The sequence below is a fragment of the Phasianus colchicus genome, chromosome 1 (assembly GCF_987193195.1).
Source record: "Phasianus colchicus chromosome 1, bPhaCol1.hap1.1, whole genome shotgun sequence".
NCBI classification, from domain to species: Eukaryota; Metazoa; Chordata; class Aves; order Galliformes; family Phasianidae; genus Phasianus; species Phasianus colchicus.
The window spans coordinates 52093699-52215594 of record NC_143436.1 but is presented as its reverse complement, the minus strand read 5'-3'; the positions used below and the strand labels follow the sequence as shown (position 1 = coordinate 52215594).

General features: G+C 46.6%; 9 protein-coding genes across 22 annotated transcripts; 2 read left to right on the top strand and 7 right to left on the bottom strand.

Annotated features, from left to right (window-relative positions):
* Positions 1-4280: 4280 nt before the first annotated feature.
* CIMIP4 (ciliary microtubule inner protein 4) lies at positions 4281-9343 on the bottom strand. Its single transcript, XM_031600109.2, has 6 exons — positions 9191-9343; positions 7616-7691; positions 6443-7062; positions 5793-5934; positions 4655-4765; positions 4281-4450 (listed from the first exon to the last, which is right to left on the bottom strand). Exons 1-6 carry the CDS (start codon positions 9197-9199, stop codon positions 4365-4367), a joined length of 1044 nt encoding a protein of 347 aa, XP_031455969.1. The 5' UTR covers positions 9200-9343; the 3' UTR covers positions 4281-4364.
* Positions 9344-9926: 583 nt separating this feature from the next.
* On the bottom strand, positions 9927-17084 carry TST (thiosulfate sulfurtransferase). The gene is made up of 2 exons (XM_031600110.2): positions 16450-17084; positions 9927-10398 (listed from the first exon to the last, which is right to left on the bottom strand). The coding sequence occupies exons 1-2, from the start codon at positions 17033-17035 to the stop codon at positions 10100-10102; spliced, it is 885 nt and encodes a 294-aa protein (XP_031455970.1). The 5' UTR covers positions 17036-17084; the 3' UTR covers positions 9927-10099.
* A 44-nt stretch (positions 17085-17128) lies between these two features.
* Positions 17129-20050, top strand: MPST (mercaptopyruvate sulfurtransferase). Of its 2 annotated transcripts, none has more exons than XM_090142741.1 (3): positions 17129-17273; positions 17860-18493; positions 19050-20050. In XM_090142741.1, exons 2-3 carry the CDS (start codon positions 17899-17901, stop codon positions 19346-19348), a joined length of 894 nt encoding a protein of 297 aa, XP_089998867.1. In that variant the 5' UTR covers positions 17129-17273; positions 17860-17898; the 3' UTR covers positions 19349-20050. The 2 variants fall into 2 exon arrangements, with proteins under 2 accessions (XP_089998867.1, XP_089998870.1); XM_090142744.1 differs by lacking the exon at positions 17129-17273 and adding an exon at positions 17280-17662.
* Positions 20051-27600: 7550 nt separating this feature from the next.
* Positions 27601-35739, top strand: KCTD17 (potassium channel tetramerization domain containing 17). 6 transcript variants are annotated; one of them, XM_090142716.1, is made up of 7 exons: positions 27601-28073; positions 28632-28740; positions 30457-30548; positions 31559-31654; positions 31982-32107; positions 33306-33346; positions 34386-35739. In XM_090142716.1, the coding sequence occupies exons 1-7, from the start codon at positions 27852-27854 to the stop codon at positions 34405-34407; spliced, it is 708 nt and encodes a 235-aa protein (XP_089998842.1). In that variant the 5' UTR covers positions 27601-27851; the 3' UTR covers positions 34408-35739. The 6 variants fall into 6 exon arrangements, with proteins under 6 accessions (XP_089998842.1, XP_089998833.1, XP_089998823.1 ...); XM_090142697.1 differs by lacking the exon at positions 33306-33346 and adding an exon at positions 32732-32940 and having other exon boundaries at positions 27602-28073; XM_090142707.1 differs by lacking the exon at positions 34386-35739 and having other exon boundaries at positions 33306-34157.
* A 162-nt stretch (positions 35740-35901) lies between these two features.
* TMPRSS6 (transmembrane serine protease 6) lies at positions 35902-55939 on the bottom strand. Of its 3 annotated transcripts, none has more exons than XM_090142733.1 (18): positions 55346-55939; positions 53889-54045; positions 53565-53707; positions 53308-53375; positions 51892-52076; positions 48584-48625; positions 47645-47849; positions 47146-47282; positions 46144-46256; positions 45390-45499; positions 43763-43908; positions 42794-42892; positions 40401-40514; positions 40173-40289; positions 39709-39877; positions 38777-39048; positions 37508-37644; positions 35902-36802 (listed from the first exon to the last, which is right to left on the bottom strand). In XM_090142733.1, the coding sequence occupies exons 2-18, from the start codon at positions 54034-54036 to the stop codon at positions 36644-36646; spliced, it is 2364 nt and encodes a 787-aa protein (XP_089998859.1). In that variant the 5' UTR covers positions 54037-54045; positions 55346-55939; the 3' UTR covers positions 35902-36643. The 3 variants fall into 3 exon arrangements, with proteins under 3 accessions (XP_089998859.1, XP_089998853.1, XP_089998865.1); XM_090142727.1 differs by lacking the exon at positions 55346-55939 and adding an exon at positions 55247-55338; XM_090142739.1 differs by lacking the exon at positions 53889-54045.
* Positions 55940-58496: 2557 nt separating this feature from the next.
* IL2RB (interleukin 2 receptor subunit beta) lies at positions 58497-71768 on the bottom strand. 3 transcript variants are annotated; one of them, XM_090142679.1, is made up of 11 exons: positions 71598-71768; positions 71365-71438; positions 70119-70216; positions 69691-69817; positions 67945-68047; positions 66667-66775; positions 65580-65728; positions 64741-64912; positions 62910-63006; positions 61521-61605; positions 58497-60092 (listed from the first exon to the last, which is right to left on the bottom strand). In XM_090142679.1, exons 3-11 carry the CDS (start codon positions 70198-70200, stop codon positions 59289-59291), a joined length of 1728 nt encoding a protein of 575 aa, XP_089998805.1. In that variant the 5' UTR covers positions 70201-70216; positions 71365-71438; positions 71598-71768; the 3' UTR covers positions 58497-59288. The 3 variants fall into 3 exon arrangements, with proteins under 3 accessions (XP_089998805.1, XP_031455972.2, XP_089998809.1); XM_031600112.2 differs by having other exon boundaries at positions 71365-71768; XM_090142683.1 differs by lacking the exons at positions 71365-71438; positions 71598-71768 and adding an exon at positions 70347-71356.
* An 11204-nt stretch (positions 71769-82972) lies between these two features.
* Positions 82973-92613, bottom strand: C1QTNF6 (C1q and TNF related 6). 3 transcript variants are annotated; one of them, XM_090142670.1, is made up of 4 exons: positions 91042-92613; positions 87951-88148; positions 87002-87239; positions 82973-86030 (listed from the first exon to the last, which is right to left on the bottom strand). In XM_090142670.1, the coding sequence occupies exons 3-4, from the start codon at positions 87231-87233 to the stop codon at positions 85483-85485; spliced, it is 780 nt and encodes a 259-aa protein (XP_089998796.1). In that variant the 5' UTR covers positions 87234-87239; positions 87951-88148; positions 91042-92613; the 3' UTR covers positions 82973-85482. The 3 variants fall into 3 exon arrangements, with proteins under 3 accessions (XP_089998796.1, XP_031455973.2, XP_089998788.1); XM_031600113.2 differs by lacking the exon at positions 87951-88148 and having other exon boundaries at positions 91042-91120; XM_090142662.1 differs by lacking the exons at positions 87951-88148; positions 91042-92613 and adding an exon at positions 88290-89259.
* Positions 92614-96304: 3691 nt separating this feature from the next.
* On the bottom strand, positions 96305-105638 carry SSTR3 (somatostatin receptor 3). The gene is made up of 2 exons (XM_090142647.1): positions 102477-105638; positions 96305-99579 (listed from the first exon to the last, which is right to left on the bottom strand). The coding sequence occupies exon 2, from the start codon at positions 99523-99525 to the stop codon at positions 98317-98319; it is 1209 nt and encodes a 402-aa protein (XP_089998773.1). The 5' UTR covers positions 99526-99579; positions 102477-105638; the 3' UTR covers positions 96305-98316.
* Positions 105639-105787: 149 nt separating this feature from the next.
* On the bottom strand, positions 105788-114922 carry RAC2 (Rac family small GTPase 2). Of its 2 annotated transcripts, XM_031600118.2 has the most exons (7): positions 114714-114912; positions 112140-112211; positions 110472-110589; positions 109046-109108; positions 108130-108289; positions 106833-106967; positions 105788-106033 (listed from the first exon to the last, which is right to left on the bottom strand). In XM_031600118.2, the coding sequence occupies exons 1-6, from the start codon at positions 114746-114748 to the stop codon at positions 106837-106839; spliced, it is 579 nt and encodes a 192-aa protein (XP_031455978.1). In that variant the 5' UTR covers positions 114749-114912; the 3' UTR covers positions 105788-106033; positions 106833-106836. The 2 variants fall into 2 exon arrangements, with proteins under 2 accessions (XP_031455978.1, XP_031455979.1); XM_031600119.2 differs by lacking the exon at positions 105788-106033 and having other exon boundaries at positions 108126-108289; positions 114714-114922.
* Between the last annotated feature and the right edge of the window lie 6974 nt (positions 114923-121896).

Sequence of the window (121896 nt, the reverse complement as noted above, 5' to 3'; positions counted from 1 at the left end):
TTAAAGCCTCACTTTTGTCAGCTATACTTGCCTACTCATAGAATCAGAGCGCAATACAGTGCTGCCTATTGGACAGGCTTCCATGCATGAATGCTGCTGATGCAAGTATGGCTTCACAGACAGCAATCTCTTGCTTGGCTTCCAGTGCACTTGTACAGCCCAGTGGTGTCTTCCCAGCCTGGAAGTGGACCCAGCAGGAAACAAGGAGAAATTGCTGTCCATTCAGCCTACTCCTTTCTTCAGTATATGTATTTGGTAAAAAGGGGCAGGCCATAATTCTCATATACCTGCATTTATATAAGCTTGCTTCACATGCCACTGATAGATATGATTGGCAGGGGAAAAAGCCTGATTTAGCTAGGGCTTCTTTCTAAAAATAGGTAATCAATTTCAGCTCAAGCATCTCAGGTTATAGGAAAAGAAAATGATTTTGCTTGGGCACATAATAAGCTTGGATAATCAGTTTTCCTGCATAAAAGCAATGAATCCAAGTGTTTAAAAGAAAAGGAATCTTATTAAAAGGGGTAAAAATGGAAACTCAAAATGAACAGTGGAAGGTCCATTTACGGAAATCACCAACAGAAACTGAAAGCATCTTGGTAAAGTAACCCACTCCCACATTTTGCTGGGAGTTAAGAGAGTCCCTTGTTCCTGTGTAAGGAAATGTTGTTCCTAAACCTCTCCTTGTTGTTCTCAAATGCAGCGATTCTGTCTTTGATGCTGGGCCACTGCTTTAGCCCAAGAACCTTGGTTCACAGTCCTCAAACTTCCTCCTCAATATTTCAGATCCTCGGGGAAGGAGTCATTGGAAGCAAAATCCAAAGATAACCCTCAGAAAATAAAAGAAAAAAATTTACATTTCTTCCTCCATAGCTCCTTTGTTCTACAGGTATCGGCTACACAGGTAATTCCTGATGCTCAAACATTATTCTCTCCTAGTGAGTAATGGTGTTTTAAATATCTTCCAACAGAAGACACAATTGCATTTCAGTCCTAGTGTTCAAGACTGAAATCCACTGAAGTCAATTCACTTGGATTCTCTTTGTTGGGATTTCCAGCCACTTTGGGATTTTTCTTTTATCCCATTATAGGCAGGATGAGCAGTAAGTACTCCATTCCTTTAGGAATACCGGGTTTATCTCAGGAGAGATGTAGCTCTGAATTTAAGCTTTATTTCAGTGCAAGCTTTACAGTATAGTGAACTTATAGCAGGGTGAAGACTTTGATAAGAGCCCTTGCACTGACTTCTTACAATTGTTACCATTTATTTAGTGAGCCATTCTAAATCATTTGCAGTGGAGATATCGGAGATTGGAATCATTCAGCATAGGACAGGATAGGTAGAGTGCTGAATGAAAAAATGTTGGCTGGAGAACAGAAAATCTTTCTTATCAGTGATTTCCCCCAGAACTACTTGTTTCTCAATTACAGGGATGCATAAACCTAAACTAGGAAATACCATTTACTTCAGGAAAAACTAGAAAGGTAGGAGAATTATAGAATCATAGATGAATTGGAAGGAACCTTTAAAAGGTCGTCTGCTCTAACTCCCCTGCAATGAATAGAAACACCTACAGGTAGATCAGGGTGCACAGCCTCTCCAGCCTGACCTCGAATGTCTCCAGGAATGGGGCATCTTCTACCTCTCTGGGCTGCCTGTCCCAGTGCCTTACTACTCTTATTGTAAAAAACAAAACAAAACAAAACTTTTTCCTTATATCCAGTCTAAATCTCTTCTTTTTTAGTTTAAGACCATTTCCCCTTGTCCTATATAGAACCTTGGATGTAATTGGTCTCTTTAATTTCAAATTGCTATAGTATGGTTATCTGTGTTTCAAGCGTATTAACTGTTTATAGATGTCTGAAACAGCACTTAAATAGCTATTTTGGTAAGCAGTTTAAGAAAGCTAGAGAATAATCCATTTTTTTTTTGTAAGCTCTTGCCTGCAGATAAAACATTGGCTCACAGCTGCCACCCCATGATAAGACCTGGTAAAATCACTGAAATGCATTGCAAAGTGCTTAGTGAGACTGTACAGCAGAGACCAACTAATTTCTCACTGTATAAAAAGGGCAATGGAAAGCCATTTCCCTTTCCACTTCTTTTCCACTCCTCTTCCCCAACATCTGCATAGCCCACTACTCATTGCCTTACCTGTAATGAGGTCTTTTCCTTAAGAAATTTGTTTTGTTAACTTGTTAATTTTGCTTTTCTTTCCCTTCTGTATTGATCTTCTACTGATCGAGTGGAATTGGTTCAAAGTATTGGCAGGTAAGCAAGCAAGAATGAATGGCTGAGAGGATATGAATGGGTAGAAGGGAGAACTTCAGCTGTGATAAGAGCTTATTTCAGACCAATTCTTGCCTACTTGCATCTGACATTCTATTTGGAGATACCAAAACTGGCTTAAAATATGCATGTTTGGGTGCCCAAAGCAATCCAGTCATCATGGAGTGCCACATAGTAGTGTTCCTAGCCAAGATTCTGGCTAAATTATTCTGTTCATCACTCAGAAACTTCAAGTACTCATTGATTCCAGGAGCTGAGCTGTCTCCTTGAAAGCCATCTCAGTTATCTCGGCAGCTTTTGATGTGTCACCCACTGCAAAGTGTTTGCCCCTGTCTCTGCTGTCATTTGGTGAAGCATGGAGATGAAGGGGAATTGACACGTGTGTGTTTAGTTGGCATCAAACAGCTGCCACCCATTCAAGTTCACTATACAATGTCAACTATTTTGTATCATTTAACTGCTTATAAATACAATATTTTATTTTATAGGAAGCATGCAAAATGACTTTGCTGCTCTTTGCTGTGGAAGGCAAACAACTTGATTTGTGACAGCATGTAATGATACAGCAAGACCTTCCAGTCTGTTTTCCTTCTGATCAAGTCTCTTCATTAGCCTTTCATGGGTAGCAAAGTGCATTTTCTCCAAGCTGTCCAGTAATTCTGCAGTCTGTCTGCTCAGACGTTAGGAAGAGAACTGTAAAGTCTGTATGCTGATTCAGCCCACATGTTATGTCTTGTGTGTGTATTAGCTAACCATATCCTGAACTGCCTACTTTCAGCATGCCAAACAATATTGGTATATTTCTGTTTATGTTTACTGGATTAGGACTTGTCCCATGCATTGTTTCAGAAGATGGTATTTATTATGGATACGCATTGGTCATTAGTGACAGATGAACCCAGAACAGGGTGTTCCTACAGAGCAGTGCAATGTATAATGCTATGAGGCCTCCCTTCAGCCCCCTCTGGTCTGGGCTGAACAAACCAAGAGACCTCAGCTACCCCTCATGCATCTTGCCTTCCAGACCATCTTTGTAGACCTTCCTTTGGGCACTCTCTAATAGTTTTATATGCTTTTTATATTGGTGCCAAAAACTGCATGCAGTATTTGAGATAAGGCTGCACCGGTGCAGAGCAGTTCATCCTTCACTGCTTTTATGCAGTCAGTGTATTGTTACCTAATCCCCAACCAATGAAGGGCAGAGTAAAAATCTTAATTCTGCCCCCAAACAGGATGTATCACTTAATGGAGTAGCAGTCTCTTAAAACTGTGAAAGTTTGGAACCAGAGGGGAAGAATCAGGACATCGCTATTTCCAGACATGAATTGCTGGACTGAACTGGTACAGCTTATGGAGCTGGAAGGACCAATCCTGCAGTAAGGAGCAACAGGAATCCCCAAACACTCTACATGTCTGGCAGCATTCAAGCATCTTGGTGATCCTAGGTTATTGTTCAGATACACTTTCTGAACTTCAGATTATGCAGACTGTGTGGTAGATGCATACATGTCTGGTGATGATGCTTCTCTGGGAGATTGGGAAAGGGCTAGGATAGAGGAGCACAGTTTATGAGAGTTTTAGTAGGGGTCCATTTACACTGTGGATTCAGGGAGGGTGACATTCAAAAGCTCTGCTCACTTCCACCTGCACTTCATTCTCCCTGTTGTCCTCTCATACCACTCAGTGGGATTCCTGGCCCTGCATCATTGGTCCTACTCCATCTTATGAGCTTATATGGCCTTGTCTCACTACCACATCCATCTACTCTCTAAAAAGGAATCTACTTCACACCTAAGTCAGGCCCACTTTACCAGTGACCATCAAAGGTGTGTGTGTGTGTGTATATGCATTCCTTTGATGTATATATACCATTCCTTTGTGTGTATATATATATATTTGCATTCAGATTTATCTTGCATTGCTCTCTCAAAGACACTCTACCCGACAGTGAAGGAGAGCAACAGAAACAAATCTGTAGCAGACTATTAAGCAATGGGTTGGTGCTCTACGTGGAGGTTTATTAGGTGGTTGAGGAAGAAGATCATGTAGTGAATGCAGTTCAGTACTTCATCTTCTAGGGCTTGACTTTTTTCTTCCCATATTTATCCTCCAATGCTTTCTGCAGGTTAAGATTTAAGGCATTTTTCTGATGCCACCTCCCTGTAAAGAAGAAAATAATGGTTCAGTTACAGCCTCCCTTCTAATGCTGTTATTCCTCAGGGATTTTTCTAGTTGCAGGAAATCCTCTCTTGTGTAAATGCCAATTTGTAGTCCCCATCTTTGCCCGGATTCATCCATTACCCCTGACAGAGGCAGCACCCTTCTCAGGAATTCAGCAATTACTTTTCCTGGCAGATTCCATACCTAGGTCATCAATCCTCCTTCCATGCCAGTTCCTGGGATCCCTGGTTGCCTTCTGAAGTACATCAGGGGTGTAGGAATCTTTCATTAAGCTTCTGCTTTCCAGTGGGCCGCCTACAAGGAACAGCAAATGAGGAAATGTATGCAGATATCACCCTAATGCAGTCCTGGAATTGAAGCAGAGGAGCAACACCAGCAATTTCAAGGGCACAGGAAAAGTCATGTGTTGACTGCAATACCCTTGATCAGATTTGTGGCTCGGTGCTGAATAATAGTTTCATCATCACCCAGGAGGGAGCTTATGTTTGCCAGTGTATCTGCTTTTCATTCTTAAGGATGAAACATGTTTAGAGGGTACAGCAAGGGTATTGCCTTTATTTGTATCCCAGTGCACTTTCTTTACTCAAGTGCACACCTGATCTCCCTTTGAATCTCCTCAACCAAGTGAGTAGCTTCCTATTCAACATTACAGCTCCACAAAAAGCACTATAGCACCACTCCAGCACCACTGCCTTCCTGACTCTGCCATAATACTTAAAATTAACTCCTAACTGTGACTTCTCTGTTGACCGCCTCTTGACTTCTGGCCATTTGGGGAGCATTATTTTTATTCTCTCCTTCTCAGTTTCCTTTTTATTGTACCCTCTCCTTAATAATAATAATTTTGAGCTTCCTGGGAGAAGATGTTCCTCCTTTCTATGTGACAAAACCCAGGACAATGTAATCTCCAATACCTAACAGAGGTTTGAGAAGACATTTCAAAGGCCCACATCTCTAAATAATATCTCTAAATATCTTGAAGATAAGTAATGTTAGTATTGAAAATTGAGGTAATTTGAGACAAGAGATGACAGGGCACATTGAATTCCAAATGGTGTTCATTTAGCACTGAACAGGGAGAACTGGGGTCATAATACAGCTTCAATTTTCATGCCTTGGAAATTAAAGGGGAGAGAAGAAGAGAGGAAAGAAGTATGTAGAAAGGGAGGCTCTAGCTTTCATTTCTTGAGGAAGGAGTGACTGTGCTTATCAAAGAAGTAAGAGGTCAGACCTCTGTCCAAATCAATGCAGCTGCTCTGAGCCCAGGCACAACACAGACAGAACCAGCTTGAAGGTCAGGTATAGTACAAGCATCCCTTACCTTGGAAGATATTTGACCTCAGGTTGAAACCCAGCTCATTGAAATCACCGAATGACTCCAACTTTTTTTTTACCACCTCAGAGCGGTCACTGAGTCTTTTCTGTCCTATGACGAGTGCTGTCATGCACAGAGACCGCCGCTCCTGAAAACACAAACAGCAAGGAACAATCATCTTTCAACACTCCTTACATGCAAGAGACTCCTGGCATTTCCATCCCTGCATAAGCTTTTCAGCTACAACAAATCCCTTGGACTTGACTCTGCCCTTGAGTCTCCTTCAGCAGTTTCTGTATGCACTGTAATTGCATGGGACATTTGGAAATGGTAAAATAGGTGCAAATCAGAAAGGAAGAAGGGTGTTGGGCTCTGGATTGGGTCCAGGTGCCACCCTGTTTCACCTTGCTGAGCTATTACTCTGCCTCCCTATGGGAACTTTATAATGAAGGGGTGATGGAAAAACAAAATGGAAAAAAAAAAAAAAAAAAAAAAAGATGTGAAAGGCTGTCTGTGGAACATGTCACTTTCCCTTACTGTGAAGCCCCCAAACTATCCCTCTCTCTGTCTTCTAGAAACTGCTAATATGTCATGCTGTACCATAAAACATCCTTCAGTATGCCATAAAGGAGACGTAAAACATCTTTCCTCAATACCTCTTCATTGCTGTTAAGTTCATCTGCACAGGCAAATTTATTTTTGCTGTTGTCACAGGTCAAACTGTTTTTCTTCTCCAGAGGCATCTTCCACTCTGCTTTTGTATCTGGCGCTGTTGATGACAGGGACTCATTGGTCTCCTTGTCTTTTTCACAGCTGGTTTTGATGGTCTTCCACAGAGATCCAGGCATTTTAGAACCCGGGGTTTGCTGCTGGCCTGCTACTAACTCTTTGCCATTGTGCATGGATTTGTTGTTCTCTGCTTCTGTCTGCCTGGATGCTGCAGACAGATGGGAAATGCTGTTCCTGCTTCTTGGCTCAAGCCTTGCCCTTGGGTCTTTGGTGGCAGAAGTATCTTCTCCTTCCTCTTCAAGTCTTCTTGAATGATGATTCTGCATGTGGGGAGTTTTAGCTTGGAGATTCTGTTTACTCTGTCTTTTATTCTGAATACCCTTTGCAGAAGGAGATGCCTTGGATTTGATATACGTGGAGTTCTTCATTGTTCCCTGAGCTGCTTGGTTCTTGCAGGAGACTGCGCTGGAAGTCTTTTGGGATGTTCTCTGTCTGCTGGGACTTACGCCTGCTCGAAGATGCTCCTTTTTCCCTTCCTCAGGTTCCACTTAAAGACAAAAGGCATAGCTCAGTGAACTTGATAGCGTCTGGATGATTGATAGGGGGTAACTTAAATGGAGCTGGAAAAAACCCAGCATGTCACTCTGTCATTGGCAGATAACAAAAGAATTAAAGTCTCAAAGAGAGAAAGAAAGCAGAAACGAACAACAGTAGACTTGTGTCAAATTTCATGCTGAACCAGAAGGTGCCTGAGGAGTCTTAAATGTTTTTGATACATGAACAGGCACAGAAATATGCAAGTGAAAGTCTTGTGGTCAGACATGCACGCACGTGTAGGTAGCTTTTCCAACTCATGATCATTGCCACACTCATGAAGATCCATTTAGTGTCTGTCACTCACTGGTATTTGTTGATGAGTTTACTGAATAAGCAGCAGCATACTGCATAGGGAGATAGGGAGACAAGTTGGGGAAAACACAATGAGGGATTTTAACCCACCAGCCTCCTCAGGAAGGAGAGAGGGAATGACACACTGCATCACAAGCTGTACTGCAAAGCAAGCTCTGGAGGAGGGACAGCTTCACTGCCATCTTGCTTACCTGATGCATTGCTGGTAGGCACATAGTCACTTTGGGCCACATCAAGTCTGGGGGATGTTGGGACCTCTGTCGTTGCCTTAGAAGAAAAACAAATGCTGTGTCAGGTGCAGAGAAGGGAATTAAGGGAATGGCCTTGCTCATCTGCTCATCTTTTGGTGACATACTTTATTCTTAAGCAAATGGAGTGTAGCTAATTTCACTCAAGTGAACTCTGTGAGAGGTTAGAGCTGAAGCCATGCTCTATGATGGTGAACAAGTTTTTTGTGAGTCTGTCAGCAATACAAGACTGATCAAGCAGGGATACACATCTGCATTTGTCAAATGAGCTCAGGGTATGTCATATATGCTTAGCTTCTGCTCTCTTTTTTGGAATACAGACACCAGCTGAGGGGGTAGGAAGCTGCTTTGAAGTTAGCTCATGGGAACAAACAGGGCTGATCTGAGCCAGCAACTTCTTCCACACCTCACCAGTACTTTGCAGCAGCATGGCTGGTACAACATTGGGATCATGAAACTGGACCCACTGTGTAAGTCAGACTCCAAGTGTAAATGCTGCGTGCTGTGCAAATGTGGCAAGAGAAATAACTTCTTCCACAAAGAGAAAAATGCCTTGATACACAAAGAGAGTAGCCCTGACTCATGTGGTGGCATTAGCTTCTTTTTTGTATTGCTTTTAAAGAAGAGCTAAACATTCAAACATGTGTAGGAATCTGTGTTTCTAAATAAACTGTATTAACTCCCACCTCTTACTTAAAACAAAATTGTGTCTGTTATTATTACTATATTCAGTGGAAAGAACATTCCAGTTCACTGTGTAGAAATTCCTCCTTTGTCCATTTCAACGTTCCTCTCTCAATGAAGCAGAATTTCTGAGTACAAAGGCAATGTTCTAATTTCTCAAGCCCCATTAACTGATAACCTTCATTTTCCCAGTTCATGCTGGACAAAATGATGCTGAAGTCCTGCAATTGCCCTTACTTTTCTTACTTGTAATTGGATTTGACTTTATTGCTATTGTTTATTGTTCATTTTATTTTTGAGCCAGAAGGTCCAAAGTCAAAATACCATTCTGAGACTCCTAAATCTTAATATGAAGAAGGACTCTAAGATGATTTTGCTATCCTCCTGAGTAACAGACACCACAGAACTATGTCTACTTATTCCTTTGCTAAACCAATTATGTGAGGGACAATACATGACATACCAGAAAAGACATTTATTGATCAAACAGATAAAAATGATTAAACCTGATACCTCCTTCTGAAATACGAAAGAAGAGTGTTTCTATAGTCCTTGACTTCCTTTACATTGAGCCATGGAAGAAATACAGATAAAATCAACAGGCCATTCTCACCCAGTCAATAGATGTGATTAATCATGGTCTTATATGCCTTCTGCATCTGGCTGGGCCTTCAAAATATGAGGATACTTAATTGACTTTCCAGACCTGAGAAGTTCCATAGGTGTTACAATGTAGTGGGATCATTTCTATCCTTTTTTTTTTTTTTTCCCCCAATATAGAAAAGATTGAAGATTTAACTAGGGGCAAAGCCCCTTCCATAATTACTCTCCCACCTGGTCCATGGTTCCTGATGTGGTGCCACAGTGATTCTTAGAAGCAGGCAGGTCCTGATGGGTATGGAGGTGGTCTGAAGGTTGAAAGGCGGGAACAGTTGCTAGGGAACAACCCTCCCTCTATCTATGAGCTGTAGTCACCATGGGAACCAGAAGAAACATGGCAGAGATGAGCTGCATCCGTGCTAATCAAAAAACGAAACCAAAAACAAGCAAACAAAAACAGAAAAAAAAATACAAAACCAAAAACAACATAGGAAAGAGAGTAAAAGACTCATGTCTGTGTCCAAAAGTCTTCATCATATGCATAGGATTTCTTGGAGACTTTCATGAGGCAATCCTATCAACAAGACTATTTCAACAGAACTGGATCTTATCCCAAATGGTTAATGTGAGCTCACTGATCCCCATCAGAGAGGCAGGGAAAGGTGCTCTCATTTTCCACATTGGAAAAGGGAGTCTGTTGGCTGGCAAACAGCATCACATCCAGTCAGTAACAGAACCAAAGCCTGGCTCTCCTGTATTCAGCATGCAGAGCTATAACTTAGTCCCAGAGTTTTCATGTATTGCATTACACCATGGACTTGCATTCTCATAAGGCCACAAGAATTTCTGGAAGCATCATGGGAAGAGTGCAAATCTCCCTCATGTTGCAAAGCTGCTCTTCCCATCCAGCACAAAGAAGTCAGGGGCAACAGAAAATAATTAGACACGTTTGTAAGTGCATTATTTTAGAAACAGATTTTATTTCATTGCGAGAAACTGCTAGCTGTGATAGAAAACTTCTGATCATTCTGTGAAAAATCAACAAAATACAAATCACCATGATTTTTTTTTTCTCCTTTTTCTACCTCTTCCCTTTCTTTTCTGCACCCTGGGCTACAGACAGCCTAAGGAACAACTCTCCCTCTAGCCCTTGCTGCGCTTCACTTCAGTGACCTTGTACTGAGGTGGGGCACGGTGGAACCATTCGGACCAGGAGCCATCATAAACTGCCACATCAGGCTTGCCACAGAGGTAGGCTGCCAAGGCAATGTGACATGCAGTGACACCTTTGCGGCATGTGGCAGTCAGTGGCTTTGAGAGATCCACTTTCTTCTCACGGAACATCTGCTGAATCTCCTCAATACTCTTCTCATGGCCGCTTTCTGTTAGGAATGTTGAGAAGGGCATGTTCACAGCACCAGGGATGTGACCAGATTCCAGCCCTGCAAGAGCAAACAAGAAGAAAAAATATGAACAAGGAGTCATTAATGTAGGTGATGAAGGATGCCTACAAAAGAGACACTGAACAGACATCGCTGCAGATACTCCCCAAGATGCTCAGTTGTTTCAGGTGCAAAGCAGTATGCAACTAAAAAAAGAGCAAACATTATTTAACTTGGCTAAAGTTATTTAGAAAATTGTTTCCCCCTGAAAGCAATAGGAGGTAGAAATATGAAAGCCTTGGCAGCCCTAAATATGAAAAGAATCAAAGAGCCATGACAGGAAAGATCCTAGCAAAGGTATTATGCACACCTGCATAAAGAGAAACACAGCAGTATATTTCTGACCTTCCCTAAGTATGCCAGCATAATGTAGGGACACAGCATTCAGAACATGATATGTGGCTTATATGTGAAATTTGTGAAGGTAATTCTCTGTTTAAAGTTTATTCCTGTGTCACATTAAAATCATCCTTCAAAAAAATAAAGCAACCTTAAAGTGATAGACATTACTGATAGGACAGATATACCACAGCAATAGAGCCAAAGGAGTAAGAATTTAGAGTTTCTATCATTTCTTATCTACCTCATGGATGAAATCAGTGTGAGTTCTGTTTCTCTACTGGTATAACTAACCAGTTAAGCTGAAACTTACATCTCAAGAACATGTTCTCTAGAGAGATGCAGGTACAAAAATACAACGGATGAGATTTTCATCACATCCTTAAAACTCTCACCACTTAATTGAAGTCTATTACATTCAACTCAAGTTTTTCCAAAGACTTTGAGAAGCTTTAGATCAAGCCTTGTCAAAGCAGGAAACATTAAGTATTACCTTGAATGGCTCCTTGCTAGGTTTGAATTTCTAACAAGATAGCCTTGGGAAAGTTGCAAAAATGGTAATCTTTCACTTCCCTAAGGCATTAGAGTAGCTGATCTCAGGAGATGGGAAGAGATTGAAGCAGGGAATCTTTGTTGTAGCCAAAAGATTAAAGTAACATTTGGTCAGAGACTGGTATCACCATAATGATGCTGCAGTTTCATCGCTCGTGCAAAATTATGTCATGACATGGCAGGATATCCCACAAGGAAACAGGATTATAAGGTGCTGTTAAAAAGGGGATTTTTGCTCAGCTGGGCAAAAGTAGGAGCTTATAGACAGCCAAAGCTACCTCTAGACAGCAAAAGCTCTCAGTGTTCAAGATGGACCCTCTTGATTCATCCTGAGTGTCGTACAAATCTGACACTGCTGCACCAACACAGATGAGTCTGTGAACCACATAACTGCAGCCTCATATCATCCTAGGGCACTGGGGAAGTATTCTAAGGTCAAGAAGTCCTGGGGGCTGAACAAGAGAGGCCAGCCCTTGCTCAAAGACGCTTGCTGGGTCACTGATTCAGTTCGTAGCTGTTCCAGGTCTAATGATCATGACTGTCCACAGTATGTATATTTGCATCCTCTTATTGGAGACCGCAGTCTTATATTCACTACCTTTAAACAACTATTTAGTTAGGAGAAGGGCAGATCATAAAAGTCTCATTTTAGAGTATTTTGGCTTTCATCTGTAGCAAGATTCAAAAGTTTGTCAGAGTCAGAAAGACCAGTGCTCAGGCTCTGCAAGTGAAAGCTGGGGAAATCTGTAGAAACAGCACTTACTCCTGTGTGTGGGCGCTCAGCTGAACAAACTAGCTGACACTGCACAATCACAGCTCCTTGAACTGCTGAAGAACTGCTCTTGAGTGGCTGAGGAAGTTTTATCAGCTCCCTCTCTTCTAGCTCCCTCCCTTGGGCATCAAACAGTACTTGTGTTATTTGCCCTCTTCTCACATTGAGATAATAATGGTCCCCTTAACCTTATGTCCAAAGTATCAGTGAGACTCAAATGGATCAAATCTGCTTTGAAGCTGCTTCCAATAGCTGGAAGAAAAGATCAAACATTACATCCATGCATGGGTGGATTTTCTCTTACTTTGCAAATCAATTCTGTTGTCAAATAAATTGAGCCCTTAGTTGAAGTGCAAATTTACCAAGGTATTTTATTCAATTCCGCCTTCACTTCAAATATGTTTTCTTGAAAAGTTTTTTGAAACCATTACAGTTTATTGATGTTACATTTTTAGAGCAACAGCTACGCAGGCCATTCTGTACCTCCGATCCTAAGTAAAAATACAAGCTTTGCTAGTGTTTCTCTCCTGTAAAACCATGTTCTGATGTGATTTTATTAAATGTCTCATTTCATTAAGTTGCAACATCACATGACTGATTTTTTACTTCTGTTTGGGACAGAAATTATCTGCCTTGCAGATTTGAGCACATGGATATATGGTTATATATATTTGGTTATATACTCCATTTAAAAATGATCACTTCTGCCCCTCTCCCCTTCCTGTGCTACCCCGCACACTACTCTATAATAGACAATATCCTCAGAGATAAAAAATCAAAAACGACAACAGAAAACACTATATCAAAATACTCTGCATGTACAAGAAAACCCAAACATCCAGAAAACCAAAGAATCCAGCAGCACAGCCTCAGTATAATTCTGAAGTGGTACACAGTCTTTCGCCCAGAACCCCTGCTAACTGCATAGCAACCTTATTTACTCCCTCTCTCCTTGTTCTCTTTTTATTCACTTTGCTCCAGCAGTTTTTGTTGTTTTAATTTCCTTTGCCAAGTCTCTCTCACTCAGCTTGGCTTCTGGCAATTCTTCCTCACACTTTGTAACCTGCAATATGTTATCTTCTTCACTGTTTAATCCCTTTTTCCACATCTGTTAGGTTCTGTGCTTAAACCTCTCTCCTTTATTGGCTATTTATCTAGCTAAGAGTACAGTTCCTTCTCTTCAGACTTTCCCTTTGTGACAAAAGCTCCAAATGGAATTTCCTCTGGGCAAAAAGATAAAAGATGTGCCTTGTCCACATTTAACTCCCTGTGCTCCCTGTGGAGCTAGCAGAGTACAAAAAGCCATTCCCTTCAAAATCCCCCTCTGTTGCCCGCTTTTTTTCTCTCTCTTCCATTCAGACTGTATGTTTTCAAATAGACCATTCTATTCTATATTCTATTAATGATTACATCTGACCTAATGTGAACTCACTGGAAGGAAAAGTTCAGTCCTGGTCTGATACATCCTTGTAGCCAGATCAATAAGTCTTTGACATTAGTCTCAAAACACTGTGCCATGTACATGGCCAGAAGAGTTGACTTGAAGAACTGGCATGATACTCACAGTGGCATCTGATGTTTGTCAGTCCAGTCAAAGGATGGACACCTTTGACTGTAAGCTTTTTTAGAATGAAACAGACTTTGGGAGTCTCACTCTCCACGTTGTGCCTCAAGTACTACTTCATGGACAAAGCAGAGTCAGTGTGCACTATGCTACAGACTCCTCTTGGAGAAGAGTGGGATATAGTAGTAACATCTCAGTCTCCCTCCCACTGCCACTGAATACTCAAGCTGAGCAAGAGCTTTGTTTGGAAGATCTGAGAGCTTGGAAAATGAGCAGAACCCAAAGAGTAGTGTATGTCCACGGGAGACAGGAACACAGGTACGTCCAGGAACACAGCACCATGTAGGGACACTTAACCACTCTGATCAGCTGTAGATGCACACCATGTACAAACACCAGAGCTTCTTTTTCATCCAAAGCAATACTTGTACTTAAAACCTATGACATCCAGCTTAAAGATACATCATTTATCTTTCTCCACCCCGGCAACTGGTGTAAACTTCTTCCAGCAACTAAAAATGAAGCATGTATCATGGCTTAATTCAAACATTACAAAGACCTAAGTCCTAGCAAGGTAACGGTTATATAAGAATAAAACAGGGGCAGCTGATTCCTACCACAAGGAGCTGAAAAAATTAAACAGACAAAAGAGTCAGCTGAAATTAGCCTCTTTTGGAGATGGAGTTCATGGAACTGGAGAGATTAATGGACTTAATTAGGAAGTCAAGAGCTGAGGCAATAATTAAACTGAAATCACCTGAGAACACATTAAGTTCCTTAACCTCAAGACCATTCTTCTTTTCTAAATTGCAGGCTATGTTTCTTCTCCCTGATTGAATGACCCCTGTAATTAATCAGCATTGATTTCAAATTGCTCTTTTAGGTGTAAGCACTACCTTTTACCTACCACTGGTTGTAACACAGCTATTGGCTAGGTTGGCTCAGAAAGCTGACGAGCTCCTGCAGAATGAGCAGCTGCAGATGGAGTGCTTACCCTGCTGGATCTGCTGTGAGAAGCAGAACTGGACTACCACAAATAAACTGTTTCATGCTGACTCACTTCAAAGGAAAAATCTGTTTCCAAGATGCTGTCAGGGGCTGCAGTATTTGTCATCCGGTGACAACTCCCACTTTGGGAAAGAGAATATGAAATCCATCACCTCCATCAGCAAAGAATGCTTTATTCATGTTTTGAGGTTAAAATTATATCTTCACTTTTATAGACTGTAGTAGGCAAGGAAACAGAATGAGCAATAAGCCTAACTACCTTCTCTCTCTGCAACAGCCTCCTCTGTTACTCCTGTTAACTCTCCTACCTTCCACAGAGCCTAGCAGAGGTGAAGCATGTTTTGGGCTCACCACACACACTTAGGCATTTAGTATCTAAAGAGGAGCTAAAAGAAAGAAGTGGTCAGACTCCTTAGCAGGGTCTCTTGCAATATGACAGAGATTTGACTGGATACAAGGAAGAAGTTTTCTACAGTAAGGGTAGTGAAGCACTGGAACAGCTTGCCCAGAGAGATGGTGGATGCACCATCCCTGGTGACATCCAAGGTCAGGCCGGGTTGGGCTCTGAGCACCCTGATTGAGCTGTAGGCATCCCTGTTCATTGTAGTTGGACCAAATGGCCTTTAAGGGTCCCTTCCAACTCAAATGATTCTGATTTTGTGTGTATGTAGCCATTACAGCCAAATAGTTTCGAGGTTTGGTTGTGGGAATTTATTTCAGGATGAGACCCTCTGAGCTTAGGACACAATGTCCCACTCAAGGGCTGTAAAGCAGCATTTACAATGAAACTCAGTCTGAAAGCCCACATGCAATGCAGAAGCACAGCACAGCCATTGGACCTTGCAAGCCTGTTACACATCCACTCCTGTGGAGCATATTATACTGTAACTCAAACTACTGCTGCTGAGTTTTTGTTTTTTAGCTCCCACTTTTAAAACCATTTTAGTGATTCTGATTTTAGGAGAAGTTATTTTGCAGTATACCAAGGTTTATGTTACACAGTACAGGTCTCCTTTAGGAACCAACTCAAATTTCATTCCAGGCACACTGCTGCACCAGCTGTCCCCACTGCACAGTATTTCTTCCACCTCTATTAGCTTGCGTGTCCAGTGATTGAGGTAACAAAATCAGTTTTAGTTCCTGTTATTTGCATCTAAAAAGAGACAGGGTGATAACACAAACACGGAGTATCCCAAGTAGGAAGGCACCCACAAGGATCATCGAATCCAACTTCTGCCTCTATGTCTGGGATGTGTTTGGGGCTTTCCTTTCTTGTTAGATTTATGGCAGAGAGCAGAAGCACAATGATTACGACCAGAAGTTCTCTGTCTGTTGGGAATCAGAGCAATAAGGAAAACGTCTCTTGAGTTACAGCATTGCCTGAAACAAACTGGGCTTTCACTAGTGCATTCATTAATGTGAGAAGTGCCTGGATTAATACTGTTAGTCTGTGAACATCTGTTAGTACTAGATTAAGCTCTAAAGAAACTGATGGAAGCCCTCATCTCCCATTCTGCATTGTCCCACGTGCATTCCGTCTGACTATCTTCTGCAGGGTGTGGGAAGGAGGATTCTCGAGCCAACTGACTGCAGACTTCTGGGTGTTTTCCATTCCCTTTTCTGCTATTTTCTCCTGCAGCTTTACAACGAATTACAAGAAAAAGCATCCCGTGAGAGTGCTGGGATCCGAGTGCACAAACGCGGATCCCTTAAGGTAAATCCATGAGTTGGGTTGAGGCACGCCTGCTGGCTGGGAGCTGTTCCACCACCGACGCTCATCCTGCAACAACGCAGGGAGCAGTTCCCTCTACTTTACCTTGGTCCAGCTCAGTGCCCTGAAACCGGCCCGCAGGGCGGGAATCCACCACCTGGAACTTCTTGGAGCCCACATTCTCCATCATCTCCTCGAAGGTCTTTAGCAGGCTCTTATCCAGCTTGGCCTTAAAGACCGCCGGCGCGGGCTGGCTGAGCTCCGCCGTCACGGGATGGCCCTCCTTCACCCAGTTCTTGAAGCCACCGTTCAGTACGGAGACCTCGCGGTGCCCAAAGACCCGGAACATCCACCAGGCACGGGGGGCATAGAAGGTGCCCAGCTCGTCGCCGTCATACACCACCACGTGGGTGTCGTTGCCGACCCCCAGGCGCCCCACGTAGTCGGCGAAGCGGGCCTCGCTCGGCAGCATGAAATCGTACGGGGAGGACTCATCCCGGCACTCCTCGATGTCGAAGAAGGACGCGCCGGGAATGTGCCTCTCCCTGAACTCCTGCCGGGCGTTGCGCTCTTGCGGGGGATACCAGGAGGCATCCAGCACCCGCAGCCCGGCCCCGACCCTGCCGGCCCGCACGGCCTCGGACAGCCACTTGGCGCTGACCAGCGCGCGGCCCAACGCCTGCGCCGCCATCTCGGAGCACCGAGGCCGAGGACCGCAAGCGGCGGCCGCGATGGGCCGGGCCGCGGGCGGGGAGCGGCCAATCAGCACGCGCGGGCGGGGCGGGGCCCATCCCTCAGCACATACACGCGCAAAATGGCGGCACGGGGGCGGGCGGCACCGCCCCGCTGGGAGGGTCCCGGCTCCCGCCCCCCGAAGCGGTATAGGCCACGGCTGTCGGGGAGCTGCTCGGCAGAGGCCCGGCGCAGAGGTACAGGGCCTTGTGCGTTCGCCCTCTGTGCGCGGGGCGCTCGGGGAGGTTGGCAGCAGGGCAAGAGGTGCTGCGGGCTGAGCCTCCCTCGGCACAGGGCCCAGCTCCTCAGGGTCCTGGGGCTGCCTTGCTCCCTTGGTGCTGCTATCAGTGCTGGCTGTGAAGGGCCCTGGGCATAGCTACCCTGCTTGGTGCAAGGCTTGGGTTGAGCTTTTTGAGACTCTTTATCCCCAGGGCTGGAGCATTGTGCCAGGAGAGGTTCGGGTTGGATATTAAGAAAGATTTCTTCTCTGAAAGAGCGGTGCTGCAGTGGCACAGGCTGCCCAGGGAGGTGGTGCAGTCACCTTGGAAGTGTTCCAGAACCGTGTGGATGTGGCACTGAGGACATGGTCAGTGGGCATGGTGGGGATGGGCTGACGGTTGGACTGGGTGATCTTAGAGGTCTTTTCCAGCCTTAATGATTCTTTGATTGCAAATTTATCGCTATAGGCTTAGCTGGTATCTCAGTGCATACACAGGGCTTTGGTACCTAAATATGTCTTTTTGTGAGGCTGGCCTCTAACTTGTAGCTTTCTTGTTTCTGCAGGCAGGTGTCTCAGGTAGTCTCAGCCAGGATTTGGGAGCGATGTCGCAACAACTCCTGTACCGCGCTCTGGTCTCTGCAAAATGGCTTTCAGAAGCCATCAAGTCCAAGCAAACTGGACAGGCTTTGAAGGTTGTGGATGCATCCTGGTATTTGCCAAAGATGAAGCGTGACCCGAAACAGGAGTTTGAGGAGCGCCATATCCCCGGTGCAGTTTTCTTTGACATTGACCAGTGCAGTGATCGTACTTCACCTTACGATCACATGATGCCCAAGGCTGATGAGTTTGCTGAGTATGTGGGGAAGCTGGGTGTGGGGAATGATTCCCATGTTGTGGTGTATGATGGCAGCGACCAAGGACTCTTCTCAGCACCACGGGTGTGGTGGATGTTCCGCGTCTTTGGACATGAAGCAGTTTCCCTTCTAGATGGTGGCCTGAAGAACTGGCTGCGAGAGGGATTTCCACTGAGCTCTGGGAAAACCCAGGTAGCTCCAGCTGATTTCCATGCCACTTTAGACAAGTGCATGGTGAAAACTTATGAGGACATCTTAGATAACTTGGATTCCCATCGTTTCCAAGTCGTGGATGCGCGTGTTGAAGGACGGTTCCGGGGAATAGAGCCAGAACCCCGAGATGGTAATGTGCCTGCACAGATACTGGCATAGTAAGCCAGGGTAGTAGGGGGACTTAATGTATTCTAAGTTTGACTCCTGTAGAGGTAGGGATGGGAAATATTGTTTTTCTTTATGGGTAGTACTTGAAACAATGTATTCACTTTTTCTCTTTGCCCTTTGGCTGCTGTTTGGAAACTCTGGAGTGGAGAAGCTATGGGTTTTGTTTGTTGGTTGGTTTTGGCTTTGTTTTTCTTGAAGGGCTGGGGTGAGCTAAGCAGTTCTCATAGACCTCAAAGATGTGTATTGATCTCTCCATGTACTGGTGCTCCTCTTCCATCAGAAGAGCCTGTGGAAGTGCTACTACAGTCTGCAGTATGGGTTGCTCTGATGGAGAGAAGATGTGGAGGGAGTTGAGAGGAAGAACAGAACTTCAACAAAAATTAATGTTATATTTTTTGTTTAAACAAAGTAAATTAAACAGTAGATACCCCTTGTGAAATACAGAAATACAGAATTCTTGCAGTAGAATCCTCCCAAACAGTAGAAGTTAATTCCTATGTGTACTGTTTTTCTTTCAGGAATTGAGCCTGGTCATATCCCTGGCTCCCTGAACATTCCCTTCACAAGTTTCCTCACGGAGTCTGGATTAGAGAAGACCCCAGAGCAGATCAGAAGTCTGTTCCAAGAGAAGAAAGTGGACCTCTCGAAGCCTCTGGTGGCTACATGTGGCTCTGGAGTCACTGCCTGCCATGTGGCTCTGGGGGCATACCTCTGTGGCAAGCCAGATGTTGCTGTGTACGATGGGGCCTGGGTGGAATGGTACATGAGGGCACAGCCTGAAAATATTATTTCTGAGGGAAAGGGGAAGACTGTGTAATGAGCCACACTGTCTTTTAGTCATACAGATACTCTGCCTTGAAACTGGATTTGGGAAAAGATGAGTTTGTATGTTCCTGGTTAAGTGTCATAAGGTGAAGGTGTTGGGGAACACGTATTGGCACATGGTGCTTCGCACTTTTGCCTTCTCTGACCCTTTAGGAGCATAAAGACGACCTGACCAGCCTGCTCTGGGTGACCATGCATGAGCAGGTGGGTTGTCCAAGATGATCTCCAGAGCTCTCTTCCAACCTCAACCATTCTGTGAATCTGTGACTTCTTTGCAGTTTCACATGGAGAGAGCACTGATGGCAGTGTGGGAATGCTACTGTGTCAAGCCAAGCTTATGACTCAAGACATTCACCATGTTTAGTCACAGGATGGTCATATTTGTATAGCTGTGCCTCATGGTCTTACTCTCTGCCTCTGTCCTAGAAGCCAGCCAGAACTGTTTTGAGAGCCCAGGGGAAAAAAAAGAAAAAGGTTTTAAAGGAGAAAGTATGGCTTCCAAGTTGGCACTCAATGAGGTTAGAGATTTAGTTTGCATTTCTTCTTGTATTTGAAGTCTTAAATGCAATGTGTATATTTAGCCAACTTTGTACTCCCATTGCTCAAAATTCCCCCCTTAAAAAAAAAAAAAAAAGATTCTGGAATTTTAAAAAGAGTAAATAAACATTTGTTTCAAGGTCTTTCTGCTGAATGACACTTATCTTTGTGTTGCTTGGATGAAGTCTTTCCAGGAAATTGTATAGATTATTCACATGGGGTGTTTTCTTCTTTACTTTCCTTAGCCTCAAGGAGCTCTTTGGACCTGGAAGGATAATGGTGTGCTTATCTCTTGGGTCTTTTTGCCATCTCCCTCCCTACAGTCCTTGCTTGTTTGTTTTTTGTTTTTAAACTCCATGTTAGTCAGTCCCAGTTCTGTTCCTCAAAGACTGAATGTCAGTTCTTATCATGAAAAATGGACTGTATACCTGTCACATCCTGTCAGTGGAACATGAAGGGGAGGGAGAGTGGCCAGATTTATTCTTTTCAATACGTGTTCCATTGTTTCCACGAGACTTACCATGTAACCTTATAAAACAGTGCAACTCTAACCTTCAGCAGAGTAGCACAAAATGGCAAGATTCTTTTTTTCCAGATGACCATTTTCTTATATTTGAAAGCTGAAATCCCCCTAGGTATCTCTGCCCATGTTCAACAGTTTGTTTACAGACAGTTTAGGAATTTCTCCCATCTTTAAAAAAAGAAAGCCCCTTTTGTGGCTCACTGGTAACTTGGTTAATGAGGTTCTGTTCTGGGGCATGCAGCAGCTTGCTCCTTAGGGTCTTGGGGCTGACACTGCAGCAAGCATTGAGTATACAGAGTGCATGGGAGACTGAAACAAATGACCTTTAAGGAGGCAGAGCAAGACACAGAGTAGAATAAAATAATAAAGCTTTATCTTTGTCAGCTTCTATTTAACTTGTTGGGTTTAAACTTCCTGAAAGAGCTTTTTGCAAGTTGCATCACATCTTTAAAATTGTGAAGGCTTACCATTCTGGATCAGCTCCTGATCTAATTGGCTGTTTAATTTTATTCTTCCTGCTAGGGAAAGATTTTCTACTCCCATGCTTTATGGATTTCCCCACCCATCTAATTGCTGCGTTTGCAAAGGCTGGTAGCAACATTTTGCTTTAATCCAAGTGGGGTAATTTTCTAGCAACTGTTTCCTGCAGTAGAAAGGGAGGAACTGGTCCACGTGTCATGTAGGACATCTGATGCTTTTTCTAACTGATGGCACTTGTAAAAGGCTTCTTAAACTGAAGTATGGTATTGGGATAAAAATGGAAGGATAAGCACTGGTGTGAATCAGCTGGTAGGTTCTAAATTCTCTGTGGATGGGCCTCCTGATGTGAACAAGAACCCTGCTTTTTAAGACACCTTAAATATATTTGTACAGACAGCACTGTCTAATACGTGATCCTGTAAGGATATGGCCTCTGACATCTTTTCAGGATTTTTAACTTTTCACTCCACCAGTCAAATTTACTTGTGGTAAGTCATTAAGGTTTAACTTTCTGGGTGTGGTGGGGAGGTGTGGCAGATTTTGTCAATATGTACAAATGGGCAATCAGGAGTACTGTGCCTGCCCTGCTTCTCCATGAAAATTAATTTGTTAGTGAAAATGAATGCATTCTTTCAGTGTTCATCGTTTACAGTAGATGCAGGGGGCTAGTTTTGTCTTTTATCTTTCAGAGTATCCAGCACACTGCTGTACTGCCCTTGTTTCTTTTTGGGACAAAGCAGTCCTTTGTGTTAGTGGGAATCTCTCTGCTCTGCTTCCTCTTGATCCTGAGTTTCTTTCCTTTACCATGCGTGTCAGGCAAAGGTGTCTGGTGCAGCCCAGGAAGTCACCTGGAGATGACAAAATGAAAGATTTCCTCCTCCCCATGCTCTGTGTTTTGACAGTGTGACTCTGTGGCATCCAGCAGGGTCCTTCCCCTCTCTGGTGAGTGTGCCAGGACTTGTAGAACTCAACTGCTCTTTTCCCTGCTGCCCTTAGAATTACAAAATCTTCTCAGCAGTTTTTCCACTTCCCAGCTTTCAGCAAATCTTTTACCAAGCACTTAGCTTTGCTTTGATTTCCCCTCTCAGGAGAAATGGAGAACTTCCTCCCCACACCAAGATATTTTGTGTTTTTGGTGTATGCCCTGTTACATCATATAGCAAAAATCTGTCCCAGACAGTTTTCTGATGTTTTCCCTCCCTATAGCTGAGATCTGTTCTCACACTGTGAAGAACTAGGAACACTGTGGGATCTGAGACAAAGTTTTCAAAGCCTGGAAACTGCAAAAGCCTATTTTGAGCCATAACAGATGCTGCTGGACATATGGAACAGCTGAGGGGACTTGCACCAAGACTAAAAATGTTCTGCAGATTGTTATGTCTCTGTCTCAGTGGATGGGTTCCCTATGGAACTGGAAACAGAGAAGGGGAGAAGGGGATGAGTGCATATCACTAATGTTTATAACCCTGCTCTGGAAAATTTGCTATTGGGAAAGAGGAATAGTGTTCCTGGTGGAAGAGAAGTAGCCTGAAAATCAACTCTGATGTGGAAATAGGGTCATATTGACTTGTGGCTAACTTCAGGCTTAAGCTTTTCCAGCTCTGTATAAATTTGAGAATTTGAGGTCAATATGTAAACTTTTAATTGGCGTATTTTATTATCTGTAATGCTTTTACAGACAGTAAAAGCAGTCTGGGACTTGTGAACAAACAGTCTGGTCAATGAATAACCTCGTGCCTCTTTCAGGGCACAGCTCAGCTTTGAGCCCTATAGGGATGACCATGGTGGCAATGGCTTGGATCTGCTCTGCACCTAGCAATGTAGCAGTGTGTGCATTATGTGAAGCAGTAGCAATGGAGAGGGAGAGGAAGCACTGCAGCTGCCTCATAGGTCCACACATGGATCTGAATTCAGTGGGAAAGGAAAATCATAGAACCACAGAATCATTAAGTTTGGAAAAGACCACTAACATTATCTAGTCCAACTGCCATCCCTTCCCCACCATGCCCACTAGTCATGTCCCTCAGTGCCACATCCACAAGTTTTGGAAGACCTCCAGGGACAGTGACTCTACTACCTCCCTGGGCAGCCTGTGCCAGTACAGCACCACTTTTTCAGAGAAGAAATTTTTCTTAATATCCAACCTTAACCTCTCCTGTCACAGCTTTAAGACCATTCCCTCTCATCCTATTACTCTTACCTTGGAGAAGAGGCCAACCTCCACCTTGCTATAACTTCCTTTCAGATCATGAGAGTGATAAGCTGATTCTCCTCTTCTCCAGACTGAATAATGCCAGCTCCCTCAGCTACTCTCCATCAGACTTGTGCTCCAATCCTCTCACAGCTCCATTGCCCTTCTCTGGACACGCTCCAGGGCCTCAATGTGTTTCTTGTATGGAACGGCTCTAAACTGAACACAGTACTTGAGGTACAGTTTCACCAGTGCCAAATACAGAGGGACAGTCACCTCCCTGCTCCTGCTGACTGCACTATTTCTGATACAAGCTGCGATGCCATTGGTCTTCTATGCCATCTGGGCACACTGCTAGCTCACATTCAGATGGCTGTTGACTAGTAACCTCAGATCCTTTATCTCCAATCAGCTTTGTACTCACTCTGCTCCAGTCCTGTAATGTTGCATGATGTTGTTGTGATCAAAGTGCAGGACCTGGCACTTAGTCTTGCTGAATTTCATACAATTGGCCTCTGTCCATTGATCCAGCCTATCCAGTTCTCTGTAGGGCCATCTGCAAACTCACTGAGGGTGCACTCAGTTGCCTTGCCCAGATAGACAATAAAGCTCTTCAACAGGGCCAGCCCCAATACTTACCACAGGGCAATACCACTCATGGCTGGTTATCATCTGCATTTAACTTCAAAATGCCAAAGAATGGATATTGCTCTCCTCCTACAATTCCACATCATTGTGTTTAGCTCATGTTTTGACCACAGGTGTGGCCATATAATATACCCTGCTGTCCCTGTAGTTCCCTCTCAATCCCTTTTCCCCAGTTCTAGTGCCAGTCATTCTGTCACATATAGAGTTTCTTCTCACCTTCCAGGAACATGACTGTGTCCCTCACATGTACCTCCTGCTCATTTCATCACACATTTGCAACACAGCTCCACCTTTTATAGGGATTAAGCACGAACAGTTCTCTAACAACAATCCTACATTCTCACGTTCCTCACCTATCTTCTTTCTCCCCTGCCACCTTCTTCCTTCCCTGCTTCTGTGAAATCCTGCTGTATTATTTCACACTTAACTTCCCTGTGGGCCATTTGTTCCCCCACAGACTTTCCCAAATCTCAAAGCAGCACCACTGTCTCTTCCCACATCACTGTTTCTTCCCACTAACGACCACTGCATGAGCAATAGTAATCACTGTTACCTGTAGAGGTTTGTCTTGGCCTTCCCATCTCTTCTGGTCCTAGCACGCAACTAGGTGTTATTTACTCACTATTCTGTACACAGGTACATTGCTCACAGGAACTGGAAAAAGATCAGCTCACCTGCATGCTATGGAATCTTTCTCTTCCTGGTCCAACATGCCTGGCTCAGCTGGCAGTCAAACTGATCTCTGCTGGTTACAAGTGAACTGTCTTCCTCTCATCAGCATGTCCCATGTAGGGATTTTACTTTGCCCAATTTGCTGTGGGCTTAATGGCAAATATCAGTGTTACTTGCCCTCTACCACAGAGAAGAGAAAAGATGGTTTCTTCTCCAGTGCCTCATGCCACAGCGTGTTCATTAACTAAATGATCGTGCAGGTTGAAACCCAGATGTATTTGCAGTCTGCCTGAGTGGTGACACTGCCTATGCTGACACACAGTGATTCCTTCTCCCACCGATGCTCCAAAACTCAACAGCTCCTAAGAGCAACTCCACAGATTCAGTGATGCATTGCATGCAATGTACCCAGCTGGACTCTTCAGGCTGTGATGTATGTGTACTGAATGCTGCAGTGTCGGCAGCTTTCTGCAGCTTTTAACAGCAGGTATGCTGGCTGCTGAGCAAAGAATCTCTCAGTTTACCCTTTCCCCTTTTTACCTTTGTGCTTGTTCAGGTCCACTACCTATCTATACAGTTGCTGCCCAGCTTTCCCTGCTCCTGGTCTGTCTGGGCAATTGGACCTGTCCCTGTGATCAGCTTTGTGTTCAGTGGGGCTGTATGGCATTGCATACTCATGTTGCTCTCTATAAGCTCTTGCTTGCTGTTGTCTCTGACTCTGTGCAAATGTCTTGTATGTAGTTAACATCAAAGCAGGAAGAACAGGCATTTATTATTTGAATTTATTTCTCCTCTGTTCTATTGCTTAATTTTAATGGACCTTAAGAAGGGCAGCTTGGAACTATATCCAGTGATGATGTGCAAATCAGGCTCTTATGTAGCCCACCCCAACTACTCATTATAGCATTTCAGCTGGTAACTCACCCTGGACTGTCTTCTTCCTAAAAGAGATTTTCACTTACAACAAGAAACTCCCTGGCCTGAGGGAGTTACAGTAAAGCTCATACTGTGTATGGAAGAAAACAAGGGATGGGGTTGTTGTATCTTGACCTCTTTTCATACTTACATGTTACTACTTCAGATTGAGCTACTTGCCTTTCACCCCATTGCCCTGGGGTGAGCAAGTGTTGGCTACAAATGGCAACTAGCATTGGTGGAAGAAGGTGTGCTCTGAATACAGGCCATCCCTGACCCATGAGCAGCATTGGCATGGGAGAGGTTGGAGAGGAAGGCAGCAAAAACAAGGGATTGGATCTAAAATGGAGAGAGAGAGACTGAGGGACTGTGAAACAGGCTTGGAGGAAAGGGAGGCAAGCTGAACCCTTAATAGAAAAAGGAACAAAATAAAGGCAGGGCAGATTTCTGGGAGGGGAAGATAAGGGGCAGTAGGCTGCCACCTTCTACTGCTGCATTCATATCAGGGAGCCACGGTCCTCCTTCTCTGTCTCTGTTGCAGCTGTGGCCAGAGCTGACAGGATCTCATGTTCCTAACACACCAGAATATAATGCAGAGCTCTTAGATATGCCATGGCTCGACTCAGAGCCAGAGGTAGGAAGGAAACAGTCTCACAGCCCAGGGTTGTGTTGTACTGTCTGTACTTGTGTTGTACTGGTGCTTCAGCTCAGGTTGGTGACAGTCTGAGCATCCTTGATGTCTTCTGCTGCTCAGTGGAGAGTGGCCCAGGGGCTGGGGACTAATTTATTAATGGACCTGCTCAACGCAAAAAGAAAATAAAATAAAATTAACCTCTCTCTATTAATGGTCACTACAGAGCTGACAAGATCTTGATATAAATTAAAGGAGATCCAAAGTTATTTGATTTTACACCCTGCAGCAGCTGATTTGTTCCTGTGCTTAGATTAGTTGGAGGTCAGCAATTTCAAAACCTTTTCCTTGTTACCCTCTCTTTCCCCCCTCCCCTTTGCATTCCTCCACAGAAGGAGCAAAGTACAGTTATACCATCTTTGTCAAGAGAATTCTGGGTAATTTGGGGAAGGGTGACACTACACTCATGTTCTGTGATGATAAAAGGGAGTGATTTTTAAGCAAAAGAAAAGAGAGAATGAAGAAAAGACAAGAAATGTGTGTAATGAGTAAAACATGATCTTTTTATTTTTCCACTCTTTCCCCCCCCCCCAGTAACCCCCACCTCAGAAGACCCAAGATGTAGGTGAAAGAAGAAAGTGTCTGCAGGGCACAGTGGTGTTCCTGCAGTGCTGCATTGCCCTGGCAAGAAGGAGCCACAGAGTTGCTTCAGGTGAAGGAAAACTTTGGGCCACATTCAGGTGAAACATCAGCCTTTTCTTTCCATCCCCAGTGTGCCTGAGCTGCTGGCAAGCACTATTGTGTTTAAGAGGGAGAGGGAAAAGCGGAGCTGCTGAAGAAAGAACTCATTCAGGTCATGTCCATGCCATGGAGTGCATTTTAACAGTCCCGTGGGTATGAACTGCCAAGCTGCATGCTTGACTTGGCAAGAGGAGTGGCAGAGGCAGGGCTGTGCTCAGCAAGGAGCAATTGGCACATCGGTATCTGCATGTGGTATGCCTGGGGCAGAGGTAAAGATCCATGCAGAGCAGGGTTAAAATCTGAACTCTCTGCAGCCAAGACAGCATCAGAGCTGGGAAATAGTCAGTGGTCTGTGGAATGGTTTGTGACAGTAGGACCATATCAAGGGGGAGGAGGAAGGGGAGCATTAGCTGAATCAGCGACTCTTCTAAGTCAGAAGAAAAATTATTCCTGCCCTCCTGCCAGCACTTCATGCAGATCCAAGATACTGTTCCCAGAAGAGTCCCTACATATGTTAGCAGGAAGACAACTGTCTGCACACTTTGCAGCAAGAACAGCGTGGCAACTGATGCAGCACAGTGCTGTGAGCCTGGGGTAATGTATCTCCTGAAGGGAAAGCTGTGGAGGGCAGTGCTGATGGGCTTAATCTGCTGACTGCCAGAAATCAGAGATCTTCTTTCTGACTCCAGGGATGCCTGCCTGCAAGATCCATGACTCAAAGCAAGCAAATGACTAGCTGTAGTGTTACGTATTACAGCATCCCCTTTTGTGGAGACGGCAGGCTGGAAAAACTACAGTTCCCAGCACCCTTTTATGCATGTCTCTGAAACTACAGTTCCCAGAACCTTTTCATGAGCCGGGGAGGGTGTACATGGAAGTAATTGCTGAGGAATTTTGCATCACACCCCATACTTTCAGTGCTGGCCAGCTCTTGGTTAGTGAAAACTGAAACGGAGGAAAAGCCAGGGAGCATTGAGACTGTGGTTTTCCCACCCCTAATAACTGCAGCACAGGGCATCTTTCTCCCCCTGGGGTCTCCCTGGGCAGACGCAGGGAGGATCCTTGCCCTTAAGGGAAACACGGCTGCTACGGAAGGAGAGCAGACAAACTACAGATCCCAGCATTCCCTAGCAGGCAGCACCTGCGGCAGTCCCTGCATGCCAGGGGGGATGAGGATGTGGATGGAGGGCGGGGAAGAGATGAAGGGTGCTGTGGGGCTGCGCTGCAGCTGGGACCCACCCCCCATTGATGCCCAGGCCAAGTGGGTGAGGCTCAATGTGGGGGGTACCGTCTTCCTTACCACCAGGCAGACCCTGTGCCGGGAGCAGAAATCTTTCCTGTGTCGCTTGTGCCAGGGCGAGGAGCTGCAGTCGGACCGGGTAAGGCAGCTGCATTGCCTCCTGCACCATGCCCCTCTGAGCACGGGGAGGGCTGCAGGGCTATAGGGCTGGAGCCAGACCCCAACAGCTGTAGGAGTAACCCAGAGAATAATACCTTCACCTTCTCCGCTATCCCAGAAAGAATTTTATCTTCCCTGTTACTGCCTGGCTGTGTTGTAGCCCAGCATCTAATTTCCCCACATGGGGAAAAGCAAGGCCATGTCCCCTCCACCCCTGCTGCTCCATCACCCCAGATGCCCTGGGGGTACCTCCCAGATGTAGCTGCCTGCCTCAACCTTTTTCCCTGTGAGGGGTCTCTGCTCCCTCACACTGGGCCTGTACACATAGTTGCAGGAGCCTCAGGTCAGGTTTTTTTGGCTTTCTTAGCTGGATTGGTCCATGCTGAGATGGACATTCTGAGCATAATAATGCAGGAGTTAAAATCTGAGTGAAGTTATCTTATAGAGATATAGCATATCTCAGGAGTGTGAATTGCAGATGGGTGCAGGCCAAGATGCCCCACATTTTTTCACCTCATGGTCTACCTCTTGTTGCTAGGATGAGACTGGTGCATACCTTATAGACCGGGACCCTACTTACTTTGGACCCATCCTGAATTTCCTCCGTCATGGGAAGCTGGTCCTGGATAAAGATATGGCTGAAGAGGGTGAGTCTTGGAGCTCAGAAGCTTCCCATTTAACCACTGCTGGAGCAGAACAGTAGGATTTGTAGTTGACTTCCTTGTCATGAAGATTGGTGTGGGAGATTTGAGAAGGTCATCCTTGCAGCTCTTGGAAAGCATGTTTCCTTCACTAAGTGGGAATGGAGCAGGTGGAGAAGGCATCCTGCATGTATTGAGTTCTTATGGCTGTTAGTTGAGCAGAAGTGTCACTGAGATGGAAGCAGACAAGTCTCCCATCCTCGATAAACTGTTTTATTACCTGTTCCTGATACACTTTTAACCAGGCTTTGTGACTGAGGTTTGTGTTAATGACAGTGTTTCTAATTAGGAGTGAAAACCCAGAAGACCAAACAGACTAACTGACTATAATAAACCCCATAATTAATCAGTGACATGTAATGTATGCTAATAGCGCTCTGATGGGCTGTGGACTGCAGCAATTCCAGTGGAACAAGCCAAACAAACCAATTCCTCATTTGATGTTGACAGAGTCCAATAGGATAACTCAGTAACATCATCATGGTGTTACAAGCCAGCAATCCCCAATGCCTCATTATTTTTTGGATGTTAGAGACTAACAAGCAGCCAATTTCAAAGACAGGCTGTGCTGTCCAGCCCTTGCCAAGCACAGTTGCTGCAGGTTCATTAGCCTTCTTGCCTCTCTTACATATTTTTACCAAGGAGTGTTTTATTCAGAATCATTTTATGAGTTACAATGCAAAAAAAAAAAATATCTAAGAAATAGTAGAGTTGTAATAAACATGATTCAGAGATGTTCCTTACTTATCACTGATTGTTACCCTCCGGTCAGACAGAGTTCAGCCAAGGCTTTTAACACCAGATCTGAAACATAAACAGGAGTCTTGTTCTGTTCACAGCTGATCTGTTGCCTTTTGCTCCTGACACAGACAGGCTAGCATGAAACCAACCCGTTAGAAGGTTCGTGGCTGAATGGGAGACTCTGAGTGGATCTGAGTTCTCAGGTAGAGAAGGATCAAAACCCCACCAGCATTGTCTGTACGCTGATCTGGGTACACATGAATGTTGGTTCCTGGCCTCCTTCCCCTCAATGACCCACTGAGAACCCACCTCCCTTTCCCTGATGGCTTGTTAGCAAGCAGGAGGATCTCAGGAGAGGTGAAGGATGCAGACACAATGCAGAAAAATCAAAACAGTTCTCTATCTGCCTGCTCTGTGATGAACAAAATATTGAAGTCATATGGAGATGCAACTCTAACAGGTCCAGGGGGAAGGATGGAATTTTTTTTCTCTGGACAAACCAGAACAAATTGTGGTTCTCTACCTTCCAAAGAGGGCTTGAACAAAGTGATAACTAGCGGTCACTGAGAGCATGGATCTCCTTGGCCTGTAATCTAAAAGTCGGTTTTGGACTCTCAGGGAAATCCTCCACTTCCTTGAGAATATATTAGCAGACCTTGGCACCAGCCTTCACTGTTTCTGTAATGGTAGATAGCATAAAGAAATTGGGATGAGCAGTAGAACACAACACAAGAGGGCCAGTGTTCAATTCTCTGCAGTAAAGGTTTCAAGCAACAGGAACTTGTTAAAATTCTGCATAAAGCTTAGGTATCATTTCATCCAAGGGACATAACCTTGGGAAATGTACATAGAATTGGTTCTTTTTGGCTTGCAAAACAATATGGCTGTTAACTTCGTGGTTTTTGTGTCATTCTTTCTTAGGGGTCCTGGAAGAAGCAGAGTTCTATAACATTGGCCCTTTAATCCGGATAATTAAGGATCGACTGGAGGAGAAGGACTACACAGTGACGCAGGTATGGTGGGAAATGGCAAACAAAGATAGTGAGGAAGGAGGAAATGCTAAAAGGGAGAATGAAATCTAAAGGGAGAGCAGATGTGGGAGAGGCAGCAGGGAGTGGAAAGAAGCAACTAATTAGAGTTTATGTGCTAATCTGTGTTTAGCAAAATCTTGCTTGGGGACAGGCTAACACCAATTTAGTCACAATAAACAAGTTCCACATTTGTTTTGCAGCTCCAGAAGTAGTGCTGGATGTAGCCTCTGAAACAAAATTGGCTTCTAGAAGAAGCCTGCTAGTTGCTGTGGTTGGCAACCCTGCACACAGCAGGGGGGTTGAAACTAGATGTTCAATATGGTCCCTTTCAACCCAGGCCATTCTATGATTCAGTGATTCTATGATTCTGTGTTTGTGGTGATGTGGGAAGAAGTACTCTGGTATGGAGAGTCCTGAGAGTGTAGTCACAGTGAAGAATGTAGGGATACTTCTAGAGAAACCTGAAGGGAACAAGTGAAGAAATGTCTGTAGAAGAGAAATGCAGAAAATGAAGCACAAGAAATCAATCTCATGGCACAATCACACCTTGTCTTGGCTAATAACCTTTTCAAAACTGCCTTCTGGGAATCTTGACTGATATCTCACTTTTCATCATGTCTGCCTTAGGACGTAAGCCTCCAGCAATGCAATCACTTTGTGCTTGCAAAACCCCATCAATATTTGTGGCATTTGCATAAATGACTTTGTAATGACAAATGCAAACTCCCTGTAGGAAAGAGTCCACTGTCTTCTGAGGACATTGCATAAAGCCCTCAGCTCAGTTCCTTTTCTTCAAAAGTGATAGCACCATTTTTGCTCCCCAAAGCAGCACAGTACAAGGCTTGGTTGTACTTTCCACCCCATCTTGAATCTTGGATATGGTGAGGATAGTTCTGTAAAGAAGGGGTGCTACCTCTTCCTTCTGCAGATGGGCAGTGGTCTTTAGTATTTGACCTCTGTCAACATCCCTGTCTGCAATTTTTTTCTGTCAGGTGCCTCCTAAACATGTCTACCGTGTGCTACAGTGCCAGGAAGAGGAGCTCACTCAAATGGTTTCCACTATGTCTGATGGATGGCGCTTTGAGCAGGTATGGGGAGGATAGAGGAGGAGGGTGAGGAGTTGTCTTTTGGAACACAGATGGATGGCTGTATGGAATACCACACAGCCCCCAGGCAAGGTATCTTCCCTATCTGAGAAGATTGGGTCAGTTGTTGATGGTGCTGTCACACCTACCGTCTCTCACCTCTTCTCTTGAAGCTTAGAGGACATTCCCTGTTTTCTGCACTTGCTCGGCTTAGTTATAAGGCCTGGGGGCAGGGGCTGGAGTCCTGCTGTGTGGCAGGATCCTTTACTCCCTAGGTGAAGTGGAAGTTTGCAGTAACATGTTTGTTATCATTGTTTTTGTCTTCTCCAGCTTGTGAACATTGGCTCGTGTTACAACTACGGGAATGAGGATCAGACAGAGTTCCTGTGTGTGGTCTCCAAGGAACTGTGCAACTCTCCCAGTGGTCTGAGCTCTGAGTCCAGCCACAAAGCCAAGGTGAGACCAACTTCACTATGGCCTTTCTCTTATTGCTTATGAAACAGTTTGCTCTAGTTCACCCCCTCTTCCTTTCTTCTCTCCACTGTGACCGTGGAGAACTCAGCAGTGAAATAGGTGGTGATATACAGGGGCTTTATGACATCACACCACGACATTATACCAATGGCCCAAAACAAGGAATGTGTGTGTTCAAGTGGTGATGCCTGGCTGTGTGTGCCAAATAGCTTTATCAAGTGATCCTGGCACTTCTCATGCTTCTCTAAAATCCTCCTCATACCTCCTCATGACCATGCTGTGTGATTTTGCCAAGGTTTCTGCAGCATTCTCATTCTTTGTTGAGTCACATCTACGTGACAGGAGGTCACTTTCTCCCCTTTGAAGGGAAGGACAGGAAAATGTGGTGTTGCATGACATCATGTAGACACCTAGATACAAGAAGGAGCACTAGAAACTGATGGAAACTGTTGGGCAGAGGGATCACAACACTTGTAAGAACAACCCTTATATGTTTCTGTATAAGAAAAGTCTCTTTGCCTCCTGACCCAGAACTGTCTTGGCTGTGGGGAAAGGTCCCTTTCTATTTCAGCATCATGACCATTGCTTTATGCACTTGTGTATCAGCAAGAACTTCCATGGCTCATCTGGCAAGTGTCTCCACTCTTTCTTCCCTTTGTCCTGCATGCTGGCCTGCAGAGCGCAGAGGAGAACGTGGAGGAAGAAGAGCAGGAGATGGAGGAGGAGGCAGAGGCAGAAGCAGAAGAGAAAGGTGCAGCAAATCCTTGAGGAAAAAAATAGACTAACCCCCAGGCATAGATTCATCCACCTTTCTGGTGAGAACTCACAGCTAGCAGCAGGAAAGAACTAGGTGTGGGGTGGAGGGGACGTCCTCCCAGGGAGCAGGAGTCTATCTGGAGATAAAGCTCATAGGGAGGTGTTGTTACCTTGGCTGCTGCTTTGTGTTTTTAACTGTTTGGTTTATTTATATTTTTATTTGCAGACTGTCCACGTACTGGACACTCCTTCCTCCTCCCCTCCATCTCCATCTCTGCACTGTCACCTGCCTGGGACACCCTACCCCATTCCCCAGCCTCCAGCATTCTCCCCTCTGCTCTCTTTGCCCCTCGCAGCCTTCTTCCAGCAGACCTGGTTCCCGTCTCCCCTTCCAAACCCAAGATTCTGTTTGTTCCCTCCTCAGGGCCCCATCTCTCTCTGCTCCTCACTTTTCCTACTCTGCAGGTATGTTACCTATATGCACTCTCAGATCCTGCCAGTTTGAGCTCTGCATGAGTGACTCACATCCTTCCCTCTTGTGGATAAAGTCCTGGTTTGTAGAACTTGGGGACGGGGAAAAGCAGGGGGAGGTTGAGTCATTTCTAAGGTGGCTTTTCTGATTCTCATCATACATGTGCCTTCACAGAGCCAAGCTGTTCTTACAGCTCTGGACTGGAGGCTCTGGAAGCAGCAGGGAAAGTGCAATCAGGAGTAAGGAGGAGGGCAGGGAAGAATGGGGAAGAATGCAAAGCAGGCAAGGATGGCACAGGGGAATGCCTGCCGGGTGGCTGCCTGCCATGCATGCCACATCACTTCTGATTGCCATCCATTCTTGCAGCTCCTTTGCCCTGCCCTGCTCATGCTTCCCTTGACATTCCAGTGCCAGAGGGTGGTGAAGGTGTACTGGAAGCTGTCGGTCCCTGCTCCAGATGTTTCTACAGCTGTGCTTGAAAGGGGCCTCTGCTCTGCCTCCTACTGAGACAGGCTGCCCATCTGCGGCTGAACAAAGAAAGCTTTCACAGGAGGACCCCTCTCTCTAGCTGGAAAACAGATTTCTTGTTGAACTGGTGGTGCTCAGTGCCACTTTCCATCCTAATGGGGGGCACTTGTTAGCTGGATGGCATTTCTCACTTCCCGTGTTCAAGAGCCTCCTTGTTCGTGGCTATGGGACCTGAGTGTTATTCTCTCAAAAGGCAGTGTGTGTTAATCACAGACTTTTCTCTTTTCACCCCACCCTCAATCCTCTTCCCTTCCTTTTCCCTTTTTCCCTTTTTCCCTTTTTCCCTTTTTCCCTTTTTCCCTTTTTCCCTTCCCCCTTCCCTTCCCTTCCCTTCCCTTCCCTTCCCTTCCCTTCCCTTCCCTTCCCTTCCCTTCCCTTCCCTTCCCTTCCCTTCCCTTCCCTTCCCTTCCCTTCCCATCTTGTTTCCTCTGTCATGTGCTCTTTCCCTTTTTCTGTTTCTTGCCCTCTTTGATTTGGTTTCTCTCTCTCTCTCTCCTTCTCTAGCAGTTACAAGCCAGAGGCCTGAGGATGTGATTCTGACTCTGCACTCCAGCCTTTTCATTTCTGCTTGATATCTTTATTTTTGTACGGTAGCATATGGCAGACCCTTGTGCTGCAGTGACACCCGCAGCCCCCTTCACTCTCCACACTCAGCTGTTGACTTTTACAAACTCATCTCTGCCCGGAGGAGGGCAGATGCTCCAAAGAGAGCTGCAGGGGCTGGAGCCCTATCCTTTGCCTAGAAGAATGGCTTTCTTTAATGTCACAGTGGCCCCTGCTGGGGACATCAGTAATCAACCACTGCAGAACTTTGCTTCCTTCCTGAGCACCGGTGCCCATATGTACTAGCCCAGATGTATTAGCATTTGCAGTAGGACCACTCCTTGTCCATTCACAGTTGCAGGCAACTGGTCTGGGCGTTTGCCCAGAGGGCAAATGCAGGGACGCTGCTTGTTTTTTTTCTTCTTTTCTTTTTTTTTCTTTCTGGGCCACCTACACTGCTGGTGGAATGTCCCTGTGCTGGGTGTCACCTTGCTGGTGTCTCACTCCCTGTCCCCCTAAATATCTCTACATTGGATGGGTGAGTGGAGGCAGATGTGTGCTACCTGAGTACCTGTTGGGGATGTGCTGGCATCAGACAGAAGGTCTGGTAGGACGGGAGCATCCCTGCCTCAGAGAGCCAGGGGTTCACTTCACCGCTGCATCTGAAGATGCCAGGTTGTAGCTCCTAAATAAATCTCACACTTTCTTCCTCCTTGCTGCCTCTCATTTCGAGTAGTAGCCATTTGGTGTTGGGAGGCTGGACAAAAGGATTGATCACCTGGAGCCATCAGAAGTTGAGCCTGCCTACTGGGCAGGGATATCTCGTGCTGCATTTGTGCTGCATCCCCATGCAGGTGGAGCTACAGAGCAGGTTTGCTAATCGCTATCCACCCTCTTAAGCTGTAACAATGAAGACTGCCTATCTTGAAGACATGTTGACCCTGCTGTGTCTGGGACATAGCTGGGAGGGAGGGCAGGAAACTTGCACTAGTTTGCCAGTGCCAGGACTGAAGTTTGGCCAAAAAGATTCAAACCCCAAACGAATTTGTAACAGAATAATCATAGAATCATACAAGTTGAAAAAGAGGACTAAGATTATCTAGTCCAGCCACCAGCCCATCCCCACCATGCCCACTGACCACATCCCTCAGTGCCACATCCACACGGTTCTGGAGCACCTCCAGGGACGGTGACTGCACCACCTCCCTGGGCAGCCTGTGCCACTGCAGCACCACTCTTTCTGGGAAGAAATTTTTCCAAATATCCAACCTGAACCTCCCTAGTGCAACTTCAGTCCATCAGCTCTCATCCTAAATAGTAGACAATAATAAATCAAATTAAAGCAAAAAAAAAAAAAAAAAAAAAAAAAAAAAATCAAATTATTTTTATTTCTATTTCCAGCGTGGCCATGTTATATATATATACATATAACTACTTATGCATATATATATATATATATATATGTATGTATGTGTGTTTGTGTATCTTCAGTAAAAAACAGCCAAACCCATAGCAGTCGCTTTCTAAAGCACTGTGCCCCTAAGCTTTCTCCTTCACCTCTTGGATTATCTGAGTTAGGATTCTGAAGCAGCTGAGAATCCCTCATGTTGAAGGTGTTCAGAAGGGCCGAAGGGAGAGAATAGGAGGGATGCTCTAATAGTTCTACCGCAGGCCTGGGATCTTCTGAGGGGCTCCAAGAGCAGCAGCTGGGTGTTGTTCCAACAGGGAGGCAGGGCATAATGCTGAACTCGTGTATGAGAGTCAGTGAGACGTGAAGAGTTGCCTGGCGGAGCTAAACAGCACACACCAGCTAAGAAAATAAGCAATTAGGAAGATGGAAGAGGAGGAGTGATGGGAGGGGAAGGGGGAAGAAGAACGAGCAGCAGGAAGGAAGAGGGAGGGAGATTGATTTCACAGTTACTGGAATCTCTAACTACATCAGTCACATTTTCTTTCAGCAGACGTTCCAGAGTAAGACTGTGGCTGAATCACATGGTTCATGGAAAGTTCAGCTCTTCTTGTACACAGCTATGTCTGCTTTCCTCCGCAGTCCCCAGTGCAAGCTTTTTTTTTTTTTCCACCCTGCTCAAAAGAGCATCCTGGGGCTGACAACATCCCATACAGAAACTCTCTTTCTTTAAGAGGCAAATGAGCAAGGTCAGGAATGAGTGCCATTGTGAGCGTAGATCTGATAAGGAGAAAGTAGAGGTGCATGTTTCTCAGCTCATGGTTTGGTTTATCCAGCCCAGAACTTGAGTGATCCTGGTGTACACTCCATAGTAATTTGGAAGCCCGCACCCCATTCCCCAGCTGACCAAACCAGCCAGAAACCATCTGCCACTGGGCTCCTCACAGGCCAGTGGACCTCCAGAATCACCCTAGAGAAAGGGAGAGAAAAATGGTGTGACAGTGACCCACCAACTTCTACTATGTGTTTTTCATTGGCTTCGAAGTCCCTATGCACATATCTCCTCAACTTATGTCTGCGCCATCCACAACATCCCTTATGCCTTAGACAGATGTCAAAACTGCCTCCTGCACGAACATCTGATGTATTGCTGCATTCTTTCATCATGCAAATCCCTCCCCCTTAGCCAGCTCCCAGGCAGCTGGCAGATCTATTGTTTCCTTCTGCTATATGAGGCATTTGCAAATACATGGAGAGCGAGGAAGCTGGTGGAACTTAACAGGATATCCTGAGGGATGGGAAACAGAAGAATTGTTTGAGATTGATTTACTGTAATGAAGGAACTGGCTGGTTACTGTGTCTGACAGATGCTAGTGAAATGAGAGGGGAAGAGACTGATGTAGATATGTGACTTTGAAGGGGGAGGTGAAGAGTGGAAAATGAGCTGGAATGAGAAACTGAGAAGTTTCTGTGTATTTGGATCCTATCTAAGGCAAAAATACTGGGAAGAAGTTGTCCCGTGAGCTGCTTTAGGCCACTGAAATCTGAGGAGTGACTGGGGAGGCAGGTGTTTTACAGTCTTCTCTCCCTCATTTCAGGCTATGGAGTGCATCTGGGAGGCCCGGGACACAGTTCACCCATGCTACCCGCCCTGGTCCCACAACCCCACTGTCACCTGGCAGGCATCCTTCTTGCCCTTGTTGTAGCCAGCACAGAGCATCCTGGGAGAAATCATGTAGTGATAGGCCTCGCTGCAGATGTCCTGCTGGATGATCTGCACATCCACCTTCTGCAGGATATTGCTAATGTGCCCTGGGGGTAGAGCACCAAGAGCAATGCAGGTGAGAAAGGGTGGAGCTTCCCACAGCTGACTCAGTTCCCCCAGCCCATCCCCATCTCATTGCCTGCTGAAAGCTGCCACTTGAATTTCTGTTTTACTGTCCATGAGCATCAGAGTTTCTGACTCTCAGCCTGACAGGAATAGCATTCCCCTGCTTTCCCTACAGGAATATGTTGTGGGCATTTTAGCTTTTGGGACAAGGAGGATTCTGGTTTGGGTCAACGTCTGGAATGCCAATGTTTAGGTTTGCTTCTCACTGAAGTGAATTTTAAGCCCTTCTGGCTAAGTAATCCAAACCCAAGAGTTCTGGACAGAATCCTCTGAGTATTTCCATTTGAGAAGCAAAGGGAGGAAGTCTGATGGTGACTAAAGACACAAAGCTGAACTGAGTGAGCATGTGTGTACTCCTGTGCCATGCACTACTAAGCAGTCTGGGCCTATTTGGTGGCCTCGAGGGAAGGGAACGTGAAGGATTATTCCCATATACTAAACTCTCTTTTCCTCACAAAACAGAGTGGACTGTGGGAATCATGGGAACCTGTCTTGGACCATGCTGTCTCCCAGTGGTGTATGAGCTCTGTGTCTCCAAACTATGCTAACTGTGATTCTTGCACATCACTCAGACCCTGCACTAAATTTACTAGCACAGTACTACTTGGGAAGGTATGACTGATAGGATCTTTGATAGGGCATCCCCAGGAGAGACAGTTTGATGAGGAGTAGTCTTTTGTCTCAACTCTCTCCATTTGTCCTCTCTGGAGGACAACATGGCAGGAGCCAACATGCCTGCATAGCGTGAGGTTGGGCTTTGGGACTGGAGCTGCTCCATGATCATGGGTAGTCAGACTAATAAATTCTGCAGGGTTATTCTGGACTTTGCATGAAGGAACACATGCTGTCCTCAAATATCTTACTCTCAAACTTACCTCTTTGAAAGAGATTTTGAGATATTAAGCAGGTAAATTGTGACCAAAAAGCAAAGGGAGTGAAGGATGCATAATACTTTAGGGTGAGTGGAAGGCTGTTCTATCTACCCTACATCTGAACCTATGTTTCCACCTTGGTCCAGCTGCTGTAGGCCACTAGCAAAAACACTGCACTTACCACCTTCCTTGAGGGCTCCCCAGCCAGTGATCCAGCAGTGAAGGCCAGGCTCAAAGAGGTGGGAAGAGGCAGGCAAGCAGATGGGCTGGATGAAGGGCGAGATGATCACAGGATGGTCCAGCTGGAGCAGGGCCACATCATAGTCATGGCTGTCCTCCTCATAATAGGGGTGAAGGAAGAGGCGGATCACTTTGAAGGACACCTCTGTGTGGCTGGTGGTGTTTTGGAAGTATTTACCCAAGTAAATGGTCCAGACAGAGGGAGAAGCCAGTCTGTAGGATGTAGCAGAGAAGAAAACTCATCACATAAACAGGGAAGGATGGGAAGAGGTATCATCAGGATGATACCTCTAAGAAAATCCTATCTCCAGCAGGGCAGTGAGGAGCACAGGGGAACTTTCCCTGGGCCTAAGCAGAAAGAAGCAGGAAAAGACTGTTTTAGACCCAAAATTCTGTCTTTTTGCCTTACACATGCTGTTTTCTCCTACACTACCTCTCTGGGCACAAAATCTCCCTGTTTTTCTATGGCCATCTCTCTGTTCCTCTTTTCTCTCCTTCTATTTCTTATCTCTCACCCCACGTACATTGTCTCCCTGTCAAGTGTGTGCACACATACCATCTAACAGGGCTGAACTAGTTTTATCCATTCTGCATCAGGACTTTTCAAGATGACAAAAGTTCATGTTTCCTCCTGAAAGGACAGGCCCTTAGGATAGGCAGTGTGGGAACCAAACAGCATCTTCAGCAGGTGATGGTATCCCAGTCCCATCCTACCACATGCTGATGTGTCCACGGCAGTCACAGCATGGGAACAGGCCAGAGCCAAAGGAAAGAAGGACCTATGAGGTGTCTTTCACTACCATTGTTCACCCAATGCCACACTATGAATCTTAACATCCTTCTCTGGTCCATCACCCTCCCATCTCTATTTACCTCTCATCCTGGAAGCAATGTGCAGCTGAGACCACCCAGCGGTCAGCAATGAGCGTTCCCCCACAAATGTGGCGTCCCCGGACTTGCAGGCTGGCTTGCCATGGCCATTCTCCTTCCACAGAATTAGCACCACCGATGATCCTACTGAGAGGGGCCTGCAGCCCACAGTCTGTGGAGAATAAGACATGGTTCATTCTTTCGTGGATGAAGGAACATGAGATATAGTGTCTGCCCTTCTTTGGGGTTGGAACTTGATGATCTTTGAGGTCCCTTCCAACCCAAGCCATTCTATGATTCTGTGATTCTACAATTCTATTCCTTTGGACCCTTGCCCTACCTGGGAATGTGGAAGCTTCAGAGATACCAAGAAGGGCAGTCAAAGCATAAACTCTCTCCCTGCCCAAACTGGGGTTGTGGGGCATCCTGAATCTGTCTGTCTAACGTGGGGCTGAGCATTTTCTTACCACAGTGCTTCTCATCAGACAGGTCCTTGCAGTCCACAGTGGCGTCACACAGCGGGTTGGGTTTCTTCACACAGGTCCCATCGTCACAACGGTGGGTGAAAGGACCACAGGGGACTCCTGTGAAGATGAAGGGGAGACAGGGCTGAGGGAATGTGAGCTACACTACCAACAGCCTTGGTTTGAGAGGAGGACAAGGCATGTGTCAGCCCCTCCCTGTCCCTTCCCTACCGTCATTGCAGTGCTCCTCATCGCTTCCATTGACACAGTCCCGCTGCTGATTGCAGACCCTGCTGAACTCAATGCAGGTGCTGTCCTCTTGGCATTGGAACTTTGCAGGGCACACTGCACAGGATGAAAGCAACCAGCAATTAAATACACTAGACATAGTGTTAGGTGCGATGTCACCAATAGGCTCCACAACCTCTTTCCCTGCCTCATGAGGGCCTGTCAGCCTGTGCACAAGGCATTTAATTTCAGGTTCTTGTTGTTGGCCTTTGCCTGAGCTACACTGTAGGTATTTCTGCACCACATCTTATACTTTGCTGATTTTGACCTGGCTTGCCTTGATTTCTTGGCTTCACCTCATATCTGCCTCAATACTGTTGGCTTGTCTCATGGACCCTGGGCTCTGAGTTGACTTTGATTACCATCTCTATAGCTGCTCTGCTTACTTTGCTCAAATTCTACGGGGTTGCATCCTGGCTGCTGAGGTCAGTGTTCTTCCTCTTTGCTCTCACCCTCAGCTCATGGATCACCTTCCCATACAGAGCAGCTGCTTCTCCTGCTCTGTGGTAGGTGAGTCCTGAACCTTGATGGATTTCCCGATGTCCATGATGTCTGGTAGTTGCTCAAGATGGAAACAAATGCCTACTCATCACAGTTTGATTTCAGATTATGAATTTATATAGCAAGAACAGTTGTTTGCTCTGTTCTTTTATGTATTTACGTGCAACACCAAACATGATGAACCTCCTAGGCATTTTCATACTGCAAAGACTCTAATTTCTTCACTAATTAGTGTGAGGCTTTCAGAAGATTAAAGGCATGCGAAGGTGTGAGGCAATGTGAAAACTGGTTTTAAAGACAGGATCTGTTCCATATAGGAGGATGAATAATCAGACATGCAACAATTACAAGAATGTAAGAACACCCATCCGCAAGAGGAAAGTATACAAGCACTGATGTCAGAGGCTTGGATGATGGGACATAGTGCATCCTCAGCAAATCTCAGAAAATACAAAAGAAGGTGATCCTTCCCCTCTATTCAGCTCTGGTGAGAGAATTCCAGAGCATTGTGTTCATTTCAGGGCTTGATAGTACTCAAAACCTGACTGCCCAAGACCATGAACAAGCTAGGTGACCCTACTTTGGGTGGTAAGGCACTGGAACAGGTATTGGATATCCCATCCCCATCCAAGGTCAGGCTTGATGGACTCTGAGCACCCTGATAGAGCTGTGGGTATCCCTGCTCATAGAAGGGGAGTTGAACCAAGTTAATTCTATGATTCATTGACCCCCCCATAGCTGCCCCTCAAACTCAGTGATTCTGTGAGAACTTTCATGCTTTCAGCAACAAGTGAAAATTTCTTTTTGAAAGATTTCTCCATTTTTATTCCCTTATTCTCTTTTATATTTTAGACTGAATTCTGAATCCTTCAGAATTGGCCACTGTCTTCAGTGGTTCAGGGATCTTACTGTCTGAAAAAACAGCCAGAGGGGACAACTAATGAAAAATTAGTTGTGGCAGCAATATGATGAGCACCCACTCATACCAGTGATGGGATATGGTTTGAATCAGGTGTCTTGTCTGAGTCTGAACAGCTCTTCCTATGAGAACAAGACTTTGCAGGAATCTGGGATACTGTGGACAGATACCTTCTGAGCCAGTACTAACTGGTGCTGAGAATCGATGTTTGGTCAAAATATTTCCCAACTGGTTGGCTATATATCATTCAGGATTTCTGCATTTAATGTGTCACAAATGGCCTGGGGGAATGAGGAGGGAGCAGAGCAGATGGTGATTTTGAGGCGGCGTTGACAGGGAGGGAGGGTTGGGAAGGGGACATTGAGTGCAAAGACAGCAGAGGGGGCTGCAGGCCAGGGCTGAGATAGATTGCCAGGACAGGGTGATGGAGAGGAGGATAAGGTGGTGGGCAGCCTGGACAGAGGGATCTTTCAGACTATCTGAAGCTCTTGGTGCATGATATCAGGGTTCTCCAGGGATGACTGCACTATGCACAGGAGATGTAGTGGATACTCCATCTCTGGAGGCACCCAAGGTCAGGCTGGAGGGGCTCTGAGCACCCTGATCTAGCTGTAGGTACTCCTGTACATTTGCAGGAGAATTGGACCAGATGCCCTTTTTAAGGTCTCTTCCAACTCAAACCATTCTATGGTTCTATGAATAAATGCTGCTGCTCCTTCCGGAACAATCTGAAACCACTTGGCAGTGGGATGATACTTCTGTGGATACACAGATTTTAATCTGCCATCTCTTGAAGATGGAAGCACAGGTTGTACTCTGGTCATGTGGATTCTCCCCCATCTCTTCCTACCTTTGGAAGAGCAAGGAGTTGTGTCTTCCTGGGATCAAGGACAAGCAGCTGGAAATCATCACTTACCACAATTTCTCTCATCCAGCCCATTGGGGCAATCTTTGATTCCGTCGCAGGCTGGGACACACAAGCCATTCACTGAACACAGGAACTCTCTGGGACAGGCTGTGAAACCACCAGAAAGCAATCAGTCCCCACTGACTGGAAACCTTGAAGCAGAGCATGGTGACTTAAAAGTGGAGCATGGAACCACATACCTTCCTGAGTACACGCAAGCTGCAGCAGCTTGCATGCAGCCTCACTAAAATCCCCCAATTTTGCTACATCATCCACCTGCCTGGCACACTCTACCTTTGATCTAGCACTGTTCCATGACTCCTGAGCACCGCAGCAAAAATGAAGTCGTTTCTCTGGGGCTGTGATTAAATCTTTGTCAGGGCCACAGAAGGGCTGTTTTTAGACACTTGTTGCCAGGTGCACGTATTCAGGTACTGGTGTGGATTACAGCAACCCTATAGGATGGAACTGGAAAAACCTTGGAAAGGAGTATGGGTGCACAATTGCATACGTATGTGTGCATTATTTGTGTGTAGCTTCATTTCTCTCTCACTTGCACCTATTCCAAGTTGAGCAGGAAACAGATCTCTCTAAGAGCTCTTATGATTGCTACAAACACCACTTCAAGTCAGAGATGGCCGCTCATTGAAATCCCAAGGCCAATCCATGCTGTGGGTACAGGGGTGAGCCAGTAAGCAATGTTCTGGAGCTGGGCCTTGGAGCCAGAATGCTCTGGGAGCATGAGTCAGAGAGAATTGCTGAAGCAGCTTTAGATGTAAACACTTCTTTTTGGGAGATCAGTGGTGTGTGCATCACTGTGTTGTTCATGAACACGTGCCTGAAGGGCACTCAGCACCTGGAGCTCATGAGATGTGCTTTGTGTTTCTCCTAACACAACCCAAGCACATAAGGGGCTGCTAGTAGCCATCTGGGACCCCCACCACCCCTCTAAGGAGCAAAGAGTAGTCCTGAACTTACGATCAGATTGGTTGTACAGGCTGTAAGCTGCTTGCACACCGGGGCCAGTTAAGGAGATCTGTGAGGTGAAGGTGATGGCAATGTCAGCAGAGGATGTGACCGGGATCCTCTCGGCATAAGCTTGTAGGGTCCGCAGGCCGCACAACCTGAGGAGCAAACACAGACGGGATGTCCCAGGCAGCAAGGGAGAAGACAGCCAAGTGGGGCAAGGGGGTTTTCTGTGCCTGGGGATGATGGCAAGGAGACCACACAGATAGGGTGCAAGAGATAAGGCAAAATACTTTAAAAATGGTATAAGGATATGAAGGAGCAATGGGAAAAGGCTGTGATTTACACCCACGTCCAGTCAACATGTAGGAGAGCTGACACTGGATCTTGCTCTGCCTGGTTGGATCTTGCTCTTCCTGGCCACAGAACAGTGGCTGAGCAAGACCAAGAGGGGAAAGATTAGCCCTGTAGAAACAAGAGGTCCTCTCTGGGCACAAGGCAACATAACTAAGCTAGGGGCTGCCCCAAAATGACTGGAAAAGGTGGGTGATAAAGACCCAGAGATAAATAGGAATGAAAAAAACACCACGCATGTATGCTGTGGTGGGAACTGATGCAGAAAAAAGGGAAACAAGTGGAAAGGCCAAGAAATCAGAAGCTAAATATCGGCACAACAATGCACAATTAATCCTGATGAGAACAACCTATACGTATTGTCACCCAGTTCTACCCTCTAGCCATACATGAGTCCAGAGTGACCCTACTTTTGGACATTTCCCACTCTGGGGGCAAGTGTTGAAGTCAGGCCACACAAAGCAGTTCAATTCTTATATATATCTTCCCTAAAAATCAGGTTGCAGAAACTGTAGCTCTGATGGTTTCAGACAGGAAGGTAAGTTGAGAAAAAATGAAAATCGTAAGCCAGGGGAATGCAATGTTCAGTTACTTCTGGATCAGATCCTTCAGAGGAAAAGAAGTTACCACTGCAGGACTGGTAGGGAGGAAGTCAGTGAGGCATGTTGGGGGAGGTTTTGGAGGAAAGAAGACAATCTTGCAGTGATTGTTAGGACACAAAAGGGTCCATCCAGCTCTGAGCCTGCTTTGAGCACTGCAGCTGTGTCTCCTTGCACCTAGGTGGTGGTGAGCAGCAGCCTTTGTATGGAGGAGGCTGATTATGGGAAGTCCCACAGGGGGATGCGGTTCTAATCAAAGCAGGAGGATCTGGAACTTGGCGGAAGATCTGTACGGAGGTGGATGCGAGGCAACAGCACACGCAGATAATAGTGCAGAGGTGGTGACAGGCAGATTTGCAAACACAGGAGACGTGGGAGGACACCAAGGTTACACACAGAGGGGAAAACTAGGAAGCATGACGCAAACAGCAAGATAGAGAAGGCAGGCTGGTAATTCGGAGCAAATTTATAGGAAATGTGTTCACTAGGGAGCCTGTGAATGAGAGAGGCTGAAAAAGAAGTAGGCAGGCAAGAAAGAGGCACCATCCCAGATAGTGACCACTGAGCAGGGTGATGGGGTCTCCCTCCTTAGACCTGGTGGGTGAATTGAGCAGGGAACCTGCAGAGGTTTCATCCCAGTTAAGGGGTGGGAAGCAAGAGACAGAAACCAGGACACTAGCACAAACCTTCTGTTCTGAATTATCCACTGGCCTTGTGTACAGGGCAGATCCTGCTTCTGTCTGCTGAGTGCATAGGCGTCAAACCACAGAGTGACCCCATAGTCAGGGGATGGGACCTGCAGGGGAGGAAGTCGAGAGCAGTGTGGAGATGATGGCTTCCTGTGAGTGCTACAGCCCACCCCATGCAACAGAAGTGAGCAGGGTAGATGTGAAGGGGAGAGCTACCAGTTCACACATTGCAAGCCAAAAGGAAGGACCATCTAAATTAGGGCCATGTTATAGCCAAAGGTGGCTCTGCTGCCAGTCTCAGAGTGTGGTAATTTCTAGTAATCTGGTTTTGTCTTGAAGAACAACTCTGGAGTCAAGATTCCTGATTCCTGCTCAGCAATGGCATCTCTGCTCTAGCATGCAATATGAGACTCCCTTGCCTCCAGAAACACACATAAATCACAGAATCACAGAATCGTAGGGGTTGGAAGGGACCTCCAGAGATCATCGAGTCCAACCCCCCTGCCAAAGCAGGATCCCTACACCAGGTCACACAGGTAAAAGTGTATAAAGTGCAGGCTAGGCAGGCTGCTGCCATCTTCTCATGATTGTCTTATGGAGAGAACTGGACAAGTGCTGTACACCACCTGAATCATAGAATCAAAGAATCATAGCATTATGGATTTATAGAATCACAGAACCACAGAATGGTGTGGAATGCCACACGGATTTCAGGGAGAAGGTGGATGCTCTTGTAGGGGCTGGCTCTTACCGACATATGCCAGGTGCACTGGGTATTGGGTGAGTAGTAACTGGGGTAATGTGGGGTGCTGATCTTCCCCTGCAACTCCAGGCCTTCCCGCAGGGTTATATTCACTCCACAGGCTGTAAACAAAGACATTGAAAACCCTGCTACCTGTCAGCTCACACTCAGCCTGGTATATCATGTACTTATCCAACTCTGGTAGGGAAGAAAAGAGGGTCTAAGACCTGATGCTAACATTAATAGAATCACAGAATCATTGAGGTTGAAAAAGACCTCTTAGATCAAACAGTTCATCCATCAGCCCATCCCCACCATGCCCACTAATCATGTCCCTCACATCCACATGGTTCTTCAACATCTCCTGAGATGATGGTTCCACCACTTTTCTGGGCAGCTTGTGCCAGTGCAGCAGCACTCTTTTGGAGAAAAAGTTTTTCCTAATATCCAACCTGAACATCCCTTGGCACAAGTTGAAGCCATTAGCTCTCATCCTGTCATGGTTATCTGAGAGGTGAGGACAACCCGCACCTCACCACAACCTGCTTTTAGGTCATTGTTAGAGAATCTATTGTGGAATCCATTCATTGAAATGTGACTCCCTTTAAGAGGCCATTTCCACCTGGCAAGACTTTTAGCTTTCTCCTCTTGTCCAGAGAAGCACAACAGCAATGTATTTTGTTGCTTTAGTTTCTTATATTGAATTTACATGAGTGTAGCTGGATGTGTGGCCCAGATGCTATCTGGTCTGTGCAGTCACAAGAGCTTGAGCTTGTTTCTGAAGTATCCTGATCATTCTGAGCTCTGCTTGCCAGAGTCTGGGCTGCCTAGTCTTGAGCCAGGTACTGATATGTGAGCTCAGGCCAATGAGCAAAATTTAACTCGCTTTTTGCTCACCAATTCTACATTTGCAATCTTGGCCCCTAATGGGAATGGAGCACCTCTAGGTGCACTGTATTGTAGGAGATAATCTTTCTGCAGTTATGGCTACCCTCCTCTAGCCTTCCTCACCTTTGAGAGGCACCACCTGTGCTGAGAGGACGAAGGGGTCATAGTAGCTGTACAGGGCTTTCTTCCACACAATGGACATAACAGGGCCTGATGAAAGGACTTCCACAACAGGCTCCTGCCGGCTGCAGCCATAGATCCTGAAAGGAGAACAAAGACATGGGGAAAAAGGATGGGAATGAAGCAAGCAACAAACAAATGAAAGAGAAGAATGAGAGAGAAAGCAGATGTCTGTGTTGTCCAAAGAACATGCCCATTGTGACACTCTAACTGAATCAAATATAGGGCCAGCAGAGAGACAGCTTGTGCTGCTGTAATCTATCAGACTGCAGGGCTGACTGTATGCTATCCCACATCAGTGACTTCAGCTCATCAGTGAGAGACAGGTTTTGCATCAAAGAGAATTTCCTCTGATGAAGTCTAACACCTTCCCCTGCTGTGGTGTGTTCTGCCATCCTGCCTTGTTTCCCCACCGTGCCTGCCCTGCTCAGGAGCTACCTACGAGGTGATGAGGTGTTTCTCCAGGGGACCAGCTGCGTCATACATAGCCAGGCGGTCCCTGCAGTCTGGCAGAGTCCATTCTAAGCGTAGCTTGATCATGTAGCCCTCGAGGCCATGGAGGTGCCAAAGACAACTGGAGGCCAGGTAGTCAGGGCCCTCCAGTGTTAGGATGTCATCCTCCTGGACGTAGCTGTATCTGTAGCAACCTGAATGCAGAGGAAAGATAGACGGTTTTAAACCTCAGGGTGATGAAACCGGAGGGAAGAGGGGCTTAGGGGTGGTTGTAAAGGAACTTAAGATATGGGATTGTCACTTGGGATATCAGTATGGGCTCTACTTCAGGGTTAGGTTGAATCATCCCAGTGATCTCAGGTTACTTTCACACATGTCTCAGTGACACCAATCCCCTCTTACTGGTGTCCCAGCTTTCCTCTGTAAGAACTGTCCCTGCTCCCTTGGTTAAACCCATCCTGTCTCAGGCTTTAAATATCACAGCACAGTCATCTTCCACTGGCTTTCTTTTCTTTTGCATCTCTTTCTTCTCTCTTCCTCATATTCTTCCCAGATTTACAACCCCCATGTTTGATTTCCAGGCTTCAGCTGCCTCCCAAACCTGCATTTTTGAGTAAGGTCAGCTTATAGGTGAGTTTCCAATAGTAGAGCTAATGCAAATTGCCAGCCACAACACTTAGAGCACTGCTCACAATTATTGAAAGCACTTTCAATCATCGTTAGGACAATAGATTGAATCACATCCAATGCAGAGCCATGGAGGGAAACCCCCAGCTTTATACAATAGATTTTCTTGTGCTCCTTTGCTAGTGCTCTTATCTCCCCTTCCCAGGTTTTACAGCCTCAAGAAACTAATAGACCTTCTGTCCTCTGTAAAAATCCCTCCCACAAGGTAATAAACTCAAAAGGAAAATAAAAGATAGCCTACCCAGAGTGGATTTCAGCACTACTATGTCTTTCACAGTGGATTCTGTTAGAAAAGAAATATATAAAGAAAGATAAACAAAAAGAAAAATGGTTGTACCTGCATGCTAGCATAGCAGGTGATGACTCCCTTCCTATGTAGATGTCTCCCTTAAAACTTTGGCTTGGGGCACTTTCCATGTACTTCTGTCTGCTCTCAGAGACCTGTTTCAGTCATGCATTTCTCATCCCATCCCACTGGAAAATCTCCCTGGCCCCTGCCCCAAATCCAACATCCCTAATTCATTATTTCCAGCCCGCCACAGGCTTCTCTGCTTTTTTCCCTTTCCCACTCCCTGGTGTTGCTTCAGGGGATTTTTCCCTTTCTTACCAGGGCTGGACATTGCATTAGGGCACTCCTTTCCCTGGAAGCCACAGCACAGATCACAGCCTCCCATCCCAGAGGCTCCAGCTTGCTCTTTGAGTTCAGATAACTCTCACTGAAAAGCATGGGATTTATTGAAGGTGGAGAAGCAGGTCTCTTGATGGCGTGTTGTTGATAGCTACTGAATAGCTTACAACATCCATCTTTAAGGAATCATAGAATCATTAGGGTTGGAAAAGACATCCAAGATCATCAAGTCCAACCATCAACTCGTCACCACCAAGTCTGAGAAGAGGGGAGCCCAGGAGTGATGCTTCTGGGCTTTAAATCATGCTTTGGAGGTGCTGGCAGCTCTGCCTCCTGGACTGAATGCTCCTGGTATCCTGGTGCCAGTCCCCAAATCAGAGAATCACAAAGGTTGGAAAAGACCTCTAAGATCATCTAGTCCAGTTGTCAAACCATCACCACCAGGCCCACTAAACCATGTCCCCAGGTGCTACATCTTCACTTTTCTTGAACACCTTCAGGGACAGTGACTCCACCAAATATCCAGGTCTCAGCTGATACTGAAGTCCAGGTCCTGAAATTTTGCATCTGAAGTCATGGCGTAAATCTGATCTCCACCCTCTCACATTACCAGGAGTTTGGCTTTTTAATTCTACTGCTATGGGTTGACAGCTTGTGCTATATATCAAAGTCACAGGAAGGCTCTGCTGATATCTTTGCGAATAACCACAGCTTTTTAGGGTTAAACACAGAAGAGTAACTCAATAATTAAAACGATGCCTCTGAGCCCCCCCTGAGACCACTCTCTGGTGTAGGATAGACTCTTGGGGAGAGGTTTCTGGGGATGTGATGCAGAGAAAAGCACCAGCATGGACTCTAAATTTACAAAGAACTAAGTTACAGGGTAAACAACCCTTTTAGGAGCTGGACCCTGCTTCAGCCTCCCAGCTGAACAGCTGAGCAGCCAGGGATCAGGTGCAACTGCCAGAACAAGAGGCATCATGAGGTCAGCTGGGTGTGAGGACTGCTGCTGGAAACTTGTCTAGGCTGGGGCTTTGGTCTTTTTTGGCTACTAAGCAAAGCTTCCAATTCTGCGGGGAGAGCTTTGGTGTTTTGTCATGGTACAAACAGATGTTGTGGAAAGGATGATCCTGCAGGCATAAGGAGAGGCACACGTGCTGTGTGTAGGGAAGGACATGCTGAGCTGGCTTTACATGTCCTTTCATCTGAAGGTAATAAAACTGAGTTCCTGCAAGGAGAATGAAGGAAGTCTTGATACTCTCTGGGGGTAATGAGGGACCTGAGGTGAGTGTGGTTGTTAAAAATAAAGAACTGGAAGGCTGGAAAATGTTCCTGCACTAGTCCGTAGTCCACAGCAGCAAGAATTCATATTCAGAGCTAAGCAGGTCAGCAAGTGAGACTGTCAGAAAGCCATGAAGTGCTAATGGCTTGCTATTAGCTGGCTATTTTTTCACTTTGTTTTTAAAGAGCAAAGGAAGTCAGAGGTTAAGCCACTGGGCTGAACTCACTCTGGCCCTTTTGTGGCTTAGGCTGGAATGCAGGAAGGATGAGGGAAAGCAGAAAGAGCCAGAGACACTACAACTAGAGTGTTAGCTCTAAAATAGGAAGATGTGCTTTCTGCTCATGCAAATGTACCTGAAATGAAGACAACAATGAAACAGATGCAAAGGGAATAAGAGGGAACTGGGAACAGCTAAAAGAATGGCACCATCATTTGTATTTTTTATGAATTACATTGTGAAGTAAATAAATAGAAAACGCAAGATGGGCTGACTTTGAAGCAGTTAGCATATTGTCTTTTGACATCTCTCTTAAGAAAGTTAATTTAAGTTGGTTGAACATAAGGTCTGGTATGCTGGAAACAAATTATAGGCAGGAACAAATGATAAGCAGAAGTGACTAATTCTAACTGCAGGCAAAGAGGTGTTCATGAGATGCTAACGCAGTTTCAGCACAATATCTTAACACAAATATATGGATGAGGGAGTGAGATCATTTTAAGAGAATCAAATTTACTTTAGGGACATCAGAAAACTTACAGCCAAATCAAAACAACTGAGATGTGAAGGGAAAAATTAAAGAAATATGAGTGGGATATATTAACATAAGATTTATCTTTGAAAAATGCAACATAACACTGTCTGGGGAAAAAAAACTTGGAGCTGTAACATTTAATGTGAAGAAGAAACTTGGAAGTGAGATATTGTAGAGGAAAGAACAAACACAATGTATTTTAAAACCTCTGTGGTTTGGGGCTCTGTAGGAGGGATTGGATCAGGATGAGAAGCTAAGTTTCATTATAAAGGCTAAATACAAATTCCACTGAACTTAGATGCACAGAATGTAGACACATCCAGTAGTCCTTCACCTAACACACATTTAGAGAAGTTCTGTAGGATTTCTTTTTAACAGGCTGTGATCTTTACTTTGGGAAGGAACTGTGGCTGCTGCAATGCGTTGTCTCAGAGTAAGACTAGTGGTGACTTAAATACATTGACTTTCTTCCCTCGGTCAAGTAGACTGGCATATGAAAGGAGACAATGAAAGGAGACAACCCAGTTGATCAGCTCAGTACAAAATTTGCAATAAAGTCATGACCTGTGTAAGATGTTTCTTCACAGAAGCCAAGGCTGACTGGGAGAAGGTGGGAAAAAAAAATTGTTACCTAACTGGTCATGGTCAGCTGCATCTCCAAGAATGTTTAATCCTTCAAATGAAGGATGTTCATTATGAAAGTTGGATTCCTCTATGAGGAAGAAACATATGTAATTGTCTTGATCCTTATTCCTTCCTTATATTCTTAGATTTTATTTCCTTCAGTAGTGACTTCTGCTCGCTTCTTATAACCTCCCTTCAGCACCTTTGGCCAAAGTTGAGCCATTTCTGAATGCTTAAGCCACATTTGAGCAGCTGGTACTTACCCAGCAGAATCAGTGAGTCTGGGTTGACCCTGTACTCTGCCTGGTAGGACAGGCTGCCCGAACTGTTGAAGCTGTTGGTAAGCTCTTGGTGGAGCACTGCATTTACCCTCTCAGCAGTCATCTCCTTCTGCTGACTCTCAGGAATTTGGAGGGTAAACCAGAAGAAGAAGGTCAGAGCCCCCTCCCTAACAGAGAAACAGCATGTTAAATATTTTCTGGGGTAGCAAACCCAAGAGATTAAACCCCCAGTGTTTATCCACAGTTCCAAGCATTTCTGAGAGGACCCTCAAACTCATCGCTGTGGCTCAGAAGAATCACTGTGACTGGTGTAGAAGAGCTACTATGGCCACAGTACTAGTTACAGTTCAGGCCTTTGCAGGAGGAATCCATTTTATGCCACCTGCCTTTAGTGATGACCATACACAGGCAAATTAATGTAACCAAGACTGGTTAAATGAGTAGTATCATTTCAGGTAGAAGTGACCTTTGGTTACTGCTGGCCAGGAGCTGAACTGACACCCTCAAGCCTTCACTGTATCACCTCTCAGTGGTGACAAGGGGATGATGTACAACTCATTACCTTATCACAAGCTATTAATGCTGGGGAGGTTCAAGTTGCAGGAGACTGGGACTGGGAAGGCTCCATCCAACCAGCTGGCAGAAAACTGGGTGGTGGATGGGGAAGGACTGGGGAAGGGATGTTGAAGCAAAACTTTCTTCAGTAAAAAGCTAGAGGAACAATTGCAAGTGAAACAATTCCTTCCTCTATTGAAAATGGAGTTACATCAAAATTGGATTTTTCTTTATCTGAAGGACAAGTTTAGGGGTGTAGTTTTCCATGGGGGAAAAAAAAAAAAACAAACACAAAAAACAGAAGCAATTGTGTATATCAGTTTGGAAGTTATTCCAGCTTTCTTGAATTACTGTGACAGTCCCACATCTGTCCCATTCCACTGTTCCCTATTCCCAGGTGGACCACATGTCTTGGCCGAAACACATTTTCCAAGGTGCATTCTGACCTCTACATTTTGGTGCTTAGAATCAGGACACAAAAAATGACTTCCTCAAATTAGGGAAATTGATTTCCAGTTGCTTAGTTTTTACTGAGAATGGCAAGCCCAGATTTTTTTGTTCCAGTTCCCAGTCAGTATTTTCCCTCACTTGAACTTCTGTCCCTTTGAGAAAAAAAAATAATAAATTGATTTTGGCTTTTCATCTTTCATCACCATGGATGAATATGAACATCAAAACATCCATAGTTCTACCATACTGGAGTGACTGGACATGGACTGCCCAACCTAACCCTGTGCTCATGATGGGTACTGCAGCAACTTGTCATGGCCAGATTTCAGTGAAACCAACATACAAGGGAACTTTCTCATGCAAACAAGCAAAAATACCATGGATGTTACTCACCCAAAGGCATACACTGTGCTTGAGTTGTAATATCGACCCAGCTCTGTGGAATGAATGAGATCCTTCAACTGCAAAGAGAGAGTCACTTGATAACAATCATTCAACGATTCCAGTGATGAATTACATATGTCCAGCCCTCCATCCCTCTTGCTGCACAGACCCACCAGGTCTGTTATTTAGATGAGGATATTTGACCCCTTCCTCTTTCACCCACTGAACTGCCTCAGGGCCAGCTCTGGTCATAATATTGCCCTCACCATGTTCTGGAGCTTAGCTGACTCCAGCCAGAAGGCTCTGGATTCCACCTGCCCAAGCTCTGAGAAGTATCGGCGATTGAGGACCTGGAGGCTGCCGGAATAAAACTGCAGGATGGTTGGTTCCAGGTGCCATGGTCTGTAGTCTGCCAACAGAAGACACTCATAGATTACCTTGCTGATATGTAGGAGGGTTTGCTCAGTAATTTACCCAGCTTTCATCTGTAAAGATCACCAAAAGTCACAAGTGCTCTTTGGCCTGGATGTTGCCTTTACTATATACCCCATCTGCCTCCTATGTAGGGATAAAATATGTTGAATTTTTACCTAGGAAATACCATGTTGCTGCAGCAGCTCCAGCCAGCAAGAGAAAGACTATTCCAAGAGACACATAGCGGAGGCAGACACGTGAGTTAGTCTCTGAATCACTCTTTGAGAGAGAACTGGCATCTTCCTCCTGTTCCTCGGCCTCCATCAGGGGTATCTAGTGACAGAGTTTACCACAATCAGGCTGGGTTTCCAACAGCCTCCTACGTCCATCTTGGGAAGTGCACTGTCAGCTCTGTGATCCTCTCCCCAGATCCATATCCCCCAAGATATCTGTGGGCTAACCATCAAACATTTTGCTCAGTGCAAATGCAAGTTGAACTCCTATACAAGTAGAAGACAGGCTTCTGGGACACTGTCCCATCTGTGCTCCCTGGGAATCCCCCAGATTTCAAAGAAAATCATAGAATCATAGGATTTGAAGGGACCCTTAAAGGCCATCCAACCCAACTCCCCTGCAATGAACAGGGACAGCTACAGCTAGATCAGGGTGCTCAGAGCCTGGTCTGGCCTGAGCAAGAATGTCTCCAGGAATGGGGCATACACCAAAATCCCTGGGTTTCCTCTCCTTCTGCCCAAAATGCAAGTGAGTACAATAATAAAATTCCCCATAGACAAGACTGTTGTCCTCTCAGGCTGGGGATGGTTTTAAAACTGCTATTTTGTTGACCTGAAGATTAACACAAAAGTAAATTGGTGCCCTGAATTTCATAAAGAGCTCGCACACAGCAGCCCCAGCCTGGGAGCCTGAAGTTGCACTTTGCTCTCCGTCCCCACAAGCAAACAAACTGTACCATTCCCACCCAGACACACATTCCAGGGCTAAGCCCATGGTGGCCCTGACTCAGGAGCTGTGCTAGCACAGTGAGAGCATGCAAACAACTTCCATCCTTGGGACCGTTCACAGGACAAAGACTTCTTGGCCTGCCTCCTGTCCCCCCATTACTGAGCCTTAACACTCCAGGCTGGCTTGCAGCACAGATACATGCTCACACAACGTAAACACCAAGCGATCCACTCCAGAAAATCAAACGTAGCTTGGCAAACATCAACACTCTGACACATAGCAGCACGCTGCTTGCTCTGAGGCACTATTCCAGAGGTGCATGCAGTACAAAGAAGCCTAGCAGGGCTTCCCTGCAGGGTCACCTTTCTGTGGGTTCTCCTCACTGAACCCATTGGACGGTCCAGGGGAGCCACTACCATAGGATCTTTACAGCAACAGCAGACATAAGCAAAGAACCACAAACCAAGGGGCAGGGCGAGGGGAGGAGAGCAGGAAACAAGAGCAGAAGAACCTCTTTGTTTGAAGGTTTAATTGTAGACACAGGGGTTTCCCCCCAGAGCTACAGACCTACCTTTGAAACCTGCTGCTGCCTTGCAAGGATGAGCCCACGCCCCCCACGCAAGGCAGCTCACACACGCACAGGGAGGGAGAGGAGAGAACATCTATTTACCCAAGCTCAAGGTCTCCTCAGGGATCAATAATTGGATGCCATGTCCCTTCAGCTCGGCCTTTGTCCTGCACTGTCCCGCTGCGGTGGGTCAGCACACCCTGTGTGCTCAGAGGTGGAGATTTCAGAGGCTTGCTGAGGGAGATCTACAGGTTAGGGGCACCTCCAGCTGTGCCAAGAGCAACCTCCGAGGCTGGTGCAGGTAGTTAGGCTGTCCTCCTCAGGGGACAAAGAGTTGCTGAGCGACTGTTGTATGTCTCAGACACCCTCCTTGGTCCCATTGGGTGCTGGCAGGCAGAGCTCCTTGGCTGACAGGCGTAGAAGACTCAAAAGAGAGAAGCAGACTGCATGCAGTGATGGCAGCAGTTGTGCTGATGAAAGCAAAGCACGGTGTCCATCAGCACAGACCTGAAGCAGTCCCTCTGGTCTTCCTGAGCTCTTTGCTGCCCATTGTCCTGCTGTGGTTGTCCTCACACTCAGTTGCACCACTACTCCCTTTTTCCCGCAGCATCTGCTGCCTTCTATTCCCAGGTCCTTCTTGCCTGCACTACTTTCTCCCTATGGCCCCGCAGCTCTGTCTCCCTTATTTTTCACAGTGTAAATAGAGCTATCCTGTCAATAAAGCTGGGAGGGGAACACATGGTCTACTCTCGACCCAGGACTGAATTCTGGCCAATGGGGGGCCAACTTGCGATTGAGTGGCATTCTGAACCTGCCTGGCTGATGTAGGACTGAGTGCTTCCTCCTTGCAGTCTGCGGAGGCGTCACACAGTCAGGTTGGGTTTCTTCCCATCATCACTGTTGTAGTAGCCTTGTGGTGGGTTTTAGTAGAAAAAATGTTAAGCGTAGATGAAACCTGAAGCTTTTGACTGGGAACGTGTCAATGTGGTTATCCTGACTAAGCCATTGCCGCACATATGGGAAACTGAGGCATGCAATGACAATAAGAAATGCTTTCAGAACTGTTTAAGAGATTTAAGTGACAAGATTGCACTTTCAGAAATGTCTCTGAGCCAAAATTTCTCTAGATAACTGAAGAATAGCTGTATCTCTAAGTGTGTATGTATGGCTTTCCAAAACTTACATTACGAGAGTTTGCCACAGTGGGTCAGAACCCACCTGAGGGTATTTCCCAGTGCCAGAGATCTTACTTTTTTGTATCCATCTTTCCTGGAAAGAAGCACCTTCGTTCTCTGGTGTTTTCAGAAGAACAAAATACACAGTATTTCAATCTGATCTATCTAAACATACCACATCTATCACCACAGCCTTTTGAATCAACCAAGGACCCAAAACCTTGATCAGATTTGACTTCAGAGGAATTCCTTTATTGCAAATACTCTTTACTTTCTGCTTCCCCACAGCAAAAAAGAAACAAAATAAAAACAAAACAACCAACAAACAGGAGGAATGTGGGATGTGGCTGATTGTGAAGTTGCAAATATTTTGGAAAGAGGGGGGGTGAGAGATGTGACAGCTATCTTTGTTACTTCCAGGCTTAAGATGAAGAGAGGGCTGGTGTCTGTGACTGTTAGCTGAACTGCTGTTCAGTTTTGGTATGACTCTGGTACTGATGGACATTGTCATCTGTCTGTGGTCTGACTTGCACTGTGTGTTTACATCAGCTTGGGAGGGGAACGTTTGCCCCTGTGATATTTCCAGAGAGCTCTCGGGGACCCAGAAAAGAAAGGGCCCCATATCACTGAGTGTGTTGTGTCACTGGTGTTCACAACCTGGGTTACTCACATACGAGACCACATGACCTCGTCTTCCTGGAAGAAAGGTCCAGTTATCGACAGATCTTATGTTGAGCGCTTCCTGCCACAGAGTGTCACACATTCACACCCAGTGTGGCTGCTAATGCAGTGCTAACAGCTTGCCCGTTCGAAAGCTGTCAGCATTTTCACAAGGAGGAAAAGTACTGAACCAGCAGGATGGTCCTCTGGGCCCCACAGCAGGATTCACTTCCAGCTCTGCTCTCTGGGCAGAGGTAAAACTGCCTCCTTCTTATGGCAGCATCGCAAACTTTCTGTGTTTGTTGTGGCTAGCACATCTTTCCTTCTTTCTTAACCTTGGCTACCTGTGAAGTGGTGCATCTCCCCCTCAAAACTTCAGTCTGACCCTGCTCCTCTTTGCCTGAATGTTGGAGCTGACTCAGAACCTGCTGAAGTCCATAGGGGAAATGCCATTCACTACGAAGGGCTTCTGATGGTTTACTTGCAGCTGTGTCCCCCAGGCAAATATCTTTTGATACATCCCCTTTCTTTGCCCTGACTTCAAAAGCCACTTGCCCACACAGTGCAAATACCCCCTGTTTTAGGTGGGGGTGTGCCTTGAGAAAGGGAGGAGCAAGAGGGCTAAAGGTACGTTTGTCCCATCTTTACCAAGCTTTACCTAGTCCCATATTTAGAAAATCTTTTAGGTGTCCCACCTCAACACCAAATAAAACACTGTAGATTCCTTAATATTTCTTTTATTTACAAAGAGGAAAAAGGGGTAGATTTTTATACTCATCATAGCAGCAAGAGTAATTATGAAGCTTATGTCTACATAGGGACAGGAGAACCATCAGTACAACTGGGATCCTTGGCCTATGTAAGATATCAATTTGCCTGTTGAGGCAAGGGATTCAATGTCTCCTTTTGAGCTCCACCTGGAAAGAATCCCAAAGCACAGCAAATAGCTAGGCAAATCTTGTGCTTGCTCATCTGGGAAGCTGTGGGGATATTCTTCACCTGATATGTCCTGGAGGCAAAGGGTCAGTCTACATCTTGAGGCAGGTGAAGAAACTGATGAGCAGAGGATAAGGGTTGCCCCAGCCCTCTCTGTTGTAGGCAGGATCAAGTCCCTTGAGCAGCTCTTTTAAGGTGATTCTCAAAGGGGTGGAAAAAGTACCAGGAGGTTTGATAACCTTGAAAGTTTTTGATCTTAGAAGAAAGATCTGTAGCAATATGTTGGTATTTTCCCATTTCTGAGTAGTCCAGAAACATGGCAAGAGAAGAGACAAACAGTACAGATGTTGAATGCAAGGATGGATGGAAGCAGAACAGCATGTCTCGCTCTGCCTTAGCGCTTCTCTTCTGTGTTATTGCTGTTTATCAACCCAGATCAGCAAATGCAAAGAAAAGAAAAAAAGTAGTCTTTTCAGTCTTCATTTTTATTTTTATTTTTTTGGTGAGTGGATTGAAGTTTTCTTTTCAATGAAGCTGCTGATTTGTAAGCTAGTTTTCTGGGCTCATTTACCATATCTTTGCCTCTAACTAGACAATGGTTTCCCCTGAGCAATGGAAGGAATGGGCAGCACCTTTACGACGTTTTCCACTAATACAGGATGTGGAATGAACTACTCTGCAATCAGCTTATTGTAGTCAAATAATGGTATTTTGCCAGAAGAGCAGAGAGGCTTTCGATTTCATGAAAAATATTGCAGCAAGAATGGGAAATTGTGTGTGTTCTTTTTACTGCCATCATCAGACTTGGGGGAGAAAGTGGAAGGGGAGGGGATTTCCCCCGTATTTTTAACCCAATAATGGGGATTTCTTTTTACACTGCACTGCTTAGACAGCTGACACAGCTATGGCTCTGAGCTAATCTAAGAACCTGAGTTTAAAACTAGAGTGAACAGCTTAAAATGTACTTTGATTAAAACCTGAAATGAGGAAGAACATCATAGGAAAAAAATAAAAGACACTCTTGGTTAGTCAAGAAGAGATGTCTTCATGTATTTTGTCATCAGCCCCATCTATGAATTTACACCTTGTCCATCCTATTCCTTCCGCAATTTTGCATCTCTCTAGAGTAACTCTGTTCTCCAGCCTCATTAAAGAACAGTTCCAGTGGTTCAGTGACTGGAGACTACATTCATGCACTGAAAAGGAGAAATGTCCATCTAGTCTTCCCCGCATAGAAGGTCTTTCCTATGCTTGTAGACTTCCCCCACGTGATCCTAAACAGAGCCATGACTGTATTGGCTTTGGAGGTCCTTAAGAGAAAGGTAGGCACCAGTGTTTGGCACTTGGCTGGAAAAGGCTGTTCTGCAAAGATCCTCATCCTGGGTTTGCCTTAGAGTTGTAGGCTGAGAAAAGGAAGAGTTATCATTTGCTGCTGGAGTACTGGGATCAGTTGGAGGGCCTGCTTTCCCACTTGATACATCAGAAGTATTGTTGTCATGCAGGTCTGGTGAGTCAGGAAAGTCTATGTCCACCTGGCATGGGGCCTCAGCAGGTTGTAAAGCTGCTTTGTCAGTCATCTGCTCATCCTGCCTCAGAACTGGTGTTGGTGAGGTGCTTGCTCTTGTCAGGGAAGCCACGGCCCACTGGGCTTCACCTTGTGTCTCTGCCACGAAGGAGATATTTTGGAAGCCCTGGATCCCATTTATACAGTGGAGAAAGTTGTAGGGCAACACTGGCATGTCCTCTGCCAGTGTGCAGAGGTCTGGGGATGGAAGATCACGGCAAGTCTCACTGTCCTCGCTGCCACTGCTCTCCTGGGTGAAAGGCTCGTATGTGAAGTAGACCTGACAGGGCTCGATCTCAAAGGAGTTGGGAAGGTGGAAGAAGAAGTAGCCCTGGTTGGTGAAGCAGCTGGACACCGAGTGTCCACTGGTTTCTGAGGGAGGATCAGGTGCCAAAGTTCCCTTAGAAGGTTGGGATTCCTGATCGTTCTTCTGCATCACCTCCAGCATTGAGATTTCTGGGGCTGTACTGTTCACACACATGGAAGATGTGGAGAATGGGGAGGAAAGCCATTTCTGATGGGAAAGAAACACAGGAGAGAGACTGTTATGCTCAAAGTATAACACAGTGAGAAACAAAGCTCAACAAACCTTCTGAGCTATTAAGTGTCCTTTTCTCTGCCCAAACAATTGGAACTGGGGATACCGAAATCCATGTCTGTGTTGTCCCAATTGCAGTGTTACCAAGGCACTATATCTTTCTGTCACTATAAAATCAATAGCAGATCTTGCAAACCTGCTTTGAGATTTCTGGAGGTAATTGAGGAGGAATGACTAAAAGGAAAGGTGAGGAGAAAAGGAGAGAGAAGAGAGGAGAGGGGAAGAGAGAGGAGAGGACAGGAGATGAGAGGAAAGGAAAAAGATAAAATGACAAGACTGGAATGAGGAGTGGAGGTGGAAACAGAGAAAGCAGTACTCAGCTATGTCTCATGCAATCTATTCCTAGGAACTGAACCAATTTTTAATACTTCTACATGGCTGCATGCAGCTCTCTTGTCTGAACTGATCTTCCAATTTGATTGTGACTGGACTTCTACATTCACCACAAGTTACATCCTGTTACATCCTGCAGTGTGCCGTTATCCTTATAAATAATCCGGTTTTGATAATATCCAACTTAATTTCATTTATGGTCAGTAAAGCAAATTCTTCTAGTTTTTTTCAACACTGAGAAAGTGATTCTGATGCCCACTGCACCTCCCTCTATGGCACTCTTCCCTTCTAAGTTTAGCTTTCAGAGGCTTTTTGCACTTGGCTTTTCCAAAGCTTTGCTGTCCTATGGATCCTCTGCATTTTGTCTCCATCCTTCTTAAAGTGAGATTGCTCATGGGACCACCTCCCAGTCTTGCATCTGATGCTCCCTTTAAAGCTGCAGAGAATGGTAATTGTCTCCTTGCAGCTGCCCATATTCAAGAAGAAACTGAGGAAGGGAGAAAGAGGAGAAAGACGGGGTGGGGAAGGAAAGGAAAAGAAAGAAGAATGTAGAATATGGCTGAATATCATCCAGAATAATGGCAGTTAACATCAAGAGTAGAGGTAAAGCCTGCAGCCAGAAGAAGGGAGAGAAAGCAGAAAATCTGTGAAGATCTGGGCAGTCTGGGACAGGTGGAGGGAAAGAAGCAGGCTGGAAGGGGACCTGAGAGGCCAAGCTGCCTCCCACAAGTTCTTTTTATTTTCTCAGGGTGTCCTATTAGGGGATCAGCATGCTGAGGTTTGCGTGGTTTGCCGTTTCTCGGTTCTGAAATCAGAGATGCATCAACCGGGTGTCAGGTTTTAGGTCAAAAAATAAAACTCAAGCAGAGAACCCAGCATCTGGTGCTGCAGACACATGGGCTGTGTGTGTGCACATGTAGGTCCACGCACCCGATGTCTGCCCGAAGCACATGCAACTGGACCATCCTCTCCCTCATTTCTCCCTAATAACCACCTGGACCCTTCCCGTACCTGAATGTCGCCTCCGTGAACAGAGATGAGTGGGGGAAAGAACTTCTCAGGATCTGGGATGTGAATCTTCAGGATCTTCTTAAACCTTGAGAAAAGAGAAGGAGATTGAGAAATGAAGTAGGGCCTGATCCTAACCTCTCTGGCACTGCGGTGGTGGAGGAGCACTGCAGCTCATGCGTACTACCTTGATGTGGGGAAAAGGTAAAGTATAAGAGTGATCCCAAAGGCTCACAACCAACAGTTCACAGCCTTCTCTAACCTTGGTGGTCTCCTTAGCATTTCCATTGCCCTCTGCTCATTTCTAGGTCTGAAAAGGTCTCTTGTTTCCACAGCCCAGCTACTGCAAGATGTCCGTCTCTTTGCTCACACCACAATAACTCAGTTAACCACATGACATGAACAGGACCTCACCAAACGATACAGCTGGAACTTAGTGATGTGCAAGCCCATGTGAGCATGCCAATCAACAGTAGAATGACCTCCGCTTTACTGGAACCAATGTGTTGTCACTTGAGGCAGCATGAAGTGATATCATTTGCTCCTCAGTCCCTCCAAGAGGTTGGCTGATCCTGTTAGCACATTGCTGGTGCATTGCTGTGGGATGCTCAGAGAAGACAGCCTTCTGACCTCTGAAGACAATCAACGCACTCTTGAAGCATGAGAATTTGCTAGTTTTTAAATATAAACTAGCATCACTTGAATACAAACTTACATCACTGCAGATGCTATTTTTATTCATGCATGTCTAATCCTTCCTTGCATCTTACCTCAGCATTATCCTTCATCCAAATCCACAAGTTAATCACACTCTGTGGAGATAGGTCTCTTTGTCTCCCTGCGTGCCATATAGCTAGTCCTTCCTCACCTTTTTGTTACGACTCAAAGCAGAGCACAATGAGCAGTGATTTTACTTATGTCCATCTTAAGTTAAAACCTTTTCTCCTTTCTTTACGAAGAAACCATCTCAACTTCTGCTGCCTTCTTCCCTGAGAACATTTTTGCCACCAGTATCATTTGGTGCTGCAGTGGCACAGGCTGCACAGGGAGGTGGTGGAGTCACCCTGGAGGTGTTCCAGAACCGTGTGGATGTGGCACTGAGGAACATGGTTAGTGGGATGGTGGGGGTGGGCTGATGTTTGGACTGGGTGATCTCAGAGGTCTTTTCAAACCTTAATGATTCTACAATTTTAGGATTAGTGCCCTGTTTCTCTGTTCCTGTCCTGAGAAGAGAAATCCTGAAGCCATTTCTAATCTCACCTCAAAATGCTGAGACATGAATAATATGTGTCTCTCTGTATGCTGAGTAATGCTTGTTAAAAAATAAACAAGAATATGAAAGACACAAAATATGCAGCAGAGCAGCAAACACGAAAACTGATTCTCATTTACCATCTTGGGGTCCGTAAGTTTATAAGGAAGGCAGACCCAATGATCACAAAGATGCATGTGCTCACTATAATCGCTGGCAGGACTGGCCGGGATGTTCCTGCAGGATAGAAAACAAAGAGGGAGTTGCAACGAACATTTAGCCAGGGTTCTGGACGTTGGAGCTACAGCACATCCATGGCTATTCAGACTGATCAAACTAAGTCTTTCCATATTATTATTATATGATGTGTTGTTAATTATAATAATAAAATATAATAATAACAATATAATATACTGCAGTGTAATATAATACAATCTAATTATAATGAGATGGGATAGAACTGAATAGAACAGAATTGAGTATATAGGTCAGATAAATGAGTTCTTCTCTGTTGTGTAGGATGCCTTGGAGCACTGATGGGTTTCAGTGTCTGCTTGACATGGTTTAATAGGTAATTCTCGCTAAACAGCTGGAACTCCCTCTTCATAACAGCACCACAGCTGAGGACTGCCATGGATGAAGTGCCACAGTCCACTGGTAGAAGTGCTCAACATCCTGCCCTATTCATTGCAAAAGGAAGCAGGGAGTCCTATATTCATTTTAAGAGGGGTTGTGGAATTCAAAGAGCATTATGAGTCAGTGGGGACTCATGGGGTTCATGGGTCTGGGTTAGAGGGCAGCAGGGCCAAGGATGAACAAGGCTGGAGTCAAGGGCTTAGCCTCTTCCTTTGGATATCTGGAGGAAAGCTTTCAGAAGGCTACAGCTTACACCACGTGCTAATTTTGATACTTGAATTGTAATAATGGGACAAAGTCAGTGAATTTCCTCATTACTAGCTCTGCCAGCATTCCTCAATCTTTTCTGGCATCATCTCCAACTTTTTTAATCTGCCTCTTTCACACATCTCCCCAAGGCACCTTTGCCTGATCATGCTGTTCTGGTGCCTGGCTCCTCTGCCTGCCACCCCCATCTCCCTCCATCCCTAAGGCCCCTTGCTCTGGGCCTGCACAGCTTTTCTGTGAGGAAGCAGAGAGATATGAAAGGAGACAGTTTTAGAAAGCCCTTTCTTTGCCCGTCCTTGAGACACTACTCAGATCACTCTGTCTCCTCTGCCTTTGGTACCCTGGTTATCTTTGGGTCTTGGTTGCTATGACAACTGGTTGCGGCTGTATCCTGTTCATTGACATCACACACTGTCAAAATTTGATCTCCGCAGCAACGCAATGCCCTTTCTAAACATAGCTCCTGTGTTTATATCAGCACCAGGAACAACAGGGAGGGACTGGGCAGGGACAGAGCAGGGTGACGTGAAGAGGAGTAACTTCTAGCAGATTGTTTTCCAGGAAAGATGTGGCAGAGACCACAGCCCATGACTCACTAAAGAGGCTTGCTCAGAGCCTCGTATTACAAGGCTGTAGGTGTCCACCATGCTGTGGTTCATGATAATGACTGGTGCAACTCTCAGCAGAGCTTTTTGGAAGGGACTTATACACCTGTAAATCTCTTTCATTCTCTATGAGACCTTGCTTCCTAGACTCAAGTTTCATTGCATTTTACCGATCAGTGTCTTCACTGAACTGACCGATATACCTTCTGAATTTTGCCTGCCCTCTGCTATTTAATCTGTTGGGACTGGGAATCTTTGTGCTTAAACCCTGTTATGCCAGACTGACTTGACTGATTAGGAGGAACTGACATTTTCCAATCATCTCATTGTTCTTCAGTTAATGCAATCCTTCCTACCCCTCTTCTTCTAGATTTTCAGCCCGATTTGGGCCTCCTGCCTTGGGCCTCCTGCCTTGTTTTATCTGAGTTCCCTCTTCCCCTCCCCTTCAGACTCTGATCCTTACCTTCAACATGTGTGCTCCACAGTACTGTCTTGCTCCAGTCACTCCACACACCTCTGCAGGTTCTTGAGGCACCTGGTTTTGCACGGACAGCGGCTTCGTACTTTGTGTTGGGGGAGAGTCTTTCGAAAGGTGCCCACATCTGGTCCTGACTAATGATGAAGGTCTCGGCCTCCTGGAACAGGGACAAAATCAGAGCATCCTTAGCATCCTGCTGTGGCTCAGCCTCATGTATTCGTTCTTTCCAAGACCCTCAGAGAGGAGCTGTCTCAGATCCCTCCACTTGCTTGTTTGCACTGGAGGACAAATCTTTACTTTGCATTTTTCATCCCACAGGACACCTGTCCGTTGCTTTGTATTTCTCATCACTTTCAACTGTGCCCTGGAGCTACCTGGATTTCTTTCATGACAGCACCAAGTAAAATAAGTTTCTCATCTCTTTCCATGTCATTACCAAACACTGGCAGCAGATGACACACATAAAAAGGAGAGGGGAGGCAAGCCCCTCTCCAGCTTCACAGAATCATAGACTCATTAAGGATGGACAACAAGGATCATAAAATCCAGCTGTCAGCCCATCCTCACCGTGCCCACTGACCACGTCCCTCAGTGCCACATCCACACAGTTCTGGAACACCTCCAGGGATGGTGACTGCACCACCTCCCTGGGCAGCCTGTGCCACTGCAGCACTGCTCTTTCTGAAAAGTTGTTTTTCCTAATATTCAGTCTGAACTGTCCTGGCGCAACTTGAAGCCATTCTCTATACTACAACTTGTTTCATTCTGAGAGGAATTTCCTGGGTGATGTAAAGAAGACCAGGTTCTGTATGGTGTCTACTCACCTCCCATGACTGACTCGTGGTACGGTACCGCACTTCATATTGCCGCTCCCCAGTCAAGTAGTGAGAGGAAATATTCAGGGTCCACGTTAAGTTGTAGGTGTTTTTAGCTTTGCTGAACAGCTGAAGATTTCCTGGAGGCCACAGTTTTACTGGAAAGAGAAAGAGAGCTAGAATGTCACCAATGCACTGTCTATTACCAGGCTCCAGTGTCAGACACCATGGCAGCTGGGTTGGTGCACAGGCACACAGAGCCATCCATGGCTGAGTGAGATCCTTAGTGAGTTCCTTCTCTCTGTTCATCTTTTTTACCCACTGGCCCTGGTGACAAAAGGCTTGGGACTACAGTACAGGCAGCTCCTCCAGTAGCCTGTGAGAATGGCCACTACATTCATCCTATCTCATGGGGTTATCCACAAGGCAGTTGTATGGACAGGAAAGGAGCACAGTTGGGTTTACACCTTCTTCTCAGCTGCTCTTTCAGAGAGCTACAGCCACAGGGGCAAGAGTTACACAGACTGTCTGGGGTGAATCTTCTCAACCCCTGATTCCAGGCATGACATCTTATGACTCACATTGCAGTAACTTCACTGGATGTCTTCTCAAGCCAAATAAACTCACACATCCAGCAAAAAAGAAAAAAAAAAAAAAAAAGAACTAAGAAGATTATTTTTTGACTAGATTAGTGAGTTGAATCAAGTCAGCAGATTGATTCTTGGAAAAACTGGCTTAATGGAGAGTGGAAGCACGTCTTGTAGGAAGGGCAGAACAGCAAGACTTTCTCTCCTTCTTGTAGCACGTATTTTTCAGAAAGTCAGCTGAGCTGTCATAGCCTGTTTGAAGCCAGAACTCCTATCACAATGTGTTATCTTTCATCAGTGTCCCACATACAGAGCAGGATGGGAAGTGGCTGACATGACACTGCATATTAAATGGGGTGGGAGTCAATATGGTCAAACTGCTAGTTGTAGCAGGGGAAATGAAAAGAGGTAACTCTGCTCTGAGTGTTGCATTGTTGTAGACAGGGACAAGAAATTGGGTATCCCTTCATAGGGAAGCTTCAGGGACTACAAGACAGAAGAGCACTCACTATTTTGAAGTGGACTAAAATCTTCCAGTCGCGCAGGTATAGACCTATTCTCCCCAATCTGGCAGTGTACAGACATGGTAAGATGATCTGAAGTAGTGAAGCATTGCATCTGCAAGGAAAATTTACCATTAGTAACAAGTGGCCTCATCAATAACCACTGATACTTCCAAGCATTGCCTGCATATAAGAGATTTAAAAATTCTTGACAATAAGTACGGGTAACACTTGTCTTTGAAAAGCATAAGCTTCAGTTTTGAGTAGAAGAAACAAGACTTTTTACTCATTTTTTGCTGTTGCTCACTGAAGAGCAAGGCACAAAGCATTTTGGTACGGTATTTTGCTGGGATTGCTGTATGTGCTGACTAAGCAGGAAAAAGTTACTTTCAGCAAGTGACATTTATTGAGATAAAATATTTTGACTAAAATGCTTTATGTTCACTGGTAAGATTGAGATAACATTGGTATTCAATTTTACTTTTGAAATGAGTAGAACTCTTGAACTGACAGAAAACAGTTCTACAATGATACTAAAGAGCTATGTACATCACACAGAACTGAATAAGAAATGGGCCAAACAGCTTGATTAGAAAGAAAACATGTTTGAAAGAATAGCTTACGTGGTTGTTTACCAGCCCTACAATTTGTCTTCACATATGATGCATGAAAGTAAAAAAGCTTGGCTGTTGTCAGAACTCGTTGTGACTCTGCCAATAAGGGGAATTAGCTATTTTATTTTTTCTTTCTGAAAACACAGAAATTACAGTAATTTCTGGATATGACTGAGGGAAGTACCCAATAAGCCTGAAAAAAAGAGACTGATTTAAATAACGAATTATAAGCAGAGGATTTGTATCAATGGTTTCACTGATGTACAGCTGTTGCACCTTGTATTTGGCACATTTTACCAGGTTCCACAGTAGTTAATCATTTGGAAAATGGTACTGAACTCTTTAAGGAAGATGAGGTCTAGAGGTGTCTTCAGAGCGGGGGATCATGGTCATTCCTCCTCAGAGGAAGAGATGGGGGCAAAACCTACATAAATATGATATGGGACGCTGCACACAATCTACCCTGCACTTCTTCTACATGACTCAGGACATCATGACCCAGCTCACAATGAAGCCAGTCCCCACACAGGGCAACACACAACAAGCCCAAGCCCAAAACTGCAGTCAAGGCTTGGGATTTTCATAGTGCTCCTGAGAGTCACACTCTATATTCCTCAAATTGGCATACCATCCTTACAATTAGCCAGGGCATCCCAGAGGAATTACTCACATTATAGTCTTTGCTGAAAATCTTGATGCATCTCCTCAGCCCAGTCATGTGTTCTGCTTTGGGTAACGCACAATGCTCGGATCTTTCAGACGAAGAATGTAACCTGGGTTTTAAACAGGAGTATTCCAGTAAGCTGGGGAATCTGTTTTACATGTAGTCAGATTGTATCTGACACTAAAGGCTTTTCAAAGTATGTTGCATCCTACCATACTCACTGAACAGCTTACAGCTAGGATATAGTCCCTCTGTCCCTCCCCATTGCATCACTCAGACAAGTTTTATGTGCTAGCACATGGAGAACAAATGCATCCCAGATATTTTAAACCAAAGATAAGAGGAGGCTTTCAAACTTCTGTCTAACTCCTCTGCTACATATTGATTTGGGAGACAATTGCCAGTTTCAGCCCCTTTAAGGTTTTACTCATCTCCTTCAAGCCACTGACAGCCCTATAGCATCTCAGATACCAGGCAGAAGGCATCTTCCAAACCAGGTCACATCCCAGCCAGCCAGGAGCATACCTTACTTTTTGATTCAATTCCACAGGGCAAGGACATGTTTGGTTGTCAAGGTCCATGTACCCAGCCTCAGAATGTGTCTGCCTATCTCACTCCAATGGAGACATCTCTACAGTCAGGAGCAACCTACCCATGCCAGAACCACACTAGTCTTTTCTTATGACAGGCACCCAGGGAATCCCTGGGTAGACCAGTAACTCTTCTTATTGAAAATGTCATACTTGAAGACAACAGAGAAACAGCCCAGCCCCTGCTGCAGTACTGGCTGCATACCTACCCCTCCTCCTTTGGGAGAGGAAAACATCATAGAATCATTAAAGTTGGAAAAGAGCTCTACAACGATCTAGTCTATCAGCCCTCCTCACCGTGCCCACTGACCACGTCCCTCAGTGCCACATCCACACGGTTCTTCAGCACCTCCAGAGATGGAGACTCCATCACCTCCCTGGGCAGCCTGTGCCATTGCAGCGCTGCTCTTTCAGAAAAGAAAATTTCCCTAATATCCAACCTGTACTTCTCCTGGCACAACTTGTGGCCAATCCCTCTCATCCTATTGTTGTTATCTGGGAGAAGAGACTGACCCCCACCTCACCACAACCTCCTTTCAGGTCATTGTAGAGAGCAATAAGATCTGCCCAGAGCTCCTCTTCTCCAGACTGAACAACCCCAGTTCCCTCAGCCACTCCCCATCAGACTTGTGCTCCAGACCTTTCACAGCTCCACTGCCCATTTCTGGGGTGTCATTGACTCAGAGAGGCATAAGGGCCAGGGATGAAAAATGACAGGAGAACAATATATTCTTTCACTCACTGTTGCTCAGTGTGCAGCCATCATGTCCATCTCACTCTGGCAATGAGCAGAAGGTCCCTATATAACTTTAATTCCATCTCCTTCTGCCCCTTTCTTTGCACATTCCCCTGTCCTGTTGAAAATGCCCTTCAATACAGAGGGTTGCTACTAGGGAAGAAGGATTTTTGGAAAATGAAGGACAGCATTACAGAGTTGGGATATAAGTGGTGCTAGGCAGTTTAGAACCCTCAGATGACACACACTGAGCAGTGACCAACATCTCAGATCACCCAGGGTCAGAGACAGACAGATTTCAAAGGCAAACCCTTCATCTGTGTGACTACCACACCTGGCTTTGTTATAAGGAGCCTACATTGATGTTCTCTCCAGGACACTTTTCATTCAAAGCATTGCCTTCCCTCAGCCTTCCCAGTCACCCACCTGTCACAAAATTCGTACTTCGATAAAATCGTCAGATTGCACGGTGCATCAGCAAGGTCCCTGCCTGACTTCCAGTCACAAAGGAGAGCTGCCCTCGAGTCATACCAACAAGTGAGACTGGAGTTGCCTGTCAGCAAGGAAGAGATGGACAGCATTGTGATTGAACTAGCAATTACTTGACTTTTGGCATTAAGCAGCAACCACTAACCCCAGACAATTCTGCCCCATCCCAAACTACGGACAGACTCTTCAGTCAGATAGCTGTCTCCAGGTAAGAAAGGCAGACCCACTCACTCCTCTGGCTGCTCTCTGCCTTTGGAGGTTGGAGTGTTGCTAAAAGCTCTCTCATTAATGCAGCCTCCTCTGGTTATATGTTACAACGTGGGAATTACTCAACAATGACACCAACACATGAGATCATTTCTTACCTTGTGTAGAGTCCAATGCCAACGAGAGAGGAATCAGACTGAGCAGCCAGAGGTGGTGCAGAAGCAGTGAGGAGGGCTTCATCTGTTCTGGGGACACACTGAAAGAGAGAAGACCCCCCACACAACCTCGTTCAGCGGTGCTAATTAAGAAGTTGTCAACTCACATTGGGTATCCACTCTCCCTGAGCTCAAAACCAGTGTTTGTCTTCCACACTCAGAAACTCATACCCCTTCTACTCCAGTCTGCTTTTCCTCAGCATTTCATCGTTTTCCTACTTTGGTGCTGCTTTGCTCAGCACTGAAACCATCGACAGAGTGACACAGATGGGCTGTTTGCAGAGCTGATGTCTTCTGGAAATGTGTGTGAGTGCACAGTACTCTGCACACACTGTTTCAGGCTGCTGCTGACTCAGGTAGAGAGTGCTGCCGTGGCTGCATGCGGCTTTTTTTGGTAAGTCCTGGGACTGAAAGCACTAGGGGTCTGCTGAATGAGAGGGCTGCAACTACCAGAAGTTGGCTTGCGAGGTAGGTTTTGAATGGCTTGCTTGGCACAGGGAAAATGATAAAATCAGGGAAGTTTACCAAGTTCTGGAAAGGCAAAGATTTACCATATCATAAAATATGACAGTCGCACACAAATTATGCACCATCCTTGCCAAGCAGACCCTGCACTGCCTTGAAAAGAGGTGTGCTTTCAGGTATAGCAGAAAATTTAGGCTTTGCAATCAGGTAACCCCTGCAAAGCCTGTGCAGCCAATCCCCACAAATGGGGCTTGTGCTCAAGCGAGCATCCCCCCCCTCCCCATCCACCTGCATACCCGTACCTTGAGGTCTGTCACTGCCTGCAGGAGAAGGGACCATCCTCACCTCTCTACACATGCAGGGCTGGGCACAAGGCAGAGCCCTGCTGAGCTCTACTGGGGAAGTGGGAGCTGGGGGTTTTTTAAAAGGCCGGCATGAGGCATGCTATAGATCCCAGTCATGATAAAAGATTAGGATCAGAGGAAGAAAAACAGGATGACAACACATTCATAGACAAATGAGGAGAGAAAGGGAAAGAAAGAAACCAGACAAAGTCGTTTTGAGATGCGGGGTATGATTTGAGAGGATTGTGGAAAGACAGAGATAAATACGCGCTCAGCCCTCCCCAGTGACAAAAAGCAGCTTGTCAGACCGAAACTCCATCCAAGACACTTCTCAGATCAGCCACCCCCATGTGGGACAGAGCTGGCATCACTTGCATTACCTTCCAGTTCCAGGCACCCGGTGCTCCAGGGATGGGGTCACGAGGACAGATGGATGCAGGTGCTGCTGGCCCAACTGGGAGGGGAGCAGGGAACAGGGAGAGGGGCTGGAGGGGAGCTCTGCTCAGAGCACATTCACCCACCAGCCAGCACTGCTGGCATGAGAGGAGACAGGCTGGCCTGCTGCGGAGCTGTTCCTCTCGTGTGTGTTCAGTCTCTGTCTGCTCCCTCTCACCTTTGCACAGGAAGCTGCTGCTTGCTTGCCTTGTCAGAATGAGACGAGGCCCCGAAGTATCGAAAAGGCTAGCGAGGCCGAGAATAAAAAGCCCCAAACCACGTCCTACTTCCTGCTGGTAAAGCAATAGGTGCAGAAACAAGGGTGGAGAATCAGGTGTTAGCTCACAATGCTCAGATATACTAGGGAGCAGTTTGTAACTATTACTGGGAAGTAAAAGAGAGGGAGAAAGATCTGTCCTCTGCAGACACCATCGAGAGACCCGTAACTTCCTTTTTCAGGTACCCAGAGAGGCTCACTTTCAGGGTCCGCATACATGCACAGGTCAATCTGAAACTGAGGAAGGAGTCACTCTGCTGTAGAAATACAAAATGAACCACTTAGTGAAAAATAGCTCGAGTCATTGACCTAAGTAACACCAGAATGAAACCAGCGTTGCCACCAGTGCCCCAGTTTCAGAGGATCCATCCTGGGTCAGAGCTGGAGTGGAACAAGGGCAGTGCTGAGCGAGCTGGCAGCACAACCCTCACACTTCAGATGGTGTGACACCACAGGAACACCTGTCCTGTAGTGTGCCTACCCAGCAAAACACCCCACTCACGCCACAGAAGAAAGAACCCTTCCCTCTGAGTTGAACCTCTCAGTTCAGACAGGCTATGCTAGCCCACAACAACTGCAGTGCCTACTTCACATGGCTCAGCCCGTTCAGCAGGATGCAAAAAATACATCCATTTTCTTCTAAGTCTCAATCTGCCCCCAGTTCTCCACGGAACAGTTAATAATAGAAGAGCTGTTCACTGCGGGCATCTTCCCAATACAACTTGCCCTCCCAAGCCAATCCAGATGCACCAGTCCGTAGGCTCACTGGTTGCCTGGCTCATAAGTAAACTTGCACACACGTGAACCCACACACCTCTCTTTTTCCATACACAAATAGAATTCTCTGAAACACAACACCTCACATTTTCTGTTTGGTCTGGACGGTATGAAGATAGCCACTGGTATGTGGCAGGAAGACGAGACTCTCCTTTTACGCACATAGTGGTCAACACTCTCCCTGCTCTTCACTCTTCTCTTCTAGAGCAGTTCAAGGCCAAGGCACATGTCCACCAGCACATTCTCCCAACCAAAATTACAGATCCCAGGTCTTCAGGCAGTTCCTTTTTGAGGACTAAACAAACTTGGAGGATGGGGCCTCCTGTAACAACAAAGGGATGTTGGTTTCAGGTAATGGAAAAAAGGTGTGGGAGGAGGATGGGTTCTTAGTCACAGGCAGTCCAGCCAGAGAGCGGGTCTCAAGAAGATATCAGATCTTAAGAAGAGAGAATGTTGGAGCAAAACAGTGATTTGAAGGCATAGGCAGAGGCATTTTGAAGGAGGCTGAAATGCTGGGTCCTGAAAGCCATTTCTGGCAGAGCATTTCAGTTCAGACTGCAACACAGCATCAAGCACATGGACTGGTCTGGAGCACAACATCTCTTTCCTGCTCTTGACACAGTCCAGGGATTTCAGAGTTGTCATCTGGATGCTCTTGCTGACAATCTGAAGACTGGCAAAAGAGAAACTGGGGAATGTGACCAGCCAGCCCGTTGAAGAGGAACATGAAGGAGAATGGGCTGTATGCTTGCTTGCCCTCGTTACAGACTGCACAAGTTGCACCTTGAAGGCTCCCACCAGGGTTGAGAGAGGGATGGGGAATGGGTACCTTGGGACTTTGAGTATCTCTTAGTATTTCTACCAGCACCTGTTCAAATCAGATCTACATTTCCCAGAGAATAGGCTGTGATCCTACATGTCCCCAGGGTACTGGAGACAGCCATTGGGCCCAACATGTGGCACCTGCTCTCAGCTTCTCCTGAAAAAAACTCCTGGCTTTGAGGGCTTTTCTACGCCACATCCAGACAGAAGATTCTCCTGATATGGATCATCAGGACACAGCATTTCCCAGGAGGTCTTAGCATGACTGCAGCTACGCTGGTGCTGAAGTCCTGGCTGAAGCAATGACGTGCTCTGTGATTAACTTCTTGGTATCACCAGCTTTGCAGCTGCAATGCAGTATTCGTGTTTTATCATTTTTCTCATTTATCCTTCAGACAAAGAAATCTGCACCTTCCTTCACTTTGGGAAAGAAAGAGCTAAAACACACGTTTTGTGCAGCTAATCAAGCAAAGAAAATCCCACTGATTTCCTTGGTATTTTGCTTTTGTTTTAATATGTAAGAATCAGAAACTGATTGATTTTTTCCAAAACTGTGGGGGAAGGAAGAATGGTCTGACTGATCATCTAACAGAAAATATTCATGCATGAATACATGGACTGCCTTAGTACTGTTAATATCTGTTGGAAACACATTGAGAATATATTAAAACAACAACTTCATGGAGTAGGTAGAAAGGTCTGTGTCCAAACCCTATCTGATACACAGTTTTCAGACCTGGTTGCTAAGGACACTGCACTACTGAGACTTTGGCACTTTTAAACTCCTTTACATTGGTGTTGTTAGAAATGGTGCCATTTGCAATTTAAAAAGCCAAACAAACCACACCATCAGTGATACGTGCGAGGTGTTCTAGAGATTGCCTTCCTGTCCTTACAATGGTGACTGAGGCATGCAAGCTCACCCATGAGCTCAGCTGCGCAGAGTTAAAGCAGCAGGTAAAAGTGCGCAGTTGGGGGTTTGGTTAAAGGTGTTGTTTGGGCCAGATCAATGTGTCAGAAGCAATGTCAGTTTTTTCCAGCCCTCAAGGCTGGGACAGGTTGATCTTTTGCCTCCCTTCTGCTTTCATTAGAGAAGAGCAGTGCTGCTGAAACTTCTCATTTTCAGTTGCACGTCTGCTGAGTGACTCTTCAGGGTGGACAGGGGAATACTCTCATTAAATAGAGAGAGAGTGAAGAAGTGTAAAGTGCAAAAGTATGGCATGATTTATTGTCTCGTTAGCTGGTTAGGCTAGACACATCACTTCCCTTTGCTAGCTCTCAGCTGGAGCTGAGGTCCCAAGCTCATTGGGATGCCTTGCTTGTGGTTTAGAAATCATCCAGCTCACCAGGGACAAGCTCGGTGGAAGGGCTCTGTAGATCCATCTCAGTGTCATGTCCCTGTAATCTTCTTAAGTTGAGTGGTGGGAAGGTTGTAGACTCAGCAGGAAGCATGGAGATGTGAACAGAGATGGCCCTGATGGCCACTGAAGCTCGCTTTCTGCTAGGATACATTGTGAAGATGTATCTAGACGCTCTTCAAGTTATTTCTGGTACTTTCCAAATAATGCTCTCTTAACCTTTACTTTGAATTTCCTGCCCTGCACATACAAGCGCTTCTCAAAACTACAACATTGCACTATATCTGCTGTTATCTTCCCCTTAAACTGTGGTTCTACTCCGAAAAACGTCTGTTAAAATGGCTCTGCGGGGAGCCACTGTTTATTGTATCAGTGATCTTTTTATCAAATTTGTTAACATTACCAGGATGCGAGAGGCTCTGCTTTGTACCAAAATGGCAACCTTGGCGTGGCACTAAAGCATCAAACTGTTTTTGTTCCCCCGATCTAACATCCCTAGTGACTCTTTTGTTATAGACTAGACACTGTCCCCAGGCTAATTGACACAACTGTGTTTAAGAGGAGTGGCACTTAAATGATGGAATTTAAGTTCTGGGATCACGTACTGCAGTGGAGTCACCATGCTGGTCAGCAAGTCCAGCTTTTGTCCCACAGAGAGCGACCCATAGATCCGCCTGATAATAGCAGAAGACATCAGATATACAAAGAAATACACAAAGAAGAAGAGAAATTCTCTAGTCCTGTAGGCTGTGGAAGAACATGGATAAAAGTAGTAGAAAGCTGAGTTATTTGCAGATGCTCTCACATGCAGCAAGTCTGAGGCTGTAGGTGGGAGGAAGTGTTCACTTTCCCTCCCTGCTGGTGATGGTCACAGGCCCAGAGAAGAGAAACAAGAATGGGAGGGGAAGCATGCTACTTTCAAGCAGTTTCACTCTTAGCCTGTTTGGTCATAAACTCATCTGCATGAACATGAATATGGAGCATTCATGAGATGCTCTGTCTCATGGCTCTTGAGGACATGGTTTAGTGGTCAATATTGGTAGTAGCTGAATGGATAGACTAGATTATCTTAGAGGTCTTTTTCAACCTTTTGTGATTCTGTGATTCTACAGAACACCCATGGGCTCAGTGACCTGAAAGAACACCAGTACCTATGCCCTTCTCTGAGCACATGGACGTGTTGTGGGGAGGAGAGCATGTGTTTGAGGCATAGCAATGTGACAAATGGCTCCTGAATTGTAGTATCTGCATCTGTGGATGTTCTTAGCCTGGGACACCTGCAATGGAAAACTCATCAGTGTGAAGTGGAAGGAAGGTGACGTACTTACGGGACTCCTGACATATTTATACAGCTCTCACATCCTCTCTCTCAGTTTCCTCAGCATAAAAAGGGGTCTGAAGGATGTTTTCCAACTTCTTCAAGAACTGAGATTCCCAGGACAGAGGCTAGATCCTGCACGACAAACAGGTGTCCGTTGACCAGGTCTGAAGGGACATTATATACTTCTAGTTCCTGAAAGTCATCCTGCCATTAAAGACTGAAGATGCAAGGCTGAAGAACCTTGTGAACTTGCTTATAGACCTGTACTGAAGGATATCTCAGGATATCTGCTCAAGTTATATGATCTTGAGGAGTGCAGTGCCGGATTTAGAGATCAGAGTTATACAGAATCTGTACCTAAGCACAATTAGCAAGTGTTCCACTGGCCAATTTACTATTCAGCACGAGTGACTGCTATTGGCCTTGGGGTAGATTATTACCTTGTTAGTTGAACAGGCTTGGAAATGTAAAGCCCTATTTTGTTTTGTAGCTTGTCAAGGTGTTACGTCTCTCTCCATTTAAAGTTGGAAGGCTTTGTGTGCAAGCCTAATAGGAAGCAATAATGGCTTCCAGACCTAATAAACTGAGAAGAATTCAGAGATTTATTTTACATTCAAAATTGCTTGAGGGCAATATATGATGCTGCAAGGAGAATCTTGGGAATAAACTCTCAGGTGCTCAGATAAGCAGGGCTTCCTCTCATTTCCCTTCCTTCTCTATGGAAAATTAATTACAACAACCCCCTCCATGCTGCTCAGAGCTCTCCTTGCTCCTTTTCTGTTTTCTTCATCTCTCTCTGAGTAGTGGTTAGAAAGGGATTAATTAGATTGTTTATTTTATTTTCAAATAAGTTTGATGATGTCATGCTTATCCAGACTTTTCCTCCCAGAGAGGCTGAAGTAAACCATCTGTAGCAGAGCACCTCTGCAGCTTGACAAGACAAGGTGATGCAGTACTGAAGAATCAATTATTTTCTAGATGGGGATGCTGGCACAGAAAGGTTTTCATGGAATCATAGAATGGCTTGGATTGGAAGGACCCATGAAGACTATCCAGTTCCAATTCTTTGCCATGGGCAGGGCTGCCACCCACCAGCTCAGACTGAGGCTGCCCAGGGCCCCATCCAACCTGGCCTTGAGCCTCCAGGGATGGGGCACCACAGTTTCTCTGGGCAGCCTGTGCCAGTGCCTCACTGCCCTCTGAGAATTTCTTCCTAATGCCTAACCTAAATCTCCCTTCTTTTAGTTCAAAGCAATTAGCCCTTGTCCTACCACTACAATGTAAAAAGTTGATCCTTTCCTCTTGATGCTGAGACAACTGACCTAATCCTGGTGAACATTTCAGGATCATCACTTGGAGAAAAAAAAAGGCGCAGTATGAAAATGGCTATTTTTTCCCATTGTGGCCTCTGAGAAGCCTGAAGATTTTGCATGTGAGATAGTATTGGAGAATCACAGAATCATTAAGGTTGAAAAGATCACAAAGGTCATCTAGTCCAACCATTTGTTACCCCATTGACTAGATTTGTGCCTATATTTGTAAACGTGATGTGAAGATCTCAGAGAAAATGGGACTTGGTTCCTTGAGAGGAGGATAAGAGCAGGATGCCTCTTCCCTCCTCTTCTGGTTGCTGAGAATGGTATGCACGGACACGAGGGAAAGGCTCTTTAGAACTTTGTTCCAACACTTCATGCAAAAGAAGCAGAAAAGTACACAGAGCACTGAAGCAGTTAATAGTTTCACTCTGCCACTCTCTTCAGCTCAAAAAAGCAGTGACTACTGTTGCAGCCAGCACTGGGCTGAGAGGGCTGCTTTGGGTAGGGTGCTGTGCTGGGGAAGAAGCCTTGGGGGGAATGCCCATTACCTGCACCTGTGCACACATTCACACCGTCAAATGCACGTACACAGCTGCAGCCAACAGGGGAAACACAGAGGGGATCGAGCGCTTGGCTCCACTCGAATGCTTACCCTGGAAACAGCCCAAGGACAGCACATGTCCACAGGCACCAGGGTCGCATCCCTCAGCCACAGCTCCTTAGGTGAGACCTGAATTCTAAGGGAAACGTACACCATAGCTTCTATGTTTCAAGGACAGGAGTGCCAATGCACTTATCTGACCAACCATCAGCAAGGACCCCCCTTTCTTTCTTTGCAAGAAGCAGGTTCTCAATGCCTGGAGTGAAGTTGGCTGTGGAGAAGGACTGCTCTGAGGCTTTTATTCCCCTTCCGTCTTGGAAACGATGCCGGCAGCCCCGTGCAGCAGCTCCCCTTCTTCCCCCTCCCTTGCCTCAGCCCCTATGAGGGGGGAGGAAGAGCGTGGGCGGTGGAAGGAGTTGTGGTCCCCAGATGTGTGAATTGTTGCTGAGAAGAAATAGCGCACCACGGACAAAAGGCAGAGCAGCTCAGCTGAGGGAGAGCCACTGCGCTGGGTTTGCGTCACTGACCTTTTCCTCTAGCCCTTCTCAGTCCTCACCTGACCCTCCCACTGCTTCCCCTGCACTTTGTACTCAGCCATCTCTCTGCACAGCGCTCCGCAATGGTGATTAAAGCAGGCACGGGAGCTTAGAGAGGGGGAGGAAAGTGGAAAAAAAAAAACAAAAAAAAAACACCCTAAAGCAAAAAGAGGGCATTGCAGCGATCATCTCTTCATTTCCCTTGAGTTCACATCGCCCATCCCACCACTGACCAGCACACCGCAGTCCCTGCCTGCTGCAGACCATTGCGATGTAAGCACAGTGGTTCTGCCTCTGTTGGCAGCACTACGGATGGGGGAGGAGAAGCAAGCTGTCCTGGGGTCAGGGAGTGCTTCAGACTGAAGTACAAATGGAAATGCTAAAAAAAAAAAAAAAGGGGGGGAATAACCTTGAAAATGTGGCGCAATTGCAAACGTCTACATGAGTATGCTAGAAACTTAAACAGTGCCACCAACAGAGTAGATCACAGAATTATAGAATGGCTTAGCTTGGAAGGGACTTTCAGAGGTCCAACCCCAAATGAAAGGAAGTGGGAGTCAGCATGTGGAGAGGATTTGGGAAGTGTTTTGGACCATGTGTGGAGTGGTGTGTGGGTCCTTAACCAAAAAGATATGCTTGTTACTGCCTGTGACTGCACAGGCAGGGCTGGGCTTCCATCCTTTCTAGTGATCTGCTCCATTCCACTGCTTCACAAGAAGAATCAGGGACACGGAAAAAAAAAGTGTGTGTGTGTCAGAGTGAGAAGTGAATGGGAGGGTGCCATGAGCCAACAAAAGCATGTGTGAGCCTCAGGTAGTGAGCTCTCATGAAACATTTACCCGTTTTTATAGCTATGCCCAAAGATTCCTTTGCTCCTTCTTTCAAGAACCATGTAGATGTGGCACTGAGGCACGTGGCTAGTGGGCATGGTGGGGATGGGCTGACAGTTGCACAAGATGATCTTAGTGGTCTTTCCAAACTTAACGATTTTATGACTCAATGATTCTCTTTCCCCTCACATCACCATGTTGGACCATGTATAAAGAAGACTGGAAAAGGGCAAAAGAACAGAAAATTCCCGTCCTTTAGAGGTGCTTGGCCCAAGTCTTGCACTAGGACACTATTCTGTGAAACGCCCAGAGTGTGTTCAGGGCTTTAGGGCAGGGAACCAGATTAGTGAAAATTGTGCCTGCATGATGATCTTCAGCGAGGCAAGAGACCTGCTGCCCTCCTATTTTGATGGGTGTTTCTCACCCCTGGCTTCTTTGAAGAATTGCAACTGTCCTCAGTGGCAACCTGTGAGGTTTGGACCATTCTCACTCCTCAGAGGTAAGCTGCTGTTTATGTTTTCTGGGTTCTGTGGTTGTTAAGGCACATTAACAATTTTGAGGTTGATGCAGACAAGTCTTGCTTCTTGTAGGCATGGCTACAAGTAGGTTAGCATAAATCAAAAGCCAACACCGCCCCCACTTCCCGCTCATCCAGTGCTGGGTTTCCAGCCTGCCCCTTGAATTTTTGGACCTATTTGCTCTCCATCTTGCTCCCTCCCATCTTAGCCGCTGTGAAAAGGCATATGAAAAAGCATGAGATTCTGCAATAGCTCCCTGGTCATTTGTGAATTGGGTGACACAAACTCAAGAGATTGAACTGGTCTATGGGTTGAGAAATGGTCAGAAGCCTTTGAGTGGGACCTTCTGCCTGTTCCTCACAGTGGTATGTATAACTGAGGAGGGAGATTGAAGAGTCTTGTGGGAGTGGAGGGGGCACACGTCAATGGGAGTTGTTCTTGTACAGAAGAGCCTGGTTCCTCAACCCCCTCTACCCACCTTCTGATAGCATCTTCAGAGCGAGCTGGGCTTGCAAAGGGCAATGGTTTCCGTTGGCAGGAAGGCGAGAGATGTCCATATGGGGTTGGTATGTGTGTGTGTACACATGTGTGGGTGTGACAACAGAGCACAGCTCTCAGCTGGCCTCCGAAGCCTTGCTTGGCCCAGCAAACGCCCGTTTAACCATTATGGAAAACTCGCCCACAAAACTGAGGTGTGAATGAAGCTGGTTATCTGGATGGTTTGGGAATGAGAGCAGGCTGGAGCTATGCTAGAGAGCCTCCAAAGTGTTGCAGAAATCCCGTATATGCAGCAGACCCCGTGCTGTGGCTGGAAGCTAAGCTGAGGCTCAAGGGGATGCTTGAGACTTTCCCCATGACTGCCCCGTGGTGCTTGGGTGCAAGCACTCACACTTGTGTCCATGTGGGCTCCTGCTGCAGAGCTGATGGTCTCCTTCTGGGCTTCCCACTCAAGTACTAACTCTATTCCATCCTTTTGGCCTTTCATTCCACTTTTCTTGCCCTGATCCTCTCTTACCTTTTCCCACAGCTATCACAGGGCAAGAAATGATTGCAGAGTCTCCAGCTTCTCCTGAGCTGGCTCTGACATGCACTTCCTCTCTCAGAGACAGAACCATCTCCTGCCCTTTACCTCCTCTCTCCCCATCCTCCCCCTTCATACCTTCAAGACCACAAACCCGCAGGAAACCAGTTTAAAGGGCCAACTTCGTGGAAGATACCTTCGTAAGATTTTCATGAGCTCACATCTCAAGCCCGATATACAGAAGAGATTTTTTAATATGAGTGTGGTTAGATAGTAGGACAGGTTGCCCAGAGAAGTCATGGATGCTCCTTCCCAATGGAATAGGTGGGTTGGGAAGTTTAGAAACCTGTCATACCTCATCTGGGAAGATATCTGTGCCCATGGCAGGAGAGTTGTAACTACACGATCTTTAAAGGTTCCCTCCAAACACCATTCTGTGATTGTATAGTTCAATCCTATACCTTGCAGAAACAAGAAACAAAGCAATGGAGCCCTTTGCAACAGGGCTTGGAATTCTCTTCTTCAGGGGAGAAGAGAGGTTCCCATCCCACAGCATGCTTCTTGCTTCACTTGAGAGAGAGGTGCTGGCCATCACATGGCTCACATGTTGCAAAGTAGCCACCCTGCATGGAGAACACAGCACTGGGGGTGAATGGGATGACTGGAGGTCTCATGGTCTTCAGGGCATGGCTGTATCCACTGATACAGAGATGTCTCCAACTTTAGGACTGTTCTTCCTACAGTACTGCAGGGTTCAGATTGCCTGAGCTGGGTCTCACCTATGGCAGCTCCCCAGTCAAACCATGGTATGATGGGTGGCATGGGCCTCAGACTCTGCCAGTGGTGCATCTATCATAGCCTTGATGAATTTAGCTTTTCCAAAAGGTTTAACTGCACATTTCCTCTCCCCCCTCCTTCTCTGACCCACGTATTTTTAAGTGCAACAGAAACACCTCCAATCTACCAGCATCTTACCTCAAGCGGTCAGGAGCACAACCCTGGCATTTCCTGAGGACACATTCTTCAGAAGAAAATAAAAAACAATGAAAAAAGAGTCTGTCTCGGGTCTGACAAAGTGTCATATTCACTAGCATACACACAGCCCAAACTCTAGGCCTGACACAGGACCAAAGAGGCCTGTAAGGCATATGGTTATGTTTTCCACTCCTTGCCAAATGGAGCATCTGGTACATGTCAAACCACAGCAGAAACTATTTGAAGATGAATGAGTCTCAAAACAGAAGCTCCTATATGGGCATCTGCTCTTGTTTTCTTGTCCATTTCTCTACCCAATCAGGAGTGTTTGTCCAACCAGTCCAAACCCCAAAGACTATTTTACCTCTTCTACCTGTACTGAGACCTCCTATAAGCATCATCTCCCTCCCTGGAACTCTATCCCTCCTAGATCTTCCATTCAAGACTCCAAGTCTTCCCACCCTCTAACCCTCATTTTCACCATTTTTCCCAAGCTTACGTGCAATTACCACTTGTCTTTTCACCTCTGATCTGAATCTTTGTATTATGCTCAGGTCTTCCAAAATAGGTGTCCAGATTGAATCTGGAACTACTGCCCCACTGTTAAACGTACAGATGTCTAGTCAAAAGTTTAATGTCCCCCTTGCCTGCACATCCTGGCTTCTACCCCTTGGCAGAGAAAACAGAAACACCATAGGGAAAACACACTCTTATCTTGCTGACTATGTGCCTGATGGAAGGATGTGCCAAAACTGAAACAAGACAAAGAAGCTGATCCCCTTTGGAAAAGTCCAGCCTTTGTCCAGCCTTTATCAGTAGAATTAGTTAAGTGTTTGAAGATTAATCCTAATTCTTTTCTAATCCTTTTCTTGGGTTATTTTCAAAGCATTCTGCCCTGAATTTGCTTAAAGCTATCCCAGGAGAGAGAAGAGAGCTGTCATAACTGAAAGTGTCTGTGAAAGCAACTGTCTTTAAGGAAATAGAAAAGGATTGCCAAGGATTTCCTAAGGAAGTTTCACAGCTGAATTAGACTTTGTACCTGTCTCTTTTAGATCAGTATCTTTTTTATTGCACTGTTTAGCCATAATTGGAGGTAGAATGGATAGACTGGGAAGAAAAAACAGATCTAAGTGCAAAACAACCAAGGAAAAAACGTTTAATATCAATGAAATTATATATATATATATATACACACAAAGGTTCTCAGAGTTTGTTTCTATAACATAAAGCACCATTAATTCCACAATACTTTACAACTCAGCCTATTACACCTTCCAGAAAGCAACCAAAACTTCTGAAAACTTATTTAGCACCAAGAGATTGCCATCTTGTTTAGCACCAAGAAACCTGTTAAACATACCCTTTGGCCCACCTGCCTTCCTCCACCACATGCATCAAGCACCATCTGGATGCTCATGAGTAACACGTGAGATCTACCACTGGAATTAAAACAACAAACAATCAGAAAAGGAGGAAAACAGAAGCTTGTTTTTGGAGATATTCAGTGTTACTCAGTGCTTGCTTCTCTTCAGGAAGACATGGGGCACTATACACTGTAAATACACAATACCTGGGTTTGCAGCCTGTGGTTTAGGAAGACAGAAAGGGATTCAGGCCTGAGCATCACTTTCAGCATGCTTCTTCCTTTCTACTGCCTGTAATCCTGTCTCTGAGCAGTTCCATACAATTGTCCTACTAAGTGAGAGGAAGAAGCTCAGTTTTCTTCCATTCCCATGATCTTGTCACCATGTGGTTCCCTGGGAAAGACCCAGCTTCACCTCGGTGAAACCTTGTTTTTATACACCTTGCATCAGTGACAACAGTGGAGAGGATCAGGGGCCAGAAAGTGCCTGAAATTCATTCCAGTCTGCACAGCTTCCTTAGGAGAGCAGGGAAGGTAAGCAAGCAGGGCAAGAGAGAAAATGTCCTGCAATTCTCTCAAGCATTTTCAATAGTTAACCTGTGTTCCTGCACCTTTGCCATCCTGGGCTGAGTGTACCTGATCGAGTCCTAATATAATAATTTGATTTGTATCTCCAATGGAGATCTCTGATAGTCCCAGTACTATAGACAGAGACCATGACTAACCATGAGACTGAGGAAGCATAAGTCAGAAGACTTCATTATCAATGATGGGCAGCAGAGAAATACAGTTTTTCCTGCTTGTCCTGTCCTGAGACTCAAAAAAGAGATAACTTTTGGCTCTGCTGTTTGTGGCAGCATCACAACACATGGAAGTGATTTTCCCAAAGTGCTGAGTCAGCCTCACATCCCCAAAGGGATGTGAGTGAGGGTAGTGTGAGGCCAATGTAAATGGTACCCTAATATCCTACCACTGGCATCCTTTCCCACTGCAACATCTCTGACCTGACAAGGAGAGCAAGGATTTGTTTTAGCCACGTTTTTCTCAGTTGCTCTAATGAGATTGCCAGAAAAAGGCACGCAACATGTGGCAGGGAAGCTTTTAATATAGGTCGAGTTGCTGAAGTCTTGCTTCCTTTCACACCACTGTTTTGCCTCTAGTTTTTTCCATCACACGAGCAAAGAGGTGCCAACTCATCCAGGTCTGGAAACTGTGGCTTAACTGCTATTGGCCTTGCAACCTACAGCTCATGTTGTGAAACAGCAGTCTCTCAACACCAATGTGAGAGAACCACCTTCAGGAGGAATGACATAATGGCATGCAGGAGCCAGGGCCATGCCATTGGTACCAAAGGGTGCATCTCTGTCACAGAAGTGAGCAGAATCAGGTTCACCAAAATGCACTTGGGAAAGGAAAAGCCCTTTCTGGACTGGGCTGGCTTCCCACAGCTGGGGAACCGAGACCAAGTGGCACTACAGCCGTTTTGGGAGAGTGGTTTGTAGGGTCATCTCTCATTCTGTGCTTATGGTTTAATGGGAACAGAGTGGTGGGCTCTACTCATTCAGCAGCTGATATCTCTGAATTATCTGGCTGAATGTCCAGCCTGGTACCTCCCAGAAGAGCTAGAGCTGGCACAGTGGAGGACTGTCCCCCATGCCACAGTTTTATAGCCAGCTTGGGGAAGGACCACAGGATCCAGGAGCCTGGGCCATAACTTGAGGGCTCTGAGACCCAGAATGGTGTCTACAGAAAGTCAATGACGTAACAAAAAGGCCAACAGACCTTTTTTTGGAAAGACAGTATCATCTCCCACCACTCCTATCTCTTCCTCTGTTCTAAAGGCCAATAGACCCCAGTCCACTCTCAAGGCTACAGGTGTGAGTGCTGGCATTAGGGCCACATTGCAGGCAAAACTGGAATGTCCAGTTGGGACAGAAAGAAGCCAGCATGCACCTGGGCAACAAGGAATTTCCAGACCTTTCTATGGGAGTCCTTTGTGTAGGAAATCCCAAGGAAGGACACATCCCCAGGAGCAACATCTTAGTTTTCTTCCCACTTTAGGACCCTACAAGCCAGCCACATCCTGCTCATGGTTTTAGAACAAGCCAATCACTTAAGCTAGGTCATGAGGTGAGGTATGAGAGATGATAGCGTCATGCTGTAAATGCACAGCTATAGGCCTGGCTGCTAGAGAGCGTGAGGTGGGAGCCAGAGCAGCAAGTTTCACACTCAATGCCTGAGACTTCACAGGCCCATTTCCAAGAGATTTGCAGTGGTTACGGGCAATAAAAAGAGGGAGAGAGAGAGAGGAAGAAGGCCAGAGAGGCTTTGGAAGGGAGGAGAGACAATTAGTCAAGGCTTGGCTTGACCAGATACCCACTGAAAGTGATGTAGACATCAACATCATCACTGTAAATGGCATTCTCTCGCTCCCGCTTGTAGAGCCTCACCCAGACCTCATCATTTTCCTGAAGATCCAGCATGAGGCTCTGGCTCTGCATGATGCTGCGGTCACTGGGTTGGGCATACAAGATGACTGTCTCTTCTTCGTTGCGCATGATGTGCATGTAGGTCTCCTTGAAATTCCAGGTGTGGACATTGAGGCTGAAAAAGTAAAGGCCAGCTACAGAGCAGTAGAACTTGCCATTGAACATGTCAAAGTGACTGTAGAGGTTGACAAAGACGGTGTCAAAGATCAAGACCTGGAAGCCCTCGCTGCTGTGCAGTGCTTTCCTGCGGCCAACAGAGAATGCAGCATATTGGTGCTTGCAAGGATCTCCTGCTGTGCCCATCTGTCCTTTGCTGCCTTTCTGGCCTTGGGCACCCCGCTCTCCACGTGGCCCTTCTTTGCCCCATTTCCCTGGCATCCCAGGCTCTCCTCGATCTCCTTTCTCTCCTACAAGATGAAGCAGAGAACACAACCCCTATGTGATATCAGAGGGAGAGATGTAAGAAGTGGTGAGAAAACCCAGTGAGGAGACAGAGGATTGCTAAAGGATTGAGGAAATGACAGAAGAAGAAACACTCTTTGATGGTCATGATATTGAGCTTTATCAAAAAGGAGCCTACAGAGCTATGGATGTGACAGGGGTCTTTTTTCTTTCTAACCTTCTGTTCACTGCCTGGTATGGCTTTGCTGGAAGCACTAGGGTCTACTCCTAGGAGACTCCAGTGCAAGATGAAGAACAACAGTGCAAAGTACTGCTCTTGGCCTCTTCTTCATCCTCCACACTTCCTTACCCCCACCACAGTCTCTGCCCTCCTACAAACCTCTTCCAGGACCCAGTTATCCACATACTGCTCTTGCTACAGGCTGGAAAAGCCTCACCCAGACCTCAGCATTATCCTTAAAATCCAGCATGAGGCTCTGGCTCTGCATGATTGCGGTCATTGGGTTGGGCATACAAGATGACTGCATACAAGATGACTGTGGAGAAGTGCTGATATACGTAGGAGAATATGACTAGAGAGGAGCAAGGAGTGAGGTTGAAAAGACAGTGTCCAAACTGAACTGGTCAGTGGGAAAAGATCCAAGCTGAACTTTATGAGTGATGCAGTGCAGGTTAGACGGCTGGTACTTTGACAATACCAGCATAATTTGGGCATTCTCTGTAATTAATACTGTAGCTTTACCCTGTTGGTAAAGTGTTCCTCTCTCCAAAGTGGTGTTGGTGTGTTGCTTGTCACAGGTTAGGGCAGACATTAAAACATAGAGAAGAGCACCAGAACTTACTTTTTTGTGTATAGAGAAGGTGAAGGTCAGAGCAGCCTCCAGCAGAATTTCTAGCCTCCCAGATTTAATCTTTGTTTCCCCATGTGTACTTGGTTAACTGGTCTTGGCACTCTGGGGCCAAGATGAGCACTCACCCTTCAGTATGGTGATATTGATATAGGGACGGATCTCCGGCATTGGGTAGGGCAGGTGGTGGTGGCTGGAAGGTGGTGGTGGGGCATCTGCAGAAGAGTCTGGTGGGTCACAGCAGCGCCTGCAAGCACCAGGGGCAGGTTCTGTGAGGTGGAGTTCATCAGTGGGTGCCCCAAGCACAACAAGAGAAAGAAGGAGGAAGGCCAGGGGTGTGCGTAGGTAAGTTATGTCCATGGTGACCTGGGAAGATATGAGAAAGTGCCAGAGTGAAGCATAAGAAGGGAAGGACATGGGGGATAGAGCAGAGATCATCGATAAACAATAAATCTTGGTGGCTGGAGCCAGTGGTGGGACAGAATGGCACTGTCCTGTGAGGGAAATACATGCTTGGTGTCCCTGGAAACTCAAGGCTACAATCTGAGTAGCAAGCAGATGGCCCCAGGAGGATGCCCCACACCATTCAGCCCAGACCAACGGAGATTGGCTGCTAGCCCTGATGGAAAGCTTGAGCCTCAAAGCCTGTCACTAGGCAAACCACTGGAGCCACTCATCCCAGCCGGCAAACCACTGGAGCCACTCAAAGCTGCCAGGCTGGGATAGAGAAAGAAGGCACAGAAAACCACACAGCTCCTTCAGCAAAAGCACACTTCAGTAGGATGCTGAATCTGTGCGGACGGCTGTGAAAAACTTGTCCAGACCTCTGGTCAGTAGCTGTCAGCTATTCACAAAGTTAACTCAATATCCCAGCAGGAGTCAGACCCACGTCTCCCTGCAGAGAGTCTTTACTCCAGCCTCTCTTTTCTCTAACACTACATCCCATCCCTTGGTGTTCCTTGGCCCCCCACCACAGAATGATAGAACTGAGTTGGAAGGAACCCTTAAAGGTCATCTGATCCAACTCCCCTGCAACGAACAGGTAGATAAGGGTGCACAGAATCCCTCCAGACTGACCTTGAATGTCTACAGGGATAGGGCATCCACCACCTCTCTGGGAAGCCTTTTCCAGAGCTATTCCAATTCCTGTCCCAGTGCTCAGTAGCGTCTCAGCTCCTCGCTTCCCTTCTGTCTCTTGGGAGGAGAGCCAAACCCCAGCACCTCGCCTAAAGGGATGACTGACTCTTGCAAAAGGTCTGGGCTAGAGCCGCTGCACTGGAGAGAGAAAGCAAGCAGAGCGGAGCAGGCAGCTTTCAGACAAGTATGTATGCAAAACACAGACATGCAGGCATGCTCAGACACTCCCCACTCAACTGCTGCCCACCCTGCTTCTGCCCACACCCCAGTGCAGCTCACCCTGGATGCCAAGGCCTCCCCGCTGTGCTCTCCAGCCCCCCTGCTTGCTGGCTGCCCTCTGCCTGCAGAGCCAGCATCGGGACCCATGGCTTTAAGAGCCCGTGCTTGGCAGTGGCTTCTGAGTGCTGGCAGGGTGCATGGCCTGGGATTGGACCTGCTCCCTCCCCTCTCCTCCCCCTCCCTTTCCCTCCCTGGCTTTGGGCACATTGCAGACCGGCTTGGGTAGCAGTGCCTCTTAACCCTTTCCTAGGTGGTTCATTTCCCTTTTTTCCCTGCCCTGCCTTTTGTCTTCTGGAATGGATTGCACTCTCTGAAAAGAGAGGGTAAGTCAGAAGGGGAGCATCCCACCCCAAGCATCTTGGGGTGTGATGGTGCAGGATTCTTCCCTGTCTGCCGAACCCCTATGTTAGCCCTCCTCAGCCCTTCACCTGACAACCCATGCTTTCTCCCAAACTTTCATTCTCTTCTGTATGCTTCCTCTTTGCACATCACTGCAGGTTCTCACCCCAGTCATGCTATTTCCAGCAGGCTCATTTGCCAACTGGGAGAGGCACTGTTTTTTTTCCTCTCTGGTCATCCTTCCCCAGGCAGAGCCCCAAGCCTCACACTTGGGCACATGCCACAGCAAGGTCACATCCCGGGCAGAGAGGTTTGCATGGCAGGGGTGTGCCAGCCCCTAGCTCCCTGTTGCTGCTTGCCAAAGCTGAGGCTCTGCAGCAAATCATGGTGGTGGTCTCTGCCCCAGCCTGGTGCCAAATGGTCTCCTTGTGCCCTTTGGGTGAGAGCTATGTGGCTGCACTGGGAGTTTGGAGGGAGGAAGGCTTTAGGATTCCTATGCTGTGGCAAAGCTGGATTTAAGATTTTATACCCTATAGGAGTGCATATATGTGGCAGGGGGCAGGATGGGCAATAATCCTTTCTGCAGGGACCCAAAGTGCCAAGTCAGCACTGCACATTTGCCAAGGGAATCTGGAGAAAACTCCCACATCTCTGCAGGGAAAAGGGTTCTGTGCGTGTCTACGTGTTCTTGGATATTTGGTTTTGGTTTTGTTTTACTTCTCCCAGCTATGCGGTTTGGGAATGGGAGGCCCTCGCTTCCCAGAGAGTGGCTGGCGCTTGGCAGGACCCCAGCACCACTGGAGGAGCAAACGGAAAAGTCTGGGAAAATATGTGCTGTGAACTGGGGGGATGGGAAGGAGGGGGCTGGGAGGGCTGGAGACACTCTCGGGCTGTCTGTCAGCCTGCAATTTAATGAGCACAGAGCAAACAAATGACCATCCGTGGCCAGAGGAGCCCCATGGAACTCACTGTCATGTTCATGAGTTCCCAGTACAGAGTCACTCCCCTCTCTCTCAGATTTCCCCGCCTGCCTCATTTCCAAGCATGACACTCCCCCTTTTTGCAGCTCCCTGCCTCGCATCTGCCTTATCTCTACCTTTCCAACAGAGCAGGCGGAAGGAAGGTGTTTGCCCCCATTTCCCTCCCACCTCTCCATCTGCACACTGGATTTGCTCTCAAACTAGCAAATGTTCTTCATGGAGAATCACAGAATTATAGAATGGCTTGGGTTGGAAAGGACCTCAAAGATCATCTAGTTCCAACCTGAGCACCCTGTTGGAAAGATCCCTGCCATATTCTTGTCTGTGAGCAGGAGTTTGTACCTAATGTCTTTCCCAAACTGAACTGAGACATTCAAGGAGCCAGCAAACAAAGACAAGGGGAAATGGTTTTGTTCTAAAAGAGGGAAGATTTAGATTGCGTGTAAGGAAGAAGTTGTTTCCAGTAAGGGGTAGTGAAGCACTGGGACAGGTTGCCCAGAGAGGTGATGGATGTCCCATCCTTGAAGACTTCCAAGGTCAGGCTGGAGGAGCTTTGAGCACCCTGATCAAGCTGTAGGTGTCCCTGTTCATTGCAGGGGAGATGGACCAGATGGCCTTTAAGGATTCCTTAGAACTCAAACAGTTCTGATTCCAAGGCTTGCTCTGGTAGCATCACCCTACTAGGCAGCAGTTAATACCAATAAAAACACCTTTGTCAGGGCAATATTGCACTTCTCTCTGAAAGCAATGGGCTGCACCAGCACTGTTTTGCTGGTGCAGATACTTTTCCAAGAGGTTCTGGCTTGTGTGGCCAAGTGCTCCAGTGTATGGGTTTTGAGAGCACTCTCCTCTGTCCACGTGCCAGCCACACTGCTGTAACCCAACCTGCAGGCACCCTGTGTGTGTGCTCAGCTGTGCTCCAGCTCTCTCCTCACACACTGCCTTGGAGGCAGCCCAGGGAAGCTCTGGCCAGATTGGACAACAGCAATCCTTGCTCAAAAGCATCTGCTTCCTCCTCCTGCATTTCCTCCCTTCTCCTGCAACCTTCTCCACAAAGGGCAGAGCAGGGGGTAAGCCTGACTCTCCCTCAGCCACTCCCTATATCCTATTAACCCTATCTGCCACAAGCACAGAAGGAAGGAAGCTCCTTGCTGTTTACTCGCCTTCCTACCCCGTGTGTATAGCTCAGCTCCTCCTGCACACATGGACCTCCTGCCCTACTGCCCATGCACACATCCACCCACAAACACTGCCGTGTTTGTCAGCCCTCTGGAGAAAAGGCATTGTCAGCACCAAGAGGCAGAGGAGCAGCCCCTTCTATTCTCCTTCTAGGCTGCTTCCCCTGGAGAAGGGCAGTTTTCCCCTTTCCCACCTCTCTTCCCCTGCTCTCCTAGAGCAGCACAAGCAGGAAGGGGAAGCAGAAGAGCTCTTACCTCCGTGCCCCTCCGCAGAGGAGTCCCGCGTTGGATTTGGTGTATCCTCAGCTGCTCCTGGTTAGCAGTGCAGGGAGGAAGGGAGTGAGGGAGGGAAGGATGGAAGGAGGGAGGGAGGGAGAGCTGGCGGGGCCCAGCTGACTCCAGCCAGATGCTCGCCAAGTGCTCTTATGTAATTATCGTCCTTTCCATCCTGCCTCGGAGGCCTTGGTGAGTGCCTCCCCCCCACGCTGCCCCGTGTCAGGCTTGGCTCGCGCTCTCTCCCTCCTTCCTTCCACCCGCCTCACGCTTTGCTCAGCTCAACAGCTGATCCTTTCTGGAAGCAAAGTTCCTGCTTCTGGCTACTGCCTCTGCTGCCCTTGGGAATGTAGAGCACATGCTCCAAGAGCACGGGACCTGTGAGCAGCGTGGCTCTGTGCTCAGCTCCTCTCCATCACTGCTCAACCCTGGTGGTGGCCCTCATATTGATCCCAGAAAGAAACACTGCGCTGACTCTTCCTCTGTTATCCACCTCATTTTCCAAAAGTGGAGAATGAGGCACAGACAGAGGTGTGATGTTCAGTGCCTGCAGACTGGGAGGAGAAACTTGCAGTACAGAAGGATAATCATAGAATCATGGAACAGCCTGGGTTGAAAAGGACCACAATGATCATCTAGTTTCAACCCCCCTGCTATGTGCAGGGTCACCAACCACCAGACCAGGCTGCCCAGAGCCACATCCAGCCTGGCCTTGAATGCCTCCAGGGATGGGGCACCCACAGCCTCCTTGGCCAACCTGTTCCAGTGCATCACCACCCTCTGTGTGAAAAACTTCCTCCTTATATCTAACCTAAACCTCCCTTGTCTTGGTTTAAAACCATTCCCCCTTGTCCTATCACTGGTAACAGAGGTAACAGTGAATTTCCATGCTGCAGTGTTTTGGGGTGCTCCCAAGTCACCCCATAACATCAGCATGCTTCTGTGTTCTCTGGATCACTGATCATCACAAGCCTAACTGCAGAGCGGGATGGGAAAACAAACCTTGCCTAGCCTGAGGGCTTGTGAATCAGCCAATCCCTGCTCATCAGGAGCACCACCACTGCATGAAACCCTTTGGCAGGGACGGCTGAGGATGTTCAGGCTTGCTAGAAGCTATCTGCGTGGCTGCATTTCACTCATAGCTGCTGCTTAAGCAGGGCCTGGCTCAAAAAGCAGTGACACGTTCCTTGGCCTTACGCAGGCAGCCGCAGCGTGTGAGGGCACTTCTGCCAGCAGCGATTCCTGCTGGGGCTGCTCTGTCAGCGTGGCGGCCTGGGCTTCCTCACAAAGACATCAAGGCCTGCCAAAGCTGCTGCACTGTCTTTTTTTTTTTTTTTTTTTTTTTCTTTGTGTGTGTGTTGCTTAAATGCCACGTGGCTGAGGAGCAGCTAGGAGAGCTGTTCACCTGTACTTGCAACTTGTTTTCTTCTGTGACTGCTCCTTAGGACCCCTCCTGCCTAAGATGGGTATGGAACCAGCCTGACACCAGGGGTCTGAAACTAAGTGTTCCCACCATTGCTTAGTAGCCACGTCCTGAACTGGTCTTAAACCTGGTCAGCAGAGTCCTGCTATGTTCTCTGGTAATTTGCTCCATCACAAGACTGTGAGTCAACAGTGTTCCCTTATGGCCAAGAAATCCAATTGTATTGTGGAGTACATTTAGAAAGAGCATAGATGGAGAGAATCCTCTCCTGCTCCTCTGCCCTGCTGAGGCAGACATCTGGAGTGTTGTGTCCAGTTCTGGGTTCCCCACATCAAGAAAGACAGGGAACTTCTAGAGAGAGCCCAGTGGAGGGTCACCAAGATGATGAAGGGCCTGGAGCATCTTTATGAGGAAAGGCTGAGAGCCGTGGGACTGATCAGCCTGGGGAAGTACAAGGCTGAGGGTGTGTCATATCAATGCTTATAAATATCTAATGGGTGGGAGTCTACTTCTCTGGAGATATTCAAGACCTGCCTGGATGTTTTCCTGTGTAACCTGCTGTAGGGAACCTGCTTTAGCAGGGGGATTGGACTAGATTAGAGAATCACAGAATCATTAAGGCTGGAAAAGACCTCTAAGATAACCTAGTCCACCTGTCAGCCCATCCCCACCATGCCCACTGACCATGTTCGTCAGTGCCACATCCACATGGTTCTGGAACACCTCCAGGGACGGCAATTCCACCAACTCCCTGGGCAGACGATCTCCAGAGGTTCCTTCCAACCCTACCATTCAGTGATTCTGTGATTACTCCAGCCTCCAGGCAGAGGGCAAGGGCACAGCCTTTTTAACATAGCAATGCAGCAAAGCACCATGCTTTCGCAGTAACAGATCTCTGGGGGGCTCAGCTTGGGGCCCCAGGACTGTGTGTCCCCAAAAGACACACAGAAAGTGGCTAGGGATGACATCCCAGTGAGTGGCAGCAGGGCTGGGTGCCGGGCTCTCCTCTGCCAGCTGGAAGAGCCATGAGAGGGCACAGATGAAATGTCTGTGTTGTGCACACACTACACATGAGTCAAGGCATATATATTTCCTCCCTCCATGTCCCCTTTTGTCATGTTAGAGAGGGACATGCCACAGCTGGCTGCGCTGACATCCCAGTGTGTGTGCTTGTGCATGACGCACTGAGTGAGAGATCTGAGCGAGCCGGCTGTGTGCTGCGTGACGTTTGCATATTTTATGCTTGGGAAGGCAAAGCACACCAAGTTTTCATGAGCAAATATTTGCATATTTTCCACTCGTTCGAGCAGATAAAGCATTTTAGTTCTCTGTTGCATCCTCAGGAGATGCAGAAGCATCTTCTTTTCAGGGGTATTTCCATTTCTTGATCTCCCTGTTTCCCCTGTTTCCCCTATAACAACTGGTAACTGCTTCCTGGCCCCTCCCCACACCCCCTTGTTCCAGGGTCCTGCGTAGCAGCTGAAGCAGAAAGTGGACAGTACTGTGCTTGCCTGAGCTGAGCTGAGCCACTGCATTACCCTGCTGATTACAAATACACTGGCTCCCTAACAACAGCTTCCAGTTACATTAAAGTATGGGCTGCACTGGTAACAGCCTGGAAACTCACCCCTTTGCCTTGCTGCAGGACTTCTTCCCCTTAGCACCATTTCCTGCCTTTTCCGTTAATGGGTCCAAAGCTGCCCTCTGCCACAGTTAGGATTGCAAAATTGTGCTTGGACACGAATTCATCCAAGTTTTGTCTCATACACTCAAAGACAATGTATGGATTAAAGCACCCACAGACATGAATATATATGCACGCATTCACACATACCCACACGTGCAGCCACGTAAATACTCATTTGCATGCACGCAAACACATCGCATGCATATGCCTCTCAGTATCTGCTCTCTGACGTGTGCACACGAGCTCTCAGCAGGGTGGGCTCCCTGCAGCTCTTACACCCTTCTCCGTGATCAAACATTTGCTGGTGAGAGGCATTGCACAACACTGCTGAAATCACTGCGGCCCTTTCTAGTCCTGCAGCTCCAATCTCTACGTGATGAGAATAAAAACCTTTGTGCAGCACAGTGCTTGATGGAGCCCTTATCTCTGTGCCTCTGCACCCAGAATAGAAAAATCCATTTCCACATCTGACTGGAACAAATCCTCCTGAACTCGGCCATCATTTCACTGCACACGGTCCCTGTGGCCCCTGGGGTGCCCAGAAACAACCTCACTGTCCTTAGGAGGATCAGAAGGGTAACTGGATTAGCACTGTTGTCACAGAGAAAGCTGAGAATTCACCAGGAGGGAGAAGGAGCTGAGCTGAGAGGCTGGTGGTGGGAGGCAGAGAGGTAACCTTCGTCATTCCCAACAGTCTTTAATCGATGAGAATACTTTGCAGAATTTCGTAACGTTTGTTTTATCCTTGTGAATTGTAGGCAAAAATACTTTTTTTCCCCAGTCTTCCAGTTTTATTCTTGGTTTATCTCATTATTCTCCCTCCTCCCTCCCCCCCCCCCCCCCCCAATTTATCACTGAACTGCAGGAGGTGGCATAGAGAGGAGAAGAAAACAAAAGACAGAAAAATACAACTATAGAATCATGGAATCAATTGAGTTCAAAGGGACCCTTAAAGGCCATTTAATCCAACTCCCCTGCAATGAACAGGGACACCTGCAGGTAGATCAGGGTGCTCGGAGCCCCTCCAGCCTGACCTTGGATGTCTCCACGGGCAGGGCATCCACCACCTCTCTGGACAACCTGTTCCAGTGCTTCCCTGCCCTTATGATACTTGTGAACCTTTTTCTTTAAACTCCTATTTAAACTAAACACCCCAGTGTTGCTTTCTGCAGCTGAATCCCCTGCAGAGATGCCTTCCTATTGGGCTCACATTTGGCGTACCAAAATGATGTCTCCTTGGCATACCCACTCAGTGCTGGCATTGCAGCGCTTGGGCTCTTCAGAGATGTATGTATTTTAAGAAGTCAACCAGTTGGTGGAGTTTCTTGAATGGTGACTTGAAGCAGATGGAATTACAAAGGCGTGTGAAGTGAAGCCTCAGCTCAGTTTGGTAGGGAAAGCAGTGGCAGCCACTCTGGAGAAGGAAATCCTTACTGTGCCTCCTCTCACTCCTCTCAGATGCTTTCAGGTTGGATATTAGGAAAAATTTCTCAGAAAGAGTGATGCTACAGTAGTACAGGCTGCCCAGGGAGGTGGTGCAGTTACTGTCCGTGGAGGTGTTCCAGAACCATGTGGATGTGGCACTGAGGACATGGTCAGTGGGCATGGTGAGGTTGGGCTGACGGTTGGACCAGGTGATCTTAGAGGTCTTTTCCAGCCTTAATGATTCTATGATTGCTGCAAGGTCCCCATTCTTTGTCCCATGCCTTTTTCAGTACCTGGCTATCAGCCATCACCATACTTCCTAGTTGATATCATTTTTCCTCTGTCCTACAGGCATTGCTGTGCTGGCTGTGCTCCACATTCACTTTGCTCTACTCATTGCTGCAAGAGGCACAGGACAGGCTGCCATTTAAAGAGCTGCGTTGTCCACATATCTGGCTACTTGGTAGCCCTATCATTTTCCCTTTCTACTCTTTTTAACCCTTTAGACAGGCAGGGGCTTCAGCAGTTCATCTTCATTCTGCTGGGATTTTTTCACTGTGCTCCATTGGGTGCTGTGGGAGCTTCCCAAGGGGAAAAAAAAAAAAGAAAAAAAAAAAAAAGAAAAAAAAAAAAAAGGAGCCTTTTTAGTGCAACAGATTGTGAATCCCACAGCCATGAATAGTTTGGCTGCTTTTCTCACTACAGCCTCACTACAGCCTACAGAGTGGGGAGCTGGTGCATGTATGGAAGGAGGGGGAGATGTCAAAAGGTAGCAGAAACTGGCTACCAATGATTTTCTTATCTCCTACACTCCTCAGCATATGACTGCTCATGTTCAAGGGGAGTAAGTGTGCTTTGTAAGAGGAGCAAAACAAAAGGTTGGTTTATGTTACTGGGAGTTCAGCTTTGGCTAGTGAGGCTGAGCCTTCTGTCCTAGCACACTTCCCCCGTGCCATCCCTTCACACCACATGCCTTCTTTCAAGTGTCCTGTGAGACATCTGTCACTCAGCCAGCTCTTGTCACTGACCCTACCTGAAATCCATCCTCCAACATCTCCATAGCTAAGGGAACTTTATCTCTAATTTGTCTGTGGATGAAAGTGCCTTTATACCAAGGGCTCTGGTATGAGAATCTTCTAGGTGGCTGTAGCTTAGCAACAGCATTCATGGAGAAGCTCAAGGTGTGAGGACAGACAGAGCCTGTAGGAATGAAGCCAAAGTGGTGGGAGAGACCTTCATCCCGCCCCCCCTTGTGCACTGCTGCTCTTCCACAGGCCCACTTACAGCTTCCTTCCAGCGACTGATGCACACTCATCCAACACTCACAGCAACACACGCCCTCTCGCACTCTGACACAGCTTGTCACATGCACACTCACTGCTATATATACTTGCATGCCTACACTTAAACATCCCACAGTTGCATAAACATTCTTCCTCACCTGCATTTTTATGCACTTATACACACACAAACCTTTATTTGTACATATCTGTACCCATCCCACAGTGCCAAACCCCTATGCATTCCCCTCCAACGCTGACTCCTCAATCCTTGACCCTGTTCAGCCATTCTCACACACATATAGTCCACTGATCAAATTTTTACATACAGCCACTTTCATACATTTGCAGGCACATAGTTTCCTCTCCATCTAGAGCCAAACACTCCACAATTTCCCACAAGAACAGTCAGCTGCTAGTATTTCCCAGACTCCTCCAACACACATTGGAGATTCCTCTGGCCCCCTCTGCTTCCTGCCCCCATTCTCTGCTGATACATACTTTGATCTCCTGTACCAGCCAAACATTCCTTCATACAGAGATCAGAGAGATTGTGTATTCTCAGGAGAGCCAAATCTATAGCATCTCCCTTCTCCTAAACACACAGAATTGTTCTGCTCAGTTGGCTTTTAAGTCCAAAGGCATTTTGTTTATTTACAGCCAGGCTGAGGGAGAGAAAAAGAGAAAAGGCATTTCAGTTTATAAGAAACACTGCCTCTAACCCATGCCTCACTGGCTTATTTTCTACTCATTACACCTTCTATCAGGGTGCAGTCACCAGAAAAGCTTGAACTTTGTAGAATTTGGGAAAGAAATGTCCCATTTGCACTGCTGGGTAATTCTCATCATTGAGTGGTCTCCAGCCAGGACCAGCGAGGGGGTAAGTTGTCCTTAAGACTTTTAGAAGAGCTAAAAAGATGTCAGCCATTCATGCAACAGGCTGCTGGTGGGTCTTAGATGCAAAGACTTGTCCTTCTTGTTCTTCCTCCAAGGTAAACTGCTTCTCATGTCCACAAGGAAGACAACCAAGGCACTGGGATGCCTGTTAGGTATCTTCAGAGGCACACATCACATATACCTATTTGAGAACCCCCTTGAAATGCCAGTCACATGGTAGCTGATGCTCTTCATAGATGGGTGATCAAAGGTTGGATCATGCAGCATAGGACAGATCTTGCTCTCTCCGTACTGCCTGTTCCCATACCCTGTTCTGCTTTCCCTAGATCCTTTACTTCTTGCTACACAAAACTTAGGTGTCCCTTCCAAAGCCAAGTACAATGCTTTCCCTTTTTTTTCCACACCTCATGGAGCCCTCTTCATCTTTAAGTGTAATCTGTAATATTGCCTTGTATCGACCTCTCACATTGTCTCTGAGATAGGATAGCACAGAGGGTGAAAGGGAACCCATGTCCCAGTCTCCTTCCCCTGCACCATCCCTTTCATCATAAATAACTGACATGCAGCTTGCTGCTCTTCTCACAGCCCACAGGCTCCTCAGGGAGTGGTTTTTGCTCATTGCTTTCTCCTGCCCTGCTGCTTAGAGGGCGCTCCTGTCTGTCATTGCCATTCTGGGTGATCTTGCTGATCTCCTTTTCTTCTCCTCCATCATCAGACTTTTCCGGGGGACATTCTGGCACTTCCTGGCTCTGGACACGGCGGGACGGCCTGAAGATGGCCCTTCGGAAGCCCTGCTTGAAGCGGTAGGAGAGGAAGCCATAGATGATAGGGTTGGCACAGCTATTGGCATACGGCAGCACCACCACGAGGAAATAGACACCGAAGAGGGATGGCTCCTCTGGCAATGGACAAACAACATTGATTATGTTGAGGACATAGAAGGGGAGCCAGCAGAGGACGAAGACAGCCACGACAGTCACCACCATGCGAGTCACCCTGCGCTCCGAAAGCTTATGTTTAGAGGACAGAGCCCTCACCCTTCTGCCAGAGGAACGGACCTTCACAACAATGAGAAGATAGCAGAGACAAATCACCAGCAGTGGTCCGAAGAAGCCCAAAGTGGCAGTGTAGATGATGAAGCCAGCTCGCCAAACTGAGGCAGGTTCTGGCCACTGGATGTGGCATGTGCTCATACCTAAAGGGACATCTGAGAAGACCACCACGGGCAGCACCACTATGGATGACAGCATCCACACAGTGGCACTCACAGCCTTGGCCACTCGTGCTGTTCGCCATTTGGAGGACTTCCCAGGATGGACCACAGCCAGGTAGCGGTCAACGCTCATCACTGTCAGGCAGAAGATGCTGGTGAACTGGTTGATGGCATCCACGGCCATCACCAAGCGGCACATGAAGGACCCAAATGGCCAGTAGGACAGGGCATTTTGTGCTGCCAGGAATGGCAGACCCAGCATGAAGAGTTCATCAGCTAGGGCCAGGTTCAAGATGTAGACATTGGTCACTGATTCACTCACGGAGTGTCGCAAAACCACATAAATGACCAGAGAATTCCCAATTAGCCCCACCACACAGACGATGAGGTAAACCACGGGGATGAGGACACCGCTGACAACCACACCAGGGCTGGTGGTGGTGGTGGAGCTGTTGGGTGTGGTGAAGCCTGCCCAGCTACCAGAGGCATTCCCCTCCTCTGACACTGTCGGCGTGGGGAGGCTGAAAGCAGAAGTGTCCATAGCAGAAGCAGAAAAGAGGGTGAGGACAGTCTCCCTGCAGGATCAATTAGCAACCTGGAGGTGAGAGGAGAAGAAAGGTATTTACAGCAGCAGTATGACAGCTGAACAAGCCATGGATAGAACCTCCACGTTAATGTCTGTGGGTATGAACAGGCGTGGGAAGTTGAGGTGGGTTTGTGGGTACAGGCAGCCACTGGAACATGCAGAACGGTATTGATCCCATCCAGACCTGGGAGGTGCAGAAGCTACAGCAGGATAAACAGGGACATGACTCAGTGTGGGATAAGAGGATATTCTCTTCTAGGAAAAGATCCTCGGGGAAGAGTAGGCTAGGTAAGGGGAAATTTTTTGTTTTCTGCTGGTGGCTACAGCACAGGAGGAGCAGATATCAGAGACCTAATTCTCATTTATGAGGAGCAGGTGTCTTATGAACAAAAGAGGGGGAGATATCCAGGGACAAAGTGCCTATGGAATCTTTGGATCCCCCATTCACCGAGTGAATAAATAAGAAATAAGAGCTTCATTATTTTGGGTACTTCAGGAGGGATAAGCACAGATCTCTCCCTTGTCTCTTTGGCTTATTTCTCCCTCTCTTCTTGCTCCCTGAAAAACACTGTTAATTGAGGAGGCTCTGCCTGCTCCAGCTGTTCACAACACGAAAGCAGTGTCCCAGGCTTCCTAATCTGAGTTGCCCAATTGCCCATCACATCAGGCTTTGGCATGGAAACCGCACTCTCAGCTCACTCAGAGAGAGCTTTGAACAAACAAACTCTCTGTCCTCTACCAGCTCTCTGCTGACACTGGGTGCAGAGCTGCAGGGAGAGGAGAGACAGAGAAGGGGAGAGAATGCCTTTTGTCCTTAGTCAGGGCTCTAGAAATATAACAGAGTCCAAACTAGAGACATGTTGGCATAACTTACGCAGGGCAGATGTGTGATGTTTTCAGCTCCAGCAAAATTTTCTGGAGAACCAGCTCCTTGGAAATCATGATGGCTTGGTGGAAGTGCCAGGGACCTGAGGTTCCCCTTTACACAGATCTCTCAGGGTTCTGAAGCACTTTTACTCTTGAATGAAACCTGGAGATCTCAAAGGAAAGAACTCCAAATATTAACTATGTTTTATAGGCCAGAAGCTCTCCAGAAACTTTTCTCCCAGTTGGAGACTACAGAGAATCTCAATATTGTTCACATATGTCTTGATAGTACAACTTTTTGTCTTTTTTGTTGATGTCATTCCAGCTTTTGGAAACCTCAGGGCAGAGCTGAGTTTTGGATGGTTCTTGGGTATCAAATAGGCAAAACTCAACAGACTTCACAAGTGTGCCAAATCTTATGTTGAAAGAACCTCATCTGACAGACCACAAGAAGAGGCAGCTGGACAACTGTATCTTAAGTCCAGTCATAGAATCATAGAATGGCCAGGGTTGAGAAGGACCTCAAAGATCATCTAGTTTCAACCCCCCTGTCACGGGCATTAGACCAGGCTGCCCAGAGACATATCCAGTCTGGTCTGAAATGCCTCCAGGGAGGGGGCATTCACAACCTCTTAATTATGCAATTGGCTATTGCATAAATGTCTCCTTCTATACTTAAATGAGCTTTGGAGGATTGGAATTGTTTGCATTTCTTTATGTGAAGGTGCCTTGGGCTGTGACACACTGTCTTGATGGAAGCCCACCTCTTGAGGTTCTGCAGTACTGGGCTGTCCCATGCATGATGAGTGGCTGCAATGAATGGATAGAGTAGGAAGTGATTTGACACACTCGTTTCCAAGCTCTAAGATCTTTTTCCACTGCTGTTCCAGTGACACATGTGCTCATTAGCCTTTGTTGGAGGAAGGAGAAGCACAGTGTCTACTCTGAGGAGAAAGATCCTCGTGAACACTGACAGAGAACAGAACAATGTGTACATAAAAAGATGATCTTCTAAAGTGTGGGGACATTGTAAGAAATCCCTTTAGGGTGTTCCCTCTACATGCACAGGAATTTCCAAAAGGGCATTTGCAGATAAAGCCCCACAAATGATAAATACAGATGAGAACACCTGTGATGGTATGAAAAACACATGGGGAAATGTCTGGGGTCCAGACTTCAAAGCTGGTTGTTCATATTGTTGTTTAGCAACATATTAAAGCCAGCTTCAGAGGTCCAAAAACCCTATAAAAATGCTAAAGCATGCAATATGAAACACTGATTCACTATAAAGAGCAGAAGATGAATTCTCCTGCTCGTACAATCCTGGTGGGCAAACTTTGTCTTTAAGCAGGGGTGGTCAGTCTGGGCCCCACCAACTTTGTCAGGCACCATCTACCAGCTCAAATTCCACATCAAATGTCCTGGCTAGTTTGACAGAACAACCACAGAACATCAGTACCTCATTTGGGCTGGTTCCACCCTGCTCTGGCAGCACCTGCATAGGTGGAAAGTGGCGAGGAAAAAACTGGCTTCAGACTGAAGTGTGTTGGCATCTGCCTGGGCTTTGTCCCTAATGATGTGGACAGAATCTGTTGACGGAGACTTGGGGTCTCCCAACAGGTGCTGCCAGAATATATCTGGTCCATACAGTTGGATAGCAGGTGTGGACAGAGAGGTAGAAGGAAGCTGGGAGTTGGTGCAACAATTTAAGTATCTATATAGATATTTTTTCTACATTTCTGCATTGACTGGGAGGAGGAGGATGCTAAAGCCTGTCTACAAAGCAGGGCTAAAAACCAGGAGAGACCACTGAGCCCAGTAACTTGGTACCTCCTTGCCACCCTCCCCACCTTGTTTGCCATGGTCCTGTTCCAGCTCAGGACAGCCCCTGCCTCACTGTGGGTTGAGCATGGTGGCAGGGAGCTGGCAGAGCTGGGAGTCAGAATGTTTCCTCTGTGGGATGGCAGAGTTAACTTCTGCATGGACTCATGCCCGCGGGAGACAGCTGGGAAGAGCAGACAGAGCTGCCTGGTACTTACGTGTCGTTGGAATGCACATTTTCCTCTGCTTCACCGTGAGAATCCGTGTCATAGTTTTCCCCTTCCCCTTTTTAAAGGAAAGCAGTCCCAGAAGGGAGGGAGTCTAAAATATCCTATCAGCAGAGCCACAAGTCCTTCTTCCTTGGACCTGCCCATCGCTCCATCCCTGACTGCTGCGGGACGTCTCCTCCTCACCCCCAGGGCCCACTCGTGGCCGTGGCCATCTGGGGGTGCCAGGCCCCTCAGCCCCACATTAGTGGCTCAGAGGACCCCGACAAATCCCCTGGTCCACCGTCAATCTGCAGAGAGGGGGGCTTGGCAGCCGGGGGCGGCAGATGGAGAGGGGTGGCAGCTGGTGGGGGACGGATCCTGACAACCAATGGGCACCCGGCGCAGGAGAGGCGGCAGAGAATGAGAATGAGGGGCTGAGTGATGGGAGAAGGGATGAAAGGGAGAAAGGAGGGAAATGGAGAGAGAAAAGGGGAGAGATACAGGAGGGGAGTGAGGAGAGAGGAGGAGAGCGCAGGGGAGGGGGTGGGAGAGAGCGGGTGCGGTGACGGAGGAGCAGGGTGGAAGGAGGGGGTGGAGGGGAGATGAGAGGGATGCAGAGAGCATCTGTGTGGTGCGAGATGGTGTAGCTGGGGGGGGTAGTGGGGGTGGCTCGGCTCTGCCAAGTTCTGTTCTGTGAGATGGGGGTGGCAGTGCAAAGCACTCTGCAATTCCCCCCCCCACACACACACTCTCCCCCCGGAGGAGCAACCTGCTGGCAGCATCTTGCAGGCAGGACCAGTGCTGCTCATTGCTGCAGGGACACAGCAAACCCTTCTGGTTGGTGAGATGCTCAGGAAGAGAGATGCTGTTGAGCATGCAAATGCTTATTCCTTCTGCTCTACCCCAAGAGCGGGGAGGTAGATGGGCAAAGAGGGGGCTGTTTGTCTTAGCTCTCTCTCCCTTGGCTCCTTGCAGAATGTCATGTATTTTACACCTTCATTAGGAAAAAAAAAAAAAATATGACAGTCCCAAACTCTCCCACTGGTTTGCATCTGTGCTGCAGGGGGCAGATCCAGAATAAAAGAGGCAGAGTAAAAAATTAAGTTCTTTTGTGACAACACTTCTCCAGGAAGGAAATTAGGATTTCCCCATCTCATTCTCTTCTCTGAGTGCTTCCCTATACTTCTCACCACTTCTCTATGCTGCATCCAGCAGCTGTGACTCCCTGTGCTGTGTAGTGATCTAGCTCTTGACATTTGGCACAGGAGTTATGGGCAGTTGGGCTGGTTCAAGCCTCAACACAAGCAGAGAGCATCCCTATGATCAGAACTTAGCTGTGGCCTAAAACCTGGTCTTCTGAAACTGTTTGAACAATTTTATGTCCAGCCAGTGCTCCTCAAAGGTGAACAGGTGAAGGCAAGTTACAAAGCTCTCAGGATAACTGAAGTCTTGGCAACACCACTGTCTGGAGATACAGAGGATGTGAGACCTCACTTGGGAAGGAATGGCATGGGCAGCACCCAGTGGTTGTCTTTGTCATGGCAGGGCAGGTGGCTGCAGCACTGTGCAGGCAGCCCACAAAAAAAAGCCTTAGAAGAAAAAAAACCATAATGGCAGAGGTCCATTCATTAGGGCTTGTCAGCATGGAATCAGAATCATTAAGGCTGGAAAAGACCTCTAAGATCACCTGGTCCAACTGCCAGCCCGTCCCCACCATGCCCACAGACCATGTCCTCAGTGCCACATCCACACGGTTCTGGAACACCTCCAGGGACTGTGACTGCACCACCTCCCTGGGCAGCCTGTGCCACTGCAGCACCACTTTTTCAGAGAAGAATATCCTAATATCCAATCTGAACCCCCCCGGCACAACTTGAAGCAATTCTCTCTCATCCTATTGCAGTTATCAGGGAGAAGAGGCCAATGTCCACCTGATTACAAGCCTGGAGCCTTGCCCCATTCTAAGCAGCTCCTACAGGAGTTGTGCAAGCTGCTTGGGCTGTGTTGGAAGGAGAGCTCACCTTGTGCCTCTCCAGTGGCAGACAGATATGCCAGTTTTGTTTCATGCATATAGTAAGCCTCTCCTCTCTGCATCACTGTATGCAGTAGGGAACAGAGCATTCAATGCACTATGATGGTAAAAGCTTGGAAACCAGAGAGTGAGTGGGAATTCAGTAATTTGAGTAATGTTTACGGTGCTTAAGGGAGGCTGGATCCCAATCTCAAAGGCTTTCTGTCCCTTGCCCTTCCACAGGTGCATGCCCAGATGTTTTTTCTGCTTCTCTGGATTGGTTAGACACAATTTATGTTACCTTAAACCGGGCTTGGGCAATTCATTTGACAGCTCATATGCAATCTATGGAACTTGCTGCTGCAGGATGTCCTCCAGGGCTGCTTTGCAGATACCAGTGGTTAGACTTCCATAGAACCACAGAATCACAGAATATCCCAAGTTGGAAGGGCCCCATCACTGAATCCAGCTCATGGCTCCAAACAGAACCATTCAAAAATCAGACCACATAACTAAAAGCATTGTCTGGACCATATCACTGCATCAAGCTGCTGTACCCAGACACAGCCATGCACTGAACTCAGAGTTTTCCTGGCAGAAGGGTACCCCAAGGGCTTTGCCATGGTGTGTTACTGCTGACACAACCCATGCCACCCACTTGTGCCAGGACACAGCCTTTGGAACTCAGCAGCAGATCCGCATCCAGAAGAGGCGAGCTGGCTTGACTCCACAGCTCCCTGTGCCCTCCCAGGACTGCAGGATTTTGTATTGCCAATCATCTCACCCGGAGCCCTCCTCCCACCCACGAGCGGTGGTGGTGGAAGTCACCCCATAGCACTTCTGCTTCTCAAGTCCCTGCAATGCATCAGCAAGGCAGGTGCTCACAGCTGCCAGATCCATTGTACCGCTGGGACCACTCTCTCCAGCTTAATTTTAGTGACTTGGAGGCGATTTGTCTGGGCTGGTGACTCATTCCTCTGTTGTATTTTTTATCTTTTTCTGCCCTCCCCCTTCCTGTTCTCACTCTGCCTGCGCCTGGCAGTGTGACCAAGTGTGAATACCGATACGACCGCCTATGACAGCCGACCAGCAGTGTTTGTGCAGATGTGTTGTGGTAAAAGGGTGTCCCCAGCACCCTGCAAACTGAGAGCAGTCTGGGGCTGGGTGGCCCCTCCCAAAGCCTGCAGAGGAGGGAAAGCCTTGCTAGGGGATGAGGAACATCCTGTGAACATATGGGGCAAAAGGCAAAGTGTGACCACCGTGCTGTCTTGGCTAACACAACATTTGTACCATGGGCTTGGCAAGGACGTATGGACTGGTCTGTTTATTGGGTCTCATTCACTATGTTGTGATCTGAGGGGTGGTGAGGATGGGGCAGCTGGGGAATGGGGGACTTGTGTAAATGGACAAACCAGTGCCAAAGACCCACAACAGTCTTTCAAGCTAGCAGAAGTAAAAAGCACAGTGACCGCCAGAAGGTACTGAGCTCCGGGATGGTGGAGGCATCACTCTCCTGCATGTGAGGCTGAATCTGGCATCAGGATGGGGCCAGAACCTGCAGCCAAAACAAAAACAGGCTTCATGAAACCAGCCCAGTCATACTCCTGCCCTCCCTCCTTTTGCCCTGCTAAAGAGAGAAGGGGAGAAGGAAAGGGTCAGGTCCTGCTTGGAAAGATCTCGCTTCTCTCTGTCCTCAGACTCTGGCCAGCTTTGCCTTGCATCCTTGAGTTGATGGGACGGGCAAGAAGGGACAATGTGAGGAGCAAAGGAGTCCTGGGGGCCCAGCTGCAGTCTGCTAATGCAGCAGTACAAAACATCCCCTGAGCTGAGCAGGGACTTAGAAGAGGAAGAGCTATTTGGGCAATTTCCCATAAATAAGGAACAGCCTTTTTACCCCTTTGTAGATAAAGGCTGTGGCTTTACATAGCTCACAGCAGGTCATCCTCAGGGCAATGTGGATGCTGCTCCTTCTATGGCAGAAGGTGACAGTTTCTCTGAGGGCAGAGACAAGAAATTCTGGACCTCCGTGCACCAAGAGATGGGTACAAACCTGCACAAGGGCAGGCAATGGACAAGGGGCCCACAGTCTTCATCCTACCACATTCTGTCCTGTCCCTAATGAGGATGGCCCATTCCACTAGATGCAACAGATCCTAACCACCTGGGTTCAGGAGCAGCAATCACAGAATGGCTTAGGTTGGAGTGCACCTTAAAGATCATCTATTTTCAACCTACTGCCTTAGGCAGAGCTGCCTCCCACCAGCTCAGGCTGCCAAGGGCACCATCCAACCTCGCCTTGAGCCTCCAGGGACACGGCCACTGGTGTCTTTCCCATGGATCCCTTTCACACTTACTGTCCTAGAGGAGGCTGCATGCTCGTTTCTTCGTTCGGGTGGGCTGTGGGCAGAGGACTGCTCGGATGGCCTCATCAAACACCGTCTTCAGGCCACGCTGCGTCAATGCTGAGCATTCGAGGTATTTCACAGAGTCTGTTGGGAGGAAAGCAGGTGCTGTAATGGGGAGGGAGGAAATGGGGGTAGGCAGGTTGGGTATGCAGGAGCTTGCTGTGAATGGTGCTGACTCAGAACCATGCAAGAGGAGGAGGAATACCACAGATTGCTGTCAAGATGAGAGAGAGGAATGTATCTGTGTCAGCGGCACAACTCTGGCTCCAATCACCTCATAGCCACAACACCCTCCTCCCTCAGTGCCTGTTTTGCAGATATGTCCTGAAGCGTATACCTAACCATCACCTGAATCTCCTCTTGAGATGAGGTCTCAGTTTCCTTATGCTTCAAGTGTCATTCAGACTGATCACAAGAACCTTTGGTGGCATCTTAAATCACACAGCACCTCACTTTTGGAGCTCTGCAGTCCCAATTCTCAGAAATCTTGTGCTGCAGAGCAAGGCACTTGGCTCTTGCCCAAACTGAATAAACACAACTCATGTGACCAAATCCATACAGCACTATCAGGGCATACTTCTCTGACTCAGGCAATCCTGACCTCAGGGCAAAGCTGTTTCAGCTGTACAAGACCAGGATTTGCTTATTCCCCACTCCCCATTGTCAGATCTGAGGCTATGTGACGCTGGCTATGCTATCCTGGCTTCCCACATTCTCTTCTGAACAGTCAGTTGAAAACTTGTCCTTCAACTTGTGTTCCTCACCCTCTCTTCCACAGCTGAGAAAAGGGGTTACCTGGTGCAAACACTTGTGCAATGTCCCAAAATACAGGGGGAAGCTGATGCCCAGAGTGGGGGGTGAGACACAGATATCTGAGGAAATTGTTGTTGCATCTCTTTCTGAGAGATGTTAGAAAACTCAGTCTTCTGCCTATTTCCGGAAGGCCTCTGCCCACACAGCAGCTGTGGCTTTCACAGTAAAATATTGGCCCAGATAGAAATAGCAGAGTAAAAGGGGAGCAGACTGTGCGAGTGCATATTTATGTGTGTGTTGAGGATGGCATCTAGAGAGAGGCAGAAGACAGAGGCTTGAGTTGTTTATGTTTCCTCAAGAAGCACATCTCCCTCCTAAGTCTCCTGAAGTGCATTTTGTCCCATGACCCCTGTTCTCAAAAGGCCTCAAAAGGTTGAGAGGAAGCCCTTATCTTCTGCCTCAATTTTTTCGATGTTGCCTGCAAAGCACATACCGATTTCCTTGGCCAAGGCAAGACCCTGAGGATATGTAATAGGAGAAAGCTTCTTCTCCTTCAGCTTCTCAATGGTGTCTTTGTCATCACGAAGATCCAGCTTTGTGCCCACCAGGATGATGGGAGTGCTGGGGCAATGGTGTCGCACCTCTGGGAACCACTAATGAGGGAGCAAAATTGCAGAGACAAGAGAGGACATGCATGAGTGAAATAAAGGGGCACCCTTAAAAATGTTAACAGAACACCATGTTCTTCCATGATGCCCTTCCATTGAGTATTGGGCACTACAGCCTGGCCCAGACCAGCCCTGTTGCTGGGTCTACAGACCTCAAGTTCAAAGCATGAGTTGAATCCCTCAGGAACTCAGACACCAGTGCAGGGGAATAGTGAGAAGTGAAAGGAGAGACTCAGTGCTAAATACAATCTACTAACGAAAGCATAAGCTGTTTTCTATCCCTCACAGCTTTCTGAAACCCAAGGAGGAACTTGAGACTTGCAGGAAGGAAACACTACGTTTTTCTCCATCTCTCCTTCCTCCCTCACTTCCTATACATTCTTCTCTATCTCTCCTTCCTCTCTCACTTCCTATACAAAGGATGTGGGTACCAGCTTTTCGTATTCTATGGACAGTCTTGGATGAAAGGTGCCATCAGAACGTAAGCCTGTGGTCTCACAGAGTAGCCCATCAAGGAGAATTATAACCCTTCAGTGGGGTTGACCACCTTCTTTGAGCTGATGCATAAAAGACTCAGAAATTAGGCTGACATTCAATTCCTTCTAACGTATGCAGAAAACAATATTGCCCCTCTAGGTCTAGAAATCCCCTTAGTAGTCTCCATCCACAGTCAACTCTTTGCAAGACCAACGCGAAACTCACTCTCCTCACCCACTGATGGACGAAGATGCTCTGTCTCACCTTAGCACGGACGTTTTCATAAGATGCTGGGCTGACAAGGGAGAAGCAGATCAGGAAGACATCCTGTAGGCATGCAACCATGGTACAGAGTTAGAATGAGTGTATGGGATTGCAATACAGGAGGCAGGGAGGGGATTGCAGAACTGGGTGGGCACCAAAATGGTTCATGTTGGGGAAAGCTGTCTCTCACCATCTGACACTGTCCAGACTGCTGTTGATTGCCTCTAGGGAAGGGAAGAATATTTAGTCTCCTGACTCATGGTAACCATAGCCACCACTATCAGAAGAGACAAGCGTTTAGCTATGAGGATGGGGTTTTTGTGGTAAGAATATTCATTTGTATGGGAAGCAGTCTGAGAGCGTCCAGTTCATTTCTCAGAGAACACCAGATAGCTGTCATTGCCTGCTGTTGAGACAAAATGACATTCAACCCCAAAAGTGGACGCGCAGGAGGCAAATGAGGCACAGTATGGATAAGCACTTCTGGGCATGGCAGAATTTAGGCTTCAATTTAAAACAAAACAAAGCCAAAGCAACTCTTCAGAGTTATATTTATTTCATTCAACTTCAGCTATTTCAATCAAGAGTGCCAGGCCCAACCTGCCCTCTGCCATATTTCTACAGCCACCAGAGACAAGCACCTCAGAAAAGTTTTACCCACCTATACTTGGCACATGTCCTATGGTAGCTACAAGTATGTTGTTGAGAAATAGGCATGCTTGCACTGTCTGCAGATAAAGCCTAAGCAGCCAGTATACATAAAGCATCCAACAATCCTGCGGCCAAACACAGCTGGAACAAACAGTGCCTCAATTCCAGCCCTTTTGGTTGCAATGGCAACCTTCAAACCAATGCTTGAGGCAGCAGATTCTTTCTGTGCTTTCCAAGAGACTTCTAGGAAAAATATCCTCCAGGGAAGGTGGGGAGGATTACCCATTTATTCTGCCAGAATAGTGGACTTAGCTGAGGCATCAGCAGATCAAATACATGTTTATAAACCTCCACTCTTTTAAAGGTCAGAAGCCAAAATAGGAGTTCACAGGACTGTGGAAAGCTTCTGCCCCTGCTCCTAAACTCTCTCATCCACTTTAACTTTTTCTTAAGAAAGGCTTTTGTTTCCCAGGGCTGTATAAAGCAGCTATCCCACATTAAAACCAGTGTCAGCTGGACTCATAAGTGTTTTGAGGATCTCAGTTTCCTTGCTTCTCAGTAATGAAGAGTAGATGAGGGCTCCAAAACACCCTTTGGTATCTTTTACCTTTAGGATTTCCAGATATTGTATATCAACATAGGGATTCTCAGAAGATGGCAAAGAGAGAAGGGAACAATCCTATCATTGCTGTCTGGCAAATGTTGATTTTGCAGCAGGGAAAGGAAATATATCTGAAGGAGGACCAGAGTAGGAGGAGCATGGAGTGTGACCCACCGTCTGTGGGTAAGAGAGTGGCCTCAGCCTGTCGTAATCCTCTTGTCCAGCAGTATCCCATAGCCCCAGATTTACAGGCTTGCTGTCAACCATCACATTGGCAGAATAGTTATCAAACCTGAAATGCAGAGACATACATTGAGGCTCAAAAAGTGGAAGAGGGATGGGGCAAAAAACTTTACTCTGTGCCTCTCAGGGCAAAGGGTAGATTCTTCTCTGTTGTTTCTGGTATATTTTTCATGTTTCATAAGGGAAACTAGTGACAGGAAGGAAGCAATGAAAAGACTTTTTGAACGAGCTCATGACACACGCTGCCACTGTGAGATAAGCCTTACTGCAAGGAGCACAAAATGGCCTCCTTTCATCATCTCCAACCACAAGTCTCAGGCATGAGGAAAAATGATGTGCAGCCCACAAACACATGGCCATTTCACAGCCACTCCCAGGAAAGGTGTGGTGTTCTTACACAAACTGGCTTCCAAGAAGAAAGAGGTTCTTGCTGCCACCATCACTACTTCTGCCTCTGTTGTGAATTGGTCCAGAGTAAAAACTGGGGCCCTCAGGTTTTCTTGTACCTGAGATGACAATCTGACACATTCATTTTCCCAAGTCTGGGAGCGTGTAGTCATATCTCAGTGGTGCTGTATGAGGATGCACGGTGTGCATCTCCAAACATATCTCACACAGAGTGGGGAGAAAAATGCATCCAGCTACTCTGACTAAGAATCATAGAATCATTAAGGCTGGAAAAGATCTCTAAGATCATCTAGACCAAATGTCAGCCCATCCCCACCATGCCCACTGACCATGTCCCTCAGAGCCACATCCACAGGGTTCTGGAACACCTCCAGGTGACTCCACACCTTCCTGGGCAGCCTGTGCCACTGCAGCACCACTCCTTCTGAGAAGAAATTACCCTAATATCCAACCTCAACCTCCCCTTATGCAGTTTGAGGCCATTATGTCTAATCCTATAACTGTTACATGGCAGAAGAGGCCAAACCCCTCCTCACCATAACCTCCTTTCAGGTCGTGGTAAAGAGCGATAAGATCTCCCCTGGGACTCTCTGAGTCTCCAGACTGAACAACCCCAGATCTCTCAGCCGCTCCCCATCAGACTTCTGCTCCAGACCCTTCACAGCTCTGTTGCTCTTCTCTGGATACACTCCATGGCCTCTATGTCTTTTTTGTAGTAAGGCAACCGTAAGTCTGCTGCTCTTTCCATACATCCCCTGAATTGCATAGACCTCCTGCTCTGGCATTTAGCCCAGTCCTGTGCTCTTACCACCAGGGTTATCAGTGCCTGGTTCAGTGACAGCAGGTACCTTGAACAAGGAAGCATGTGTGGTCCCTCACGCAGAAAACCACTTTCTCTGGGGTCTGGTCCATTTTTTGTAGCTTGGCAGCAAGACTCCATCTACTACTTGTAAACTTAGCAGGCAAGTAGAGCCTTGCGTTAGTTTATGTTTTCGAACTGTTCCATTTATACTTTGGTTTTATAAGGCCACTTGTGCTTCTAGTGAAAGGTGAATGACAACCTGAAGTCATGTTGGTTTGGCATCTCTTCCTCTGCTGGTACAGGGGTTTGTGACAAGGACTCTTTGCATTCTCTTATAACCTGCTTTCCTTGCCTCCCACCCACCCCCAGACTGCAGATGTGTCACTCACACAGTGGGGATGTATTCTCCTGGAAAGGCATTGGTGGTGTAGCTGATAAGGAGACAGGTTTTCCCCACAGCTCTGGAAGAGAAAGAAGAAACACAGCTGAGAACAATGGTAGTCCAGGCAGTCTTCCAGGGGTGAGATGGAGAAACCCTCCCATGACTCAAAGCTAGAGTTTATTAGGAGAACCCTGGAAGGATTAACACATTCACAGGACTAGACAGAACATAGCCATAGGTTTGACTACCAGATGGAAGGAAGACATGATGTCACCCAGAGCAGTTGGTTGCCTTTGAGCACAAATGCTTGTTTTTACGGTCTGGTATGGAGATCCCTCAGTCAGACTGCATCCAGGTGAAGATAAGAGCCCATTTTCCCAGTGCTGCACACTCATAGCTAGAATAGCCACACAGTGTCTTGGTGCAGAAATGTCAGAACTGAGCTTTCCAACTGTCTGCAACCTTGACAATTTGCACCATCTATGAAGCACTGCAAGCTGCACTATCAGCCTTACCAAGAGCTGCAAGCCACCAGCAAGATGCCTCTCCTTGTGGCTGACTGAAACTGCTCACACTTTTTTTGCACATGTAACTCGTTCTTCCTCCTTCCTCAGCCTCCCCCACCCACACACTGCATGAGGGTGGAGAGAAATAAGCCAGAATAGCAGCACAAGACAGAATGGGCAAGAGCACTGGTGGAGACACTCCATCTGGCCATGAACCAACCTTCAAGCTTTTCATCTGTACCTGCAAAGTCTTCTCTTGCAGAGTTGTGGCTGTATGTATTGGTGTGCCCTTGACATGCACAGTTGGCATATTTGCTCTAGTGGTAAGGCATCTACCTCAGTCATCACACTGTGAAGCGGCTGAAGATGAAGCAGCACTTCAGCATGCTCTGATGCTTTTTTTTCTCTCTGCCACCTCCCATTCTTATATCTGCCTCGCTGAGTCCCCTCTCTTTCCCCAGCTTCCCTTTTAGCTCTTGTTGTAGATGACCACAGAGGCTCACTCTATGCAGAATGGCTTAGAAGACCTGTGGTGCCAAGGGAATGAGTTAGGCACGGAAGGGAGGGATGGTTCTGAATTAGTGTGGTTGAACTGAGAGAAGCATCAAGGGTCACCGAAGGGGTGAAGGTTATGGCAAAGCAGGTTCCTGTGATTGAACTCTGGGAGAGCTAAGAGGCAGGTGATATGTGATGGGGATGGCTATGAGGCCAGAACAGCTATGGGGGAACACGAGAGGCTTAGTTAAGTAATGGCACAAGGTCCTGTGGTCAGTAGGGTTGAGCTGGTGGAGAATGACAAGACTGGAATGGCTGGGAGGGAGGTGGAGAGTGTGAAATAAAACCAAAGAGCTTTGGGTGGTGACTAGACAACTAGGTGGAGGGTGGGGAAGTGTACAGAGAAACAGAATCATGGGGCGGACAAAAGATTTAGGAGGATTTGAGGTCAGAAGGACATGTAGTGGATTTAGCCGTGTTATAAGGGGAATGCTGCCTTGAGGGCGTTAACAAGAGTCAGCGTAATATGTGAAGGGGAAACTGCGGGTTAACAGGGCAACATATCAATGCCCAGTGTTGTTGTTGTTCTAGCTCTAGCCTGCACCCTTCAGGGACTTTTCCAAGATGTAACGATGCTTACACAGAACTCTCTCAGTGCCCGTCTCTTCCTCCCACCCTGTTGCCCCAGTCCCTGAGAATATGTCTGACATCTATTGTTGTTTGCAGACTTCTTCCTCCCTGGGGTAGATCTGAAGGAGGAAGTGACTGTGGGGAGCAAAGTTGCTGCAAATGTCTCTTCATCTGTTGCCTGATAGCTGCCCCAGATAACATTCTGGCCAGCTCCCAGCTGGGAAATGAATTAACCAACTCCATGCTAGATGACCTGCTCACTGCTGGACTCTGCTCCCTTCATCCACTGCTCCCATTGGGCAGTGGACCACAGATCTTGTCCCCCAGGTCCCCAGCAGCACTGCCTCACTTTTTGTCAGCTTAGATCAATTTCCAAAGATCACAGGACATGGACATTGCATGCCTCCAAGGGCTATAAACCTACGCCCAACTCATTGTGATCCCCTTGTCCTTGTGCCCAAAGAAACCCATCACCAAACACTCTCCCCACACACTGAAGAAGGGACAACAAGTTGAGAAAGGCTGAACATGCAGACACTGGAGGATATATCATCAGGACCATAGCTCTGCATCCTCCTTTGGCCAGCCCTGGTGAGCAGATGGCCTCCAAGGAGCCATTTCCCTGCAGCATGGCACTTGCACCTCTTGGGTTTTCAATCTGACTCCTGCCCATAGGTTGAATCTGGCAGTGATGCTACTGCCTCCTGCGTGTGAGCCAGATCTGCCAGGCCTGTGAGTGACAGTTCCACTTTTGCAAATGCCCTTCAAAGCACCCTGTCCTCCCTCCCCAGGCTCTTCAGAGCCACATTCTTTGCCATGGTGAAGAAAGAGTAGCAAAAAATGCAATGCAAGAGTTAGGACATGAAGCTGGGGAGGTCTCAGCAAGCAGCAACCATCTTCTTCACCCCTCATCACCACCCCTCCCTCCCACAGAAAAAGGAGATACATACCCATCTCCCACCACGACACACTTGATGGCTTGCATGTCCTTAGGCCTGTGGTGGAGGACAGTGCCTGGGGCAAAGGAAAGTCAGGTCAAGGCAAACAGCCGGCAGACACGGGCAAATTTGGGTATCAGACCTTGAGCTGAGGCAAGGGGTCAGGTTGCAGGGAGGGAGGAAGTGGAAGAAGGAACTTCACTCAATCACCCTCTGGTCCCTCCTCCCCTCCCACCGCAGCTCTGCAGTGAGGCCGTTGGCTGAAGGCGGAGCATGTACAACTGTGGTTTGGGAGATTATTGCTGTAATTTTTTTTCGCACCACATCTCTCAACCCACTGCCTTCCTGCCCCATTCAAGCCAACAGCTGGGGGCACCAAACTGCTTTTGCATGAGAGCTGAGGCAATGTTAGAAAAGGGTGAGAAACTGGAAGAGTGGGCTTTCCCCTCTCATCTTTAGCATCCAGAGTTTGAAGGAGATGTAAACAGGCCTGGGGATCTGCAGTGAGAGTAGCAAAGGACATGAGGCAGTGAAGATTTCTCATGTCTTCCCTGTATCAAAAGGACAAGAGGTAATGGCTTCACGTTGCTCTGGGGGAGGTTCAGACTGAATATTAAGAAGAATTTCTTCTCTGAAAGAGTGATGCTGCACTGGCATAGGCTGACCAGGGAGGTGATGGAGTCACCATCCCTGGAGGTGTTCCAGAACCGTGTGGATGTGGCTCTGAGGGACATGATTATGGGCATGGTGGGAATGGGCTGGCAATTGGATTGGATGATCTTGGTCTTTCCAGCTTTAATGGGTCTATCCCTCGGTGTCAGTGGCGAAACATTGAGAGGAATAGCATTTTCTGCAAAGACTGAACAAGGAACTTAAGCAGTCTCTTGGAAGCAGCATCTACCCCATGGCTGTTTGTCCCACCACTCCTGGAGCAGTAAGGTCCTGTCCCTCCTCCTCACCTGTACCTGAATTACTAGTACGAAAAAGCATTGAGTGTATCTATGTGTTTGTCATGAAGAGGAGTAAACACATCAGAGGATGTAATGATTTTTTTTTCTCTTGTTGCTTCTAGAAGAGCTAAGTCTTGTGCAAGAGAGTCCCCACAAACCATTTTCTCCCTGTCCACTCTGTGCTAAAGCAGCCCGTGAGACCTGCTGATAGATTTCCTCATCTTGTCCTCAGAATTTTGAAGAGCTTTAGAGCTAAGCAACAAAGAGAGGGACTCGGTCACCTTCAGAAATAAGAGACGTGGAGCCCTACTCTTTCTTTTCACTCCTCAAAATGAGTCTGAAGCTCCTTCCTTCCCCCAGCTTGCAATGCTATGCCTAGAAAAGAGTGCACGTGTTCATGTCTTCAGCCTGAATTGATGGGTAGATAGATAGAGGCACACTTGAGAGAGGAAGGGATATGGTGACACAGAATTAATTAGAATTTCCAGGTTTGTCAGGAGGCCCGTTAGGCCAAGAACAGTGTGTGTTAAGCCGGCATGTTCTTGAAAGAAGGAATGCTGAGGGAAACTGCTTTTCCAAAGGCTGGTGACCTTTGTGCTGCTGCAGCCACGGGAGGTTTTTTGCAGTCGACCCATTCAGGTGTGTAGCACTTTCCTATCTGTCACTCGGTGTTGGCTGGAACCCAAAAACATTCAACCGTGGAAAGTTTCCAAGCCTTGTGGCTGTGTCAGAAGCACAAAACTACCAGCTGTACTAGGTGTTCCCTCTGCGGGTGGTAGGGAAGGGGGGAGGAAACACACTGGCTCCTCTACAAGAGCAGGAATGAGCTGTGGAAATGCAGGGAATACAGGTCAGAGAAGGACAGAAGAGAGAGTCACAAAGGCTGCTATAGAGACAGCAGCAGTAGGAACTGGAAAGGGCAGGCATCTGCAGAAATATGGTCGAGCAGGAGGTGGAGATTCAATGGGAATAGAAGATGGCTATATGTTGTTCTAGAGAATGATACTGGTGGAAGAAAAATGCCCAACATTTACAGCTTGAATGAGGCCTGTGATACTCAAATGAAGCAATGCTGGTAGAGCTGGTAGTGTGCCACATCCGAACCCCAGATCCTAAGCCCAGCAAGTGTCAAGGTATATCTGCAGACCATGGACAGATGGCTGTAGCTACACTGTAAAGCCTGCCATGGGCAGTTGGTTGGTAAAGGGGACACAACTATCCAAGAGAAATTCTGAGTTTGACATCAGTCCATTTGTCAGAAAAGTTTGAAAAACTGTGTCACATCTGTGCTTGGAAGGTTTTGGGACACTGGGCAATCCAGTATTTAGAGGGAGATTATAAACAGGAGGGAAACAACTTTTTACATGGATAGATAGTGATAGGAAAAGGGGGAATGGTTTTAAACTAAAGGAGAGGAGATTTAGATGAGATGTCAGTTTTTCACTGAGGGAGCAGAGAAGCACTGGCACAGGCTGCCCAGAGAAGCTGTGATGCCCCATCCCTGGAGGTTCAAGGCCAGGTTGGATGGGGCCCTGGGCAGCCTGAGCTGCTGGGTGGCAGCCCTGCCCACAGCATGGGATTGGAACTGGGTGGGCTTTAAAGTTCCTTCCAGCCCAAGCCATTATGTGATTCTGTGATTCTATGATTCTATGACCTGATTGGAGTTTGCTCACAAGTGGATACGCTGGGAGCTCTCTGTGGCAGATTTCTGAGTGACAACTGAGGGTCCCTAAAGATTCAGGGGCGGGCAGTCCGGGGCGGGCAAGCAGGAAACTCTTTCCTGGACATTTCTGAAACTGCATTTGGAATCATCATATCCAAAAGAACATTTCTGTTTCTACCAGAGTTTCTGTCTGAAGTTATGAAATACCGCAGGGTGCATGGTGAGATGCAGGATGGCAAGAACAGAGACTGGTCACTTGGGGTGGAAAGGTTGGGGGCTAAAAAGATGGAAAGAGATGGAGGAGATATTGAGTGTTAATTGGGACAGAGTGATGGTCACATAAAGACACTTGGGATGGGATCCAGGCTAAGGGATACTGGACGAGAAACTGCTCAGGGATAGAGTGGGACCTGCTGGCAGAGATGAACAAGGACCACTCACCTGCTATCGAGATAAAAGCAGTTAGGAAGAAGGGACTGTAGAGAACCATGCCCAGATGAGCTCCATTTCAAAGACACTGCAGCTATGTATGGCCAAAACTGAGCTGTAGAAGTCCTGGCAAGGTAGAATTTCTTTATCCTCATTCTGGGCAAATTGCTTTTGGAAGATAATTGCCTGCTACCAGTGTGGATAGCCAGTTTTCTTCCAAGTCAGAGATCTGTGTTGTGAATTTATAAACATCCCTCTTCTGCCAGACGCTCTGCAGAGGAACGGCAGAAACTCTACATGCAGAATTTTAACAGTTTTATTTCTATCATATTTAAATTATTAAAAACAGGATATTAAATTCAAATAGTACACATTATAACAGCTCTGAGAACAACTGGTGCCTGATACACTGAAATATCTCTACTGTGTATGCTGAAGGAATGAAAAGGGAAGGAAACTGCAAGAAACTGCCTCCTAAACCATTGGGTGAGCCAATACAGAGCTTTTGCTGCTTTGATGTGCTCTCACACCACCAAGAGGTGCTCTTGACATTGGTTTCCTTCTTCATGTGCAGCAGGGTCAAGGAAAGGCAGTCATCTGGGTTTTCTTGTTCCCTTTGCTGAGTTTGAGGAAGACACTAATAGGGAAGAATTGCCCATTCTGAATGACCCATCCGCACTGGGTTTGCATCAGTGCCCATGTAGGACAGTAGGCAAGGGACAGGATGCATAGCATTACCATTTTTTCCTCTAAAAAATGAGTGGGAAGTTTGGCTCATTCCATCTCTCCCTCTTTTTCTATGGTATTCTGCCATAGGATAAGACAAGGATGAGAGGAATCTGGGTCCTGATATAATTTATGTTATATGATCTATTGCTCAGGCAGTCCTGCGTGGCCGTGAGATGTTTTCTGTGTGTGCTGGGCCTCCACCAGGGAAGACATTTGTTCTCTGCAAACTGTCCCAGCAAACTCGATGTATTTCCCTCTTGCCTCTTCTCACTTCCCCTTTCACACAGCTTTGTACCATCTGTCTGCTTGCTACCTTTAGTTCTTTCTTTGCTTCTATTATTCTACGAAGCGTCCACTCCTCCAATTTGCTGCCAACCCTCACCCCTCACTGCTGTGGTTTCTCAGTGACTGCCATGCTTACTTGGAAGCAATAAACTCAGAGCTGAGATCAAAACTGGAAGGGGTGAGGCACCTCAGGCCATAACGCTCTTTCTAGAATAATTATACCGGTGGATCTCTACCCTAAATTTAACTTGTCAAGCAAAAGCTAATAAACAAGCAAACAAACAAACAAACAAAAGCTTCCAATCCTTAGTTTTGAACCCATATTGCTTCTAGACTTTCCTGGGATCTAGCCCTACTACAGCTGTGGGGCAGTTGGTCCATAACATGCTGTGGGGACTGGTCTGCCTTCCAACTGGGGCTGCTCTCAGCATGCTGGTTTGGGGCAAAATAGCTGCTCCACTGCCATCCTCTGTCTGGAGCACTGAGAGTAGTAGTTCATCTCCTTCATCTCTTCTCCATGATGTGCCTGGATAAGCAGAAGATCATGGTGTGGTCCTCTGAGCATTGAGGTCCTTGTGAGGGCTGATTTGCACTTATATTTCCCTCACTTGAGAAGTGAGAAGTTGTTGGCAGATTCCTAAATCATACTGATTTTTATTTTTATTTTTATTTTATTTTTTTTTTTATGGCTTGCTCTTATCTGCTTCTCTATTTCTGCAAGTCCCTGGTGATTCAGATATCAGTTTCCATTCTTACAGTTATTTTGTTCTCAGCCAGTGATATCTCCACTTCACAGATACCACTCTCTTACTTAATACTGATAAATACAGATCAATATCTGACTGTGCATCCTTTCTCACTGGGTGCTGAAGCAGTTCAATAGCATTTTTTCATGTGTCTGTTATAATGGAGAGGTAACTGGGTCTGGAGATGGCATGTGTAAATTCTAATTTAGTGTAAACTGCTTGACTTGACTTCTTTGCATGCTAGCAGTCTTCACTGCGCTTTGTAAAGCCAGATCTTATGCACGTCTTTCCATGGTAAGCTATAGGGTCTTCTAGGAAGGTTGAGGGAAGTAAAAAGAGCTGTTCTGAGTACTAAGGAGGTCTATAGCTATTCTTTTACAACACTAGTATTCCCTGAAGTACCAAAATAAAATCTTTCTTGCCTTTCTTGAAAATGTAGATGTCATAAAGCTTTAAGCTTGCCACAGTTCTGAGTCCAACAAAAAAAAAATACTTCAAGCTCTTCATTTGAGTTTATCAGAGAATATGCAATCCTTCTGCAGTTTTTGTAACAGTTTGTTGTTCTTTTCCCCCTGTGGCCTCTTATAATTACCGAATCTCTACCTTTAGAATTTATTCTGGTTCACTGAATTACTTATAGCTTTTGAGAATAGGCTATGTCAGATACTTTGCACTAGTATCCTTACCTACCTGCACATTCCCATGCTGAGCTATTGCTCTGCCTGTCACAGTCCACATTGCTTCTCACACTGGACAAGGATTAATTTGTTCCAATTGTTAGACAAAAAATAAAACATGTTATTGTCTTTTCTATAGTGCTGTTTTGCCATGCATCAAAATTATGTGTGCGGGTCATAATCCCCACAGTAATAAGTGTTATAAATAATAACTGTTATATTCTATCCCGACATGCTGCACTCCCTCAGCCCAAATGGAATTGCAGTCTAAACCCCCTGATGGGGCTATTGAAGCTATACAAACCTATACTTTGCCTCTTTGTGTGTGGCTGTTACAATACAATCAATGTGGTCAGAACCCAGTCATATTCAGCATTAGCTTCATCACTGTTTTTACTGCCTTGAAAGTAATAGGAAATATTTGGATTTCCTTTCTATTTACATAATTATTTTAAGTTACATTACTAGTCTGCCTAATGTGCCATGCTTGTTGAAATGAGAACTGCTGGCACAGCTTGGATGTCCACATTTCAAACTCCCACTTCTTGCCTGCACAGTCCCAGCTTTATATATTTATATATAACCACAGCTGGGAAGGATGTGCAGTGTAAGTACCAATTACTGGATCTAGCCCCAGTCCACTATCAGAAGTACTACTTCCCAAGGATATGTCTCTTCCTCTCCCTGCTCCCAGTGGCTCTGGAGGCACAGGAGAAGAACTACTTTACATGTGGGCTGGTAAGTGCGAAGGAGAGTGATAGGAGGGGACAAAAAGGGCCAAATCTGACCTCAGTCCAACCCAAGACATACCTGGCCTGTCCTAGTCTTCTTCAGTTACCTTGATATTGTCCCCATTCCCTCCCAGTCCTCTTACTGACACCACTTCTTTCGCAGTTGAGTGAACTTTGTTTGCAACTCTGGGCCAGGAGTCACCATTCACATCTCAATTTTTTGTCTTGTTAAAATAACCTCTGTCACCTGGAAAATGTTCTCTGGTTCCTCCTCCAGTCTCCTGTTTTTCCAAGAAATGCATTCCTTTTTGAGACATGCCCTTGATCTGATCTGGGTTATTCTTTTCCCAGATGTTGCTGGTTTTCTTTTAATGTGTAGGCCACAGGTTTCTCCACAAGGAGAAACTTGAAGAATCAGTGTTTAGAAAGCCCACATCTTGAACGTAGGTATCTTTCAGCACAGACTGATTTTTGCTGCTGCTTGCCAAATTTTCCTTGCTTAGTCTGTGTTTGAGCTAGGCTGTATCTATGTTGACTTTGTTGACACCAGTGGGAGAACCCAGGTGCTCTGAGCCTCTTGACTTGAGCTAGCTCTCACCATGCTGTAAACCATCTCACTCTCATGTTCCCTAGGGTACATATGGTGTTTGAGGTATAATTGTTTTTTTTCCGTGTTTCTTTCTTTCTTGTTTGTTTATCTGCTTTCTTCATTCAGTCTTCATCTCTCACGTTCTTTCTGCCTTTGTTTTTTTCCCCACTTTATCTGCTCCCTCTTTTTTTTTTTTTTTTTTTTTAACTTGAAATAATGGCAAAGATGTGTTGTAGACCTTTCATGATATTTTCAGGCCATGATCACAGAAGCTATGTTATGTACATTAAGGGCATTTCCAGGTACATTGCTGACTGGGATAACATTGCTATCCTCCTGACTCCACCATAAATCTGTGTTGTCCATCTGGTATACTCAAATATATTAACCTATCAT

Excerpts from the sequence above, each read along its gene's own strand:
- TMPRSS6 (XM_090142733.1), bottom strand. The coding sequence starts at position 54,036 with ATGGAGGCCGAGGAACAGGAGGAAGATGCCAGTTCTCTCTCAAAGAGT. Across the intron at positions 45,500-46,143 it reads AGTGCACCTGGCATATGTCG|GTCCCATCCCCTGACTATGG; the intron begins GTAAGAGCCAGC and ends CCTCCCCTGCAG. Across the intron at positions 43,909-45,389 it reads TGGATAATTCAGAACAGAAG|GTTGTGCGGCCTGCGGACCC; the intron begins GTTTGTGCTAGT and ends TTTGCTCCTCAG.
- KCTD17 (XM_090142697.1), top strand. The coding sequence starts at position 27,852 with ATGCCAGGGGGGATGAGGATGTGGATGGAGGGCGGGGAAGAGATGAAG. Across the intron at positions 28,741-30,456 it reads TAAAGATATGGCTGAAGAGG|GGGTCCTGGAAGAAGCAGAG; the intron begins GTGAGTCTTGGA and ends ATTCTTTCTTAG. Across the intron at positions 30,549-31,558 it reads AGGACTACACAGTGACGCAG|GTGCCTCCTAAACATGTCTA; the intron begins GTATGGTGGGAA and ends TTTTTCTGTCAG.
- IL2RB (XM_031600112.2), bottom strand. The coding sequence starts at position 70,200 with ATGAAGCCCTCCTCACTGCTTCTGCACCACCTCTGGCTGCTCAGTCTG. Across the intron at positions 65,729-66,666 it reads TTTTAGTCCACTTCAAAATA|TAAAACTGTGGCCTCCAGGA; the intron begins GTGAGTGCTCTT and ends TTCTCTTTCCAG. Across the intron at positions 61,606-62,909 it reads AACTTACGGACCCCAAGATG|GTTTAAGAAGATCCTGAAGA; the intron begins GTAAATGAGAAT and ends TCTTTTCTCAAG.
- C1QTNF6 (XM_090142662.1), bottom strand. The coding sequence starts at position 88,496 with ATGTGCCCAAAGCCAGGGAGGGAAAGGGAGGGGGAGGAGAGGGGAGGG. Across the intron at positions 87,240-88,289 it reads GGGAGGCCTTGGCATCCAGG|GTCACCATGGACATAACTTA; the intron begins GTGAGCTGCACT and ends ATATCTTCCCAG. Across the intron at positions 86,031-87,001 it reads CAATATCACCATACTGAAGG|GAGAGAAAGGAGATCGAGGA; the intron begins GTGAGTGCTCAT and ends TTCATCTTGTAG.
- TST (XM_031600110.2), bottom strand. The coding sequence starts at position 17,035 with ATGGCGGCGCAGGCGTTGGGCCGCGCGCTGGTCAGCGCCAAGTGGCTG. Across the intron at positions 10,399-16,449 it reads GGGCACTGAGCTGGACCAAG|GGCTGGAATCTGGTCACATC; the intron begins GTAAAGTAGAGG and ends TTGCTCTTGCAG.
- RAC2 (XM_031600118.2), bottom strand. The coding sequence starts at position 114,748 with ATGCAAGCCATCAAGTGTGTCGTGGTGGGAGATGG. Across the intron at positions 110,590-112,139 it reads GGAGAATACATCCCCACTGT|GTTTGATAACTATTCTGCCA; the intron begins GTGAGTGACACA and ends TCTGCATTTCAG. Across the intron at positions 108,290-109,045 it reads ATGAAAACGTCCGTGCTAAG|TGGTTCCCAGAGGTGCGACA; the intron begins GTGAGACAGAGC and ends CTCCCTCATTAG.
- SSTR3 (XM_090142647.1), bottom strand. The coding sequence starts at position 99,525 with ATGGACACTTCTGCTTTCAGCCTCCCCACGCCGACAGTGTCAGAGGAG.
- MPST (XM_090142744.1), top strand. Across the intron at positions 18,494-19,049 it reads AGAGCCAGAACCCCGAGATG|GAATTGAGCCTGGTCATATC; the intron begins GTAATGTGCCTG and ends TTTTTCTTTCAG.
- CIMIP4 (XM_031600109.2), bottom strand. Across the intron at positions 4,766-5,792 it reads GAGGTCAAATATCTTCCAAG|GCGGCCCACTGGAAAGCAGA; the intron begins GTAAGGGATGCT and ends TGTTCCTTGTAG. Across the intron at positions 4,451-4,654 it reads AAGGAGGATTGATGACCTAG|GGAGGTGGCATCAGAAAAAT; the intron begins GTATGGAATCTG and ends TCTTCTTTACAG.